This window comes from Talpa occidentalis, unplaced genomic scaffold, assembly GCF_014898055.3.
Source record: "Talpa occidentalis isolate TD23 unplaced genomic scaffold, MPIMG_talOcc4v2.1 talOcc4.15, whole genome shotgun sequence".
Taxonomy (NCBI): domain Eukaryota; kingdom Metazoa; phylum Chordata; class Mammalia; order Eulipotyphla; family Talpidae; genus Talpa; species Talpa occidentalis.
The window spans coordinates 59,603,179-59,747,357 of record NW_023601543.1 but is presented as its reverse complement, the minus strand read 5'-3'; the positions used below and the strand labels follow the sequence as shown (position 1 = coordinate 59,747,357).

General features: G+C 40.6%; 2 protein-coding genes across 2 annotated transcripts in view; one reads left to right on the top strand and one right to left on the bottom strand.

Moving 5' to 3' along the window:
- KDM6A (lysine demethylase 6A) overlaps positions 1 to 12,502 on the top strand; it is a 183,099-nt gene extending 170,597 nt beyond the window's left edge. Inside the window, 3 exon segments of the mRNA XM_037512496.2 lie at positions 8,495 to 8,621; positions 10,096 to 10,266; positions 11,628 to 12,502. Of these exon segments, the coding sequence (XP_037368393.1) occupies positions 8,495 to 8,621; positions 10,096 to 10,266; positions 11,628 to 11,657 (328 nt within the window). The 3' untranslated portion in view covers positions 11,658 to 12,502.
- A 29,312-nt stretch (positions 12,503 to 41,814) lies between these two features.
- Positions 41,815 to 74,028, bottom strand: DIPK2B (divergent protein kinase domain 2B). Its single transcript, XM_037512494.2, has 5 exons — positions 73,571 to 74,028; positions 63,101 to 63,365; positions 50,220 to 50,393; positions 47,473 to 47,761; positions 41,815 to 46,329 (listed from the first exon to the last, which is right to left on the bottom strand). The coding sequence occupies exons 1-5, from the start codon at positions 73,801 to 73,803 to the stop codon at positions 45,989 to 45,991; spliced, it is 1,302 nt and encodes a 433-aa protein (XP_037368391.1). The 5' UTR covers positions 73,804 to 74,028; the 3' UTR covers positions 41,815 to 45,988.
- Between the last annotated feature and the right edge of the window lie 70,151 nt (positions 74,029 to 144,179).

Genomic DNA, 144,179 nt, shown 5'->3' with positions numbered 1-144,179 from the left:
ATCCATTATGTTTTAACATTGAGCTATTCCTTTTAATAGATCCCTTGAAAGGAATTAAATGATAGCGCAGCAAGTGAACTCTGGAGACTGTTGCTACTAATTAGATTTCCTTGTAGATAGCAGGCTTTTGGAATAAATAAAGATTCTTTTAGATGTAGTTGAGTGGTTTAATCTCAATGGTAGATAAGGCCAACGCCAACAGATATGCCCCTATAAATTGTTGCAATCACATTGGACTATTAGGAAGTAAATGTAATAATAATGTTTCTGATACATTAGAAACTTTTGGTTTCTTCATTACTTTGTGAGTTCCATTTAAATCACCACGATAAGTACATGAGAACATTTTTAAATGTCTGTCAGAAGCAAAATGCCAAAGAGCCCATTTTCCTCCGAAAAGTTCAGTATTATGAAGTCTCAGATTTAGGATTATATTAGATAGTACACTAAGCAGTAGAAAGTTAATTTTCAAAAAACACATTCTCTTGTATGCTGCCTCTTAATCTTCCAGATAAGTACATATTCTATAAGTACAACATATAAGCCAGAAGTTGAAAATAAATTTTCTAAATCTTAACAGTACTAAGTCCATTGAAATGCTCTTCCCACAGTCTTAATTTCTTTTCATAGAATTTTTTCATTCTTTTGACCATCTTTGAAAGCACTGTTGTTATATTTCAGTTTTTAAATGTGCCATCTTGTATGTACAAATTAATGCTTTCTCTGTGTCTTACGTGTATTTATGATCATCATGTGTTTGTCATTTACCTTTTCTTTTCTAATTGTTGTATGTCTTGGAGTTGTGCTATCTAATAATCCCAGTGAGGTACTACAGGTAGGGTAGCACTATGTTTGGAGTCCAGCCTGCCTTCACATCTTGGCTTCTTCATTTACTGGCTAGCAGAGGCCATGGGTGAAGTATTAAACCTATTAGTCATTGGTTCCTTCTCTGAAAAATGGGAATGGTAATTGTCTCTTTCTAATACAACTTTTATGGGTTCAGTATGGATTTTAGCATAACACTAAGTAAATAGTAGCTCTTGATAATTATTATTGATATTAACTGAAGAAACCTCAGTCATCATCTTTTGTTTGTTTTTTTTTTTAGTGTAGTGTTTATCAACTGCAGGCAATCTTGCCTCTCCCTGCTCTTTTCCCGGGGGACATATGGCAGTGTTAAGACTTGAGTGGGAGGGGTGCTACTAGTATTTTTTGGGTAGTGACCATGGTTACTGCTAAAAATTCTCCATTGCACAAGATAGCTGCACTCCCTCCCCCCAAAAATAACAATAGTGCTAAAGTTGAAAAATCCTGACATAATAGAATATAGACTAAACAATATAAATTTGTTGTGTATTCTTTGCATTATAACTCTTGAACTTTCATTGGCACTCATTATATATTCTTTCAAATAAAACAATAACTTCAATTTAGTAATTATGTCATTTATTTTACCATGCTTTAATAATTTTGGCATGTTGAATTAAAATATTGATCACTAACTGCCATGCACTAATCCAAAAATGATGTATATTACATAATCCTCCTAATAGCAATTAGGTATTCTATTTTCACAGCTGAGGAAACTGAGGGGCAGAGTATGAGATGTATGTGTGCATTTAAACCCAGGCGATTTAGCTTTAGAATCTTTGCTCTTACCTAAAGTGTTCTCTCTGTGGTTTCATGGCAATTTGTGAAGTTGATATTGAAATATATTGTTACAAATTTTAGGCATTATTTCCAAATTTGTCATTTATGAAGAGGCTTGCATTGGTTTTTACTTGTCTGATCATATGAATCACCTGGAAGTCTTACTAAATTGATTTCTAGGCTCTCTTCCTACCAAGTAAATTCAAAACTCTGTGGGAAGAACCTTGAAATCTCTTTCAAGTGGCCTACATGAATCCTATGATTGGGCAAATTAGGGAAGCGCTAGATTATATTAGGTCTGTGTTAGAACTATTTTTTTCTTCTCCTTTTTCTTTCTCACATATTACAGATTATTACCTTATTTACATAATATCTACTTTATCACAAGCACAGAGGTTTTGGATATAAATTAAACTGTTAAGTATTAACTCCCCTTTCCCTTTGATTTCTTTTTTTTTTTTAATAGAGGCATGTTTTTTATTTGTTTGTTTGTTTGTTTGTTTATACAAGCACTGGGTACAGTCAGAAGCGCTGGAGGGTGAGAGAATTCACCAGAGCCAGAGCGGGGAGCAGAGCAGGCAGAAGGACCGAAGTACACTGCTGAGGGGGGCAGTGGGCGGCAGGAGAGGTCTGCGCGCCATGTGGGACCCTCCTCCGGTGGCCGGGGAGCAGCTGGGGATCTCGAACCGGCGCCGCAGAGGCTGCAGGCAACTTCGCAACCCAGCGCTCAACCGCTGCGCCACCGGGGAGGCCCCCTTTCCCTTTGATTTCTATTTTTAAATGGATAAATGTGGTATCCTGTAACTCTTTGGTCATAGCCAGTAGGCCTGATAATTGAACAAGAGGGTATAGCTATTAAGGCCAGTCCATACTGGCCTTACTATAGGTCCTATTGCTGTCGTCTAGGCAAGTCTAATACACTGTTGGGTTGACTGTACAATACTTTGTGATAACATTGAGCAAACAAAATCTTAAAATTTTATAAAACTGCATTGTCATGCTTAACATCCTTGCTTTCGTGCTTTTCTGTCCAAGAATTTAAAATTCTTGAGATACTCATTGTATCATTGACTGAGACCTTGATTTTCAGCCATGTGGTTGGTTTAAATGAAACTGTTAGATGTCTTATTGACATATAATTACTGTTGTCCTAGGGGAACACTATCCTGGAGTGATCGGTAACAGGTGTGTTTTTGAGGGCTTGTGTGTTTCTTCACTTTTCTTTCCTGCATGTCTCTTTTGGTGAGAGAAGATTGGGCAGGGCAAAGCACCTTTTTGTATATTTTAATTTGTATACCATATACTTTTTAGTGGCTGAGATTATTACCATAGGGTTTTAGCAGTGCTTTGTCCAGACTGTAGGGGAGCATAAAATCTGCTACCCCCCAAAAATGCCTTTTTGGCAGGAGGTCTCTTTCATGGGAGGGTCTCTGAAGGCTGGGTGGAGGTTGTACTTTTATAAAAGATGTGCATAAAGGAGAAGCTCTCTCTGGCTTCTCCATTATTATTCCTGGAAGCCCTAATCTCCTAATCATACTGTGCCTTTCAGGTAACCTCCCTAACTGAGTTTCCATTCTCTCCTCTCCTCCCTCCACCTCCCCCAAGCTCCCTGTCTTAACTAAGCTGCTTAAGATAGTATCTGAAGCTACCTGGGCAAGTTAGTCATGTTGGGTTCTCCCATGCATACAGGAAGTATACAGGTTATAATTAAACTTCTTTTTTTTTTACTTAAAAAAAAAAAAGGGGGTGCCTTGTCAAGTTACCCATGCTTCATCTGTCTCCTCACTGATACTTGGGAACTTACTTGGAAATTTAGTCAAATAGTCACACCTCTGTGAAGGGGAAGTGCCCCTTTCTCTGCCTTCACTTAATAATTCTGTAACCTTGGACTACAGGTCCCAGTATGCCATGAACCACACTTCCTGAATGGGGAGCTGCTGGCAACTAGTGGGGTGGAGTTAAGCAACCATGCTTCATATATATCAGAACAAATCCATGCTCGGGTTCTTGTTTCTCCAGCTTTGGCTTGTACCCACAGAGAACTTGGGGAGACATGGAAGGACAATGGCAGCCATTATCTTGATTTGTACTTTGATTTTGCATTTTCTTTTTCCCCTTTTGTCCCAGCTTTCTGGGACCTTTCTTTCCCCACTATTGCTGTTCCCTGACAGAAGGTGCCTCAGGTACCTTAGACTTTTGGGGGTTTTTTGTTTTTGTTTTTGTTTTTTTAATTTATTTATTTTTAATAGAGGCATGTTTTGTTTATTTATTTGTTTGTTTGTTTGTTTGTTTTGTTTATACATGCACTGGGTACAGTCAGAAGCGCGGGAGGTGAGAGAATTCACCAGAGCTAGAGTTGGGAGCAGAACAGGCAGAAGGACCGAAGTACACTGCTGAGGGGGGCAGCGGGTGGCAGGACAGGTCTGCGCGCCATGTGGGACCCTCCTCCGGTGGCCGGGGAGCAGCCGGGGATCGAACTGGCACTGCAGAGGCCGCAGGCAGCTTCGCAACCCAGCGCTCAACCGCTGCGCCACCGGGGAGGCCCGCCTTAGACTTTTGTGACAAGCTTTCTGGGTCTCAGCAGTCCAGGCAGACTCTGTTTAGCTAGGCATTTGCCCATTAGGTACTTCTCAAAGTTTCATTAGGACTATCCTTTCTTTTCTTCTTTTTCTATGCACACTAATTCTATTAAAGATCTTCCATACCTGGGGCTTCCGCAGTGGCGCAGCGTGTTGAGCACAGTGCTCTGAAGCTGTCCACAGCTTCTGCAGTGTGGGTTCGATTCCCGGCTGGCCAGGGAGATTCCCACATGGCGTGGCAGACCGCTCCTGTCGCGCCTGCTGCTCCCCTCAGCAGTGTATTTTGGTCATCTGTCTGTTCTGCTCCCTGCTCTGTCTCTGGTGAATCCTCTCACCCTCCCATGCCTCTGGCCCTGTACCCCAGCTCTTGTATAAAAATAAATAAATCTTTTTTAAAAAAGAAGATATTCCATACCAATAGTGTTTCGTTGTGACAAATGGCAGAATTCTTTTATACTATATAACCTTTAATAGTTTTTGGTCCCTGATACCCTTCAGTGGCATGCTAACACAGTTACTCCCAGAATATCAGAGTAATCCTCATTGTTTTTCTTCAACAAAATATCATCATGACTTCATTCCTATTATTCACTCTGCCCCAGAAACCTCATCCCAAGTTTAAAATCTTGTAAGAACAGTTCTTTGCTAACCTAAGTAACCTCCAGCTATCTTTGTTTATGGCATTCTTTCCTGGCTCGAAGGTGCTTTCTTACCACCTCTCCTTCCTGCTCACAGCTAAATGGATGGCTTCTTTACAAAAACCTACATGATTTCTGCTTTCCCTCACCCGAAGGTGAACTCTCCCTCCCTTAGCATCTATGGCACACTATATTTTTTATCTTTGACCCTAATGTGTTGATTTAGAAATATAATATGCATAATCACCATGTTATAGTCTTCAGTTTTCTTATTCTAATCTCTCAAGTATATTTTCATTTCTATCCCCTCTTGTGAAGTATTTCTCTATAAAATTCATTCCCTCCAGGTTTCATCTTTGTGGATGAGTCTTGGGCTGGGTTAGAGATTCTGCCATCTAACCTTAAATACACCAAGCCCTCAGTTAACCTCTTCATGGATTTTTCTCCAAGTCAGAAATGTCTTTAACATTCTCTGCCTTTTTGTGTAGTGCTTCATCCAAACACCTAAAACCAGGACTTGAGTTCTAGAACCAGACTGATTCTTAAAAATCAAAGAATTCCCTGCTTCTTTAGCTCCTAAAATAATTTCTGATCCTGTTCCTGAAATTCCTTTATTAAAAATAGCATCTTCCATTGTCTACATTTTAATACTTTTTGCTAGTGACTTTTTCTGTTTTAAACAGATTGAATTCTTAATTGCTGTAAATTTATTAAAATTCAGCAAAGCTAAAATGAAGAGGAAATAACAACCCTGATTTTGACTTTTACTTTTTAGCTCTTCAATGCACTCAAACACTGTCCCATAAAAGCAGGGTCTGGGGTAAATAAAAGCTGAATAGATTACTGTTAAGTCAAATCTGTGCCTAAATCTCTTAACTTATATTTTTCTGTACCCTTTAGTTGTCCCAGGTCCTTTCTTTAGGACTGCTCATTGCTATGGACTCTAGAAAAACCCGTGTCTCTAAATTCTCTTTCCATTCCAACTGCTACCTTTTTGAAAATGGGAAGGAACAATACATATCAGTGCTGAGGGGGGAAAAAACATAAGAGCAAGGGGGAAAGCCACAATTCTGTTATACATTGTCAGATCAGATTAATAGTGCTTGCAGTTTTCTAAGATTCTAATGGCTTACACAGTAAAAGTTCTGGAGCTATAATTTCAGAAGCAGAATACTCTGGCTTAGTAGTATTGACTTGTACCCCTATCTCTAATCCTTTATTGTTTGCAGGAAAGTAGATACTGCCTTTTCAAGATGAAACTACCAAACTAAGCATAAATTAATAACTATAACCGCTAGTGTAGTCAGTGGCATTGGAGAATGAAGGAGTAGCATAAAACTGCATGTGTTTGGAGTAGGAGGAAAAAAATTGAGCGCCAAGACTCTCATCTTCAAAAGAGAACAGGGAGAGTGAATAAGGAGACAGAAAGAGAGGCCAGAAAGAGGAGGGTATGGTGTAAGATAGGGGATACATCAGATTTTCTATCTTTACAAATCCTTAACCCGACCATATAAAAATAGCTTTAATGATACCAGACAAATGTAGCTTTTCTAAGCCATAGTTTCCTCATTTGTTACATGGAAATAATAGTGCCTCCTGCACAGGGTGGTTTAAGAGGCCTGATGGCGTAGTATATGTGAAGTACCTAATACCCTGTCACCTGTCTGGTTCTTATTGGTTTTTTGTTTATATAATTTTATTGTTTTATCATTTTTGTTTGTTTACCCCCATGGGAACGTAGTGGAGCCTGCAAATTTTCCACAGTTATCTCAGAGTTTTAGGTATTTTTTTTACTGTTAAGGAAACATTTTGAAGCCCTGTTTGCAAAATTTGTTCAGTAAGATCAGAGGTGAATTGTATGAAACATGCAGAGAAATGTGGGAATAGCAAGTACTGCTTAAGAGCTCCTGGCTTAGTCTGAATTATATTTTCTCTCTCTTTGCCATGATGGCCATGATCTAAATTTTTACTTACTGCCTCCCATGACACACCTTCACACACACCCCTTCACACACAGACACCTCATAGCTTTCCTAGCTTTGACTTGTAGCCATAGTCTAAAGCTTTAGTTGTTTCTAAATAAGTTGAATACAAAAGAATTGCTGAAGCCAAATTGAGAAATTCTTTAAATAAGATACTTAAAGAGTTTGCTTTACAACTGTAAAGTTCATATTGTTGTATATCTGTTAGAAAAGTTAACAAATTTTACGTCTATTTTTAGTCAGTTTTTTACCATGGCTTGATAGACATGAGGTCTGATAAGTAGCAATACTTTAACCTAGTAACTTATAAAATAGTAAGGACATACAAATTAAGAGTAATTAAATATGCTGTTACTGAAGTGTTGACTGTTTAACAACTTTATCAAATATTTATGGCGCATCCGCTGTATGCCAGGCACTGCCCTAGAGAGTGAGTAGACAGCATGAATAAAATAGACAAGACCATTGCTTTCAAACAACATTTAGTTGCTAAACCCATTTCTTTTTTCTTTAGGGTATTTTCATTGTCTATGAATTTTTGAACTGAAAGTGCATTAGAGATCATCTAGTCCATCTTCTCTGTTCAAATCGAGAACCTGAGCCACTAAGAGTGACAGGAGAGTAAGCGAGTTTACAAGACAATTCCAAGTAATTATAAGTTATAGGAAAAGCAGCACAAATTGTGAGAATTCACTGTATTGTTAGTTAGCATCATAAGTATGAGTTTATTTTTTTTCTTTAGATTTATTTTATTTATTTATACAAGCACTGGGTACAGTCAGAAGCGCGGGAGGGTGAGAGAATTTACCAGAGCCAGAACGGAGAGCAGAGCAGGCAGAAGGACCGAAGTACACGGCTGAGGGGAGCAGCGGGTGGCAGGAGAGGTCTGAGCGCCATGAGGGACTCTCCTCCGGTGGCCGGGGAGCAGCCGGGGATTGAACCAGCGCTCAACCGCTGCGCCACCCTGGAGGCCCTAAGTATGAGTTTAGAAAGATAAGTTTATAATAAATGTTCAGTTGTGTTATTATAAATGAAAGATTATCCTTTATCTCCTTCAAGTTAAAATCAAGGAATTAAGTCTTTTTTTTTTTTCCCTTAGTGCAACAGTGAAAACAACTTTGTGTTCTGTGGTGGCTAAACCCATAAATGGTTTTCTGCTTATAGATTGAAAAGTTTCTAAAGCAGCTATACAGATAATGTTGTTAATGAGTGTCTAGGCAATGTTGGGAGAAGTAATGTGCTTTCTTGCTTTACTAGAATCATAGCAGTTCAGATCTGAAATTAGACCCTTTATTGCAGGGATGAGGAAATTGACTCCCAAAGAGGTTAATTGACTTGCCCAAATAAGAGCCAAAGATAACACCTTATATTTAAACAAGGAGTCAGATTTTATATATTAAGATCATTATATTTTGATACTTACATACCAATTCTCAACTTTAAGTGATCTGATAATTGTCACTGTCAGACCTGCTGAGGATTGGCCCTGTTTTTTAAATCTGAGAACATCTGAGAAATTGAAAAAAATGATGAAGTCACCAGCATTAGACCCAGGTCTTACGACGTTATTTCTCTGTAATCTCTTTGATGCTGAAAATACTTAATATTCAGTTGCTAGTCACAAATAATTTTTCCCCCATAATAGGTATTGTCTTCTGAGAACTCTGAAGCAATGTCAGACATTGAGGGAAGCTCTCATTGCTGCAGGAAAAGAGATTATATGGCATGGACGGACAAAAGAAGAACCAGCACATTACTGTAGCATCTGTGAGGTAAGTAATTGCTCTTATCCACAGTTGTTTTATTAAACCTCTTACCTCTCCATATTTGGTTTCTTTCCAGTTTTTTTTTTTTTAATACACTTCTATGTTGTAATACATTTTACTGAAATTGACATTGTATCAAATCTTACTTTCTTGTTCCTTGGTTATCATATTAAAATTTAATCTGATGATGACTTTTTCGCTAACTATGAATTAAAGTATTACAGGATCATGTATCTTGTAGATAGTCAACATCATAATCATCAAGAAATTTAGTTGAATTTTTAAACCGGATATAGTTAAGTATGGCTCTAGCCAGATCAATGTTGACTCCTCTCTAATGCAATTCAGAGTACCTTGATCAATCTTCTGTGACTATTTTAATGTTGTATTACTTGGCCAACGTGAATCATAGGAGATTGGATAGATTCTTGTTACGTGTATTTTACCTCAGAAAAATCAGTGTATCAGTTTTCCAGTATTGGAGAATGACTCCGATCCTGCAATGGTATTCCTTCCTTTTTCTGCCTGATCCTCAGCAACTCATCAATCTTTCTGTATAAGATTGAGATAATTCTAAAATCATGGGATTCTCATTAATATATAAAATATATACACTCATGGAACTTTTTGTTTGCATTCATGCTCCTTAACATGAGACTTAGAGCTAACATGCTCTCACTGGCTGTCACTTACCTGTCAGTTTCCTCATCTGAAAACTGATTAACTTATATTCCTTCAAGTATGTATTGAGATTTGGCTAAGAAATACACTCTGGTCTTCATCTTTGAGTTCAGTCTGTGGGGGAAGACATAGGGCCCTATGATGACTATCAGAAAGACCTAGAAGGAAAATAATGATCTCTAACATCTGAGTGCATTTTAAATGTTTTGGATTTAAAACAAAAAATGGACTGGCCTTTATCAAACTTTTGAATTAGACTTTTGTTAGTGGTTGTAATTGAGTATGTTATTCCCTTAGATAATTCCCCTAAATATATGTTACTACCCGTATCTTTGGGTTTGGTGCGAAATAAACCTGGTCCATTAAAGATCCTCAAACACAGGCCTCCCTGGTGGCTCAGTGGTGAAGCTGCCTGCAGCCTCTGCAGTGCCAATTTGATCCCCGGCGGCTGGGCGAGGGTCCCACATGGCGCGCAGACCTCTCCTGCCGCCCACTGCTCCCCTCAGCAGTGTACTTCGTCAGTCTGCCTGTTCTGCTCTCCGCTCTGGCTCTGGTGAATTTTCTCACCCTCCCGTGCTTCTGACTGTACCCCAGTGCTTGCATAAATAAATAAATAAATAAATTTAAAAAAAAATAAAAAAGATCCTCAAACACAATTACGTCTTTCATAGTACCTGTTCTTAACCAGCGATCATAATCCCATATAAAGTAGAATTTTGTGATTATATTAAAGCAAAATAAGTCATAATAAATAAATACCACTGTCTATATTGAATGCTCTTTCTCTTGTATAAAATAGGTAGAGGTTTTTGATCTGCTTTTTGTCACTAATGAGAGCAATTCTCGAAAGACCTATGTGGTGCATTGCCAAGATTGTGCACGAAAAACAAGTGGAAACCTGGAAAATTTTGTGGTGCTAGAACAGTACAAAATGGAGGACCTGATGCAAGTCTATGACCAATTTACATTAGTAAGTGAAATCAACATGTGAGTACATGGTTAGTTGGATAGGGAAGCAGCAGTGTTTGTTCTGCCACCTGATAATTAGGAGGTAATGGTATATTTAAATTTTCCTTTGGCTTGTTAGATAGCACATGAGGAAATAGTCTTAACACCACCTCCACCCTCCTTTCCCAAGTATTTATTCCTATGAAATTACCATAGTTCTTTGCTTTTCTTGCGTGAGATCATTCTAAATAATGTCACAATAATTACATTTTGTGCTGTGGAACACTCATATCCTTTATGTCATTTGATCTCAGTTGAGGAAATATTTGTGTACATAGGTTATTGGTATCCACAAAATGAATCAGCAAGTATGCTTTTAAATATACTGCTTTTAAAGCTAATTGTATTTATTTAAAATTTTGTCCTGGCCAGAAATATTAACCGCATGGGAATATTTCATGGAGCTTAACTTCCTGGTATATTATATAACTTTATGAAATTCAAGTATACTTATGAATTGCACAGTTTTTAATTTTAAACAGCAGATGCTTGGGAGGAAGCATCTTACTCTAGCACATCAGCAGTTTTATAAATAGAACAGACATAATTTATGATTTGTTGATTTCCTCTCATACTTTTATATATGTGATCAGAAACTGAATTTTTGAAATTTTGCTCCTAATATTTTGACTTAGTTTTCACAATTAAGAAAATTATAATGCAGTATGCTTTAAAAAAAATAGTGTATATTATGTAGTTGAACTAGGTTCTGAAGCAAGTCCCACATTAAATTGTAGTTGATATATTTTCCACAAGCCTTTTTTTAATTTAAGCAATCTGAAAAAATGGTCAGCTTAATAATGTTCGGGGCGGGGGGTGTGGGGGTGTGGGGGTGTGTTTTTCTCTGAAGGAGGGATGTTGCTTATAATTGCATGACCTTATTTTTTTTTTTTTCAGTCTTTCTAAATGAAGTTTCTTTTTAAATTATGTTTATTGCGGTAACGTTGATTTACATCATGTATATGTTTTAGGGGTATAGTTCATACCTCTGTAGATGTCTTACCACACTGTGCCCACCACCAAAGCACCAATAGTCCACTGTAACCCATTGAGCCCCCTCCTCTAAGAATTGTTGATTAATTGGTGAAGTATAGAAAAATGTGAGTGTACTGAACAGGGAAATAGTTTCATATTTTTAGGAAGGCTTCTCGGATATAAGACAGTAAGGACCATTATATACTTTTTTATCATGCAGCAGACTTTTGGACTTTATTGAGAAATGTTATTTCCCCTAACTTCATAAGCTTGCTATGTTTTCAGGCTTGAGCTAGGGAATACTTAACACATGCATATCAAAATAACATATCTTACTTTTATTTTCAGGCTCCTCCATTACCATCTTCCTCATCTTGATATTGTTCCATGGACATTAAATGAGACCTTTTCTGCTATTCAGGAAGTAACCCAGTTCTGCACCACTGATTTTTGTAGCTTATCTCGTAAGGCTGCTGGCTGAAAACTGTGTCTATGCAACCTTCCAAGTGCGGAGTGTCAACCAGCTGGACAGGGGAGAACACTGCTCCTACTCCAGGACTCACAAAGCTGATCAGCTGTACTTCAGAAAAAAAATAATAATTTCCATGTTTTGTATATATCTGACAAAACTGGCAACATCATACAGACTACTACTGACTTGAAGACAACCTCTTTTATATTTCTCTATTTCTGGGCTGATGAATTGGTTTTCATCTATCTTTTCCCCCTTCAGAATTTTCCTTGGAAAAATACTAGCCTAGCTGGTCATTTCTTTGTAAGGTAGTTAGCAATTTTAAGTCTTTCTTTGGTCAAGTTTTTTTTTTAATGTGAAAAGTTAGGTAAGGAACTTTTTTACTGCTTTTATGTTTTTCTGTCTTGTTTTGAAACCATGACGGTTATTAAACTTTTGGTTCCTAAATAAAATGTTAAAAAAATTAACAGCCAAGTCACAAAGATAATGGATTGCACATAGACTAAGGAATAAACTTCAGATTTGTGATTTTTGTTTCTAATCTTGATGTAAATTTACACTATTTATAAATACATATTTATTGCTTGAAAATATTTGTGAATGGAATGCTGTTATTTTTTCCAGATTTACCTGCCATTGAAATTTTAAGGAGTTCTGTAATTTCAAACACTACTCCTATTACATTTTCTATGTGTAAATAAAACTGCTTAGCATTGTACAGAAACTTTTATTAAAATTGTTTAATGTTTAAAGAGTTTTCTATTGTTTGAGTTTTAAAAAAAAGACTTTATGTACAGTGCCCAGTTTTTGTTCATTTTTCAAATCTGATTATATATATTTTATATATACTTATGTATGTATATATAATATATATAGAAATCTGGATATATATGTATAAAGATTTAGAACTTAAATTTTTCTCGTTTTAAGTTTCACATCTATGGTAGATTTTTGAGGTGTCTACTGTAAAGTATTGCTTACAAAAGTATGATTATTTTTAAAGAAATATATATGGTATGTATCTTCAAGACCTAAAATGTCAGACTGGTTTATTGTTAAGTTGCAATTACTGCAATGACAGACCAATAAACAATTGCTGCCAAAATGTAGTTTAATAGTAAAAAACAAATAGTGGTTGAACTTCAGATTTTGAAGAGAATGTTATATGGGCTTGACAAATCTTGTACATCACTTAGTAGCATTTTATATGGTAAAAAAGATCCAGGTCAAGGGCTCTATTTTAGAATGCAAATAAATTAAGAGACTTTTTAAATGGTAGGCAGTTTGAAAATTTCATGCTTTCCTGCTTGCATGACATGATTGGGAGGGGGTGGTCTACAAATTCATTTTATCTCTAATGAGATACAGCAAGCTATATGAACATTAATATATCACTTGTAGTTAGTGACAGCATTTCATTTCATAATTATGGTACCTTGCATTGGGCATATTTTCATTTATTACACTGGTTTTAAGATTTTTTTTTAAGATTTATTTATTTATCTATACAAGCACTGGGTACAGTCAGAAGCACGGGAGGGTGAGAGAATTGGCCAGAGCCAGAGTGGAAAGCAGAACAGGCAGACTGATGAAATACACTGCTGAGGGAAGCAGCTGGCGCGGTAGGAGAGGTCTGTGTGCCATGTGGGACCCTCACCCAGCGGCCAGGGATAGAACCGGTGCTGCAGAGGCTACGGGCAGCTTCCGTGCCCAGCACTCAACTGCTGCGTCACTGGGGGTTGGGGCTGTTAAGATTTTTATTTTTCAGAAAACTTTAGTGAAGAAGCATAAAGAATGCTATAAATGAAGTTCTATATCTAACTAAAGAGAATTGATCATCTCTGAAAGACATCCTGATTGCATTATTCAAGTACTCTTCAGATAGTTTTGGTGTATGTTGTCCTCCTAGAAAGTTTGAAGGTATGTAAGCATGGAGACAGTTAATAATTTGGTAAATACTTAATACCTATTAGCAGCAGCATCTCATTTATAATTTCAGAAGAAAATAATTGCCATTGGTTTACGATACTGTATATGATTTAGAGGTATAAGAGCACACCCTTCAGTACCAACATTTTTGAAAGAACTCAAGACAAACATTCTTGCAAACAAAAACTATAAGCCAGTTCTCCAGAAATACAGATTATAAGAATGCTAAAGCTATGCCTAAATATTAAGTTCTAGTTTATCTTATTGGCACAGTATCTCATTTTCTATGGTTTTATTAAGATAATTTTATGCCCAGATAATATAAGTTGTCTGAACATCTAAGAGTAATTTAGTGGTATTTCAACCCATACATATTTGGAAGATACATGTCAAGAGTAACAGTAGTTCAGGAGCTTCTAGTCTTTGAGTAGAGGGTAGGAGCTAAGAAAACACATCAACATTACTCTCAAGTATAGCCAAATGAACAAAATTTCATGTAGACTGCATTTTGCCAATTTAACATCCTTTATAGTTTACATTTTTCAGATTTCAAGAGAAGTAGAATAATTTTTTTTTCTTTTTTCTCCTTACAGCCGGTTAAAACACACTCATCACAGGTGCCTGAATAATGAAACAAATTTCATTATAATACATTGTTTCAAGAAAGAAGCTAATTACATAGTGTATAAAAAAGCATGTTGATCTAGAAAGTGAGAACTAAATCATATTCTTTTCTCACTGTCAAGTAAAGTAAGGTTACTTACACTATGAGTACACTATCAGTATCAGTGTAGCAACTCCACTTTAACCTACTTAAAAAATTGACTTCTGCATTTTAAAATTTAAGTTGCTTTTCTAAAGTAGTAAATTGACAATTAGGACCTCAAAAAGTAACTCTCAATTGAAATTTAAGATCACATAATTTTAGAAATTTAACTTAAATGAGGTATTTGCTTCTCAAAACCTAGTTACTAAACTTTCAGATTGTGTATTTTCCTTTAGTCAAATACTTATTTAGCATGTCCCATAAACCAAAATTGAGTAAGTTGTGACCCCTGCCATCTACCCTCTGTACATCTATGTGCGAGGTTCATGTAATACATCAGACAAAACCAAGAAGGGTAAGTAGTGTTGGAGCTTGCATTTCAGTGAGGTTTACATTGTCACACCTTTCAGAGCAAGAGGTTTTGGGAACTTGAAGGATTGAGAACTTTGACTAAGGGTTCAGAGGAATGTTAAAAAACAACTGGCGAGCAGGAAGTCCTCTTCTACCCTGAGAAGTGTGTTCTTTACCCATAGTTAGTATGAAACCATCTATGAATTTAAGCAAAACAACATTGACTTTGCAGTAGTCTGTTTGCTTTAACGCACTCCATCTGTCTTCAACATTGCTACCAGAGGAATATATCTAAAGCACAAAAAAGATGATTTAGATTTGAGTTTGAGAGTGGGAGGATGGAAATAAACACAGATTTGGAAGGCAAAAGTCAAGTCCACAGAATCCATTAGATGTCTTCTGGTGAGTGGGGTTCCTCTAACCGGAATAGGAAATAAATGTTCTGGAGGCAGAAGATGTGAACTGCTTGTACGCCGGACTGGAACCAGTGAGGGAGTGCATACAGCCAGAGGACAAGATATGGTCATCCCAGAAACGTGATGGAAGAGAGGCGGACTCGATATCCTCTAAGTAACATCAACTTAGAGGAGATAGCAAAGGAGATGAAAGCTAAAGGAAACCAGCTATGGATGATACTAGATATGCTAGAATTTTAGAAAAATGGTAAGCACACTGAAAAGATGTGAGGATTAAAGGAACTCCTTTGGGTTGTCACAGGATGTTTGGTGACATTTGCAAGAGCATCTTCAGTGGAGTGACAGTCCGTCATGGATAGGGAAAGGGAGAGAGTGAGGGGTCAGTGTGATCTTTCCTGGAGCCTCAGGAAATTATATTGGTCTTTGGTGAATAGCAAATGGACAAGTTTTAAACAATTTGTATCATTTTCCTGGAATGCTTTGCACAGTAATACTTTTGTATATAGTGAAGTGAACCATGTTTTGTTTTTGAAAGGAAGACTTAGTTGAAGATGAGGATGATGATATTTTTAGTGTGGCCCAAAAATAAGGTTGTTCATTGAGTGCTAAGTACTTTATATACATTATTTCTATTTAATCCTCAGAGTGACCCTGTGAGTTAGGTACTGTTTCATCCCCATCTACAGATAAGTAAATTGAGGGTAAGAGATCATGTTACTTGCCCAAGGTTCATAGTTACTAAATGTTGAAGCCAAGATTCCAACTGTGTTGATCCAACTCCAGAGCAATGCTATCCTACCTCCCACTGCAGACATTGCTGAGTATTTACTCTGTAATCACATTTGAAAGAAACTTTCATTTTGAATATTTTTTTAACAAGACGGATGTCTTTAATCGCAATTAGGTCACCCGAGTCTTTTATAGTTCTAAACCCAAAATCCCTTTGAGGTTGAAAGGGGGCACTAGTAGTAATTGGACTGGACAACAAACATAAAATGGGACTATCCTGGGCAAACCGGAATGATGGCAGGTTTAAATTGGTCTTCAGGAGAACCATTTCAGGAGTAGTATTCACTTCCTCTTGACATCATACTCCTAGTTTTTACACTCTAGAACACATGGGCATCATGAATTTAGGTTACATTAAGACCCACAATTTGAAAAGATGAAGATGAAAGCAACGAATTAGAAAATGGTGGAGAAAAGGGAGATTCCTGTTAAGTCACAGTGATGTCTTCTGAGTTGGTCCCACCCTAAAATCAAATGACAAATTGTGTGGCAAGAAAATGAGTGAATAGAATAAATATCCTCTATGTAAATATGTCAGTACACAACTTTTCTAAACTCATGTTCTTACTACCATTTACCAATCCAAGATGGGGAATCTGATTTAACATTCAAAATCAGATTTTTAAGTGTACCAACCAGGAAAAAAATGTAGAGTCACAATTTTCTCAGGGTTTTAAAACCATTCAGGGCCATGTACTTTACTTCCAACTGACTAGATATGTCAATACAAACCAACAGAAACATTCCTGATGAGCATATGGACTGTCCTAAGGTAATCAAATTATAACCGTGTGAGTGTGTGTGTACACGTGTGTGTTGACTTCAAAATAGATTAAAATACATGATTAACACAAAGCAATGCTCGAACCACACATACTTCCAAAAATGCCCAAATACAACATCTATTATAGTGAAGGGAGAAGGATGGAGAGGCAAACACAGTGATTTTGTAAGCTAAGCATTAACTTTAAGCTCTCTAGTTTTTTGTATTAATACATTTGGCAGAGTGAAACTAGATGAGAATGTTGTCTTTAGAAAACAATATACATGAGGGGCCTCCCCGGTGGCTCAGTGGTTTAGCGCTGGGCTGCGAAGCTGCCCGCAGCCTCTGTAGCACCGGTTCAATCCCCGGCCTCAGGGCAAGGGTCCCACATGGCACACAGACCTCTCCTGCGGCCCGCTGCTCCCCTCAGCAGTGTACCTCGGTCCTTCTGCCTGCTCTGCTCCCCGCTCTGGCTCTGGTGAATTCTCTCACCCTTCCACGCTTCTGACTATGCCTAGTACTTGTATAAATAAATAAATCTTTAAAAAAAAAAAGAAAACAATATACATGATTTAAATGCCATTATCTTCCATTGAATGTACATGGATGCAAATGTCTGCACGTGGAAAAGAAAGGAATCTATGTCCAATAAATAGAAGTCAGTACCCAAACCTTTGTACTAAAGATTGGAAAATACAACTGCTATATATACACAGCCTAAATAGTTTTAAAATATTGAGTAGTTTGCAAATTATCCTCTCATAAGTAATTGTAAATTGGATAGGATCATAGACCATGAATTAGAATTCCTCTGCAAGACTATTTCCATCAGCTCCTCCAGATAAGATCAGTCTACTCAAAGTTTCATGAATAAGAAGACCCCATTGAAGAGCTGTGTGTGAACAGTAGATAGTCAACTAGTTAACAGTGAAGGCCATGTAATACTAGCATCAAAGTTGGATTTTAGGTTTGCTTATGTCTCCATCTAGCCTCTCCTTCCCATTCTTCGTTTTTGTCTTGCCTTTTTACAATCACCACTTCCTTTCCAATGAAACTCTTCCATTATTCCCATTAAAGAATCATGATATGTAATAGAATATTTAAATTTTTAAAGCCTTATCCTTATAAAGTTTGTATTGAAACACAACATGCACAAAGTGTACAAATAATGAGTACAATTAGTTGATATTATAAAACCAACATCCACGTAACCACTAGCCATATAAATAAATACATTACCAGTACCACAGGAACCCTCTTGTTCTTCCTATCAATCTTTCACCACCCCCCACCCCTAAGGTAACTGTTATCCTGTTTTATAGTAATCTATACTTACTATAGCCTTTTGGAACTTTAAATACTATATTCAGTTGCTCCTGGCTTCTTCTAAAAACATTTGTTTTTCATTATAAGTAGACACATTTTCATTTTCTAGTATTGGTGAATTGTGAAAGCAGTTGGAGATTTCATGACAGTTTACCCCTAAATATTCAACATGTATTTTGTAAAAATAGAGAATGTCTAAGAAATGCACTTACACATCTAAGAATTAACAAGAATTCCAAAATCATCTAGTATCACTAAATAGTTGATATTTTTGTTTTATTATGAATTGTATTAATTTAAATTTTCAATTGTTCTTTGCTAGTTTATAGAACTACATTGATTTTTTTAATCTTTTTTTTTTTTTTTTTTTGCATAACAGAACTGAGGTGTAGGCCAGAGGTGTGGGGGGTTGACAGGATTCACCAGAGACAGAGCTGGGAACGGAACAGGCAGCTTGACTGAAATACACTGCTGAGGGGAGCAGCAGGTGAGACAGGAGAGGTCTGCTGCGCCATGTGGGTAGCTACCTGGCCAGGGAGCTAACTCAGGCCATGGTGGTGATAGCACTGAGACTTAACCTCTAAGCCACCAGGGACACCCTACATTGATTTTTATTTTTATTTTTAATGATTTATTTATTTATTTATACAAGCACTGGGTACAGTCAGAAGCGCGGGAGGGTGAGAGAATTCACCAGAGCCAGAGCAGGGAGTGGAGCAGGCAGAAGGACCAAAGTACACTGCTGAGGGGAGCAGCTGGGGGCAGGAGAGGTCTGCTCGCCATGTGGGACCCTCCTCTGGTGGCCGGGGAGCAGCCGGGGATCGAACCGGCGCTGCAGAGGCTGCGGGCAGCTTCGCAACCCAGCGCTCAACCGCTGCGCCACCGGGGAGACCCCCTACATTGATTTTTAAATAACAATTCTTAAATTGATTTTAAACATTGTGTCCTACAATCTACTAAACTCATTTATTACTTTTAGTAGTTTTCCTGTAGATTTTCTGTATTAAGCAGAAAATCCTAACTCTTTTGGATTATCGTGTTTAAGTAATTATCATGTTTCCTTCCTAATCCGGGTGTCTCATTCTTTTTCTTGCCTTTTTGCACTGACTAGAAGAATGTCTAGCACGATATTGAATTAAAGTGGAGAGAACAGACATCCTTGGCTGTCCCCAGGAAAAAGAAAGTATACTAGTAACAATGCTTTTCATAGATGCCCTTTATCAGATTAAGGATATACCTTCTAGGGCCTCCCTGGTGGTGCAAGGGGTTAAGCACAGCACTGTCAGGCTGTCCTCAGCTTCTGTAGCATGAGTTCTATCCCCAGACTGTCAGGGAACTAACTCATATGGCAGAGCAGACCTCTCCTGTCTCGCCCGCCCGCTGGTCTCCTCAGCAGTGTATTTCAGTCAACCCACCTGTTCTGCTCCCCACTCTGTCTCTGATGAATCCTCTCAACCCCCGCACCTCTGGCCTTACCCCAGTTCTTACATGCATAAATAAATAACTCTAAAAATAAAAGAAAAGGACATCCCTTCTATAGCTATTTTGCTCTGGGTTATTTTTTTAAAAATAGGGAATGTACGCTGAATTTTATAAAATAATTTTCTACATTGATTAAGAATATTATGTAATTTTTCTTTTTAATATAGTGAAATATATTAATCCTTAAGTGTTACCAATCTTAAACACTTGCTCATGATGTTTTATTATATGTTATTGCCAAAATTTTGTTGAGAGTCTTTGCATTTATGTTTGTGTTGGAAAATAGTTTTATTTAGTGATAATCTTTTTATCTGGTTTTTGTTATCAATGTGATTGATTTTAGATATTTAGATTTAGAGTAATATTGGCCTCAGAGAGTGATTTGAGAACTATTCTCTCTCTTTAGTTGTCCTGAAGAGCTTGTGTAGAATTTGTGTTATTTCTTCCTAGAATGTTAAATAGAATTGATCTGTAAAGCCCTCTGGGCCTGAGGTTTTCATTGTGGAAAAGTTTTGAACTATGAAAGCAGTTTCTTTAATATATATAGTTTGCTCAGTTTATCTGTTTATTACAGAGTGAACTTTGGGTAGTTCATGTCTTTCAATTAATACTTTTTTAATATCTGTGGAATTGGCAGTTCTGTTATCATTCCTATGATACTACTATGTGTCTTTTTACCCCTGATCAGGCTGACGAATTTTCCTTATCTTCACGAAGAACCAACTTTTGATTTCATTGATTTTTGTTTTCTCTGTCATTGCTTTTCTCCCTCATCTTTGTTGTTTTCCTTCCTCTGCTGGCTTCAGGTTTCTTTAGATGCTCTTATTCTAGTTTCTTAAGTTGGAAGCTGAGGTGATTGATTTTAGATATTTAGATTTAGATATTTTCTAGTATAGTTATTCAATGCTATAAATTTCCATCTAATTAATGCTTTAATTCCCTCAAAAACTGCCTCAGGCTTGATGATTCACTAGAAAGAGTCACAGACCTCAAAAGTTGTTTTATATTTTGTTATAGTTTATTACAGAGAAATATATAAATTAAAATCACTCAAAGAAAAAGACACATGGGGAAATCAGGCTCAAGTTTTCAGATATCCCCTCCCCCATCAGTGGAAATGACTGGAATGCACTTAGTTTCCCCAGCAACAATGTATGACAACATGTGTGAAGTGTTATTGACCAGGGAAGCTCCAGAATTTTTACTGGGAGTGAATCACATACATATGCAGTACCTGCATGACTAACCTCAGCTACTCAGACTCCAGACCCCCAGAGTAAATGCAGGTATCTTTATTATAAACCACATTAGCAGCATAAACTCTGGTCAAACTGGTACAGCATGGTATAAGACCTCAGATGTACAAAAACACACTCACCACATAGAACATCTCAAGAGCTAAGAATTTAGTTCCCAGAGCTGGACTAGAGTTTTTCCTGAAAATGCTGATTTGAGCAACCCAGGTCTACTGAGTTAATCTTTACTGCACAGCTTCCTTCCACAAACTTGGATATAATGTATGTTCATCTTCATTTCAAAAAACTTTTGGTTTCCCCTTTGACTTCTTTCACATTTGGATTGTTTGAAAGTGTGTTATTTAACTTCCAATTTTGTGGGGCTTTGGAAGATATTTTTCTTGTTGGTTTCTAATTTAATTCTATTGTCAGAAAATAGAATCGTGTATGTCTTAAATCCTGGTAAATTTATTGAAACTTTTTTATGGCCTGGACTATGGCCCTTAGTAAATGTTTCCTGTGTGCTTGAAAAGAATGTGTTTTCTGATGTTAGATGGAATTTTCTGTGACAGGGCAAGTTGGTTGTTAGTGTTATTCAAGTCTGTTTCTCTACTGATTTTCTATTTGTTTTATCAGTTATTAAGAGAAAGGTACTGGTATTTACAACCACAATTGTGGATTTGTCTATTTTTTTGCACATTTTTCCAGATTTTACTTCATGTATTTTGAAACTCTGTTATTAGGTACAAAAGCATTTAAGACTGTTGTGTTCTCTTGATGAATTGACCCCTTTATCAAAGGTCATTTATGAAATGACCTTTATTCCTGGTAATATTCTTTTTTTTTTTAAAGATTTATTTATACAAGCAATGGGTACAGTCAGAAGTCGGGAGGGTGAGAGAATTCACCACAGCCAGAGCAGAGAGCAGAACATGCAGACAGGTGAAGTACACTGCTGAGGGGAGCAGCGGGCGGCAGGAGAGCTCTGTGTGCCTTGTGGGACCCTCCTCCGGTGGCCGGGGAGCAGCCGGGGGTTGAACCGGCGCTGCAGAGGCCGCGGGCAGCTTCACAACCCAGCGCTCAACCGCTGCGCCACCGGGGAGGTCCTATTCCTGGTAATATTAAAAATCATCTTGATGTTAATATAGACATTTCAGTTTTCTTTTGATTAGTGTTAGCATACTGTATTTTTTATGCTTTAACTTTAAGTAAACTTATTGAATTAAGTAAACTTTAGATGTCTTTAAATAAAGTATTTTTAATGAAGCATACAATTTAATCTTGCCTTTTTATCCAATTTGATAATCTCCATCATTTAATTAGAGGGTGTATTACTTTTACATTGCTGCTGTAACAAATTATCACAAACTTTATTGCTTAAAGCAAGAGAAACTTATAGTTCTGTAGGTCAGGAGTCTAATCTCAATAGACTAAATTAAGGTATCAGCAAACTGCATTCCTTTCTGGAGGTTTTAGAGAAAAATTCCTTTCCTGCTCCTTTTGTTTGTTGACAAAATTCAGTTCCTTTGGTTGTAGGACTGAGGTTCCAATTTTCCTGGTGGCAGTGGATGGAAAGCCACTTTCTTAAGTTGCTTCATTCTTTGCCTCATGAACCTGTCCCTCCATCTTCAAAGCTAGCAATGGCAGGTTGAGTCCTTCTTATGTCACTTTCTTTTCCATGTCACATTTTGCTTCCTTCTTCTGTCTCCTAATTATGACCCAATTAAGAAAGGTTCTCTGCTTGTAAGAACTCCTGTGATTATGTTAGCCCTCCTACATATTCCAGGATATTCTTTCATCTTAAGGTGTTTTAATCACACCTGCAAAGTCCTTTTTGCCATGTAAAATAATATATTCAAAGATCTTGGGTGTAGGTATCATGTATATGTGTGTGTGTGTGTGTGTGTCTGCATGTATGTAGTGTACATTCTTCTGTTTACCACAGATTGTCTTGGCCATTTTTATCTAGTGTGCTTATTGATGTGTTTTGGTTTAAATCTGCCAACTTGCTCTTTGTTTTTCATTTGCCCCATTTGTGTTGTTCCACAAGGGTGGGAATTAAGTCCAAAAATCGTTTCACTTAGTAAGTTCAAAATCTGCAGGATAGGCTACAGAAGAGTGTAGTCTGAGTCTAAAGGTAGTTTGCTGACAGAATTCCTTCTGCTTAAGGGATTCTATTAAGAACTTGAACTGATTGGAATGAAGTCCGCTGACATTATGGAAATGTCTACTCAAAGTCGATAAAATATTAATCTCATCTAAAAAACACCTTCACAGGAAATATTCTGAATTATGTTTAACCAAATATCTGTGCACTATACTCCAGCCAATTTGACGCATAAAATTAACCACCACACTGCTTATTTTTTATAATTTAATCTATTAAAAAAGCATTCACAGTGTATTAGTCATGTTATTTTGTAGCACATCTCTCAGTTTGGGTTTATCTAATATTTTGTCATGATTAGATTTGAGTTATGGGTTTTGGGGAAGAGCATGATAGATGTGAAGTGCCCTTCTCACCATAAAATAACAAAAGGTACATGACAGCACAGAACTTTATCACTTACAACTTTGACCTTGATCATTTGGTTAAGGTGGTTTTCACATGTTTTTTCTACCTTACAGTTACTATTTTTCCTTTCTACATTCTCTCCAGGCAACTCACTAACACCAAACTACAGTAAAGAGGAGGGAATCAAGCTTTACCTCAAAAGGATGTAGTATCTAGTGTGTATTACCTGGAATTATTCTGTTAGGAATATTTGTCTCTTCTCTCCTGTTTAGCCAATCATTTATATTAGTATTGATTCATGGATATTTATCTTAGTTTTTACTTACAATCCAATACATTTATTATTATTTTTCATTACAATTGTTCCAGTTTTGGCCATTGGGAGTTCATTCAAATTGCCTTTTGTGTACTTTTGATATCCTGTCTTGCATTATTTGTAGCACTTCCTAATTTTATGACACCACAGAAATGCTCTAGACTCATCTTGTACTTTCTCTGCCTTAGACGTAGTCATTTCCCTGGTTTCTTTTATTGAAGAATAGTATTAGAAACCAATACCCAGATGAGAGGAGCGCTCATTGCTACTGAAATGTCACTGCTTCTAGGCCCACTAATGGACAGAAATAGGAAATGTATGTGTACTAGTGTGTGTGTGCACATATATACATAATTCTGTTTCTATCTGCATATAAATTAAAATAAACATGAGTTCACTCACATCAAAAGGCACAAGGAAATGGATGCAAACAAAATCATGACTTGCCTTCCCAATCTTCCATAATAGTTTTATCTATAACAAAAGTAAATGATATAATTACATATGTACATAAACATGAGTATAGTATACTGCTATCTATGACTGGAATCCAGCATTACAGAGCTCAGTCTAGATTTTTGTCCTCCATCTTTATTTGTAACTGCTTATTTTGGTACCACGGCTTCTATTATCTACAATTTATTTACTTATTTGTTCAACTATAGAATACATGTAGTTTCAGAATGACTATCCTTTAGCCCTGTGAGAAAAAACTTTACAAACCAGAGTACAGTATTTTTGTATAGTTCCTTTTGTCTTTAGTTTTTGAGTGTAACTGAATACCACTTTCCAAAGTTGCTTTGCTCAGTTCCTTTTATCCCCACTCAACACAGAGGTTACATCACACATTTGTTAATTAAAAAAATTTTGTTTACAGGGCCTCCCCTGGTGGCGCAGTGGTTGAGCGCTGGGCTGCGAAGCTGCACGCAGCCTCTGCAGCGCCGGTTTGATCCCCGCCCGCCGGCAAGGGTCCCACATGGAGGGCAGACCTCTCCTGCCGCGCCCGCTGCTCCCCTCAGCAGTGTATTTCGTCAGTCTGCCTGTTCTGTTCCTTGCTCTGGCTCTGGTGAATCCTCTCACCCTCCCGTGCTTCTGACTGTACCCAGTGCTTGTATAAATAAATAAATAAATCTTTAAAAAAAATTTAAAAAGATGTATTTATTTATGCATACAAGAACGGGGTTACAGGCCAGAGGTGCGGGGGCAGGGGTGGTGTGGTGGTGGTGGGAGGATTCACTAGAGACAGAGCGGGGAACAGAACAGGCAGACTGACTGAAGTACACTGCTGAGGGGAGCAGCAGGTGAGTCAGGAGAGGTCTGCTGCGCCATGTGGGTAGCTCCCTGGCTGGACGGGGATCGAACTCGTGCTGCAGTGTCTGTGGACAGCTTCATAGGTTGAGTCTTAACCCCTTGCTCCACCAGGGAGGCCCTCTAAGACATTCTTTCTAACCACCTCATCTTACTGAGATGCCTCCTGTTGCTCCATGAAGACCCCATATTGCAGGTGCTTCTCATCTCAGTGTCCTCCAATCTGCGATAATTCCTTGGCCTTTTTTTTTTCTTTCATAGCCAGTTGTACGATGTTACCGAATTTGTTTGATGTTATAATATATAGTCTCATAAGAATTTATTTTATTCTATGGATTAGAGTTCATTGTTATTATTATTATTTTGTAGCCCAAATCGTCCCAGATTTGGCTATTAGGAGCCCCTCCAACTTGACTGCTGTGTCCTGTTGACATAAGCCCCCTTTATTTCTTTTTGGCAACATAAGATTATCCAGGGTCAGCTTGTACTTTCCCTGTCCTAGTCTTGGAATCAGCCATCACTGGTTTCCTTTATAGTAGAAGCCAAGAACTGAGCAATAGGTATTAGGATGTCACTGTTCATAGGACCTGTCAGAAACAGGAAATTTATTTCTCTATACAATCACATATTTATCTCTTTATCTATCCGTCTGTCTGAATCTATATCTAGCCATCTCTATAGTATATATGCATGTGTGTACACACACACACACACACACACAATATTAAGTGGATAGTGACGCTTCCAATAAAAAGTAACACCACAGGGTTTAATTTTCTCTGCCCTCTGTCCTTACTTGTAACTCCTTTCTCATTATCCACAATACATTTACTTACTTGCATAACACTAAGTGGTTTTGGAATTACTAACCTAAGTCTCCATGGTAAAATATTTACTAACTGGAGCACTGGTTTTGTGAATCATCTTTTTATCCTTCTCTCTATTTTAAAAATTTTTAAAGAAGATTTATTTATTTTGCATACAAGAACTGGGGTACAGGCCAGATGTGTGGGAGGGTGAGAGGATTCACGAGAGACAGAGTGGGGAGCAGAACAGGCGGATTGACTGGATTACACTGCTGAGGGGAGCAGCAGGTGAGGTAGGAGAGGTCTGCTGTGCCATGTGGGTAGCTCCCTGGCCAGCCGGAGATTGAACTCGTGCTGCAGAGGCTGCGGACAGCTTCATAGTGCTGCATCTTACCCCTTGCGCCACCAGGGAGGCACTTATTTTTAAAATATTTTTATTGAAGTACCGTTGTTTTACATCCTTGTTAGTATTTTGAAAGTATAGACTCCCCCCTTCAGGTGCAGTCACTGCAGTTCCCCCACCACCAAAGCACCCATAGTCCTCCACCATAGTCCATTGTGCTTTCTTCCCTCCCTGTTCTCATCCTTCCCCTTCCCCCTTTGATGTCTCAGTTCTATGGTCAGATTTCAAGGGTTGGTTTAAAAGTTTGTCTTTGTCTGACCCTTTGTTTTGTTTCTCCATATTCCATATGTAAGGGGCACCATCTGGTATTTATCTATCTTCTTCTGGGTTATTTTGCTTAGCATAATTCCTTACAACTCCATCCATGTTACTGCAAATGACATGAATTTATCTTTTTTGATTGCTGACTAGTATTCCATTGTGTATATGTACCACATCTTCTGGATCCACTCATTTGTTTTGGGACACTTAGGTTGTTTTCTAATATTGGCTGTTGTAAATAGTGCTACAATAAACATTAAGAGTGCAAGTTTCCTTTGGAATTAGTGATTTTGTATTCTTTGGGCTAATACCTCAGAGTGGAATTGCTGGGTCATATGCAGATCTATTTTCAATCTTTTGAGGAACCTCCACACTGCTTTCCGTAGGGCCTGGACCAGCCTACATTCCCACCAACAGTGTAAGAGGGTTCCTTTTTCTCCACACCCTCACCAGCACTTGTTTCTTATCTATTCAATAGGGGCACTCTCACAAGTGTGAGGTGATATCTCATTGTGGTTTTGATTTGCATTTCCCTGATGATAAGTGATGACGAGCATTTTTCCATGTGCCTGTTGGCCACTGTATGTCTCCTTGGAGAAGTGTCTATTATATTTGGCTTTTCTGCCAATTGTTTGATTAGGTTATTTCATTTCTTTTTGTTGAGTTGTATGAGCTCCTTGCAGATCTTTGATATTAGTCTTTTGTCAGATGAGACTAATATCAGACTAACACCATTCAGTAAGGTGTCCCTTCCTTTTAGTTATGCTTTCTTTCACGGTGCAGAGGTTTTTTAGTTTGATGTAGTCCCAATGTCTACATTTGCTTTTGCTTCTCTTGCCTTTGGAAATGAGTCCCCATTTCTGAAACCAATGTCACGGATTGTTTTACCTATTTTTCTTCAATGAATTTTATACTTTCATTTTTTATAGCCATTTCTTTAATCGACTTTGAATTGATTTTTGTGTGTGGTGTGGGATAGTGGTCTAGTCTCATTCTTTTGCATGCAGCTTTCCAGTTTTCCCAACATCATTTACTGAAGAGGCTTTCCTTGTTCCAGGGTAGATTCTTGGTTCCTTTGTCCTAGATGAACTGTCTCTATATGTGTGAGTTTATTCCTGGGCTCTCAATTCTATTTCATTGGTCTGTGTGTAATTTCCACATTTATCATTCCTTTTGTTATATTTGCTTCAATCCTAAATTGGCAGCCTGTTTTCTCTCGGTTTCCATCTGAGCTATGTGTGTACTGTCCCTTAGCATCATGAGTTATACAGGGAATCATTGTTTATCTTGACTTCATGTACTTGTAGAGAAGGGGAATAATGCTATACATAAATAATTTTTGTCTAGGTTGCACTGCATCACTTTTGGTTACTGTTATATTAAGAGTAATTGCCTGCTCAAGCATCTATAATAAGGCTTTTCATGGATAGATACGTGAAGACTCTAATACTGAATGCACAAAATGAGAGAGAAGGGAGGTATGGAGGAAGGAAAAGAGAGAAATTCAACCTGTCATCACACTATGACAACCTACAGGAGGAAAGAAATGGAATCAGAGGCAACTCTGTGCTAAGTGAGCCTGGCAGAGGAGGACCTGTGCTCATTGAGAATACAGCTCAGTGTAGACAGAACAAGCCAGGAACAGGACAATGTCTGTGGGAACGGGGAATGTGGCTAGGCAGAGGAAGGTGAAAGGGAGACAGATTGGGAGCTGTGTTGACAATTTCTTCCTCATCTGTGGTTTAGTAAGTCAGAAACCCCAGCGCTCTGAGAATAGGAGGCAACTGCACCCTACACAAAATTCAGTTGTGGCTCTGGGAGGCTCTCGGGGAAGAGTTGGCCCTCCAGTATTTCTGTGCCTTTTTTTAAGTTTCCATTTTTCTTCCTGTTTGGCAACAAAGTTGAGGGATTAATGCCTACCCTGGAATACTCAGCTGTGGAAAGGTTAAGGTGCTGAATGGGGTTGTCAAAAGCTCATGTAATTTTTGCAAAAATATCTATTTTTCTAGAAATACTGTGAGAAACTGCTTGTGAAGGCCGAAGAGGCCTTGGTCCAATAGATCCAATCCCTGCCCCAAGATCAAGTCAAGCCCCCCTTTTTGGCCTACTCTGAGGCAAGCAAGCCTAGAACCTTCCAAGAACACTAGCTCCATTCACAGGGCCACACTGCAGCTGCTGATCTCCCCTCTGCAGAGGACAACCCTACAGGGCACTTCCCATAGACTTGTTTTGTGTTTTGCTGGGTTTACCGATGACATCATTTCCTGCTTCCCACTTGGTTTTTCCTTTTCTTTTAATTGAAGTATAATTTAGACAACAGAAAGGGATACATCTTCAGGGTACACTTTGAAGAATTTTTCAGATATGGACACCTTTGTGAGCACCATCAAGATACACAATGCTTCCATTCCCCAAGAAACATCCTTCCTGCAACTTGCTATTCAATACTGCACCCCAACTCCCTGCAAGAAAGGCCACCACGATTCTGGATTCTCTTACCTTAGACTCATTTTGCCTATTCTTTTTATTTATTTATTTAAAAAAGATTTATTTATTTATTTATTTATTTATACAAGCACTGGGTGCAGTCAGAAGCGCGGGAGGGTGAGAGAATTCACCAGAGCCAGAGCGGGGAGCAGAGCAGGCAGAAGGACCGAAGTACACTGCTGAGGGGAGCAGCGGGCGGCAGGAGAGGTCTGTGGGACCCACCTCCGGTGGCCGGGGAGCAGCCGGGGATTGAACCGGCGCCGCAGAGGCTGCGGGCAGCTTCGCAAGCCAGCGCTCAACCACCGCGCCACCGGGGAGGCCCATTTTGCCTACTCTTGAACATCACATAAATAGTATCACATAGTATGTACTTTCTTGTGTCTGATTTCTTTCATTCAACATATTTTGGGGGCCTCCTTGATGTTCTAGGGGTTAAGTCTCAGTGCTATCACCACTACCACCTGAGTTTGATCCCCGGCCGGCCAGGGAGGTGATCCACAAGGCACAACAGACCTCTCCTGTCTCGCCCGCTGCTCCCCGCAGCAGTGTATTTCAGTCAGTCTGCCTGTTCTGTTCCCCACTCTGTCTCTGGTGAATCCTCTCAACCCCCCTGCCATCCCCGCCGCCCACACCTCTGGCCTACACCCCAGTTCTTATATGCAAGAATAAATAAATCTTAAAAAAACACATTTGGGAGGTTTGTCCATGTTGTGTGCATCTGCATTTCATTCCTTTCTGTTGCTTGGTAGAATTGTGCACAGCTATAATTCCATTGTTCATCCACTATCCAGTGAGGGACTTTTGGGGTATTGTCAGTCTGGAGCTATTACAAATAAAGCTGTTGTGAATATTCCTGTACATGTTTTTGTGTGACCTTATGTACTTTCCTATTTTACTGACAAATCCATTTTTCCTGGGGGAGACTGAGACGGTTGAACTTGAGCCGACACCTTCATCAACAGCAACAGGACACAGAGGGATGGCCTCATCTCAGATAGATCTAGAACATCAAAGAAGCTACCCTGATTTTTCCCAATCAAGGAAGCTGACCAGTGTTGCTAACAGTCCAAAGGCATCTTAGTGGTGTCTGATGGCAGTGACACACACTAACAATGGCAACTGTGACAGGGCTCAAGTTCCTATTTTTAATTAAAATTTTGTGCTTGACTGAGTTTATACAGACTCGGGCCTGGCAAGTGTAACCAAAATGACTGGGACACTATCTGTGGGATTTGAACCAACCTCTAGGAGGATGACCCTGTCTTATCCATTCTTACTGCACTCAGGAGAGTTAGTTAGTGATGGGTCTGGAACAAAGATTACTGATTCCACTCCAAGCCATGGAGACAAATGAAACAGATTTAGTCTACTCTGCAGAATCTATGAGGCTGAAAAAGGCTCCCTAAAATTTCAGTGATGCCCTGCTCCCATTTCCAGTCCTCATAAATAATCCCAATTTGCCTCCTATAGCAGACCGATTGTTTACTGTGTGCCAGGAACCATTCTGACATTTCTGTGCTTGTTTTCTGCTTGCATTACCTAAACCCTGGGAGTTAAATAATGTGTTATTCTTTTTCTGGGTGAAGAAACTGTTGTGGAGCAGTGGGGTTCTCCTCTGCCCGACATGCATGGATCAGATAATGATCCAAGTATTTGAGGAATCAGCTCTATTTGAGAATCTATTTGTTAGGGAGAGAAGGGGGGCTCTTGCACACTCCCCCAGAGGAGCACAGCTGCATTTCTACCACCCCACAGTCCAGCTGGGGCTATCACTTTGTTTCAAGGACCGATACATTCTGGGATGTTTAGGAGGCCTGGGAAAGTCTTTTAACTACAGTTTCTCTCTCTCTTTCTCTCTCTCTCTCTGTATCTCTTTGTCTCTGTCTCTGTCTCTCTCGCTCTCTCTCTTTCTCTCGCTCTCTCTCTCTCTTTCACACACACACACACACATTCAGATGCACAACAGGGAGAGGGATGGTTCCAATTAGTCTGGAAATCTGAAGGAATGATGGGAGCAAGTATGCATAATTAAGCAGGATCCCTCCCCAACCAGAGGGAGAAAAATCTTCAAAACCTACTATTTCTTTCTTTTTTTTTTTTTTTGGAAAACATTTATTTATTTTTTATTAACTTTTTTTTAATTTAAATTTTATTTTTAGGGGCCTCCCCTGGTGGCGCAGCGGTTGAGCGCTGGGCTGCGAGGCTGCCTGCAGCCTCTGCAGTGCTGGTTCGTTCCCCGGCCCCACCGACGGTCCCACAAAATAAATAAGTAAATAAATTTTATTTTTATATTCCCCATACAATTACAACCCCTTATTTTGACCCCAAGCCCTCCTTACCCCACCCACCACACCCATAGAGTGTCTCTGGTTCATAGTTGTTTGTTGTTTGTTGATTTTGATATTTTCTTTCTTATAGTTATTCATTTTCCTGGTCCCTTATTTAAATTTTCTAGATTCCTGCTATGAGAGAGACTATCCGGTATTTTTCTTTTTCTTTCTGGCTTATTTTGCTGAGCATGATCCCTTCCAGCTCCATCCGTGTTGCTGCAAACTGCATGTGTTTATCTTTTTTGAATGCTGAGTAATATTCCATGGTGTATATGGACCACATCTTCTTGATCCAGTCATCTATTTTTGGGCATTTGGGTTGTTTCCAAAGCTTAGCTATTGTAAATAGTGCTGCTATAAACATAGGGGTGCAGGTGTTCTTTGGAATTGATGTTTCTGTCCTTTGGGTAAATACCTAGGAGTGGAATTGCTGGATCATATGGAAGCTCTATGTTTAGTAGGTCCAGAAATCTCCACACAGCTCTCCATAGCGGTTGGACCAGTTTGCACTCCCACCAACAGTGTAGGAGAGTTCCTTTTTCTCCACAACCTCGCCAACATTTGTTGTTGCTAGTTTTTTTACTATGTGCCATTCTCACTGCTGTGAGATGGTATCTCATGGTAGTTTTGATTTGCATTTCCCTGATTACAAGTGATGTTGAACATTTTTTCATATGCCTGTTGGCCATTTGCATTTCCTCTTCAGAGAAGTTTCTTTTCAGCTCTTCTGCCCATTTTTGGACTGGATTATTTTCTTTGTTGTTGTTGAGTCTCATCAGCTCTTTGTAGATTTTTGTGATCAGTCCTTTATCATTAGTGTTGGGTGCAAAAATGTTCTCCCAGTCGGTGGGGTTTTTCTTTGTTTTTGTTATTGTCTCTTTTGCTATGCAGAAGCTCTTTAATTTGATGTAGTCCCAGCTGTTTATCTTTGTCTTCACTATCACTGCTTTGGGTGATGTGTCTGTAAAGATGTCTTTGATGTGCATATCACGTAGTGTTTCGCCTATATTTCCTTCCATGTATTTTATGGTTTCAGGTCTTATGTCTAGTTCTTTAATCCATTTTGAGTTGGTTTTTGTGCATGGTGTTAGGTAGTAGTTGAGCTTCATTCCTTTGCATGTAGCGACCCAGTTTTCCCAGCACCATTTATTGAACAAACTTTCTTTGCTCCAATGCATAGTCTTTGCTCCTTTGTCAAAGATTAGTTGACCATAAATCTGTGGGTTTATTTCTGGATTTTCTATTTGATTCCATTGGTCTGTGTGTCTGTTCTTGTTCCAGTACTATGCAGTTTTGATGATTATGGCTTTGCAGTACAGTTTGAAGTCTGGGCATGTTATGCCTCCATTCCCTTCTTTTTTTTTTCAGGAGAGCTTTGGCTATTTGGGGTTTTTGGTGATTCCATATGAATTTCATCAATAATTGTTCTATTTCTTTGAAGAATGACATTAAAATTTTGATTGGAATAGCATTGAATCTGTATATTGCTTTTGGTAGGATGACCATTTTAATGTTTATTCTTCCAATCCATGAGCAGGGGATGTCTTTCCATTTCTTTGTGTCTTATTCTATTTCTTTTAACAGTGTTTTATAGTTTTCTTTGTATAGGTCCTTTACCTCTTTTGTTTGATTTATTCCCAAGTATTAGATTTTTTTTGTTTTGATAATAAAAGGGATTTTTTTTTTATTTCTTCTTCTTCAGATTTATTGTTTGTGTATAGGAAGGCTACTGACTTTTGCATGTTGATTTTGTATCCTGCCACTTTACTGAACTGATTGATTACTTGAATTAGTTTTTCTGTGGACTTTTTGGGTTTCTCTATATATATTATCAGATTATCTGCAAATAGTGATAGTTTGACTTCTTCCTTCCTTATTTGGATTCCTTGTATGTCTTTCTCTTGTCTTATTGCTCTGGCTAGGACTTCCAGCATTATATTGAAAAGCAGTGGTGAAAGTGGACATCCTTGTCTTGTTCCAGATTTTAATGGAAATGCTTTCAGCTTTTCACCATTGAGAATGATACTGGCTGTTGGCTTGTCATATATGGCCTTTATGATGTTGAGGTACGTTCCTTGTATCCCAAGAATTTCAAGGGCTTTTATCATGAATGGGTGTTGCACTTTGTTGAAAGCTTTCTCAGCATCTATTGATATTATCATATGGTGTATATATTTCTTTTTGTTGATGTGTTGGATAACGTTGATCGATTTTTGGATGATGAACCATCCTTGTGTCCCTGGAATGATTCCTACTTGGTCGTGGTGAATTATCTTATGGATACATTGTTGGATTCTGATAGCTAAAATTTTATTGAGAATTTTTGCATCAGTGTTCATTAGCGAGATTGGCCTGTAGTTTTCTTTTTTTGTGTTGTCCTTGTTCGGTTTTGGTATTAGTGTAATGTTGGCTTCATAGAACGTGTTTGGTATTTTACCTTCCTTCTCAATTTTTTGGAAGAGTTTGTGAAGGATAGGCACTAATTAGTTTCTGAACATTTGGTAGAATTCATTTGTAAATCCATCAGATCCTGGGCTTTTGTTTTTGGGAAGGTTTTTGATTACCATTTCAATTTTGCTGCTTGTAATTCGTCTGTTTAGGTGTTCTATTTCTTCTTTATCTAGCTTTGGGTGATTGTAGAGTTGTAGGAATTTGTCCATCTCCTCTAGATTGTTGAACTTGTTTCCATATAACTGTTCATAGTAGTTTCTGATTATTCTTTTGATTTCTGCTGTGTCCGTTGTGATTTCTCCTCTTTCATTGTGATCCTGTTTATTTGAGCTTTCTCCCTTTTTTCCTTTGTGAGCCTGGCTAGGGGTTTGTCTATTTTATTGATTTTTTTTCAAAGAATCAGCTCTTGGTTTCATTGATCTTTTGGATTGTTTTTTTAGTTTCAATTTCATTTATTTCTGCTTTGGTTTTTATTATTTCTTTTCTTCTGGTTTTGGGTTTTTTTTTTGTTGTTCTTTTTCTAGATCTTTGAGCTTCAAGATTAGGTTGTTTCTTTGAGTTCTTTCTTGTTTCTTGATGTGAGCCTCTATTGCTATATATTTTCCTATTATTTCTGCTTTTGCTGTATCCCATACATTTAGGAAATTGGTGTTCTCCTTGTCATTCAATTCAAAGAATTTTTAAATTTCTTCTTTGATCTCCTCGTTAGTCCAGTGTTCTTCCAGTAGCATGGGGTTCAATCTCCATGAGGTAGGAGAGTTCCTTGCCTTCTTTTTATGAAAACCTACTATTTCATGGCCTCAGTGCAGCTCTCTCTCCTTCCTGAGACTGCCTACTGCCTCTCGAAGGATTCTGTGCTCTTTCTTCCTAATAAACTTTGTTGCTGGCTTTATTTTGGTCATTTGTGAAATTCTTTTTGCAAGGACCCTCTGATGTCACGGTCCCCAACAGAATGGCAAGGAGGTAGGAGAGAAACTCAGATCTACCTTCCCAATTAAGAAAGGATATGAAGTTATATAGGTTTGGGGAAGCAGGGTTAAGAACAAAAGAGTGAAATTTTACTGGCTACAAAGTGGGTTAGGGGCAAAGAAATCTGGAGTTGGCTAAAGTTTGTTGGCTAGTCACAGGTAAGTTCATACATTAGGATGAAGAAGCTTTTAATCGCATAACTGAAACCTTGAATTTCTGCTGATGTGCCTCTCCTCCTCTGGGTACCACATTTTCTCTAAGTTTTCAGTTTGTAGCTGGCCTTGGAGCTTAGCTCAAGGTTGTTGATAAGCCTCCAGACTTTGTTGTGTTGCTAAAGGAAGTCTCAGAAAATAGTTCAGATAAGTTTTTTTTTTTCCTTTCTTATACTTCAGGGTCTGAGATCAATGAACCATTTAGCCTTGGTTTCGAAAACCTGGCTTAGAGAAGATAAAAATCTTACTCAGCTTAGGCTTCTATAATAAAAAATACAATAGACTGGGTGGTTTAAACAATAGCAATTTATTTCCCACAATTCTGGAGTCTGAAAGTTTGCGATCAAGACACCAACATGGTTGGGTTCTGCTGAGAAGTGAATCCCTGGCATGCAGCAGACTGCCACCTTCTCACCATGTCCTCAACGGCAGGGAGCGGGATCACACCCTAGTATCTCTTCTTATGAGGACATAAATCTCTAAGGACATTAATCATCCTAAGGGTCCCACCCTGTGACCTAGTCTAACCCAAATTACCTCTCAAAGTCACCACTTCCAAATACTATCATACCAGGGGTTAGGACTTCCTCTAGAATAATTAGCTGCTTTGATCACATCAAGACCAAGTGATGTTCACTTGGGTAAGGTGAGGGAGGTCTACCAGATTTCTGCACTGTAAATTTAATATGTAACTGGAGAGGAAATGTTTTCAGAATATGTAAATATCCTACATTCATCAAACTTCCACCAACTCATTTGAGCATCCATTGATGATTCTTATCTGAATCAATTATTATGATGATGGTGCCAAATGATGATTTTTAAATTTCATTTCATTATTCCCTCTACATTTGTTAGTTGGCATTCTTTTGTATAAAAAAAGCAAATCTTTTCTTTTTAATTTAAATTTTATTTTTATATTCCCCATACAATTACAACCTCCTTATTTTGACCCCAAGCCCTCCTTTTCCCACCCCCACCCTCCATAGAGTGTCTCTGGTTCATAGTTGTTTGTTGATTTTGATTTTTACTTTCTTATAGTTATTCTTTTTCCTGGTCCCTTATTTAAGTTTTCTAGATTCCTGCTATGAGAGAGACCATCCAGTATTTTTCTTTTTCTTTCTGGCTTATTTTGCTGAGCATGATCCCTTCCAGGTCCATCCATGTTGCTGCAAATTGCATGTGTTTATCTTTTTTGAATGCTGAGTAATATTCCATGGTGTACATGTACCACATCTTCTTGATCCAGTCATCCATTTTTGGGCATTTGGGTTGTTTCCAAAGCTTAGCTATTGTAAATAGTGCTGCTATAAATAAACATAGGGGTGCAGGTGCTCTTTGGAATTGATGTTTCTGTGTCCTTTGGGTAAATACCTAGGAGTGGAATTGCTGGATCATATGGAAGCTCTATGTTTAGTAGGTCCAGAAATCTCCACACAGCTCTCCATAGTGGTTGGACCAGTTTGCACTCCCACCAACAGTGCAGGAGAGTGCCTTAAAAAAAAAAAGCAAATCTTTATCCCCCTTACCTATTTATTAACTCAATTTTATAAATGTGGATTATAGATTTTTATTTTATTTAATGGGTTATAACTTTATAATTATAATTTATTTCAATTCTCCAAATTTTTCCAGATTTGGTCACTGGGAAAATTCCCAAGAGGTAGTGCTTAAAGTGAGAGAACCAGGGCCTCCCTGGTGGCACAGGTGTTAAAGTCTCAACACCATTAAGTTATTGCCAGCCACTGTGTCATGAGTTGGATACCCGGCCAGGGAGCTAACCCACAGGCACAGCAGACCTCTCCTGTCTTGCCCTCTGCTCCCCTCAGCAGTGTATTACAGTGGATCTGCCTGTTCTGCTCCCCACTCTTTCTCTGGTGAATCCTCTCACCCCCCACAACTCTGGCCTGCACCCCAGGTCTTGTATGCATAAATAAATAAAATAAATCTTTAAAAAAATAAAAGAATTAGTTCAAGAGTTCCAATATTCAAATAACAGCAGTTCCAGATAGAATATACATATATAGATGGCACACAAAGATGCATACATAAAAGCAGACACAACACAGTACAGAGGCGTACACACAAGTACATGTAGACACACAGACACATACACCTAAACACAGACTTGGAGACACAAACATACAACCACACATGTACGCATCCAAACAGATACACGAACACACACACACCAGACCTACAGTCACACACACAGAGGAGGGAATCATCAACAAGAAAATTAAATTTCCTAGACCTAGAAGGCACTCATGTTTACAGCAGAAGAATTTTTGGATTGCATATTACATGGATAAATGTTCAGAACCTAGAAACAAAGGAAAGACCTACAAGTTTCCAGAGGCTGGGGGGGGGCGGGCAGATATGACATACCAAAGATCAGGAATCAGAACAACTTTGTACTGCTCAACAACATTAGAAACCAGAAGACAACAACTTAAAAAATTCTGAAAAAAAATTATTTCCCACCTGCAATTCTCTATTCAAACAACCGACAAATCCTATTTAAGCTTTCAGTTTCATACATCCAAATTCTCAAAAGTTTTCTTTTTTTAAAAAACATTTATTTATGCATGTAAGAACTGGGGAACAGGCCAGAGGTGCAAGGGGTGAGACGATTCACCAGAGACAGAGTGGGGAACAGAACAGGCAGACTGACTGAAATACTCTGCTGAGGGGAGCAGCGGGTGAGTCAGGAGGGGTCTGCTGCACCACGTGGGTATCTCTGTGGCCGGGGATCGAACTCGTGCTGCAGTGGTTGCAGATAGCTTCATAGGTTGCGTCTTTTTTTTTTTTATTTATACAAGAGCTGGGGTACAGGCCAGATGCTCGGGAGGGTGAAAGGATTCACCCAAGACGGAACAGGGAACAAAACAGGCAGACTGACGAAATACACTGCTGAGGAGGGCAGTGGGAGAGACAGGAGAGGTCTGCTTCACCATGTGGGTTGCTCCCTGGCTGGCCGGGGATAAAACTTGTGCTGCAGAGGCTGCGGATTTCTTCATAGTGCGGTGCTTAACCCCTTGCACCACCAGGTAGGCCCTGCATGGTTTATCTTTAAATGGTGTTGGCTAGCCATAGTGATCTAAATACTAAATATTGATTTCACCAGAATCATAATTTATAGCTATATCAGCAATATGAGGAAAGTATGCATGGGAGGAGGGGTTCTAGGAGAAGAAAAATAGAGGAAAACATATCTTCAATGCCCATCATGGAGAATCAATAGATAATGCCTTCAATAGAAAAATCAAGACATTTCCATTCAGACCTGTTAGTTAGAGAAGTGTTACTAAATAGACAAAAAGCCAAAAAACAAACAAGCAAAAAAAAACTAGCTGAAAGATTTATTGCTCATGTGGTAAAGCAAATGGAGTAGAAGAGGTGGGGGGCAACTGGGTTTGGTAAGAAACCCTGCAGTGCTATATAAGGTATGTACACACACACACACGCACACACACATCTATGTATACACATACATATATGTATGTATATAACCATGACAAGAGACTTTTTTTAAAAGAACAGTAATTTTAAATTAAAAAAACAAAATTTATGCACCGAAATTACAATCACATAGCAGAGAACTGCATATATTTAAATTCCCAAGAGTGGAGGAATGGTAAAGTAATTTGGGTTACACCCACACAATTTTATATGCAACTAAATTAAAATAATATTTACAAGGAAGTTATAATGCCATGAGCAAATGCCTATGACCCAATGTTAAGTGAAACTAATAGGCTACAAAATATTCTATATGTGCTAAGTTTTATCTGTTTTTTTAATAAATAAAATTTTGCATAGAAATAAAAATGGAAGTGGAGATACTAAAATATTAAGAAGTTGGATTTATATGATAATTGGACTTTGGAGTCTTTAAAAGTCATTTCTATTTTTCTGTATTTAACAAATACTCTTTGAGAACTTAAAAAAAATATTCTTAAATGGCCATTTTATCCAAAGCAATATACAGGTCCAAAGCAATCCCTATCAAAATTACAATGCAATTCTTCAAGGAAATAGGACAAATAGTAGCAAAATTTGTATGGAGCCACAAAAGACCCCAAACATTCGAAGAAATCTTGAGAAAAAGGAATGGAGGTATCATGTGCCCTGACTTCAAATTATACTACAAAGGTACAGAAATCAAAACCACATGGTTTTGGAATAAAAATAGACACACAGATAAATGGAATAAAATTGCAAGCCTAGAAATAACTATGGAGAGTTAATTTACAACAAAGGAGCCAAGAACATGCAAATGGTGTTGGGATAACTGAATAGCCATGTGCAAAAGAATAAAACTAACCCACTGGGAACAGAAATAAGCAGGAAATCAAAGATCTTTGGGCACTGGAATGGTTTCAGAAGTCAGATGTCAACTAAACAAAGCTGTTAGCTATGAAGATGCCTTGTGATCAGAAACACTTAACCTATCGGAATCTATACACCCTTGGTAGCATGTTAGAACTTGCTGGAATGAAAAACAACCATAAAATATTAAGATGTAAGTGACCAGGCACAGATTGACACAATATGTCTAGAGAAATATTCATTAGGACAAAAAGAAATTACATTAACTTTTTTATTGTTTACCTTGTTGAAATATTTTTTACTTTTAAATACAATTTTTCAATAATAAGATTCAAATTTTTAATTTTATATGTTTTGAAAAGTTGTGTTTTTATAAGAATTTGTTCATTCTATTTAAACTTTCATTTTTTAAAAAGATTTATTTATTTATGCATACAAGAACTGGGGTACAGGCCAGAGGTGTGTGTGGGGGGGGGGGTGTGAGAGGATTCACCAGAGACAGAGTGGGGAACAGAACAGGCAGACTGACTGAAATACACTGCTGAGGGGAGCAGCGGGTGCGTCAGGAGAGGTCTGCTGTGCCATGTGGTTTGCTCCCTGGCCGGCCAGGGATGGAACTTGAGCTGCAGAGGCTGCGGTTGTGCTGCAGAGGCTGCAGATTGCTTTATAGTGCGGAGCTTAACCCCTTGCGCCGCCAGGGAGGCCCCTATTTAAACTTTCAAATAGTTTATCAGAAAGTTTTTCATAATATTCTCTCTTTTTTCTCCTTGTCTGTGGCTCTGAAGTGGATGTCCTCTTTTTCATTCTTAGCATTGCTTATTTACACCTTCTTTAAAATTAGGGCATTATCAATTTTATTAGTCTTTTCAATAAACCAAACCGGGCTTCGCTGATGCCTTCTGTTTTGTGTGGATTCTCTTTCATTGATTTCTGATCTTATCTTTACTATCCAGGTTTCCCTTCTACTTTCTTAGGTATATTTTGTTGTCGCTGTTGATGGTGATATTTACCTAGTTTTTTGAGATAAATGTTAAATCTTCCTATGCTTCTAACAGTATAAATTTCCTTATAAACATATGTTTACCTTCTACAAGTCATGACTAAAATATTTTTATCATTCAGTTAAAAAATGTGTAGTAGTTTTGACTCTCACTATTTCTCAAACATAAATTAGATCTCGCCAAAAAGTTAGTGCTCTCCCATTCCTTATCTTAACCAAGAATGTTAGACAATACCCAGATGCCTGCATTGTAGAATAATTAATGCACCTTTTTGTCAGGTAGCCTGCTTTGCATAAACATTTATAAATGGAAGCCCGAACTCTGGAAAGGAGGTGCAGTTTATCAGAATTTTCTGGTGCTTGTTACCTGGGTTTAAATCTTCTGAAAGACCATGAAATAATGCTCTATCACTAACCTTCTCAGTTGCGCTTACACAGGGGTGGTTATTACAGTCATCACTCTGTGTGTTGGGCTTTTTTCCCCCCTCACTTTTTTCTTCCTTGTGGGATGATATCCCATATACAGCATATCATCCCAGTTCATAGAGATCTTTCTCATTCATTTGTAGAGCTGCATAGCATTCCATTGTGTTTGGATGTACCACAGTTTATTCAACCATTCCCCATGTGTGAGCATTTAGATTGTTCCCAGCATTTGCAGTTACAAACAATACTGCAATGAGTAACTTTGAGGCACTGACTTTTTCAAGAGGAAATGGTGCAGGATCTGAAGGCTGATGTATGGGCTTCCAGAGATTCTGTTTCCTCTCTGACGACCATGCTGCCGCTATAGTTACAGCCCAGGCCCCAGATTAGTCCCTGGTCACCCTAATGGAGCAGAGGGACCTTTGTCTCCTTATTTGCTTCTACAGGCAGGCCACTTGAACAGGTTGCTTAGTTCCTCTTTGTTGGTCCACTCCTCTAAGTTACCTTCTTAGAGGTTCATAATATTTATAATTTGGGGTTCCCTGCAAGGGTGTTGACCCTTCTGCATAGTCCACAATTGCAACAATTCTTAAACAATGCCAAGAAGAGCTACAGATAGACCAAATACTCTTGCATGCATGTGAGCTCAGCTGTGTCAGTATAGGAAGACAATAGGCCTGAAATACACAGGAAAGTCACTATAACATGAACAGGCTGTGAGTCTGGAGTTTACAGTGGTCCAAGATGGCTTCCTCATCTCTCGTCACATACTGAGTGTGAGTGGACTTTCTCATGCTCCAAATATTACCTGCTTGGTGAAGATTACCTTCTGAGCCTGGTGGAAGGCCTGACTGGGGACGCTAGTGGCAGCCTCGCTGCTATTCATGATTCATCCCGAGCCTGGATAGTAGGAGGTAAGGTAAATGGCCCCAGTTAGACTATCCTAGAGGCCTGTGGCCACCTGGAGGCTCCTCTGGGCTGGAGTAGAGCTTTGGGGCAGAGATCAAAGTATCTCCCAGGAGTCTGCAGCACTTACCTTGGCTGAGTGCGGGGCCCTTTCTGCCAGAAGACTGTTCTTTTTGTACATTTGCCTTCAAGTATAGAACACCCACACGCACTAGTTTCTTGAAAGACTTTGTATTATTTAAATATGATAATAACTTTGCAAGGATGAATATTTTCTTCCCTATTTTCTTTATTAATTTTTAATTTTTAATTTTTTTATAGAGGCATGTTTTATTTGTTTGTTTGTTTGTTTGTTTGTTTATACATGCACTGGGTACAGTCAGAAGCGCGGGAGGGTGAGAGAATTCACCAGAGCCAGAGCGGGCAGCAGAGCAGGCAGAAGGACCGAAGTACACTGCTGAGGGGAGCAGCGGGCGGCAGGAGAGGTCTGCGCGCCATGCGGGACCCTCCTCCGGTGGCTGGGGAGCAGCCGGGGATCGAACCGGCGGCGCTGCAGAGGCCGTGGGCAGCTTTGCAACCCAGCGCTCAACTGCTGTGCCGCTGGGGAGGCCCTCTTCCCTATTTTATGAACGAGGAAAGAGAGGTTCAGAGAAGTTAAGTAACTTGCCCAAGAATGCGCAGTAACCAGCAGCCATGATTTGAAACCACATCTGTCTGACTCCAGAACTCTAGTTCTTTTCAAAAAAGAACACAAGTCCAACGAAGTATTAAACTCTAGAAGCTATTAAACTCTAGAATCATAGGTTCAGGTTCATAGAATCATTTATAACCAGGAGTCAGACACTACATGGGATGACTGGAAAAGCAGGAGACCTAAAAATTGCTACTTTCAGCAAATCACTTAAACCAGCCTCCTCATGTGAAAAGCAGGACTTGAGTGCAGGGCTATTATTATGCCCGTCAAATAGCTGCCTTTGGTGGAGTCTGTTGTTATAGGTCAGTTCCTTTGCATAGCATCGCTAAATATTCTATATATCAGCCCTGGTCCCACACCTACTCTCCTTGGTCCAATGAGACCTCAGTAAACTATAAGAACGCTACACCAAGGTTAATGAGACTTAGAATTCCTGGGCACCCAAGGTCAGCTTAGCCTATGCTGTTGCATGGGGCCTGTGCTTAGTTTAATAATCTGTTGCCCCTGTCTTGCAATTCCTAATAACAGGAGGCCCCACATTTTCATTTTGCACTGGGTCCCACCAATTATGTAACTGTTTCTGCAGGCAAAAATGACAGGCTGGAGAGACTGAGAAAAATACTCTACCATCTCCAATCAGATTGCATGGGATTGAGAATATACACAATGATTTTTTTCTTGAAGTTACTTGAGTGTTGACTCACCTGCCTCCTGGCTATTGAGGGAAAAGAGCTGATCATAGAAAGTGGCTTTGTCCTGTGCATGGTCAGCAAGGTGCCTCAGACCCTTCAGGCTGCTACAACAAGATACCACATACTGGGTTGCTTACAAACAACAGATGTTTATTTCTCACAGCTCTGGTGTCCGGAAAACCCAAGTCAAGGCGCCACCAGATTCGGAGTCTGGTGAAGGCCTGCTTTCTGGTTCAAGCCAGCTACTTCTCACTGTGTCCTCTTATGGTGCATGAAGGGAGGGAGTTCTGGAGTTCCAAGGGGTCTTTTCTTTAAAACTCTAATCCCATCCATAAAGGCTCCATCCTCATGACTTAATCACTTCCCAAATGCTCCACCTCATAGTACCACCACCTTGAGTGTTAGGATTTCAACATATGGCTTTTTCGGAGACACATCTATTCAATCTATAGAACATGGTATATGAAAAACACTAAGCATAAAGGGCTGAAAAACAGTCATTATTCAAAGCAAGAATATCTTCTGAGCACTTGTTCTGTGCCCAGTCCTGTGCCAGTTCTTTTTTTTTTTTTTTAAGATTTATTTATTTATTTATACAAGAACCAGGGTACAGGCCAGATGTGTGGGAGGGTGAGAGAATTCACCAGAAAGAGAGTGGGGAGCAGAACAGGCAGACTGACGAAATACACTGCTGAGGGGAGCAGCTGGCACGACAGGAGAGGTCTGCCGTGCCTTATGGGACCCTTGCCAGCCGGCCGGGATCCAACTGGCACTGCAGAGGCTGTGGGCAGCTTCACAGCGCTGCACTCAACCACCTGCGCCTCCAGGGGAGGCCCCCTGTGCCAGTTCTTATAGGGAACAAGAAGGACCACGCTCAGGGGGTTCCCAGCTGGAAAAGAAGTTGGTGAACATATCTATATGGATAACTTTGGGAAGAACTTCAAATGTGGCACACACCTATGGTTCAGTGGTACAGAGATGGAATTCAGAGGGGCTGCTGGAGGCTGGGCTGTCAAGAAGATCACTATGTCAGGGTTGAACTTAGGATCAAAACTGATACGTGGGACTTAGTTACTGCAGGAATGGAACCATCCAGGTCTCAGCCCTAGGTGTGGATGCTTATTTTCCCTCATGTTAGGTCTTATTCTTGACATTGCAGTAGAGTTGGGGAGTATTGCTGGTTGGGTTCTCTGGAAGGGGACAGTAAGATGGAGCTCTGGGTGTGTATTAGTTTCCTGTGGCTGCTATAACAAATTATTACAAAGTAGGTGACTTTATTCTCTCATTCTCCAGGTCAGAAGTCTAAGATGAGTTTCTCTGGGTTGAAATCAATGCTATGGGAAGAATGCTCATCCCTTCTCTTCCAGAATAGGCCAGAATACAACTGTCTCAGAAGATTTTCAGGAAGCTTCATGCATGCCCTTCCAGAAGCTTGGCCTCTCATTTTTACTGTCATGATTGCCCTGGAGATAGCACCCGGAGTAGTCAAAAGGAAAACCCCAAAGGCAACCTAGTACACCATGACATGGACTTTTCTGGTCCATCTTTAAATGTGAGTGAAATGACCAGACGATAGTACAGGATGAGTCAGAGGTTAGCAGGAAAGAACCAGAAGCAGGAGTTTTGGCCTTAGCCCAGTAAGTCTCTCTTTCCCCTGGGCCTCAGTTTCCTTATCTGCAAAGTGAGGCCTGTTAGGCCAGGGATTATGACCTTTATGGTGGTGAGTCAGAGGTAGAAAACAGGAGGCCAACAGAGAGACCCCAGAAGGTACAGGACTGGCAACAAGTCTGGGTAACAAGGCCCCCACCAATGTTTGAATGGTTAAAGCAAGAACAGTACATGGAAGGTCACATACCACCTGGTTAAATATTTTAAAACAGTAAACTGTTGAATAAAATATGTACTATTTGTTGACCATGAGAAGCACTTTTATAATATCCTATGAGGCCAAGTTTGTAGGAAAATTCTCAGGCCCTTTAGCAAATCCAGCACTGGAGCCCTCAATGTGGACAAAGCTGGCGCAGGTCGCTGACTGTAGTTCTGCTGAGAATGTTCTCTCAGTCCCCAACAAACCTCCTGCTCTAGGCACCCTGTGCTGTGCTTGCTTTGAAATCAGTCTTTGCCATTGGACCCTGAGCTTCCCCTACCAGTGACCAAGTGCGGCAGGGATGTAAGGGCCACCCATTCTTGGGAGACACGCAGAATGGCTTCGCGACAACACCCCGACTGCCCGGCCCAACCTTCGTTTGCTCGGGGAAGGAAACCAGCCTAAGAGGCTCTTGCCTGAACCGCCCTCCTCTCTTTTCCTCGGGCTCAGACTTGCAATACAACCTGGTGGCTCTCCCAGCCGTCTCTGGCTCGCTCCCTCCTCCTTTGCTTTGCACAGGCATTTTCTCTAATACAGTCCTTGCCATCCCATCCCGTCTTGACACCTGCCCTCTGAGGACTGGACAGGCACACTGGCCCCCCAGCTCGCCCCCTTCTCTTCCTACTCTGACTCCTTCCCACAGCATGAGATGCCTCGCACACGCACAGGGTATGTCTTGTCCGTGTGTGCCTTTAGCCTAGTCTCCTCACCTCGGGATGAGGGCTAGTTCAGGGGTGCAGAGAGCAGGAAGGGGACCTTTCTTGTCAGCGTCTGATACGGTCTGCACCTTATTGCCTTCCCTCTACACCAGCCCCTGACCTCCGTGGCTCTGTCGCGTTGCCCTGACTGGGCCTGCTTTGGAAACACACTTTGTAAACACTGGGCTGGGAATAGGAAGCCCTTCGGATCTCTGTCTTTTAGACTAACTGGAAAATCTGGTGGAAAACAGAGGCCCCTGACTCTGAAAGAGATCGAGTGACTGTCCACACCCAGGTCTTCTGAGCCCGCCCTGGGGCTCTTCCATGAAATCCCAGCCAGCAGGGCAACTGCGTAGCTGCATGTTGGAAGAGGGGTGCGCCTCAGTCCCTGGGAATGTCTAAATGTCTAAAAGAGAGATGCTTCTTTCAGTCTTGCAGCAACTTGACTCGGGAATGGAGGGCCAAGGATGTTGTCCCTGGAGGCCCGTTAAGCCAGCTCCAGCATCCTCAGTACTTGTCATTATATTTGCAGTCTGGGTAGCGGTAGGCAAATCTGGGGTCACAGGTTCTCAAGGGCCTCAAGATGTCCTTCAGTCGGCTGCCAGCCCCGAGGACCTCGTGGTCAGGGCGGGTGCCTTCCCCGCACTGAGTGAGTGTGGCATCTATCTCTTCCTGCACCAGGGATGGAAACTTCCCTTGGAGAAGTCGAGGCAGCACCCGACGACACACTAGCACCAGGCTTTGCTTCTCAGGGACGGTGTCACAGGAGGGCAGCTTGGCCTGACAGTCAGAAACCAGGCAGCTAAAGATGTCTTTATTCTCTCCTGTCCTGGCGGCTGCTTGGCTGCCTAGAAGAGAAATGGGGAATATTACACACATTGCAACCTGTGCTCCCTGGGGGACGCATTGCTAATTACAATTGTTGGGAGAAGTGTTTTAGTCTCTTAGCACCTCCCATCACCAGGAGACCTAGGGTTCAGGGACAGGTTGAGGTCAAGACGTGGAAAGCCCACTTACCCCTCTAAGAAGTTGGGCTCCTAATTGCAGGGCTCACATCCGTATTGTGCTTCTCCCACTATTATTACTGAATTAGGAAACTCAGGAAATTACTAGGACCAGTTTCATTTTCCTTTTTAAAATAGAAAGTCAGGAGAAAGAAGAGGTAATCTAGAAGATGCACTTCTTAACAGTTGTAGCAAGACCACCTTACCACTTAGTGGTTTACACAGTCTGCATATTCCGGATAAGTCTCACTTCTTCTGAGTGGACTCTTCTTAATAAAAGCAAATCAGAAAATGAGTAAGTTGTTTTAATTGGTCTATATTTGTAGACCTTCTTATATAAACAGTATCAGAAATTGGAGAAGAAAATCCTTTGTCTTACTTATTACGGGGACCAGAAAATTAGATCACCCTTAGAGATTGGGACGTTCAAAGGATTCTAGAACCCTGGATGTGCCTGTGCACTTAGAAACACGAATCATGTATACACCTCGCTGGGTGCCAGGTTTTTAAATTTGAAACTTTATGAAAAAAGCGAAAGTGCCAAAATGGATCATAAAATGTACCAGTGAATCATCCAGATATTTCAGTTTCAGATAAAAGCTAAAAGCATCTGGTGAGAGAGGCTCTGAGGGCACGATGGATCCCAGGATGGTGCGGTGAGGAGGGGCAGGCAGGTCCCCAGCCCACCCACACGGAATTGGACTGCGATGTCTCCGAGCGCGCTTTGGAGGCCACCAAGCAAAATCCCCCCTTCTCAACATGGACAAGATCATGCACCGTGCTCCTTCAGAGATGGAGTTGGATCAGAGACTCAGAATGGGGACAGGGACATTTTTACCTGCCACCTGACATTGCCTGAACCCGGGCTGCTCTCACTGTGACAGAGACTGGAAAGGCCCCATGGTCTGCTGCCCAGTCACCCCTTCCTAGCTCCTGCCACTCTGACTTCCTCTCTGACAGCTGCTCCATCAGGCCCATGCTGGGTACCTTCCTGCTTGTCGATGACACCCAGTGCGCTGGCATCTCGGATGAACAGATGCCCGTTGTTAAAGATGCCAAACATGCCTGCGTCAACGTGGGTGAAGTAGAAAAAGTAGTTCAAGTCGTTGCTCCTCAGAGACTCCAGGACACCGAGGAGCTGGTAAGCCAGGTCGGCTGCCTGGTCTGGGGGTGCACCATAGAATTCCTGCAGCGGGCTGGTGCCGATGCTGACCAGGAATCTGCCACAGGAGCCCAGGTACTTGGGCAGTGGCCATCCCTCAGCGCCAGGGAAGATCTGCCGAGCCAGAAGGAGGAAGCATTAGCGGATTCCAGAGAACAAGTCACGGGAACAGCTCTGTCTTTGCCTGTCACCAGGAGCACACAGAAAGGCCAGCCTTCCGCAAGCACCCTCTGTCTCAAAACATAGCCGACCTTTTCTTACACCTCTTGGAAGAGGGCGCCCCTTTTTTATTCCACCGTTGGTGGAGCCATTTAGTAAAAGACACTTTTGTTTTCACACAGTGGATTGCATTTCAGTGGCATTTCCCACACCGAGGTAACTTGCCAATGAACTTGCTGAGATTTTACATGGTATTCAGAATTCAGGACTATATGCTGATGTGAAGAATTATATAGTTGAAAAAATATGAGTAGCATTTGAGATTTCACAGAGATCACTGCTGAGGAAGAGGCCATGGAGAAAGAAAAAGAGGGTCAAGTTTAGGTTGATTTAAAGAAAAATATTTTTAAAAATGATAGTGCTGATACCTCTTCCTGGGACATGGCAAAAACCATGAAGGGGAAGAAAGTGAAAATCAAAAAAGAAAGTGAAAATCAAAATCAACAAACAACTATGAACCAGAGACACTCTATGGGGGGTGGGGGGCGGGGAGGGGAGGGATTGGGGTCAAAATAAGGGGGTTGCAATTGTATGGGGAATATAAAAATAAAATTTATTAAAAAAAAAAAAAAACCGTGAATGTCCGCGGGACCCGGGGCTCACTCACCTGGCTGGGCTAACTACGCGCTCACAGACCCTCCCACTACCACAGCTTTGCGGGTCTTTTCTGTCTCCTTGTAAGAACTTCAGACTCGTGGATCTCTTAGATGAAAGAGGGAGGAGGGAATCCTGGCCAGTCTTTTCTTGACTACTTATCGGAGCAGCCGTATTTAGAATGGTGTTTGTTTAAACTATGGGAGACATGACCGAAACTAGTAATACTTAGCACTGTTTTTTCTTATTATCCTTCTTAAATAGGTGAAGTCACCCCCTCTCTGATGATTTTCCCTGGTTTTCTACCCATTAAAATCCATCTATCACATTCCAAAGAGCCTTTTCTTGCTCCCTGGCCCACCATTTAAAATGCCAGTGTTACCACATGTGTTTTAGCAAAAAAACACACAGGCCCTGTAGTCAGGCAGCTCTGGGTTTGGGTTTTATCGCTGACACTGGCTAAGTGACTTTGGACAAGTCACTTCATTCCTGAGCCCCGCGTACCTCATCTGGAAAAAGGGTCAATAAAATGTTCTTGGGAGTTTGTTGAGTTGTCACGAGCGTTAAATGAGATGATGATGGATAGCATTCAACACCATGCCTGGCACATAGTAGGTGCTCAAGAAATGAGAGTTGTTCTGTATTTAGCCATCGCCCTTTTGCTCAATAATATGGAATCATTATATAATTTGTATATAATCACATATACATTCATATCTATATGATTGGCACAAAAAACTAGGAAGTGAAAAAAGGAGCAGGAAGAGGAGGAAGCGTAGAGCGATGAAGAGGAAAAGAAAAGGAGAAAAAGCGGAAGAGGACTAAGAGGAGGAGGGATCGCACATTGAATTGTAACTAATCTTTATTATTAATTGTATATGCTTATATATTATATAGAGCCATGTAAATAATTATTTTTATATAATTAATTACAATGATATTAACTGTCTTCCTCGTGGCTTCTTCCTCCCCCACCTGCACTTTCACTCTCTCCCCTTCCTCCTCTCCCTTCTCCTGCCCCTTCCTCCTCCGGCTGGTCCCCTCCCCCCTCTCCTCTCCTCCTCCCCCTCCCTCCGCCTCTCCCTTCTCCCTTCCCTTTTCTGCTCTTCCCTCCGCTCCGCTCCATAGTTCCTTTTGTGCTCCTTCTGCGAGTGCCCTGAGTTTTGGGGTTTGGGCTGATGGCTGGGACTGGGCGCCACCTTGCTGTGGACGTTGGCTGACTTGCTCCGTGCCCGCGTCTAGACTGGAGGCTGCGTGAAGGCCGCCCGCTGTGCCTGGCCCGCGCACCAGCGCATCCCCAGGCCCCGGGGCGCTGTCCTGTCCTTGGCCCTTCAATCCTCTACTGACGAACGTTTCCGTCACTTCCAGTTTTTTCTCCTTTCTAAGCATCGCTGCGGTGCCCATGTCCGGGTGGGCCGTTCTTCGGCTTCGCAGCAGCCCCTGAGCTCGCGTCAATCTCACTGCTCTCGCAAGCACGGGCCAAAGTTGTCTTCCTTCACAAAGCCCTTCAGGGCCGGCTCAGGGACCATCGGTGGCTGTCGTCCCCCTCCCCGTGTCCCTCTCGAGCTCCCGAACCTCTTCCTTGGGCAGCAACCAGGCACTGACCCACGGCAGCAGCCAATTCACAGTTACCAAATGCCATAAAGGTGCTAAGAGGGGCTGATGGCCCCAAGGCATGAGCGCTCAGTCCAGGCTTTGGCCGCCTCTGAGTCCTGTGCGAACACCCCTCCCCCCACAGGGCCCCCTGGGGTCACTGTACCTGTAGGAGGATGGGATGTGGGTTGACAGCCAGCGTGTAGAGCAGACGCAGCTTGTCACGGTCTGTGAAGTGGTCCATGAAGATGCTGCCAGCGTCAGCCACCTCAGCGTAGCGCCGGACCACGCGGTCCAGGAGTCGCTGTGACGGGCAGCGCAGGAGGGGACTGGGCAGGCCCTGTGGGACAGGGGAAAGGCAGTCGGCGGGGGGGGGGGGGGGGGGGGGGGGGAAGGGGAGACCTTGGGTTCTGGAGCCAAGTGGGCTCTGGCAGGACCCGCAGCTGGGGAGGGTGATGACTGGGTGCCGGCTGAGCGTTGCAAGAGGAAGGGGAAGAAGAGAGCGAGCCCCAGGAGACTAGTCAAGTGGTGCTGGACTTTGGAGGGGAAAAGAGGGAGCCCCCTGGAGCGGAGGCCACTGAGTTGTTCAGGAAGTTAAGGTAAGTGGCAGTGGGCAGCTAGCTTACTCTCAGCAGGCAGCAGAGGCCTTGGAGGCCTGCGTCTCCGCCACCATCACACTGCCCAGCCCTTCCATATAGTGCTAGTCTCAGGCCGAATGGATGGAACTGGCCCCCCTACAAGTGGCCTTTTTGATTTCTTCCAGCATTTCACCAGTTATAGCGCCACGCGTCATTACCTACTGCTTTGTTCTTAGGAAGATAGGGATCTATTTTCCATTACCTTCTAGGCCTTCCCAATACCTTTCTCCTCACTGAACAATAACAACGAACCTTCTAGAAGAAAAGAAACAGTTAAGAACAGGTCCTGGGTTCCCTCTGTGGACTCAGCCCTACCACCCACAAGCTACTCTGGATCTCTGTACCTCCAGTTCTCGTCTAAAGTGGGGGTACTAGTAATAGCACCCTAAGCAGTTCATGGGATCAACTCAGTTAATAGATATAAAATACTAAAGTAGCATCTGGTGAGCAGAAAGAACACAATGCTATCTACGCTTATTAAATGAAAGAAGTGTAAATTGCGGGCCCTGCGAGTAAACATGACCTGTAAGTTCCGAGAGGCTGCCTTCGAAGATCACACACACCAAGGTCTGCAAGTCCCAGGGCAGAGTGACTGTGGAACATGCTTGTTGGCTGCCTGCCTAGCGGGAGTTCTGGCTGAGCGAGCCGCTGGGGTAGGTGGCTAAGGGCAGTCTGAAGAGCCTTGGCACCCTAGCAGGGAGCAGCCAAGCAGCCCGGGGCCCTGGTATCCCTTGGGTGGGGGGCAGCAGGGTGGAAGGACCTCGAAGGCCTTTGAGGTTAGAGAGGGCACGGACGGGCAGAGTAGACTGCCCAGCCATCCTGATGTTTTGGGGTTGAAGTTTCCTGGGTTGCACTACCACAGGATCACAGCTGGACTGTGGCTGGGGGCAGAGTATGTTCTGCCTGTGGCCCAGCACAGATTGGCAAAGAATAGTATGGGTGGTTGTCAAACTGCCACAATCAGGGTGCCGGATGAGCTCCTGGACTCCTCAGAGAGATGGTGGGGTTCGGGGTGTCAGGATTCTGGAGTAGGCACGATGGGATGTTGCTGAGCTTGCCTGTCAGGGCTTAGATGACCCCCCATACCCCGCAACCACCCCAGAGGGCTGAGAGCATAGGCACACAGCGCAAGGAGAGAAAATTAAAGGACTGTCCATTTTTGTGCCTCAGAGTCCGTGAGTGCCTGATCCATGTGTGCTCCATGCTTTGGGAGAGTTTCTAGAGTAGTGGGGACCAAGCCATTGTGTTCCGGGCAGTGGGCTGGGTTATTTCACATGCGATAGCTTCCTTCGTCTTCCTAGGCACCGCTCGAGGCAGGTGCTCTAATCAACCCCATTTTGCAATTGAGGAATTGAATCTGCTATGGATGCATGTTTGTTCCCCATAACCAGCCCCTACCAAAACCATAGCAAGCAAACCAATGCCATGTGCTCTATAGAAAATGCTTTCCTACTCTTCTCTGTGTTATTTAAGCCTGATTCTCCTCTGGCTTCTATGCCAGGCTTGATCTTGGTCAAGTGTAAGGCCTCTGTTTCTTCCAGATGTGCTGGACTGAAAACCACATGTATTCACACTTCAGCATTATAATCCTATCCAAAATGCCAAAGTCTTTTAAAATTAGCTGAGATTTTTTTTCAAAAGCAAGAAAGATAGCTTTAAAAGCTGTATTTAGGATTTGGATATATGCCTGCACTAGCACCATTTTTTTCTTCTTCTAGGGAATAGATCATTCTGGGATTTCTAGTTCTGATAATAACAGAATAACTTTTATCAGACTCAGCCATTCTGCTGTAAATAGCACTAGAAGCTGGACAAAATATATACAACTATGTGCAGGCGTTCAACGGACATAGGGTAATGATCCTTGTAAGAAAGGATGAACATGAGATGAGTCCCGTATTCACACTCTCTTTTTTCCTTAAGACCATTTTCCAAGGTGCAATTCAGGATGTTGCTAGATAGAGGAAGCAGCAGTGGTGGGCGGGCCTGCCAGAGTAGCCGATCTTGGAGGACAGGGTCTTGTAAAGGAGAAAGGCACAGAAAAGGAGCCTGAAGAATAGGTGAAATAATTCCCCTTCAATCTTAGGCTAATTCCTAAACCTCATAGGAGTAGGATGGGACACTAGAGAGGTAGCAGAGATCCACATGAGAAGGCTCTATCATGGAGCAGAGATCTCAGAGGCTGCATAGTGCTGGTGAGATGATGGCTGGAGTCTGGACGAGACACATTAGTGAGCGCTCTGGGCTTTCAATAGAACCTTAGAAAATCCACATTCTAGCAGCAAAGGACCATGTAGTCCTAGGATTAAGAACAAAATTGAAAGCGACCTGCACTCACAACGTCTAAAATCACTCTCAACAGGATTAAGGCAGTGGTTTTCACCTGGGGGCAATTTTTTTCCCCCAGGGGATATTTGACAACATATGAAAACAATTTTTGTTTCTGTTGTCACAACTGGGAGTGTGACACCGTTGGCTTCTAGTGAGTCCGTTGGCATCTAGTGGGTCAGGGTCAAGGACACTGCTAAACATTCCACAATACACAGGAGACCCCACCCTCTCCTGAAGCCCCCCAAAACATTGATCCAGTTCAAAATGTCAATAGTTCTGAGTTTGAGAAGCCCTGGATTTAGGTTTATGTGAGCCATTTAATTGGCTACTGGAACAACAATCAACAATCTTAAAAAAATTAACATAATTCAGAACCTCTACAATGTATTATCCTTAAAATCCAATCATCAATAAAAACTACCAAAAATTGCAAAGAAGCAAGAAAAACTAATTGATAATTAAGAAAAAAACTATAGAAGTAGAACCAGAACTGGAGATAGTCCATATGTTAGACTTAGCAAATGTGGGATTCAAAGTAATTATGATTAAACTTGTAAGAAAACAGAGGAAAAGTCATAAAATTAATGAAAATGAGAGAATTTCAACAAGGAATTAGAATCCATAAAATCAAATAGACATTCTAGAAATACAAAATGCAGTATTTGAAATAAAAAACTTACTGACTGAGTTTAACGTTAAAAGAGACAAACAGCACAAAAGAAAACATGAGAATAACGAACTATAGATGAGCGATAACATAGTAAATGTTATTAGAAGTAAATAAGTACATACCTTTATAACCATAGAATAATCAGGATGCTCAAAGCACTAACCTTAAAATAGTTAACAAACTGGACTTCAATGAAATTTAGAATTTCAGTTCATCAAAAGATACAACTAAGAGAGTGAAAAGGCTAGTCTGGGAGGAGATATTTGTAGCAAAGAACTTATAGCCATATGAATATATCTTTTACAAATCAATAAGATAGATGGATGACCGAATTAAAAGCAAACAACTCTGTTACAAAAGATGAAACCAAAGTCTCCAATAAATACACAAAAATGTCTCTATATTATTAGCTTTGAGAAAAATGCAAATTCAGACCACACAATGAGATACTGCTAGACAGCCACCATGATGACTAACACGAAAAACTAACAATATCAAGTGTTGATAAAGATGTGGAAAAATGGAACTCTCTCTTTTATTACTTATAACAGGAAATCAGTACAACCATTTTGAAAAACTGGTTCTAGCTACTAAATCTGTTCATATGTACATGCTGTGTTTTCATTTCTATATGCTTATATTCACCAATTGACATATATAAGAATGTTAGCAACTGCTTGAATTCACAATCACTCTAAATACAACCCAAATCTTCATCAAGAGTAGAATGAATCAAGTGTTGCAACATCATACAATGGAATCTTATACTGCAATGAAAAAACAAGCTATGGATTCTTACAACAATATGGATAAATAGCATGATAACATGTTGAGTATATACTGTGGGATTCAAAACCAGGCAAAACTAATTCCTGGTGATTTAGGTCAGAATAGTAATCATTGGGAATGGACAGGGTGATCATCTGTGCCCATTTGAAGGATTTCCATGGATTGGGCCTTTCAGTGATAAAACCAGCATAGTCTCAAGAAAATTAGATAGGAAGGGGATATTAAAAAACCTTCAGAGGTTCTAGAAAGATTCAGTTTCTTAATGTGTATGGTGGGTACATGAGTGAACATTTATAAAAATATACCTAGCTGTATAGTTAAGATTTGTGCATTTAATTATACAATTTATACTTTGACTTAAAACGTAAAAAAGACATATTTTACAGGTACAAAAAAATGAAAAACCTTTTGAGTAGAGCCATGGGGAGAATTTTGGTGAATAACAAAATGAAGGTACACTTTCATTCTTAATGTTTGCCTGTCTTTGTCAAGTGTTGGGCCTTTGATCTGAAAAAGGTGGAGCAAAAAGTGAGGAATAGGAATGGGAAGCCATAATGTGTAAAGGAACGCTTCATCGTTCTGAATGAGTTTTCCCTCCTGGAACATTAGTAGCAACCTTGCAAATGATGTTGCTGAACCGCAGGCAGTGAATGTAGAAAGCATGAAAGGAGTAAAAAACCATTTCTGATATTCAAAGGAGCAAGAGGATAGATTTCATTAATTAGTGATTAGTGGACTGTTTCTGGATCATAGGGAATATTCTAACACAGGTTATTAACAGGATGATTTGTGCACCTTTAGAAGAGGTAGTGACAAGGAATTACTGAGGATTCAATTAATCAAATCATTCTAGACTAACAACTTTTTTCTTTGAATTAGTTATTTGATATCTGAAAAGAATAATGCAAATGATTTAGAATATGTAGACTTTAGTGAGGCAGTAATTCTCATGATAACTTTATAAAGGAGATGGGGATGTGAGAGTTTGGCTGCATAGAAAATTAAGATGATTAGTAGCTGGTTAATTGAGTTTACCTAACAATTAATGGATTAATTTTCAAAGAATAAGAAGATTTTCTCTTTGGTTCTGTTCTGTTTTACTTTTGTAAATTAATAACTAGGACATAGATAGAAGTTGTGCTCATCAAAATTAAGATGATATGTAGTTAATGAACAATGATGTAAAAAATAAAAAAATTATTAAAAAAAGATGATATGTAGTTGGGGGTGATAGTAACTATGACAAGTAACAGAATCAAGTTGACAGACTAGATTAATGGATTTAATCTAGAATCATATTGAATGGGATAATTAAAAGCTTCTGTTCTTAAAATTAAACTTAGCTGCAGAAGAGGTTGAAGTTTACACATTTTATATGCATCCATATAGGGGAATGACTAAGATTTGAAAGAAAATTGCAGATGTTTAGTTAGACTGGGAAGTCAGGATTTAGGAGGTGAATGTATGGACAAAGGAGGGGAAATGTTACATGTAACCCCAATGGTGTTGAAATAATTTAACAATTTAAATGAGTGAAAGAACATATAAGAAGACAGATTTGAAGTGAACTTCCTAATTATCTGTTCAAAGGAGGAATAAGCTGTTTTTGAAGTTAGTAACTTTCCCCTCACTGTATGATAGGACAAAATATGTACATATTTTGAGTTTAAATTGGTGAACTTTCAAGTTTCAAACCCAAGCATCTATGACATATGTATGGTTGAGTGGGCAGAAATATATTTTGATCTTTGACAAATTCCTATACTGTTCTGTCATATGCTCTTTTATATATAAACCAGGGACAAATGTATTTATTTCCTATTTGGTCCACCGACAAGGTATACATCTAATCTTCCATAGAATTCTTGGTAATCCATGTAAAAGCTAAGAAAACTGGGAAATTTTTTAAATTGTTATAGGTAGCCCTGAATGAGGACCAAATTGACATGCAGGTCCCCATTTTTATATTATTCCTTCACATTAATGACTAAACTTGTATCAATTGTCTAACACTACATTGGGTGGATTTCCAGTTTTCCTCTGAGCAGTGATTTGGCATAGGTTACATCATGGAGTCCTGTAAACGAGTTAATAAGTCTCTACCCTGTTTCAAATAACCTTTGCCACAAAAGCTGGAGCGATGAAGTTTCAGAGGTTTTAACCCTAAACAGATACCATGATTCAGAGACTTAGTTGTTTCAAAACTCAACAATTTCATGACTGGAAGTGAAACAGGAGCACCATGGCTGTGCAGCTGCAGGGAGTGCCTGGGTTTGATGGCCTATCCTGGTGCCAGCTGGGTTTGAAGACCTGACCCAGAGGGAGTTGTGGAGAGAGAGAGGCCTGCAGTGCATGCAGCCCATGGGCAACTCCAAGTTTCAGTGCTGGCAACCTGGGCTGCACCGTGGCAGTTCCCCAGCCAGCCTGGCAGGCTCCAACATCAGCAATGGCAATGAGTGCCTGCCCGAGTTCAGCATAGGTTGGGTCTGGACAGTTGATGGGGATTCACTTTTTTTTTTGATCATATATAGTTTTATTTTTTTCAAGCAAATCTTTTAAAAGATCTATGACATCCAAAGGAGTGACATCAAATTTATTTTTAAATCCACATGGGAAAATATTGAAACATCTGTGTTTTATTAATAATATGTTTAATGCTTTATGAATGATATGTTTAATGTTTTAGTACATTATAAACATATCAGTTCATAATATGCTAAGTACTTGCGGTTATGCTAGTGCTGTTGACTTTATTTTATTTTTTTTTCAGATAGGAAGTTTTTATTTTTTATTTTTTTTCTACCCCTATGTTTATTGCAGCACTATTTACAATAGGTAAAACCTGGAAACAACACAAATGCTCTGAAATAGATGACTGGATCAAGAAGATGTGGTACATATACGCAATGGAATATTATTCAGCGATCAAAAAAAGATAAACACATGCCATTCACAGCAACGTGGATGGAACTAGAAGGAATGATGCTCAGTGAAATAAGCCAGAAGGAGAAAGAAAAAATATCGGATAGTTTCACTTATAATGGGAAGATAGGGGAACCAAATAAGACATCAGTGTAAAAAAAATAGGAACAGTACAAAACACAACAAAGCAAAAACAGACAATTATAAACCAGAGACATCCTGCAGGGGAGGAGGAGGGAGAGGGATCAGAGGGAGGGAGGGAGGAGCACAGGGGACTGAGGTGATGGTGCACGGGTGCCTCGGGGAAGGAAATTCTATGGGGACCACACCTGAGGGGGTGGGGCGAAGCAAATATTGTTTAACAATAAAAAAAAATGGGGATTCACTTTTAAATGCCATGCTGGAATTGTAAATGGACCAATGAGTACTGAAAGGTGGGTCCCCAGAAGGGGATATAAGCTAAGGTTCCAGAGGGCTTGAGACACATTTGTTGGGACTTAGATCTTTGCAGACAGATTTGTTGTGGAGATTCATGGGGCTCTGATTTCCTCTTCAAACTGCAGCCTGACCTCTGCTTCTGTGCCTGGTCTCTGAAAGAGCTATCTGCTGTTGGCTTATGCCAACAGCTCCCTAAGAGCTATGGCACTGGTGTTTCTGCCATCAGTGCCTGCTGACTTGTGACCTGCACTGTTGACCTGTGCCCAGCCATCTCTAAGAGCTCCCCTGCTTCCCATCCTCCACCACTGCCTCCTGATACTTCCAGCACTATTTGGTCTGGCGTCTGGTACTGTCCAGTTCAGCCTTTGGGCTGCTGCTGCTGCTGGCTGCTGTGGTGCCACTTCAGCAGCACCACCCGTGGTCACCTCCAGCTGTCACTGTGACTGGGATTCTGGTCCACCACTTACTGTCGTGCCACAAGCTAGCTCCAGGCTCTCATCAAAGGGATAATTCCATCTCAGGAGCAGCCTTTGGTTTGGAACTGGGCACTGTGAACACTATCTGGGTTAGGACAGCTGACCATTTGTGGCCTAAAAACTTTTTCCTGTTTTATAAACCCTGTTGTTGCTGCACCCTGAGCTTGAGTGGTGTCTTGCAATTGTGAGTGCACAGGTGAGAACCCACGGACAATGACCTAAGCCTTTAGACTATTTTAGGAGGTAAGAGTTGGCTATGGGGGCTCACATCTGTGCCATATTATCTCTAGCTGGATCCTCAAATTCCCATGGGCCCTTGCAAGAGCCATAGAGAAGTTCTCCTGTCTCATAGTCCTGATGTGCCTCTGAAGGTATTCTGCTTTTTGAAGACCATTCAGCCAGAGGGTGTGTGCTGATATTCTGGGATTTGCCCTATGTGAGATCACTGAGGCACTTTTAGTTGCTTAAATTTCTTATTTTTTTTTTAAAAAGATTTATTTATTTATTTATACAAGCACTGGGTACAGTCAGAAGCGCGGGAGGGTGAGAGAATTCACCAGACCCAGAGCAGGGAACAGAACAGGCAGACTGATGAAGAAACACACTGCTGAGGGGAGCAGCGGGTGAGGCAGGAGAGGTCTGTTGCACCATGTGGGACCCTTGCCGACAGCTGGGGATCGAACTGGAGCAGCAGAGGCTGCGGGCAGATTCGCAGCCCAACGCTCAACCACTGCACCACCAGGGGAGGCCGTTACTTAAATTTCTTTTTCCACTAATAATCATTTTATCTTTGACTCCAATGTTAAAGGAGTATAAAACAGTATAGCCACCAATCAGCTGTCTTTCTTTTCAGCATCAATATAGGCATGCTATTTTTTCAGTAATGAATGCAACTTTTTGGAAAGGTCCTTGATCTGGTAGCTCGTGAGCGATAAAAATATTTATATTCTCAAAACTGGCTGTGACTTCAATATAAAATTTCCATCTTCATTCAAATACTTCATATAACCTGCTTTGTATCAGAATGAGTCAAATATAGTCTCCCTCCCACACTGTGATGTCATCTCCCAGAGTTCAGGGAGCTTGTCTCGGACAGCTTCCTACCCTCCTACCCAGGGCCTAGCATAGATTCTGTAAGCTCCCCTTAAACATTTGAATTAAACTTAAGCAAAACTGAATTTTACTGTTTAGGAGTTACCTTTAAACCCATATTATGGTTAAACAATTAACATGCATTTTGGTTAATTTGCTTATTTTCCTTACTTACCCATTTAAAAAAATAATTGAAACATCGCAAGTAAAATTGCCAGCCATCCTTGTTTCAACAAAGCTGCCTGAACACTCTATGCTGCCATCTAGCGGCCATCTAGTCAGTTCCCACTTGAGGAAGGGCCAGGCACTGTCTTTGGAGTTGTGTCACAAGTGGCTGCTAGTAGCAGAGGGGATGAGAAGGGGACATGATGAAGCATATGTGCTTCCTCTCATTAGTCACGTGCTGCTGAGGGTAGCTGCCATCTTGCACTGGCCATTATAACAGAGCCAGCCTTCTTCGTGGTTTTGTGAACAGGCAGGTAATGATAAACTCTTGCTGGCTGTCTTGGCTGTGGTTCTGTTTGTGGACTAATAATTTAGGCTGTGGGATATTTCCATCAGAACATTGCAGCTTTTAGAGGAGAAAAGTCATAGTTTAATTAGCATAAATGCCACACACACACACACACACACACACACCCTGCATTGTTTTATATTCTTGATGATTCCTACTCCTCTCCTGCCCCCTTCACTGCCCGTGGTCCAAGACAGTGTCCCTAATCAAAATTACACACTTGTTCCTGAGGGATGGGAGCCGTGGTCTCCCTGGCTCAGCCTCTTAAGTTGATTACCCGGACTTTTCATTCAAGTGGACAGGCCGTCAAAGCCTGAGACCCCTGCAACAGCTAGATCCCTCTTGCTTTCAACTTCCTTTTATTTCTTCATTTCCCCTCTCTTCTCTTGCCTTGACAGTTCTCTGTGCAAACCTGTGAATTTCTTCGATCCCTTTTACTTTCCTCAAAAACACACAAGCAGACACACGCAGATGTGCACAGTTGAGGGCTCTGGCCTAGATCCCTGCTGGAAAGAGGTTCTTGAGGGAATCAGGGAAAACCCACTGAAGTCTTGCATTGAGAGACTCCCCAGGGCTGGCTGCACAAGTAGGCTGAGTTGGCTTTGGGCCATCTGGTATGAGTCGAAGGATGAGGCAAGTCTCTCTATCACCATCCTACAATCTCTCTCCAGTTTGTCCCTGAAACGCCCATATAAATAGAAAACCATAAGAAATGAGGACTCGTGTCTGGAAGCTTGTCAGGACAATGGGCCAGTGCTGTTGCGCTAAATCTGGAATGAATGGTCACTCAGAAATAGGATTCACCTCATATTCTAGCTGAGGTCATGGCAGGAACTGCTTGCTTGGAAACTGTTGAGAAGGATTCTGGGACACTAGTTGGGAGCGGGGAGGAGTCCAGGGGCATATTAGGAAGGTCTCAGATAGCTATGGGATAGGCTAGTGTGGAGCATTACAATATCGGCTTCACACACAAATGGTTTCTTGGAGGGTTAACAGTGAAATGGTATTAGCTGTTTACATCCTCATGTGAATTAAATTATTATATTTGCTGCTCATCTCCCCTCAAGGTGCTAAGGGAATGGAGTTACAGGATTGGGGAAGGTTTTCTTTTATGGCTTATTCTTTTTTTTCTTACCAAGGTAAAATCTACTTAACAGAAAATTCACCATTTTAACAATCTTAAGATGCACAAATCAATGGCCTTTAGTACACTCACAAGGTTGCGCGAGTGTCACCATGATACATTTCTAGATTTTTTCATCACCTCAAAAAGAAATCCTGTACCCATTTAACAGTCACTCCTAAGTCTCACCTCACATTAACCCCTGGCAACCACTAATCTGCTTTTTGTCCTATGGATTTTCCTATTCTGCCTATTTTCTATCAGTGCAGCCATACAATATTTGATGTTTGGGGGGGGGGTCTGGCTTCTTTCACTTAGCATAATGTTTTCAAGGTTCATCCATGTTGTAACACGTGTCAGAACTTCATCCCTTCTTGCCATATAACATTTTGTTTATTCATTCATTAATTGATGGATACTTGGGTTGTTTCCACCTTTAGATTATTATGAATATTGCTGTTATGAATATTCACATACAGCTCGTTTGAACACCTATTTTCAGTTCTTTTGGGTGGATGGGTTGGGTTTCCCCCTCCCCCGCTGCTTCACCTTTGGTGACAATGAATCCATTTAAGCTGTGACAGGTGAGTTTTGCGAAGAAGAATAGAGCAGGAGTTTGGGTGTTGCCTGGATGAGGCCAGGGTGGAAAGGGTACGGAACACCTTGGGTATGCTGCGGAGTCCTAAGGCAAAGCGTCTCTGGAAATGGAAGGAGGCAGGGGAGGAGCCACAATAGGATGGTAATGACCTTGAGCTTGGTGGATGGAAGAGGAATGGGGCTTGTCCAGAACTTGCAACATAGCTGCTGATCTGTACCTGTCTTTTATTTTATTTTTTAAAAAGATTTATTTATTTATTTATACAAGCACTGGGTACAGTCAGAAGCGCAGGAGGGTGAGAGGACTCACCAGAGCCAGAGCGGGGAGCAGAACAGGCAGACTGACAAAATACACTGCTGAGGGGAGCAGCGGGCGGCAGGAGAGGTCTGCGCGCCATGTGGGACCCTCGCCTGGTGGCCGGGGATCGACCCGGAGCTGCAGAGGCTGCGGGCAGCTTTGCAACCCAGCGCTCAACCGCTGCGCCACCAGGGGAGGCCCAATTTACCTGTCTTTTATAAGGAAAGGAAAAATGTCTGCTAGAGATGAAAAGGTGGATGAGGAGAATGCTTGAGAAAAGTAAAAATGGTTATGGCTTGGCTGTGTTTTAACAGGGTGTTGTTAATGGATTTTTTTTTGGCAGAAAGAAAAAAAGCTTGTTTAGCTGCCTGTGACTGCACGGTGACAAAACGGGTAGAGCAAGTTTTAGCACAACAAACTGAAGAAGGTGGCCTATGTAATGGTAGGAGTGGCGGTGGTGGTGGTGATGGTGGTGGTGGTGATGGTAGTAAAATAATGCTGCCAGATGTTTCTACAGTGATGGACTGTTTCTAAAGGGTCTACAATCTGTAAGCTCCTCAGCGTGACTAAATCAGGTAGAGCAGGCACGATTCACTGCCATTTGAGAAACAGAAAATGAAGGCATACACCTGGGGATCGTAAGCACGTGCTCAGTTATCGGGGTTTGTTAAATAAGTGAAGTAGAGTCATACCAAGTCAAAGAATGCCAGAGCTGGGATGGTCTTTGAGATTATACAGAAGCTACTCCCCAGCGCAGTTTTGGAGGAGGAGGGTTGGGGCAGAGTGGGACAGTGCTGGGTTTAAGTGTCAGGTCAGCTAGTCAGAGAGTAAAGGACCCACGTTCATAGTCTGTCCTCTGTCCCTATACAGAGTGACATCATAACACCCACTGCGTGTTCTTACCCCACTGGGCCGCAGACTGCTGGAGGGATGGAGCTTGTGTCTGATTCATCTTTGTGTCACCAAGATAGAATACAGTCACTGAAACTTGTTTGGTTCCTGCCCTGTCAAAGCCACTTCATTTCATGACATTATTGTGTCCCACTTGGGCACAACTCCCTTTCTCCAAACTGAGCGTGAACTGGAATTGGATAGATACCCCCCACCCTTGTCCCTCTGCAACCCCCCCCCACCGCCCCTCCCCGGCCAGCACACTCACCTGCACCAGGTCCGGAGTGAGGCGCTTAGCCTGCAGCCATTTCTGGAACCTCCCTGTCTTCCGTAGGATGCGCTCTATGCTGCAGGTCTTCGGGGCTGCTGCCGAGGCACAGATTCTCCTGTCTGAGATCTCATTTTGGTGTTTGCTGATCAGCCTCGAGACCTCCACAAGGCGCCAGGTTTTGGAATCATCTGAGTAATTTGCAGGGTAAGAAGGCAAGTGGTCGGGAGATAGTCGGAGGTGGGAAGCCAGCCAGTTGTCAAACCTAGAAGAATAGCCTTTTAGGATCCCTCTGGGAGCTGGAGGGATGCAGCAGGGGCTAAGCAAGGACTAGACACAGTGCCAGAGCCAGAAGTCAGCAGAGTCCACGCAGGGAGACGGGACAATGTCTAACCGATCCATTTCTCCTTCGACTGGGGTGCTCCAAACCTTTTCTGTGAGAGGACTATTTTTGTTTCTTCAGACATTGGGAAGTGTAGATGTGATGTCAGAAAAAGTGAGGGAGATACACGCCAGACACAAACTTGATCATTTTCATGTAACTGGCAGGAAAGAGCTAACCATCATTTTCTGAACTTCTACTGTATGTAAAGAGAACAGCTTCACGCATGCCGGTATCTTGGATTCTCCTGCTACACCACTCCCACTTTACAACAGTGGAAACTGAGGCTTATTAGAGCTTCAGTACCTTGCCCAAGATCACACAATACTCTGCCAAGCAGGGTTGCAAACTCAAGGCTGTCTGTCAGCAAAACCCATGATCTTTCCCCTTCCCTGAACTGGTTCCAGCCACTGCCCACCCTCTAACCAATGGCTGGGTCTTGGAAGCAGAGTTCTTGAAGAGGCTTCTTGGCCAGCACTGCAGAGACTGTGCCTCTCTGTATCCAACCTCAACAGCCCCATCAATTTTGTTTTCAGTCCAATGATTGAAGTCATCAGTACCAACCAAGTATTAGGGTACAGTGACTGCTAAATGGTCAGCAAATTCCAAGTTATCTGGAATCCAGGAGTTATGCAATTCCACGCAAAGGCCTGGTTGGTCCTTCATCCTCCCCAGGGGAGGAGAACTTAAGTGCTGGCCTATTAGCATCTGCTGATTTCCTAGGCCCAACATTGACTGTTTTCTCTAGCCATCCTTCAACTGTGTGCAAACATTTCTGTGAGGGACGAGTGTTAAATCTGATTTTTGTATGAAAAATTACTAAGAAAAAGTTTATCTTCATCATCATAATTATCATCATAATTTTGGTGATTGTTGGTTACTTTTATTTATTTTATGCATAAAGTAAAATGAGACAATCTCCCAGTGATAAACGCTCCTAACAGTTTGGTGTACAAACCTTTGAATTCTTCTGTATCTGCAAAGTACAAACACATGTTCATGGACATATGCATATATTTGTGTGTCTGTATAAGAAAACATACACATATATGTATGCAAAATCATATATATATAAATCATATGTATATATTTTACAAAGTGGGTTAATTTCAGATATACTCTCTAGATTGCTATTAATGTACACATTCATTGCTATTAATAAGGGTCATATGCAAATGAAAATTGGGATTATAAATTTTATATTTAATTTTAATAAGAATTCCTAAAATTCTTATTATTGGGCATTACTGTGCAACCTTACAATAATGAGTTTGGGAAGAGTTAGCATTATGATTTTCCCCAGACCCTAGTTTATTTTGTTTTCTCACTTACGTGATATAGCTTTACTATAAGAGACTGCAAACTTGTTACAGAATATTTTCTAGCAAAAACAGTCAATGAACACCTTCTATAATCAGGACCATTCCAATTGCAATAGAAGGAGGCAAAAAAAAAATCCTGCTCAAGAACATAATTATTTTTAAAAAAGAAAAACACTGTACACTTGCAAGAAGTGAATTTCAGTGGAAGTTTTAAGAGAACCATGGGAAGAGATTTTCCCTTCTCAGAGGATAAGGAAGAGTCTAAGACCTCAAGGCAGGTCTAGTTGCCTGTTTTCTGCAGCTGCTTTTGCTCATAGGGGTTCAGCCTCCCTGAAGTTCTGTGACTACAGATTAACAAGTAGGTAGTGCTCTTAGATAATGATAAGAGCAACACATGTTTATGAAATACTTGAGCATGCCAGTCACTTTGCTAAACATTTTCTGTTTATTAATTTAGTTACACCTTTTAACAAACCTATGAAGTTAGTACTATTATTAACCACATTTGTGAGGGAACAGAGGTGCAGAGAACTTAAGTGATTTGCCCAAAGTCACATAAGTAGGAATTTCAAGAAGTAATATCCAAGGTTCCAGAGTGTACAGTCTTAGCCACTTTGCCATTATTTATTTCTCTACTACCTGTTTTATGAATGAGTTCTTGGGTATAGATTGGGAACATTATTATGGTTTATAGTGAGCTGAGCCTTTGAAGATTATTTTGTCCATGTCCTCCTACCCATTCATATTTTGAGAAAGAGAAAATTGAAGTCACCTTCTTTGAATATAGAAATTAAGAAAATAACTCCATTTAAAATTGCCTCAAAAAGAATCAATATCTCGGAATTAACATACATAACTAAGGGAGACAACTGCAGATGCTATTAAAGGGCTTAGATCGTGATATAAGAAAATGGAATTGTATCCCATGCTCATGGATGGGGGAGAATCAATATAATCAAAATGACTCTCTTGCCTAAAATGTTGTAGAAATTGGATGCAATTCTCATCAAAATAAATACCAATAATATTTTTCAAATAAATTGAACAAAATTACTGAAATGTATTTGAAACCACAAAAGGCAAAAGTGATCTTGAGAACAAAGGAGAGAAACAAAGGATCATGTTACCTGACTCCAAACTTTACTATAAAGCAAAAGTATTAAAAACAATATGGTAATGGCATAAAAATAGATACATTTAATCTATGGAACAGAATTGAAAGTTCAGAAGTAAATCCACATACATATCCCAATCTATAGTAAAGCAGGTGTGACGATACACAGTGGAAAGGAGATGCTGCTGGGAAAACTGGAAGGCCACTCATAAAAGAATAATTTGATTGCTCTCTAACTCCATATACAAAATAAATTCCAAATGGATGAACGATTTAGATATAAGACTTGCAACAATGAAGTATATAAAAGCAAACATGGCAATATGGTCCATGACATCAATGATGGAGATGTCTTTAGAGATTTAACCCCTATGGCAAGGGAAATAAAAGCAAAAATTAACAATTGGGATTACCTCAAGCTAGAAAACTTTTGTATAGCAAAAATATACATAAGAAGATTAAAGAGATACCCTACTTAATGGGAGAAAATATACAAGATATGACCAACAGGGGTAAATATCCAAGATAAGTAAAAAGGTCTAGGGCCTCCCTGGAGGCCCAAGAGGTTAAGCACCGCACTGTAAAGCTATCTGCAGCCTCTGCAGCATGAGTTCGATCCCCAGCGGCCAGGGAGTTACCCACATGGCGCAGCAGTGCTGCGCCTCTCCTCACTCACCACTGTTTTCTTCAGCCATGTGTTTCAGTCAATCTGCCTGTTCTGCTCCCCAGTCTGTCTCTGGTGAATCCTCTCACCCCCGCACCTCTGGTTTGTAACCCAGTTCTTGTATGTATAAATAAATAAAATAAAAGTTTAAAAATAAATAAATAAATAAAATTTAAAAAAAGGTCTACAATTGAACAGCAGAAAAGCAAACAACCCAATTAATAAATGGGCAGCAGGTGTAAACAGACAATTCACCAAGGAGGATATCCAGGAGGTCAAAAATATATGAAAAAGGGTTCATCATTGTTTCCAGTAAGAGAGATGCAGGTTAAAACCACAATGAGATACCATCTCACATCTATGGGAATGACACATAATAAAAAAGACCCCTGACAACAAGTGCTGGAGAGGATGTGGAGAAAGAGGAACCATATTGTACTGTTGGAGGGAATGTAAATTGTGCTGACATTATGGACAAAGATCTGCATTCATCTCAAAAAACTAAAAAGGGAAATACTGTACAACCCAGTAATCTCACTCTTGGGCATCTATCCAAAGAACATGAAATTATCAACGCAAAAAACCATATACTCTAGAATACTGCAGTACTATTTACAATATGGAAGTAGTCTAAATGCTCATCGTTAGATGACTGGATGAAAAAGATGTGGTATGTATACACTATGGAATACTGTTCAGCGATGAGGAAAGATGAAATGCAGCCATTTACAACAAAATGGAGGGAATTAGGAAATTCTGGATAATAAGCAAGTCACAATGACAAAGGCAAATACTAGATGTTTACATAGCAGAGATTTGATAAAGTAAAATACTTGTAAGAACTAGCATACATTAGTAAATGCAGTGAAGACTCAAGGTTAAGAAGTAAGGGAGCGGGAGAAGAAGGCGAGAGGATAGAAGGGATGGTGGTGGGGGAAGATTAAAAAGAAGAAGAAAAACAAAACAAAAAAAATGGCCAATAAACCTGAAGAAAGGACTGAACTCAGAAGAAATACAAACTAAGAACAGCAGTAATATTAAATATTTGTGAGTGTGCAAGAAGTGACCTGTATAGGTAGGCGCCTCCATTTGGAGACACGTATCAAAAATCTTAACAAATTCGCTATAATTTTTGACCCAGAAATTCCACTTTTAAGAATTTGTCACAGGGGGGCCTCCCTGGTGGCACAGGCAGTTGAGCATTGCACTGTGAAGCTGTCTGCAGCCTCTGCAGTGTGGGTTCGATCCTGGCCTGCCAGGGAGATACCCACATGGTGCAGCAGACCTCTCTTGTCTCATCCGCTGCTCCCCTCAGCAGTGTATTTCGCCAGTCTGCCTGTTCTGTTCCCGGCTCTGTCTCTGGTGAATCCTCTCACCCTCCTGCGCATCTGGCCTGTACCCCGGTTCTTGTATAAAAATAAATAAATCTTTTAAAAAAAATTTTTTTTAGGAGTTACTCACTGATGTGCACAAAAATTTTATGTGCAGAGAGATGTTCAGCACAGCACTGTAATACTAAAACGTGAAAGAAGGTCTAGTTGTTTCACAATAGTGAATTAAAAAAAATGAATCATACGGTTGATTGATGCAATTGAATACTATGAAGCTTTTTAGAAATCAAACAATGCTTTTCCTCCCTGGCTGCCTGAAGATCCACCGCTGTCATGAATGACACAGTAAGGATCTAGAACAGGAAGTTCATGACCAACCGGCTGTTTCCCCAGAAAAACAAATGGTCACTGACGTCCTTCACTCTGGGAAGGCAATGATACCAAGACAGAAATTTGGAAAAAAATAGCTAAAAATGCACAAGACCACCCCGAAGTCATCTTTGTATCTGGATTCAGAACCCACAATGGAGGTGGCAAGACACCTGGCATTGGCATGATTTACAATACAAAGAAAAGCGAACCATAGACTTGCAAGACATGGCTGCAGGAGAAGAAAAAGACATCAAGAAAACAGCGAAAGGAACGCAAGAACAGAATGAAGATGGAGGGACTGCCAAGGCTAGTGTGGGTGCTGGCAAAAAAGTGGCAAGATTGGACAAGAGAAGGAGTGGTTTCTGCAGTGACTATCTGTGGCGATTGTGCAGATTTTTCATGAGAGCATTAATAATAAAACCTGTCTGGGACCTCATGCATGAGTAATAAAGCTTCTCCTGACCTTAAAAAAAAAAAAAAAAGAAAAAAACTTTTATGTGTCCGGCTGTTTGAAAAAACATCAAGTCGTGGAGTGAAATAGTTAATGTGGAAAGGTATTCCCAATATATTGTTAAATAAAAGTTTATAAAAGTATATACATAGTAGAATTACAGTTTTGTTGGGAAAAAATTCCTAGAAAGGGAATGACAGTTTTGTTGGGAAAACATTCCTAGAAGGAAGGTGGCAAGGAGAGTGGATGACGGCGGAGGATGCTACTTCATTAACAATAAATAAATAAATAAATAAATAAATAAATAAGCAAATAAATAAATAAGAAAGTGGCAAGGATATACTCCAAAACTTTAACAGAGGGCTGAGTGCTTGGTGGAGCAATTACATGTGATTTTTATTAGGGGCGCTCTTAAATCAATATTTACTGAACTTCTAGAACACACAGATATTATTTTTTAAGTAAAAAAAGTTATTTAAATGTGGAGAAAAGGATATAGACTATCATGTCCACATCTTCAGACCCACTTACTGGCTCTCTGCTTATTTTCATTCTCCACATGGAGAGCTGCTAACCCCGGTCTGCCCAACCTGGTGCTTTCCTGCTTGTATTTACACACTTCCCCTTTACGCACACATGGAAAATGAATTCTGAGGGAGCTGAAGTAATATCCTGAACTTTAATGGAACCCAAACCTCTTGGGGAAATGCTTCCTGAATTTGGTCAATATCTGCCTGGTGAGAAAAACTTCATTTATTGCCACTTGGCAAAGAGTCAGTTGTAAGAGTCATTTACTTGTCTGATGTAGGATGTGAACCTGGAGGTTTTTTTTTTTTTTTTTTCTTTAAGCAGAATACCTTAATTTCCCTTCCTCCTATCTTAAAATATGTCTATCTTCTCATGGCCGCCTTTCTCCAAGGAATCAGTTCCACTGTGTTTTGAGTCTCTCTATTCCATTTCTTAGTTGGGAAATCTCAATTTCACTTTCAACATCCGCCTCTGTATTTCCTCTCATATCGAGCTGGTCTACAAAACAAGTCTATATCTAAGTCAACTTGCATCCTTCCTGCCCTGTTTTATTCCTGATGACCCTTCTCCCAGACTGGGAGAACTGGTCTGGCCTCCCCTGCTGGCATCACCGGGCCACCTGCACACTGCTCTCTACCAGCTCTTTCAAAATCATAGGTCTCATCTTGCTCCCTCACCGTATCCTGGCATAGAGCTTCCCCAAAGTGAGGGGCTATCAACTTTGTAACTTTCAAACTGCCTTAAAAAAGCCTAATAGGCTAGGAAGCAATAAACAATTATTATCAAGGAATGAATTATGTGGATAATAGCTTTCCCATGCTGCTTTCTCCAGCAAGATGGAGGTGGCAGGTAATTAAGTAATTTTCCATGGCACATACCATTTATTTACTCCCCTCTTCCTCCTCTAGCAACAGCATCAAGGTCAGCGTGGAAATAGACATTCCTTCAAGGAAGACATACAGTGGCCAATGGGCACATGAAAACATGCTCATCATCACTTATCTTCAGGGAAATGCAAATGAAAACCACAATGAGATACCACCTCACACCTGTGAGAATGGGCCATATCAAAAAAACCCAGAAACAACAAATGTGGAGGAACAGGAACACTGGTACATTGTTGGTGTCCAGCCTTTATGGAAAACGTATGGAGGTTTTTCAAAAATGGATCTACCATATGACCTAGTAATCCCTCTCCTAAGTATCAACCCAAAGAATGCAAAAAAACACTAAATCAAAGGGATGGACTCACTCCTATGTTCACTGCAGAGCTATTTACAATAGCCAAGTTATGGAAACAACCTAAGTGTCCAGGGACAGATGAGTAGATTAAGAAGATATGGTCTATATAGACAATGGAATACTACTCAGCTATAAAAAAGATGAAATCTTGCCATTTGAGACAACATGGATGGCACTGGTGGGGATTATGCTAAACAAAATAAGTAAGGAGAAAACAAATACCAAATGATTTCACTCACATGTGGAATATAAAAATCAAAACAAAGGGACAGACAAAGGCAAACCAAAACAAACCCTTGAAATCTGATTGTAGAACTGAGGCTACCAGAGGGGGAGGATGATGGGTGGAGAACAAAGGGTGAGGGGACCCAATGGACTGTGTTGAAGGACTATGGGTACCTTGGTGGTGGGTGTGGTATAGAAACAGATATTTGTAGGGGTGTGAACCTACATCCCCAAGATATATAGTGCTATAAATCAATGTTATCTCAATAAACATTTTATATCCATGTATATATGAACATACATATGAGGAAGTCAGTATGTACCTCTTGAATGTTGAGCTAATGACTTTTAATAGTCAGATACAGATGCTCAAAATTAAATCTTTCAGAGACCGTATTTTCCTCAGTCCTTTGGGAATTCCTAGCTCAATGTAAATTGTCATTGTTTCTGTAACATATTTCACAAAGTTTCAGAGGCTGGTGCCTTATCTCTTCAGTGTTCTCCCGACCATCTCCCAGTGCCATAATCATAACCAACCTGAAAAGGAATTTACAGTGCCTCTAAGCCAATGGATTTAAGACTTGACTAAGTTAGAATCACCTGGAATGCTTTAGATAATGCTGATGCCTGGTACCACTGCCTGAGATTCTGATTTAATTGGTCTGAAAACTTCTCTCTGCTAAGAATTCAGTGGAATCAATACATTCAAGACTTATTCTGGGAATAGTAACTTCTTATTTGGGACTTATTTTGGGAATAATTCCAATAATCTTGTTGGTGGGATTTCTGGGCAATTTGAAGGGACATGTATGTGTGTGTGTGTCTTTGTGTGTGTAAGAGTATGTGTGTGTATGCATGTGACTGGGAGGGTGAAGGAGGTCTTAGATAGGTTTTTAACATAATATCCATCCTGGGCCTCCTTAGTGGTGCAGGGGTTAAAGTCTCAGTGCTATTGAGCTATCGCCAGCCACTGCAGCATGAGTTTGATTCGCGGCCAGGGAGTTAACACACATGGCGCAGCAGACCTCTCCTGACTTGCCCACTGCTCCCCTCAACAGGGTGTTTCAGTCAATCCACCTGTTCTGCTCCCCACTCTGTCTCTGGTGAATCCTCTCACCATCCCCCACACCTCTGGCCTATACCCCAGTTATTGTATGCATAAATAAATAAAATAAAAACAAAAAACCCGTAATAGCTCTCCCTATACTTCAGCCACATTTCACCTCTCTTTCTGGTCGCACAACTGCACACCTTTTTTTTGTCCTATATACCTGAAAAGCTTTCTTCTCACATGCACACTAAGATCCTATATCTCACCTCCTCCAGAAAGCCTCCCTAGGTCCCCTGGTCAGGCCTGGACTCCTGTAATTCCATCCCTTGGTACCTGGGTTTCTCCTTTAGAACAAATGCTACATGATTACTTGGCATCTAACCCTTTCCCGACCCAATTACAAACACGAGGAGTGCAAGATGCACCTCTTTATTAGTCAAAGTTGAATGTTCACTGCCTATCACCGTGCCTGGCATATAGTAAATGCTTGGTAACTAAAAATAAAAGTCTAGTAGGAAAAGTCCACATCAACTTCATAAAATCCCACTTTGCAAAAGAAAGTCAACATTTTTGCTTACATCTTCTATTTGTTATTTTCGTTTAGTAACTTAGTTAAACAATGAAATATATATTTGGTTAAATCATCTTGTAAATGAAATTATTGTAAATAAATGCCTTTAATTTGGTCACCAAATCTTATCAACCCCAGGTAGGTCCTTGAGGGAGGGCAGAGGAGAAGAGAACTATTACCAAGGGTCTTTGGTATTGAAAAAACTCTAAACCATTAGCCCACAGGTTGAGGTTCTGATTCCTTGGTGTGGCATTCAAAGCCTCCTGCCCGTCTGACCCTCCCAACCTCCTCCTGCCACACATCCACATCTGTCCCACACTCCAGCCAGTACGTACTTCATATCTCTCCTTAGACGTTTGGACTTTGCTTATGCTGGTTCTCCTACCTTAACCCCTTCCCCTCCCACTAAATTTCAGCTCATCCTTTAAAACCTTCTCTTGTCCGCTCTTGGATTTAATCTCCTCTTCCAAGAGCTCTGAGATATCCTTCACACTTCACTTCTGGCCTCCATCAGATCTCACTGTCACCATTTATCACACAGCTCCCTCCTCCTGAGTCCCTGGAGGATTGATCAGTGTTCCAGAAGAGTCACTACAGCACCTGCTGGGCCTTGGCTATGCTGAGTGGGTCGTTGTGTTGACAGGCGTGGATTCGAGTGTGACACGACTTTTTGGTGAGAGCTATGTGCATTTCACCAAATCTGGGCTTTCCTCTGATCGAGGCAACATCTCACAACAGAAAACTGGTTCCAAAGCCTTAGAACAAACTGCCCTGCTTTGGGCCCCAAAATGCCAAGTCACTGAATTTAGTGAACGACACGTGCAAAACCAAAAAATCTCAGCATAGTTTTGAGGAATAAATAAAAATAGCTTTAAAATGTCGGTCACAGTAGGCTTTCTATAAACTTATTTGCCTCCCCCTCTGAGATATGAACTTGGTGAACTCAACAGTTCCAGACTACTAGACGCATAGGAAAGAAAACTTTAAATTCCCACTTAAAAGAAAACTTTGAATTTAGCATTTTGGTCTGGAATATCGCTTCACATCTTCCCTCACTTTCTACCCTAACTTCACCCCATCATCATTATGATTAAATGGTTTTGCTTTAGCTCCCACCTATACATTACATCCTGACCCATTTGCAACAAACTCCTGGATATCTTCTCGTGCAAGGAACAGAATTTTGCCCCTTCAAGTTATCTCATTGAGATTCTGACCTTATTTCTTCTTTAAAGAACTTCTTGCAAATAGATGTCCCGATGCAGGCATTACATTTATCAAGACCGAGGAAAGTCCTTCCAAAATTGTAGCTGGTTCTGACCTGGGGCACCAGAGAAGGAGAGGGAGAAGCCGGTGAGGACACAGAACAGCTCAGGACCACGACCCACAGCAGCAGGGCCGGCCCGCCCCGGCGGAGGACGGCAGCCTCGGGCCCCAGCCGGGGCTCCATCCCGGCCTGGACTCCAGCTGCGGCCTTCGGCTGCCCACTCACGGCTGTGCAGAGGCAGGTTTTGGCAAAAGAGAGGGGGGCTGGCTTTGGGGCGTGGAGTCCATCCCGGTCGCCCAGGTCTCTGAGGATGCTAAGGAGCTTGCGGCTGACGAAGCTGGGGAGGAGGTGAGGAAGTCCATGTAGGATGCTGATAACAACGTTTCCAAAGTTATTCTTCCTCCGCCTGGGGCGGCTGCTGGAGGCTGGGGAGGGGTTGACTGGCAGATTTCGGGAAGGACAATGGTTATGCCTTCCCTGTGCAGTCATTTTGACAAACACAGGATATCCTGGCTGGGCAGGAAAGGTCCATGCAGGATGTATGTCCGACCTGGGTTCCACCTGGGAGTTTCAAAGGACCCTGCAGGTCTCCACCCTCCACTGTTTCAATTCTCGGTATATCTATCCCTGTGGGACACACGCACGCGCGTGCGCACACACACACATACACACTCCTCCAATACTTGCCCCCTCTGCAATGCATCATTTGACCTGACACACAGTGAGCCATAAGTCCCCCACTTGGACCTCAACCAGCCATAACTCCCCCACTTTGACCATATTTAGCTGTCAACTAACTAGAGGTCAATTTGCTGGCAATCATGGCACATTTAGTACTGACTTGAGAGGTAAAGCCTTTCTGCTACTCAGGGAGTAGAAAAACCCAGGTTAGTCCATCCTTCAGCTTCTTTTGCTGATCTGAGAAGAGAAGGAAAGGAAACTGGTGGCCTCTGGCGTGATGAGGGGTGCTCCAGAAAACCCCGCTGGCTTGGCCTTTCCTCTTCCCCATGCCTGAAAGTCCTTCCTCCTTTCACACCCTGCCTTTGTAGGATTCTTTCCTCCTGACGGCAAGACAGGGCCCACAGCATGGTCCGGAGGACAGAATCAGGGAAGGTGCTCTTGGGCTGGGAGAGGGGAAGAGGGAAGGAAGAGGGCCTTGGGACGGCCTGAAGAGATCTGGGAGTTGTGGTAAAATTTGGAGGGAAGAACAGGGTAAAGGCATTTCCCTGATATTACATATTAACCAAACACAGACCCTTCCCAGGGAAGTGTCTGGTTTTACTTGTTTTTTGTTGTGGAGCTTTCAGACTTCTTTACATCGTCTAGTAATCTAGGGTAATCACGTATAGTAAAAATGCTTCTTTCAATCTCTCCAATGTGTCAAGACTTATTTTTCCCTCCACTAGTGTGCCGGAAGGTCTTCACTGGTAACCTGGATTTCCACCAAGGCTCTGTCATCATGGGTGATGACACCAGAGGCTGGTATCAGTTCATACACCATTGTGAGGCCCACAGCCAAGGTTGAGGCCTGCGTGTCTGTGACTCCTGCACAGTGGCATGTCTTTTTTTAATAGATTTTATTTTTGCATAGAACTGGGGTGTAGGCCGGCCACAGGTTTGGGAGGGATGAGAGGATTTACCAGAGAGAGTGGGGAGCAAAGAAGGCATATTTACTGAAATACACTGCTGAGGGGAGAAGTGGGTGAGACGGGAGAGGTCAGCTCCCTGGCTGGGGAGTGAAGTCAGGCCATAGCAGTGATAGCACTGAGACTTAACCCCAGGGCCACCAGGGAGGCCCTATATAAATGTGTTTATGCAGTGTATTGATAAAAAGTACAGAAATACTGAAAAAGTTACAGGATTAAGTACAGAACCCTGGACAAAGTGCTAGAAATGGTGTTCCAGGTTCAATGTGATATAACAGAATATTTCTTGCATACCTACTATGTCCAGTCTTTATTTTAGGTGCTGTATGTAGGCTCAGCAGTGAGGGAGCCTGCCGCGGACCAGCACAGCAGTAGACGATGAGGCCACCTCAGGGTTGAGAGAAGCGTGCAGGGTGGTCAGGGCGTCGGTGAAAGAAATGACAAACAGACACACTTCAAGAGTGAAAATATGAGTGTAATTTTCTTTGAGTTTGTGACCAGTATATATATGTTTTCCAAAAGCACAGGGACAATGAATATCAATGAAATCAGCTTGCTCATGGGCTGAGCCTATCACCGACAGGGCGGTGATCTACATCTGGACCCAGCCTCATTCCTAAGTAGATAGACCATTAGTTTTGTTTTTAAACTATATAATCGCATTTTTTATTAACTACTTTTTTTTACCTAAACTATATTTTAATTATTACAGGGTTTAGTAATGTTTCATTTGAGTCAGCCTTGTTTTAAGGATTTCATATGATTTTTAATTAACAAGCAATGACCTTTATAGAAGAAAGAAGGAAGTTTAGAAAGACAATAAGGGATTAAAGTTTGTAGTTCTAGAAAGACGGGATAAGGTTTTTTAGCATTCTTGTAGTGGTTCCTGGTGGTCTTTATCTTTTGATAAGCTTCTGTCTTTTCAGGGAACTTCGCTGTACTTCCCCTGCTTCAGGGTGTTTTGCTGTTCTCCCCCTGCGCGCTGGTTGCCCAGCTGGACCTAGGGACGGTTAGCCCTAAAGGTCATTGCAGGGGGAGGTGCAGCAGGAGCCCCGACCCAGGAAAGGACATGATGGCCACGGCAGCAGGGGTTGCTGCAGTGAAGGACTAACAACTCCCGAGACATTAAATTATTAGATTAAAGGGCAATCTTTAGAGGGCTTGGTAAACACCATGGAAGCAGAACTGTAGGTTATGCACACACAGGTTTTTGTTTTCCAACTTTAACATTTTCCATGCCATTAAATATTCTGAGACCATTTCTAAGTTCTGCATTCCATTATATAGCTGTAGCTCATTAAAAAGTACAAAAATAAATCCCTTATAGATATTTTGGTTGCTGATGGGTAGGAATTTTGACAGCTGAAAATCTTAAAAATGTTGAAAAACGCACCTCTCCCATTTTAAAATATCACAAATTGTAAGAGCCAACATCAACTTAAATAGCAGCTTTTTAAAGGAAAAAAGTACTTAAAAACTTCATCAAGTATCAATTAAAAAGTGATCTAGCACAAATTGATCCTTATACATTTTAATATGGACTACTTTCCTTTTTAGTATCATGAGCACATTTTGAATGTATTTTTTTTGCATTCAAAGACTTAGGAATTCCCTGAATTGCTCTTCTCGAGTGTTCCAAGTGGCTGCTTTTCCTCATGTTGTTATGATTCTCCTTCTCTTTGGCACCTTTAATTTCATGACAGGGTAAGTATAGCTGCTGGTAAAGAGTTTCGAGCTCTAAGTTCCTATGTGTAAGACATAGAGTGGGACATTTTATAACTTAATTTCCATTCTGAGACTTCCATCATGGATTGGAAATATCAATATGGTTCTCTCTTGAGTTCTCTTCTCTTCTGGAATTTCATTGTTTTTCTAGGGATTTATTCAAACTACATGATGGGACAATTTGGGGCCACTGTTGCTGTGTTGTGGCCTATCAGGTCCAGGTCCACTTGCTTCTCAATCTCTCAAATTCCGCTTGGGACATGTGCTTCAATTTGTAAGACTGCCTATAGCTATTAATATATTCTGATGAGAGGAGTGTGCTCAGGGTGGTATGGCCATGAATGAGATATAACCTGAATGCCATTCGCTTTCTGGGGTTGTGTTGGATTCTGCTCCTTGTGTTCCAGAACAGTCAAGCAGTGGGGCCTAGATCCCTTCTCTATTAGGCCATGAGTATATTCTCCCTCTTATGTCCCCCTCCCCTCACCCCCCCCCCCCCCCCCAGATGAACAGGAACCAACTCTCTACATGAACGGGAGGGGTTGGATGGGACACAAAGGGGAAAATACAGAGGTAACAAAACACAGATTACTGTCTCCAACTGTTTTTCTGCCACAAAAAGTCTAGCAGAGTTTGTCTACACATTCTGTTTCATTGGAGCCGTAGTTTCATTTTCGCCCCTGATTGAATTACTTGTAACTAGAAGTTAAAGACCTTTTCTTAAACATCAACTGGACCCTGTGACAGATTTTTTTCAGTACCTGGTCACAATTTCTCATGATGTGTGCTCCACCAGGCAGGCCAGGCACATATGTGCCTTCAATAGCCAAAGCGGTTTCTAGCATTTTCTGCCTCATTTTAAGTAAAAATTAAGAATGCAAAATTAATTTCCAGCTGCAGTGATAATTAAATGAACTAATCCCATTGGATTTATTATCCCACTAGAAATCTGTAAGAAACATATGAAGGAGGCTACAAAGTCAAATTAATAATAATAATAATAATAATAATAATAATTGTACAGAGGAGGAAACTGAGGTATTGAGATGGTAAATGGGTAACCAAAGTCTTACAACTAGTGCATTCCAGACCTGAGGTTTGAACTCAGCTCTGCAGAGCATAACACAGCACACCCTCCACTCCATCACGCTGCCTGTCAACACTTGGTTTGAATTTGTTCTGGTGGTTTCAGCATATCTAACTTTCATCCCCATATGCGCGGAAGTAGCTTTGGGTTCTTGGAAGGCTTTCCACGTGTTTTTGCAACACACCTAAGGAAGATGATGTAATTCTGAGTCGGTCAACAGGAGCCGGCCTGTGCCTTCTCCGCTTTTCTGGACAGGAACCACGCTGGAGCTGCTGGGGCCTGCAAAAACCCCTCTACCACGATGAAGTGCTTGCAACTTCAGATGCCCAGGACTCACTGGAGGAGAGGATGCCAGTGACAGGGCTTCTTGGCACTGTTTCTCTTCCTTCTTAACTGTTGCTTTCTCCTTTCATCATCACCCTCATGATGCTGGTTTTAATTTCTCTCTGCTCCCTTCCATACTGCAAATAGCTCCTGTTTCCAGGCCTCCCCGGTGGTGCAGCGGTTGAGTGCTGGGTTGCAAAGCTGCCCCCAGCCTCTGCAGAGCCGGTTCGATCCCCAGCCCCCGGGGAGGATCCCACATGGCGCGCAGACCTCTCCGGCCACCCGCTGCTCCCCTCAGCAGTGTACTTTGTCAGTCTGCTTGTTCTGCTCCCTGCTCTGGCTCTGGTGAATTCTCTCACCCTCTCGCGCTTCTGGCTGTACCCAGTGCTTGTATAAATAAATAAATCTTAAAAAAATAAATAAATAAAAATAACTCCTATTTCCTTTCTAGTAAATTATCTCATAGAAGATGTTCCTCAAGCCCTGCCTTCTCTTCTGAAGTCAGAAGACCAGCTTCCTGACAGTGAGTGGCTCAAGCTGAAAGACAACCCTACATATGCCCATCGGGATGCTGGAAATTCTCACATAATAGCCATTGTGTAGCAAGAGAAATGGTTACTTCTTATGACTTCCTTGACGACTCTGTGCTGAATAACTCATAACACTGACCTTTTGAAACTGAGGTCGCTGCTGTTCTGCCCACTTTCTTCCCGTCGTCCCTTTGTGAATCCTTTGATGCCGGATACTTGGTTCTTTCCCTGAGAGGGAGGAAAGAGGAGGAACACTTGACAGAGCCAGAGTTACTTTTCCAAGTACCATTTGAAAAGAACAACTATAAAAGCAATGCTCTGCCTTCATAGAAAAAGATGCAAAAAAAAAAATGCCAAAAAAGTAAACTTTCTGGGTTTTAACTGCAATGCTTTTAAACGCATTTGTATAATACTTGTAGTTTTACTGAAAAATACACGTAAGTAATTTTCTGTGTCATTAGACATTTTTTTTCTAAGGGGAGATTTTTCCATGGCTATATAGTATGAGCCATAATCTTTTGAACCAGTTCCTAGTATTGATATATCTGTTAAAAATTATGCATGACTTAATTTCTCCAGTGACAGGTTTCAAAACAAAATATTTTGTTTTGGTTCCTGAAATCATTTGGAAAGTATATCAGAGAAGATATCTTTAACTGCAAGTAACAGAATATTGCTACTGAATGAAATTGGTCTAAATACTACAAAATTTATCATCTCATGTGAGAAATCCAGAGACTCAGAGGCAGCTCAAATATACCATCAAGAAGACAAGATCTTGCCATCTTTCTACCCTACATATTAAGTCAATCAGTTTTCCCTCCACACAGGCTCCCCTGGTCGTAAGTTGGAGGCTGCAGTTTTGGACATCACATTCAGACATGTCAATTTCCAGTGGAAGAATAGGAGACATCTCTTTGTTTTGATGCAAGGCACGATTTCCCAGAATTCTCCCTTCAGATCTCATTGACTAGAATCAGATCAAATCCTATCTTATCACTAAGACGTGGCTTGACATTGTCGTGATTGGTTTGCTTTTATCTCCAGAGATGGGAAAAGGAATACATTTTCTTGCAGGGTAGATAGCTAAACCAAGAGAAGGTGTGGTTAGGGAGGAAGAAAGTGGGGAAATGAATACTGGCCTAGTGTCATGGTTTGGTTCTCCAGAAACAAATTCTGAAACAAGGATCTGAGTACAAGTAGATTATTTGGGAGGTGATCCCAGGAAATACTGGTAGGGGAGGGGGGAATGCAATAAGGAAAAGAAAGAATTACAGAATAGTGAATTATGAAGGCCACTATCATTGTGAACAATGGGCTCCATCCTGTTGGGGAATTCTGGGAGAGAGTGGAAATATAAACTTCAGAGTGTCTCTTTTTCTTCTTTTATTATCCAAGTAAAATGGGTTTATAGCATTGTATATGGTTCAGGAGAACAGATTTACACTTCCTCAGATGTACATCACCAACCACATGCACCACCTGAGCATCCATTTCCATTTACCATATACCATTGGGCCCCCTCAACCCTTTGTTCCCATCCTGCCCTCCCCCTCTAGTAGTCGCAAATTTGCAATCAGGTATCTTGGCTTTGTCTTGGTTTAGTTTTGTCAGTTCTTTTATTTCTTTATATTCCACATATGAGTGAAACCATCCAGTGTTTGTCTGTCTTTCACTTAGTATAAGTGAATAGCATGGAATATATTTCCATTTCCTTGTGTCTTCCATTTCTTTTAGCAATGCCCTGTAGTTTTCTTTGAATAGGTCTTTCAATATCATTGTGAAGTTTTTGCCTAGGTGTTTAATACTCTGTGATGTAACTTGAATGGCTTCTTGATTACTTTCTCTTTCACTTGGTTATTTGTAAGAGGAATGTAATAGACTTCCATATATTGCTTTTATAGCCTGTCACATTACTGTATAGATGTTTTGTTTTTAATAGTTTTTTAGTAGAGTCTCTAGGGTTTTCTGTATATATATATATAATCATGTAACCTGCAAATAGCCATGTTACTGGTGCCTTCTATTTCAGAGCACAGCCCCCCAGGTTCCTCTTTCCACCCAACTCTTGCCCGACGTACTGTGAATCATCTCCATGTCGACTGTTGAAGTTTTCATTGGCCTCTGCTATCCAAAGGATAGTCAATCCCACTCCTATCCACAGGACTGTCTCTCAGACCTTTGTCCCTCTGGCTTGCTACTCCAAGAGCTGCAGTAGTTGAGAACAGGTCCTGTCGTTGGCTCCTGTGGCTGGAGACTGCATTTAGAGTCCCATCACTCGTGAGCATGACTGTACTTCCGGAGGTGGTAGCTGGTGGCTGGGACCTTGCGGATGGACTTTTGGCAGTGGCTAGTAGCTGGGGACACTAGGTTCCTGCAGCAGCTGGTTACAGGACTGCCGTCCCCTTCTCTGCATGCTGTTCCCAGTGCACATTGCAGTCTTCTGTTCCACACTCAGGAGTTACTGGTTTTGTCCTGCTGCAGTCTACCTGAGAATAAAAGTAGGTGAGCCTGTATCTTCATTCTGCTGTCATATTGCTGTCAATGCCCTCAGGGATTTTCTGACCATGCAACAGGGAGTTGGGGTATTTATAGATCAACTTTTACCAACCATTGGTTGAGGGCTGCTGTGGAGGATTATTAACTTCATGACAGTTTCAGCCTGCCCGACACAGCCTGAGTGAACTCCTATGGTCAAAGAAGTGTCAGGTAAATCTTAGCCGTGTCTGAAGTCAGAATCCATCAGTGAGGTGGTAAGAATGGGAAGGAAGGATGTGCTAAGAACAGCTGTGCTGGGCATCCACAGTGTCTGCTAAGTTCAGAAACTGAAGGTGTATACCGTAGTACACTGCAGAAAGCCTTTTACTCTCCAAGGTCAGGCTGACGATCAAGGCCTAGTTGACATAGCAAGAGGAATCATAGAAATTTAGGGCTGGAATATTAGTGAATATCTAGACTAGTTTAACCTCATATGCTCTTTTGACTAAGGCCAAAAGAGGTGAATCTATGAGCTTTGGGTCAATGAGTGGCAGATCCTGGGACAGGACTTGTGTTTACGGTACTGGCAGAGCTGGCATAGTACTTTTTTGGCAAGAATTTGATATTTCAAATATTGAAGTTCTCATCATGGAATCATTCTGAATTCTGTTAAGTTTCCTTTTATTTATTTTACAATTTGTGTTGGGTTTATTTTAAATTATAATGTATATACAGTAGAGCTTGTAAGTTTTTAGGGCTTTGGGCTTCTTCTGAAGTTCCTGATCTAGACATGAACCCACAACTCTGGGCTCAGTATAGTGAGCATGATCAAACACTGTGCTGCTTCTTCTAAGGGGAGGACTTTCGTTGCTCTGACCTGGGGCTGCTATCGACACCAAGTTCAGATGAATAGGCCGGGACCACCTTGCTCTTCTGAGAGTATTGTCTGCTGGATTGACTTATCATCAAGAATCACACTGCTGAGTGTGAAGATACATGTGGATTTGGTTTGGTGTTTTTTGAAGTGTGTTCTATGTAAAAACAAATTTGCAAGAATGCTTTTAGGTTTTGCAAGAATACAGGCTTCCATGGTTGCGTAAGTGTGGTTTTTGTTGCTGCTATGTTTAACTGCAGGGCTTTTTAGAGCCCTCGAAATGTCAAAATGTTCTATGAAATTCCAAGAGAAGGAAATAGTATGCAGTGTTTCCCACATTTTTTTTTTGAACAAAGAACACTTTCTAGAAGAAATTTTCGCAAGCAAGTGTTCCTCACATCCCCCCTTGGAAATGCTAATATGGTCTTTACCAAACCACTCTTCCTGTGAACATCTTATGTTGCCAGATTCTTCCTGCAATGGGGAAAGCTCTGGATGGGAAATTGAGGTCTGGGCTATATTCTCTTTCCCAGCGGGACATTGTATTATTTGATGCTGTCAGAGAGTAAGTTTTTGCTTAGTTTTCCAGGAGTGGTTGAGGGTTTGTGTCAATCCAACTATAGTTGCTTACTCTGCTTGTCTTTTGATCAAAACCAGATGACCTGTACCAGGGAAAATGCGAAACCAGATGAGCCACAGAGGTTATGTTCCAACCAGTTGAAACAAACATCAATGGCCCCCAAGAGCCTGGGACAGGGGACACTTCTGGTTTCTCTTTAATTGTGTTTCCTAACTGTCTTCCTTGGAAAAACCTTCTGTGGTCTTCATGAGATCAATCAGTGTTTTGTATTTGCAAGGCATCTTGCCCAGCAAGGAGCTGAGATTCAACATGCAAACTCTGCAAAATTGCCAAGGATGGTTGGAAAATGATCCCCAGTAGCTGACTTTCAGGCCTGATGCTTTTCGGGCCTCAGTGCTTTTCTTCTGAAGTCTTCTCATTTTCCAAACATTTTCAAGCTGAAGTTTCCTTTTCTTTCTTGAGATGCAGTCAAGGGAGGCAGCTTTTTGCTGTGAAGGAACAGAGCTGGAATCCGCCCTCTTTTGTTGGAAAAGAGTTGAATTGAGTTGGGCTGTCTCTGCTCTTCATAGGCCTGAACAATGAGCTACACAAACTGCACTAGAGTCCCTGACTAATGGTCATAAGTATGTGCTCACCATGTGGCTTATTATCACCTATAGATTTGGCCAAAGTATAATTGGAAAAAACTGCTCCCCTTGTCACTTCCATCAGTCATAGGCCATAAACTTGGCAGAAAGATTCCACAACATGAGAAGGGAGATGTAGCATTTCATTTCACTTGTTCTTCATATAGGCCTTCCGATCCCATTGGTACCAAGTCCAAACATACTTGGCTCAATAAATCAGTGGGACATGGAAGACAATCAAATGGTTGTTTGAACAGGATGCTGCTTTCGAAGCCAAGAATGAATAGCAGTTGTGGTGAAAGAGAAAGGAATATATGTGTCTTTGAGAGGAAATAAGATGCTCTCCAAATTTTCCCAAACTCCCAACATGGATGAAAATAGAAGTAGGTTTTATCAGAAGATAGTGGTTTTTCAGAGTTATAATTGCCCATGAACTCACTCACCTATCTGATAAGGTGGATGGGTGGGAACATAGAAATTTGGGAAGAAGGAAAGCAGTGTTGTGCATTACACCTGGAGATCATCATTTGTGTTCTGTTCCTTTAGCTCTACCGCCTGCCTTCCAAGTGTTTGTGAGACAGGATCAGTCCCAGTCAACTTCCAGTCATCATTTAAAAATGTGGGTTTTTTAATTTTTAATTTTTGTTTAATCTCCTTTATTTTGTATGTTTGCACTTTTGTATTTTTTCCACTTTTTAATTTTAACATTTATCAATTTTTTTTACATTTTTTAGACATTATTTGCCTCCCCACCCCCTCAGATTAAGTCTCCATGGAGTTTCCTTCCCCAAGGCACCCGCGCACCATCACCTCAGTCCCCTGTGCTCCTCCCTCCCTCCCAATCACCCCTCTCCCTCCTCCTCCCCTGCAGTATTTTTATAATTGTCTGTTTTTGCTTTGTTGTGGTTTGTACTGTTACTTTTTTTTTTTTAAAATGATGTCTTAGTTGGTTCCCCCGTATTCCTGTTATAAGTGAAACCATCCGATATTTTTCTTTTTCTTTCTGGCTTATTTCACTGAGCATAATTCCTTCTAGCTCCATCCACGTTGCTGCGAATGGCATGAGTTTATCTTTTTTGATTGCTGAGTAATATTCCATTGCGTATATGTACCACATCTTCCTGATCCAGTCATCTATTTTTTGGGCATTTGGGTTGTTTCCAGGTTTTACCTATTGTAAATAGTGCTGCAATAAACATAGGTGTACAGGTGCTCTTTTGAATCCCTGTTTTTGTGTCCTTTGGGTAGATCCCTAGCAGCAGAATTGCCAGAGCGTATGGTAGCTCCATAAAAATGTAGGTTTTTTTAAAAAAAATATATGCATGAAACAAACATCAGCTCAAAATGGATAAAAGAACTGGACATAAGACCTGAAACCATAAAATATATAGAAGAAAATATAGGTAAAACACTACATGACATACATCTCAGTAACATCTTTAAAGACTCATCCCCCAAAGTGAAGAAACTGAAAGAAAAGATAAACAGCTGGGATTACATCAAACTAAAATGCTTCTGTGCAGAAAAAGAGACATTAACCAAAGCAAAGAGACACCCTACTGATTGGGAGAAAATTTTTGCACTCCATACAACTGATAAGAATAAGGGACTGATCACAAAGATCTACTAAGAAACTCAACAAACTCAACTCTACACGACTCAACAAAAACAAAGTAAACAATCCAGTCAAAAAATGGGCAGAAGAGCTAAACAGACACTTCTCCAAAGAGGAAAAGCAAATGACCAACAGGTATATGAAAAAATGCAAATAATCATTTGCAATCAGGGAAACGCAAATCAAAACCGCAATGAGATACCACCTTGCACCAGTGAGAATGGCACATACTAAAAAAAATAGCAACAACCATGTTAGCAGGGATGTGGAGAAAAAGGAACTCTTTTACACTGCTGGTGGGATGCAAACTGATCCAACCACTATGGAAAGCTGTACGGAGGTTCCTCAAACTACCAAAAATAGAGCTACCGTGTGACCAGCAATTTCACTCCTAGGAATCTACCAGGGGACACAAAAACATTAATTCAATAGGATACCTGCACCCCTATGTTTATTGCAGCACTATTTATGATAAGTAAGATATGGAAACAACCCAAATGCCCAAAAATAAGATGACTGGATCAAGAAGTTGTGGTACATATATGCAATGGAATACTATTCAGTAATCAAAAAAGATAAACTCATGTCATTCCCAGCAACATGGATGGAGCTGGAAAGGATTATACTCAGTGAAATAAGCAAGAAAGAAAAAGAAAAATATTGGATGTTTTCACTTATAGGAGGAATGTAGGGGAACCAAATAAGGGATCAGGGGAAAAATAATAACAAAAAAATATTGGCAGGGAACTATAAATCATAGACCTTCTGTGGGGGAGGGGGAAGGAGAGGGATCAGAACAGGGGTGGGAAGAGCACAAGGGACTATGGTGATGGTGCACGAGTAAACTGGTGGTGGGAATTCTATGAGGACTACACCTGAGAGGAGAAAGCAAACATTGTACAAAAATGAACAATAATGTACAATATATATAAATAAATAAATTATATTAAAAATATATGCATGAAAGGCAAATGTTATGTGTTGGTGAGATCCTAATAAGAAGCACACCACCTAAAGTGGGGTGTGGGGATGGCTGCAAATAGAGAAAGCAAGTAAAAATCTTTCCTGGCTCATCCTTCTCCAAATCACTGAACTTTTAACTCATGTCTTCCAGCACCAGCTAGTGGATTCTAAAATCAGACTCCTTGGGGCTGGTGTGGGTGATGTGCTCCAGTGGCGGCCCTGAGGACATTTAATGGTCCTCTCCACAAGTGGGAAACACATTTTCCTCAGTCTCTGTGTTCTCCACTTCCCAATTCTGTCAATTCAGGTTCTCCCTCTGCAGGTTTCATCATTCTTCTTGAGGGTCTTCTCATATAGGACTTAAATACTTCCAGAATAACGGTCTCTCCACTGCCATTATGGGGTTGTGGGCTAAGCCCAAGAGAGCATACATTTCCCAGCTAGCAAATCTCTCTCCTATGAGAGATTTTGCCATGAGTTGGACAGCAGACCATTGTTTCTCCCCCAAGTTGCAAGAAACACATTTCAAGCACTCTAAGTGGTCCTGCTGAAACCCTTTTATAGGCTTAAGGTGAGAATCAGTCACCCAGCTTCAATTCTGGGTTCTCAGAAAACAAATATCTCAAAAGAAATTGTGTCTAAAATTCTTCTATTTATCTCCAAGCAACTCTACTTTTTTATACTCTCAATGAGAGAGAATTATTGGATTGGTTTTTGGAACCCATCTTGAAATGTTACAACTCACTCTGAGTGTGATATCTATCGCCTTATGGTAGAGGATGAAATTTTCATTCAACATCTTGGCCTCATTGATTACTTTGAATGTAAGGGAATGTTTCCTTTAAAACTGTCAGTTTGCCATCCCTAGGAAGCAGATGCTGAGACAGTTAGGAGTGCAGAAGGTCCAATGGGGGAGTAGCCTTATGCAAGGAAAAGGGGGAAGAAGGTTTGGGGTGTGGTGAGGGTGTGTGAGTCCTCTCCCAGCCCAGTGGAGAATTTTTGGGCAGATTGTCCACTTGAGGAGTCCTGCATTGTGTGGGGATGGCTAGATCCTTTACACTTTCTTACTCAGTCAGTTGCTGGATTCTGCCCCAAAGCGAATATGCCCCCAGCTCCTAGTGTTTTATTCAGTCATTGACCCAGGGCAATGACTGTCATACCCTGAGAAAGGCGAACTCTGACGAAGCTAACAGATGGAGGCTATTTATTTATCATATTCCTCAAAACTGAACAGCAGCTTCTTTCTTTAAGGGGATCTGAGGAGCACATCTTTGTGTTTGACAAAAATCCCAATCTCTATATTCTGAGAATGAACATGGATCTTTTTGAAAACTTTCTCTATTGTCCTGTCTGTCTCTTCCCTTGCTAGTCTGCTTCCCTATGACCCCTGCATGGCTTTCTCTTTCACTTCATTCAGCTCTCTCTCAAAGTCTTCCCTCAGCTCTCTCTCAAAGTCTTTCCTCTTATCACTCTGTCTTAAATATCACCCCTTCTTCACTCTCTATTCCCTGACTTAAGTGTGTTTTACCTACATTGTTCTTTTACTACCTACAATTTTTTTCATCATTGTCTCTTTTACCAACACATAGAGCTGGGACCTTGTTTATTTCATTCCTTAAATATCCCAGAACCAGTACACTGTCTTGCACATTATAGGTCCTCAATAAATACTTTTGAAAGAATAAATAAACAAATATGAATCACTTGGCTGTCTTCCTGTCTAGGCCCCTTGCTCTGGCACTTAGTGGAGTTGGCAGCTCACATGGCTGAGTGCTCTGGGGTCTATTCCTATCTGCGCCTTCCAGCTCTTCTGGGGGAGGATCCTATTTCCCTGTTGCTCTGGTCTCCAGCAGGAGTTCTTGGACATGATCCCCTATATAATAGTTTCACTTGTCTCTTGTATCAGCAAAGAGATGAATGTGACACTTCCTTTTGCTCTCAACACTACCAAACAATGTCGATCAAACTTTTCTAAAGACTCAGGGGTAAAGAGGAAAATGTAAATGGGAATATTTCAAATATCTGCTCCTGTGAAAAAAGATATGTTAATCGTTTTTGTTATGTGCTGAGTTGTGACTGCCCAAATTCATAAGTTGACGTCCTAACTCCGCTAGGCCTTCAGCATGTGCCTAGATTCAGAGATAGGGTTTTTAAAGAGGCAATTAAGATTAAACGAGGTCATTAACCTCATTTAAAAGTGAAAATTGGGACACAGGCAGGGAAGAAGGATGATCACATGACAGCACAGGGACAAGGTGGCCACCAACAGTCTGAGGAGAGAGGCCTCAAAAGAAAAGCTCTGCGGACATCTTGATATCAGACTTTGAGGTTTCAGAACTGGGACTAAACAAATCTCTGCTGTTTCAGCCACTTAGTCATTGGCACTTTGTTATGGCAGCTGAATAAACTAACACACTCTTAAAATAAAAAGACACTGATTCCTGGCCTTGTCCCCTTAGGGAAATGCCTCCTTGTCCTCAGGTCTGCCCTTCTGAAAGAAAAGTTTCTTCAGTGCTAGACTGTGTGAGTCTCCATCTTCTTTCAGAGGCCCTGCCAGGGGTTGGTTTTGCCTTTGGATTCAACTCCTGCCCCTACTATATGTTCTCTAGGACATGTAATACAAAGCAAACATTTTTTTTAAGTTAAAATGAGTGATCTTAAAGCAGAGATTGAGAACATTATAAGGGGCTTTTGTTACTCCATATCCTTTTCCCGTTGGGACCTCCCTATTTGGATGAGGTGTACAATTAGACTTCTTTCAGGTCATCCAGCAGGACACTAGGGAGCCAGACACAAGTACTCATGCCCACGGCAGAAGTGTTAGCATGACAACTAAGGGGCACCCCAGGATTCCCAAACTTGCACTCTCTAAAGGAGTCTGACCATCTCTGTACACAGAGGCAAGGCATAGTCTTAGTGTGAAAGCACTTTCATAGAATTAGTGTGCATAGACAGCAAAGAGAAGAAAGGATATCAGTTTTCCAATAAGTTACTCCAAATGGACCATCCCCTCATGGGCAAATACCCAGCCAAACAGGGTTGGCCAGACGCAGGGCCACTGAGTCCCAAGACCTTGCCACAAGTCTAAGGCACCTCTTGGCAGGGAACCATAGGAATGGCTTTCTGAAGCAGGCCCCCGAAAGCTGGGTCAAAAGGAGGCCATTGTCAGCCTCCCCACGTGTCTCTCACGCATGTGTCTCTTTCAGATTGTCTCTACATGGCTCTTCATCACGTGTCCCTCTCCATGTGTCCTTCCCAGCAGTAGCAGGGTGCAGGTCAGGCCATAAGAACAACAGCTCTCTTCTCTTCTCTTTTTTTCTTCCTGAGTCCGCCTGTCTTTTGTGTTATACAGCTTCACCTCACCACTCAGATTGCCCTTAGGGAAGTATGGGCGAGGGGTGGAAATGTTACCTCCTCCTTTATGGAGATGTCTCTGTAACAGAAAGAACATCACATGCAAAGTTCTTAAGGTAGGAATTGTTGCGTCAGGCAACACCACACTAACAAAGACACAGGAGTCATGGAGCAGGCTGCACAAGACAGGATGCTGCTGAGAGCAAGATCCTGGCTGTTTTTATTGATAGAATAATCACAAAGTATCAGCTACATGTGCTAGGAGGACAAGGAGAAAAGGATGGGGTGAAACCCAGGAATATCATCTAGGGCTTGGGGGACATGAGTCTGCTGACCATGTTATCAGCTTGATGACCAAGTGTTGTAATCGAAACTAAACCTCAGACCCCTGGCCATGGTCCTAACCTTATCAACAAGGCAATCCACTGATCAGCTTCTGGGGTCCCTTGTCATACATCGGTCCTCGGCCCCCTGGCCATACCTCATGATGTAAGAGTCGGGAGTAAGTTTATGCATCCGTCCTCAGCCCCCCAGGCATTCCCAGTCATACCTCTTGATGCATACCCTTCCCAGAGTGATCAAGCTTTCTGCCCTTGATTGATATGAAAGGTTCCTTGTAAGGTTTGGCTCATATGACTGTGACTGGACAGTTCTGACCTTTGTATAGGAATGCAGAACTGCAGGTAACCATGATGGTGGCTGAACAGGCCGCTTAAGTCTAGCAGACCTGCAAGGAATAATTCTAGGAGTAGCAAGAAAACCAGTGTGGCTGGGGCATCATGATCCTGGTGCCGAGAAGAACACAGAGGCTCAACAGTGGTCAGGGGAGTTTAAATTTCATGTCAAATGTGGGATATTATAGATATTCCTTGGCTTCAGAGAGTATCCATATTTCTGAGATCATTCTGCTTGTAGAAGAGGGCATACTGTAAGACAGCTGCAGGAGAAATTGGAATAAAGAAGGCAGTCCAGATACAGGGTGATTATGGCTTGGTTCAGGATACAATGGGGAATGTGAAGAAAAGAAAGATATCGAGGTGTACGCAAAAGAGAGGATTCAAGTTTGAGTCCAAGATTTTATCCTAAGCAGCTGGGAGAATGGTTATGTTATTCACTAAGATGGGGAAGCCTCAGGAGAGAATTGAGGCATGGAGGAAAATGAACACTCTCATTCTGGACATGTTGACATATCAATTTGGTATCTAAGTGGTAACGTCCAGTAGATTGTTGGGTATCCAAACTAAGGTCAAGGGAGACCAAAACTACAAGATCAATAACAGAAAAAGTATAGAATGAGCCATAGGACACTCCAAACTGTAGAGGTCAGGAAGAGGAAGAGAATGCAATAGAAAGTAACAACTAGCTCTCAAAGTCAAATGAAGGAACTGTTTCTAGGAAGAATGAATGATTGTATCAAATTTTGCTAACACATGGCTTTCATTCTCTATTTTAAACAGTGCTGCAATGAATGAATATTCTTTTTTTTTTAAAGATTTATTTATTTATTTATTTATTTATTTATTTATTTATTTATTTATTTATTTATACAAGCACTGGGTACAGTCAGAAGCACCGGAGGGTGAGAGAATTCACCAGAGCCAGAGCGGGGAACAGAACAGGCAGACTGACGAAGTACACTGCTGAGGGGAGCAGCAGGCGGCAGGAGAGGTCTGCACGCCAAGTGGGATCCTTGCCCGGTGGTCAGAAATCGAACCGGCGCCGCAGAGGCTGCGGGCAGCTTCACAACCCAGCGCTCAGCCCCTGCGCCACCGGGGAGGCCCAATGCAATGAATATTCTTACTGTGTCTCTTCTGTAGGATAGAACACTGGAGGCGGAATTGTTGAGTCACAGGGTATAAAGATCTTCAGTTTTAAAGATAGCACATGGTTGTGCTCCAAAGTGGTCGCACCACCTTACCGTGCTGCCAGTACTGTGTTCTCCCTCTATATCCTCACAACCCGTGGTGTTACCAGACATCACTTTTTCCAACTTGATGGATAAGAAATGTCTCTTTATTCTTTTTGATTTTCATTGTCCTCAATATTATTATCTTGGAGAATCATCTCATATGTTTATTGGCCATTTGAGCTTTTTCCTTTTTGAATTGTCTGTTTATATCCTGTACCCATTTTTCTATTTGACTGTTTGATTAATGTAGTAGTTCTCGCTCTATCCTGGGTACTAATCCTCTATTAGATCTATGAAATGAAAATAATCTTCTGCCACATTGTGGTTTATATATTTTTTTAAAAAGATTTATTTATTTATTTATGCATACAAGAGCAGGGGTACAGGCCAGAGGTGTGGAGGGTGAGAGGATTCACCAGAGACAGAGCGGGGAAGAGAACAGGCAGATAGATCAAAGTACACTGCTGAGGAGAGCAGCGGGCGAGTCAGGAGAGGTCTGCTGCAAGATGTGGGTTGCTCCCTGGCTGGTTGGGGATCAAATTCATGCTGCAGATGCTGCAGATAGCTTCACAGGCTGCATCTTAATCCTTTGTCCACCAGGGATGCCTACACTGTGGTTTATATTTTAACTGTGTTTTGGGTGACTTTGTAATCTTTCCAGTGCTGAGGGGAGCAGCAGGTGAGAGAGGAGAGGTCTGCTGCTCCATGTGAATTGCTCCCTGGCTGGCCGGGGAACAAGCTCATGTTGCAGAGGCTGCGAATTTCTTCATAGTGCAGTGCTTAACCTCTTGCGCCACCAGGGAGGCCCACCCCTGTGGCTTTAAAATAAATAAAATCTTGAATGCATATGACATTTATTTGGTCTTATCTTGGAGTGAAGACAACCTGGATTTGAAATTTTGCTTGACTGTTAATCAGAAGTGTAACATAGTCTGATATCTTAACCTCCTTGTGCCTCAATATCATCAATGTAAAATGAGAATAACAACATATACTTGATAAGGGTATTTTTTAAGGTTAAGTAAAAAATATATGTAGGGCCTCCCCGGTGGCGCAGCGGGTTGAGTGCAGTGCTATGAAGCTGTCTGCAGCTTCTGCAGCACAGGTTTGATTCCCAGCTGGCCAGGGACAAACCCACATGGCGCAGCAGACCTCTCCTGTCTCACCTGCTGCTCCCCTCAGTAGTGTATTTCAGTCAGTCTGCCTGTTCTGTTCCCCACTCTGTCTCTGGTGAATCCTCTCATCTGTACCCTGTTCTTGTACTAAAAAAAAAAAAATAAATAAATCTTTAAAAAAATATGTAAAATACAGTACCTAGCATACTGTAAGTATTCAGTAAGTGATAGTAAATACTAATATTCCAAAACAGCTAGGTAATTTGTCAGATTCATCAATAAATAATGTCCTCCTTATTGACATGTGATTCTATCTTCATCATAGATCTTATACTAATAATTTTCTGTATTATTTTTAGTGGTATGTCTATACCTGTATCAGTATCACATTGTTTTAATTATTGCAGTTTTATGATATGTTTAAATACCTGGAGGGATTAATAACCCACCATTCTATTTTTTATGGTTTTTAAAATTAGCTTTAACCATTTTTCTCTATGACTTTTATATTTTTGTTCTTGTATTCAGTTAGATGTTCCTTAAAAATCTTTTTGAAAAATTCAAAACCAAATCCCACTGGAATTTAAATTGGAATTTTGTTTGATCTTTATATTAATTGGGAAAAATGGGCATAAAAATACTATAGGGCACACAGGCGTGCCATATTTGAGAAAGGGAGGTTTGTGTCCACACCTCACCTAAACTGTCATGCAAAAGAATGAAGGTTGACTACTACCTCACACCATGCACAAAAACCAACTCAAAGTGGATTAAAGAACTAGACATAAGACCTGAAACCATAAAATACATAGAAGGAAATATAGGCGAAACACTGCATGACATACACCTCAGTAACATCTCCAAAGACTCATCACCCAAAGCAGTGATAGTGAAGGCAAAGATAAATAGCTGGGACTACATCAAATTACAGAGCTTCAGCAAAAGAGACAGTAACCAAAGCAAAGAGACATCCCACTGATTGGGAGAAAATTTTTGCATACAACACTTAATGATAAAGGACTGATCACAAAAATCTATGAAGTGGGCCTCCCCAGGTGGCACAGGCAGTTGAGAGCCATGCTGTGAAGCTGTCCACAGCCTCCGCAGCACTGGTTCCATCCCGGCCCGCTGGTGAGGGTCCCACATGGCATGGCAGACCTCTCCTGTCGCGCCCACTGCTCCCCTCAGCAGTGTATTTTGTCAGTCTGCCTGTTCTGTTCCCCGCTCTGTCACTGATGAATCCTCTCACCCTGCTGCACATCTGGCCTGTACCCCAGTTCTTGTAAAAATAAATACATAAATCTTAAAAAAAAAAAAACCAAAAACCAAAAAATCTACAAAGAGTTGATGGGACTCAACAAAAACAAAGTAAATAACCCAGTCAAAAAATGGGCAGAAGAGCTATAAAGAAACTTCTCCAAAGAGGAAATGCAAATGTGCAACAGGCATATGAAAAATGTTCAACATCACTTGTAATCAGGGAAATGAAAATCAAAATTACAATGAGATACCATCTTACAACAGTGAGAATGGCACATATTAAAAACTAGCAACAACAAATGTTGGAGAGGATTTGGAGAAAAAGGAACTCTCCTGCACTGCTGGTGGGAGTGCAAACTGGTCCAACCACTATGGAGAGCTGTGTGGAGATTCCTCAATCTGCTAAAGATGGAGCTTCCATGTGATCCAGCAATTCCATTTCTAGGTATTTACCCAAAGGACACAGAATCATTAATTCAAAAGGACACCTGCAGCCCTATGTTTATAGCAGCACTATTTATAATAGCTAAGCTATGGAAACAACCCAAATGCCCAAAAATAGATGACTGGATCAATAAGATGTGGTACATATACACAATGGACTAATACTCAGCAATCAAGAAAGATAAACTCATGCAATTTGCAGCAACATGGATGGAGCTGGAAGGATCATGCTCAGTGAAATAAGCCAGAAAGAAAAAGAAAAATACCACGTGGTCTCACTCATAGCAGGAATTTAGAAAACCTAAATAAGGGACCAGGAAAAAGACTAATTATAATAAAGTAAAAATCAAAATCAACAAGCAACTATAAACCAGAGACACACTATGGTGGGGAGGGGGGCTGCGGAGGGAGAATGGAGCAGGATCAAAACAAGGGGGGTGGGAATTGTATGGGGACTATAACCAAGATGAAAATGCATACATTGTGCAAAAATGAAAAATGATGTAAAAATATATAAAATAAAAAATACTATAGAAGTATTGTCATTATGAAAATGGTGTGTTTTCCTGATCATTAAAATAATATCTCAACAATGTTTTGGAATTTTCATAGCATTTCCTAGATTTATATTACTTATTTCTGGTTATTTCAAATTTTAAAAAATATTATATTGGGATTTTCCCCTTGATAATTGTGTATCTTCTTTGTAACGGGCTAACCTGCATTATTTGATGATTAGTTTGGACAATATTTTTAACTGATTTTCTGAAGGTTTCCAGGAATGCCATCATATAAAGTGGTCTCCTCCTTTCCAGTAATATCTCTTATTTCTGATTTACATATTATTGCCTTGGTCCTGTCCCCTAGGATCATGCTAAAATTAACAATATCTTGACCTACTAAAGATAGAGCTTCCATATGATCCAGCAATTCCACTCCTAGGTATTTACCCAAAGGACACAGAAACATCAATTCCAAAGAGCACCTGCACCCCTATGTTTATAGCAGCACTGTTTACAATAGATAAGCTTTGGAAACAACCCAAATGCCCAAAAATAGATGACTGGATCAAGAAGATGTGGTACATATATACCATGGAATATTACTCAGCATTCAACGAAGATAAACACATGCAGTTTGCAGCAACATGGATGGCGCTGGAAGGGATCATGCTCAGCGAAATAAGCCAGAAAGAGAAAGAAAAATACCGGATGGTCTCACTCATAGCAGGAATCTAGAAAACTTAAATAAGGGACCAGGAAAAAGAATAACTATAAGAAAGAAAAAATCAAAATCAAGAAACAGCTATGAACCAGAGACACTTTATGGGGGGCGGGGTCAGGGAAAGGAGGGATTAGGGTCAAAATAAGGGGGTTGCAATTGTATGGGGAATATAAAAATAAAATTAAAATAAAAAAATAAACAAATAAAAAGCACACAAAGACAACAATTAAAAAATGAAATAAAATAATTAAATAAAAAACAAAAAAATCAATGGATGCTGAACATCACTGTTTTGCTTCTGCTATTTACAGAACTCTCCCCCAAACTTTTAGCTGAGTGAAAAGTTTATGGCATTGAGGTAAAAAGTATTTACCTCAATTTTGGGGAAATCATAGTCTCCTTTAAGGATCTGATGACAATTTTATCAATTTTTCTTCTAGAAAATGCTAGCAGACATCTATGTACAATTTTGCATACAATTTCATGGGATCACAACTCCCTCTAAACTCTATCCTTCTAGATATTCTAGGGATCTAGACTTCTAGAAAGTTAATTTAAGAATTTCTGATATCATGGGTCTCCCTGGTGGTGCAAGGGGTTAAGCACCACACTATGAAGCAATCCACAGCCTCTGCAGCATGAGTTGGATCCCCTGCTGGCCAGGGAGCAACCCACATGGCGCAGCAGACCTCTCCTGCCTCTCCCGCTGCTCCTCTCAGCAGTGTACTTTGGTCAATCTGCCTGTTCTGTTCCCCCCTCTGTCTCTGTCTCTGGTGAGTCCTCTCACCCCTCACACCTCTGGCCTGTACCCCAGCTCTTTTTTTTTTAAAGATTTATTTTTTTATGCATACAAGAACTGGGGTACAGGCCAGAGGTGTGTGTGGGGGGGTGAGAGGATTCACCAGAGACAGAGTGGGAAACAGAACAGGAAGACTGAATATACACTGAAATACTGAATATGACTGAAATGAATATGACTGAAATGAATATGACTGAAATGAAATACTGAATATGACTGAAATACACTGCTGAGGGGAGCAGTGGGCAAGTCAAGAGAGGTCTGCTGAGCCATGTGGGTAGCTCCCTGGCCGGGGGATCGAACTCGTGTTGCAGAGGCTGCGGATTGCTTCATAGGTTGTGTCTTAACCCCTTGCGCCACCAGGGAGGCCCCTGCACCCCAGCTCTTGTATGCATAAATAAACAAATCTTTAAAAAAAAGAATTTCTGATATCAAAGAAATATCTTTTGATTCTTATTTTTTCCAGATTGGCTGGTGGCAGCTTTAACAAGCTAAGGAAATTACATAGGAGGCTTATCTTCTGGGGCCACAAGATGAGTTGATATCTGGCACAACCCTCCCCCAGCCCACTGGGATCTTAAAAGTCTATGTGTACCATCCAAATAGTCTCAATAACCATTGCTCTCTCAGAGATGTATCCTTAAGTGGCTGCTAGCATGGGAACATGTGTAGAATAAACAATCCAAGGACAGAGGATGGTATGGAGCCTCCTATTGCTTGAATCCAGCTCATGGGTCAAACAGAGGTCATGCTGACCTCCTCCAACAACAGGAAAACCAGGAGGCTTCAGGTCCCTCAGGAAACAGATGCTAAGATGGAGATGTAGGGAGAGCTCTTGGGAGCTTATAAGGTCAAGGGGGAGCAGTACCATGTAGAAGGGGCAGCAGAGGCCACAGCTGACCCGACACAGTGCTCAGAAGCAGGTGTGTCTCTTCAGAGCAGCCCCAAGTTGAAGTAAAGGCTGAACTTCATGCTCCCTCACCAACAAATCATTGCAAAGGTGCCGTGCCAGAGAGCGACATAATCTTGGATGATCCTGCTCCATTTGTTAAATCCTGGAGCCAGGGGAAATCTAGACTCCTTGCAGTGAGGAAATAAGTATTTCAGTCCTAAAAGGGGGCCCACTTCATCCACTACAATAGAGGTACCTGCTGCTCAGAATCACCTGGGAGAGATAAAACATAGGTCGGTAGGTGCAAAACAGTCTATGATTCTCTAGGTCCGGGTTGAGGATGAAGCATCTACATTTCAAACAACTTTCCAGGAGCTGATGCTGCTCTTCCGGGTTGTCTTTTGAGAAACTGCACACTCACTCTTCCAGGCTAACTGGCTATTTTCTTCAGCAGAAAAAAGAACACCGGTATACTACCTAGAAGAGTAGCAGCTGAACTTGCAAACATACAGATAAAACTTGAGATGAATCCTGGAAGGGTCATTCCTCTCAATTTTCACTAATAAAATGTCCATCTGAGATAAATAAGTGACAGCTCAGGAACAACTCCATGGAAGAGCTACATAGGGCCTGCTATGGGGAAAGGTGGAGAGCTTCTAGCCCTCTCCAGGCACTTTATTCTCCCCCAAATCATCACATATTCACCAACTAGAAGTTCCTTTTGATTCTTAATTTTAAAGGTTTTTATATTTAAAATCATGAGTTGGATTTGGACTTAATTAAAATGCTTTTAAAGCACTCCTAGTAGTGCTAATTTCTTATTTAACATATTAATGGGATGTGTTATTTATAGAATTCCTACTATAAATTAAGTCCTACAGGCTTGGGACATATTCTGATTAGGTGTGGATGTGATAGGTTATTATTTTAATATTCTGCCTCATTTGATTTTATGTGTTATTTATGCATTCTAGTTCTTTCTAAAAGTCCTAATGGTCTATGTCTATAGAAGTTTTAGTCCTAGTTGTCAGATTTGGTGTCACATTTATTTTAGTTACATAAGACAAGCTGAGTAAGTTTATGTTTTTTTAAATTCCTGGAGAAATTTATGGAGCATTAGAAATAAGCTCACTGAAAATTTGAAAGGGCTTGCTGGTAGGAGTGGCTCACTAGACTTCCTTTGAAGGCACTTCCTTGCAAACTTTTCTTAGCTTACTGGTTAATGGTCATTTTGGATTTTCTCCTTCTTTATATTTTCCAGATAATTATTCATATCATCAAGATTGTCAAACCCACACATGTGTTTTTTTTTAAATGTATTTGTTCTATTCATTTGTACTCCTTAAAATTGTATTTGGTGACATTTTGCCTATTTAAAATTTTTTTCCTTGCTTTTAATTTATGCTTTTCTATTATTCCCATCCTGCTGATTTCTCTGGGATTGTTTTGCTATCTTTGGATAAATTCCTTGAATTTAATCTTTAATATTTTAAAATCCATTTAATATAATAAAATCTTTTGAGGTTATTAATTTACATATGGGCAGTAATTTTGACCCCCACTCAATAAAATCTGAGATACAGCATTGTCTTTTTCAATCTTTTAAAATGTCAATATGTTGTGTTTTTATTTTTCTTTGGCCTAGTAACTACATAGGGTGTATTATGTGGTAATGGTTGATGAAGACTGGCGAAAAACATTTATATTTCTTCTCATTACCGGATTTTGTAAGGCAAGTATACAGTAATAGGAATTGTGAATTTCTAGGAAGGGACTGCATATGCAGTGTTTTCTATATTTATTGCCCATGGAACTCTTTTTCTGAGAAATATTTCATTTTACATGATATTAGTGTTAGACATAGGAATGTATTGTTCTAGAATAGTGCTTTCCAGATCACAGAAAGTGGTGGATTAATTGAGTGCTGTGAAGTCAGTTTAGGTTGTGATCAGCTTAAAAGAAAAAGCTAGCATAGAAACACACTCAACGAATAGTGGTTCTGACAGATATTCTCCTTTTATAATCTAGGCTGTCAAACTTCATTAAACAATCCCCCCCCACGTTTTGCTTTTTATATTATTTATATTTTAATATTGCTATATCATGTATCATCATATTATGTCATAATACAGTTTATTATTATATTTTGATATTCTGATAATTGTTACATATTTTGTTATTTATTATATTTTTTTAAATTTTTATTATTTTAAAATTTTTATAAAATCACATGTGATGTTAATGGCTTTACACATGTAGTAACAGTATTATTTAATGAAACATTTGATTCATTTATTTGCATGGGTCATGATGTAAAATATATTTCTTACTCAGGAATGGTGGAAAAAGTTGAAAAATATAGTTCTAGTCTAAAAACCTGGGAGACATTTGTGAGGATGAAAGGAGATGACTCCAGTAAAATGCTCAACATAAATAGGTGTTGTCACGATGGCTACAGAATTTGTGGGGCTCATTGTAAAATGAAAATTTAGGTCTCTTTTTCAAAAAGCAGGAAAAAAAGGCCATTAAAGGTACCGAAATATAAAGATTATCTTTTCTTCCATAGTCTCTCCAACTGCTATGTATTTTTTTTAATTGAAGTACCATTGTTTTACATCCTTGTTAGTGTTTTGAAAGTATAGGATTTCCCCCCTTGAGTGTAGTCACTGTAGTTCCCCCACCACCAAAGCACCCATAGTCCTCCACCATAGTCCACTGTGCTACCCCCATTGCTCACCCTTCTACCCTCTTCCCCTCTGGATGCCTCAGATCTATGGTCAGCTTTCAAGGGTTGGGTTTTTTTTTTAATTTAAATATTTTATTTTATATAATTCTTACATCTTTTTTCATTTTTGCACAATGTATGCATTTTCATTTTGGTTATATTCCCCATACAATTGCACCTCCCCCCTTATTTTGACTCTAGTCCTTCCTCCCGCCCCCCCCCCATAGTGTGTCTCTGATTTATAGTTGCTTGTTGATTTTGATTTTTACTTTGTAGTGATTAGTCTTTTTCCTGGTCTCTTATTTAGGTTTTCTAAATTCCTGCTATGAGTGAGACCATCCGGTATTTTTCTTTTTCTTTCTGACTTATTTCGCTGAGCATGATCCCTTCTAGCTCCATCCATGTTGCTGCAAACTGCATGTGTTTATCATTTTTGATTGCTGAGTAATAGTCCATTGTGTATATGTATCACATCTTCTTGATCCAGTCATCTATTTTGGGGCATTTGGGTTGCTTCCATAGCTAAAAATGGGCAGAAGAGCTAAAAAGAAACTTCTCTGAAGAAATGCAAATGGCCAACAAGCATATGAAAAAATGTTCAACATCACTTGTAATCAGGGAAATGCAAATCAAAACCACAATGAGATACCATCTGACACCAGTGAGAATGTCACATATTAAAAAAACTAGCAACAACAAATGTTGGCGAGGTTGTGGAGAAAAAGGAACTCTCCTGCACTGCTGGTGGGAGTGCAAACTGGTCCAACCACTATGGAGAGCTGTGTGGACATTTCTGGACCTACTAAACATAGAGCTTCCATATGATCCAGCAATTCCACTCCTAGGTATTTACCCAAATGACACAGAAACAGTAATTCCAAAGGGCATCTGAACCCCTATGTTCAAGGGTTGGTTTTAATGTTTGTCTTTGTCTGACCTTTGTTTGGTTTCTCTATATTCCACATACAAGTAACACCAGCCAGCTTTATCTTTCTCCTTCTGGCTTAATTTGCTTAGCATAATCCCTTCTAGCTCTGTCCATGTTGCTGCAAATGGCATGATTTTATCTTTTTTGATTGCTGAGTACTATTCCATTGTGTATATATACCACATCTTCTTGATGCATTCGTCTGTTTTGGGACACTTAGGTTGTTTCTGCATCTTTTTTTTTTTTTAAAGATTTATTTATTTATTTATACAAGCACTGGGTACAGTCAGAAGCACAGGAGGGTGAGAGAATTCACCAGAGCCAGAGCGGAGAGCAGAGCAGGCTGAAGGACCGAAGTACACTGCTGAGGGGAGCAGCGGGCAGCAGGAGAGGTCTGCGCGCCATGTGGGACCCTCCTCCGGTGACCGGGGAGCAGCTGGGGATCGAACCGACGCTGCAGAGGCTGCCGGCAGCTTCGCAACCACGCGCTCAGCCGCTGCGCCACCGGGGTGGCCCTGTTTCTGCATCTTGGCTATTGTAAATAGTGGTCCTATGTTAATTAACATAGGAATGCAGATTTCCTTTTGAATTAGTGTTTTTGTGTTTCTTGGGTAGATACTTAGGAATGGAATTGCTGGGTCATATGGCATTTTTATTCTTTTGACAAACCTCCACACAGCTTTCCATAGAGGCTGGACTGGTCTACATTCCCACCAACAGTGTACCAGTATTCCTTTCCCTCCACATTTGTTGTTTCTGGTTTTTTTGATATGGGCCATTCTCACAGGTGTGAGGTGGTATAGAACTGTTTTGATTTGCATTTCCTTGATGATAAATGATGGTGAACATTTTTTCATGTGCCTGTTGGCCCTCTGTATGTCTTCTTTGGAGAAGAGCCCATTTAGCTCTTCTGTTTATTTTTTTTTGGTTGGGCTGTTTGTTTTCTTTTTGTTGAGTTGTATGAGCTCTTTGTAGATCTTTGATATCAGCTCCTTGTTAGAATTATGGTGTGCAAATATTATTTTCCATGCATTAAAGTGTCTCTTCATTTTAGTTATAGTTTCTTTCACTGTGAAGAAGCTTTGAAGTTTGATGTAGTCCCAATTGTTTATAATCACTTCTGTTTTCCTTGCTGCTGGGGAGAAATTGGCAAAGATGTCTCTGAAACTTATGTCATGGAGTATTGCTTCCATGTATCTTACAGTTTCAGGTATTATAGCTAAGTCTTTCAACCATTTTGAATTGATTTTTGTGTATGGTGTGAGTGGTGTAGTTTCATTCTTTTGCATGTGGCAGTCCAATTTGCCTTTTTTTGGTGCATATATGTTTATAAGTGTTTTATCTTGTTGTTTTAGGTTTTTAATCATTTTGTAACACCCATATCTGCCTCATTACTTTTTAAACTGTAAACCCATTTTATTTAAAAATAGTGGTTCCTCACCAAAAACCCTGAATAGCCAAAGCTCTCCTGAAAAAAAAAGAAGGGAATGGAGGCATCACACTCCCAGACTTCAAACTATACTACAAAGCCATAATCATCAAAACTGCATGGTATTGGCACAAGAACAGACACACAGACCAATGGAATCGAATAGAAAAATCCAGAAATAAACCCACGGATTTTGGTCAACTAATCTTTGACAAAGGAGCAAAAAATATGCATTGGAGCAAAGAAAGTTTGTTCAATAAATGGTGCTGGGAAAACTGGGTCGCTACATGCAAAAGAATGAAGCTTGACTACTACCTAACACCATACACAAAAACCAACTCAAAATGGATTAAAGAACTAGACATAAGACCTGAAACCATAAAATACATAGAAGGAAATATAGGCAAAACACTACATGATATGCACCTCAAAGACATCTTTACAGATTCATCACCCAAAGCAGTGATAGTGAAGGCAAAGATAAACAGCTGGGACTACATCAAATTAAAGAGCTTCTGCATAGCAAAAGAGACAATAACAAAAACAAAGAGAAACCCCACCAACTGGGAGAACATTTTTGCACACAACACTAATGATAAAGGACTGATCACAAAAATCTGCAAAGAGCTGATGAGACTCAACAACAAAGAAAATAATCCTGTCAAAAAATGGGCAGAAGAGCTAAAAAGAAACTTCTCTGAAGAGGAAATGCAAATGGCCAACAGGCATATGAAAAAATGTTCAACATCACTTGTCATCAGGGAAATGCAAATCAAAACTACCATGAGATACCATCTTACACCAGTGAGAATGGCACATATTAAAAAAACTAGCAACAACAAATGTTGGCGAGGTTGTGGAGAAAAAGGAACTCTCCTGCACTGCTGGTGGGAGTGCAAACTGGTACAACCACTATGGAGAGCTGTGTGGAGATTTCTGGACCTACTAAACATAGAGCTTCCATATGATCCAGCAATTCCACTCCTAGTTATTTACTCAAAGGACACAGAAACATCAATTCCAAAGAGCACCTGCACACCTATGTTTATAGCAGCACTGTTTACAATAGCTAAGCTTTGGAAACAGCCCAAATGCCCAAAAATAGATGACTGGATCAAGAAGATGTGGTCCATATACACCATGGAATATTACTCAGCATTCAAAAAAGATAAACACATGCAATTTGCAGCAACATGGATGGAGCTGGAAGGGATCATGCTCAGTGAAATAAGCCAGAAAGAGAAAGAAAAATACTGGATGGTCTCACTCATAGCAGGAATCTAGAAAACTTAAATAAGGGACCAGGAAAAAGAATAACTATAAGAAAGAGAATATCAGAATCAACAAACAGCTATGAACCAGAGACACTTTATGGGGGGTGGGGGGCGGGGAAAGGAGGGGTTGGGGTCAAAACAAGGGGGTTGTCATTGTATGGGGAATATAAAAATAAAATTTAAATAAATAAATTAAAAAAAAGAATAATAAAAAAATAAAAATAAAAATAGTGGTTCCTTCTACTTTTGACTTCCAGTTGCTTGTGGTATTGTGTCCTAGTCTTTTACTTTAACTCTGCACTTTTATTTAGCAATTAGATGAGTCTTCTATAAATAACAAGAGGTTGGAATTTGTTTTATTATGCATTCAGCCACTCCATACCTTTTCATTGGTAAGTTCAAACCATTTACATTTAAAATAATTATTGAAATATATGTATTACTGAAATATATCAATTTCCATTTTCTTATTGCTGTTATTTGGTGTTTTTAGAATTTGTTCTTCTATTTTTTCTTCTCATCATTGATATTTTCACAACTTTCTTTTGTCTCTTGCTTGGGTTTCATTTCCATTTTTTAAATTGTACTTCTATAGATTTTTGCTTGTAAGTTATGAGATTTATGTGTGATGATCTGTACTTTAGTGATCTGTACTTTTGTGTACTATTTAGTGGTTTGCTCTCAAATTCATTCTATCAAACTACTTCCCACATTTTCAACTCCTCCCCCTCGATGTTTTATGCTTTTGATACCTGTTACTCTTAGATAAACTTTCTTGTTGTTTTCTAATAGTCTCTTTAGTTTTTCTTCCAAGTCCAGTTTATTGGTGATGAATTAAATTTTTTTTAATGAAAAGCTTTTTATTCTTCCTTCAATCCTGAATGATAGCTTAGATGGATAAAAAAAAATCCTCACTTGGAAATCCTTTTCTTTAAAGACTGTAAATATTTCCTGTCATTACCTTCTGGCCTGCAAGGCCTCTAAGTGTTTCCTTTTTCTGGGTGCTTTGAGTATCCTTTCCTTGTAGTTTAATTGTAATATGTCTTGAGGTATGCCTGCTTGAATTTATTTTGTTTGGAACTCCTTGGACCTCTGAGATTAAAATATCTGTGTCCTTTCCCAGGTTAGGGATATTCTTAACTATTATTTCTTTAAATAAAATTTCTATCCCTTTCTCTCTCTTGTCACTTTTGGGATCCCTATTATGAGGATATCATTTCTCTTTTTATTGTCCCAGAGATCTCCTAGACAATTTTAATTATTTTTAATTCTCTTTTTCTCTTTGCTGATCTGTTTGTCTATTTTCCACTACTGTCTGTTCAAGTCCACTAATTCTATTAGCTACTTTTACTTGTCTATTATTGACTCCTTTTATCATGCTTTTCTTAGTTCAGTTATAGAATTCTTTAAGCTCATTTTCTGTTTCAAGTTTTCTCTATCCTTGTGTTTCTGCTTTGGCTCATCAGTTATTTTTCTTATTTGGTAAGTATAGTTATGACCGTTGCTTAATTTTTTTTCTTATAAAATAAATTTGATTTACTTATTTTGTCAGAAATTTACATAACTATATAATTTTGGGAGTAGAACTTTATACCTTCATATGTGTACATGTTTCACTTACCCTTTAAATTCTTCATGAGATAAATTACATACTTTTGTTGGATTTAGATTTTTCTTGAGTGTTTTTGTTCCATTATTTGTTCTATATTCCTTCCCTCATTTTTTTGTTTTTATGGAATTGTAACAGGGTGGTTCCCCAGGAAAGGGGGAGGTTCCAGGTTTCCTGCCCCACCCAAGGGAGGGTGGAGCTGAGCAGGGAGAGAAGAAGCTGCAGAGGAGACTGAGGAAGGAATGAAGCAGGATGCAGAGCCAGGAGGAGACCTGGAGGAGGCACATGGAGCCGAGAGACATGTGAAGAAACTACGCTTGCCTTTTGGTCGTGTACTGGGTGACACAGATGTGGGTGAGAGACCTGTGGGGAGGTGATAATGGTGGTTTTTGTTTTGATTTTGATTTTGCTCTTTTCCCTCCAGACTTGTCTGGTTGTTTCTGATCCTTTTCTGTGGATCCCCACTGGAAGATGCTTTAGACTTGTGGCAGGCTTTGGGGCCTTGCTTTGGGCCAATCCTGCTTGGGTGGACTTTTACCCTTGAGGGGACAGGTAACTTTGGGTGCTTGATTTAGAACTATATTCTTTGCCTTTCCTGTATTGTTTCCTAATTGTATTAAAGTTCCTTCCCATTAAAGTCTCATATGTTTTGTGTTGATGCGGCGGATGGCAGAACCCATTTAGAGCAGGCAGGTTTGCGGGGTCTGGGGCGCCCCTCTCCCTGCCCTGTAACAGATTCAGATAAAGAGATTTCTTTCTGTACATTGGTATATTGGTCTTATATTAATTAAGATTACAGGTTGCAGTGTATTATTCTAGGGATTTTTTTTTTTTTTTGCCGAAGACCCTGGGGTGTCTCTGTTTTTATAAACAGGAGCCTCTGAACCCATTTGGATGATCAGAGCTCTAGTGGTGACAAGAGTTAAGAGGTAGAAGGCAAAGTGGAGGGGGACTAAGAGGTCGCTGCTAGTGAGTACTAAGATTTCAAATCTCAAAAGGAAGAATTTAAGGGCATGTTTGTGTGTGTGAGTGTGTGTGTGTGTGTGTGTGTGTGTGTGTTGAGGAGGGTACTTGTTCTAGGACAGGAAGCTGCTAACTTCTCAGGAAATTGTTATCTTTTCAGGAAGTTGTTATTCACCTTAGCAGGGCTGGAACCAGAATGAGACAAATGAAGCACTAAGGTGCAAAATTTAAATACATGCCAAAACACTCAGAAATCAAGATAATGGTATTTTAATGTAATATTTAAAAAATCAAATTGGCAAACTTTTGCCAACAGGCTTATTGGTTATTGTAAACAAGGAACCAGGGCTAGGATTAGGGTAAAGCCAGGCAGAGTTGGGTTTGTCTTTATGCAGAATATTGCTATTTGCTTGATGATGGATTTTTGTAACAACTTGGATTTTTAAAAATAGATTTTTCAAAATATTCAATTAAGATATTGCTTGTTGTCATTTTTGGAGTCAGTGGGTTTGGAGTGCGGGGTCCTTGGGGTCACTCTAGGAAAGGTGTCACCAGAGCTCCCCTTTCAGTGACGCGCGGCAAGTTTCCCAGGCGAGTTTCTCCATGAGACAGAGACATTAGTTATATTTAGAGAGCAGGTTTATCAGGGAAAGGGACGGAGGAATAAGCTTGCACAGACACAAGCAGGCAGGGAGCTGCCCCGAAAGGGCCAGGTTTGCTGAGAGAGGCCTGCATGGTTGCAGGCGGGCGGCCTTGAGGAGAGCGGCCTCCACTGAGGGAGGTCAGTGAAGAGAAGTTCCAACATGGCACAGGTCATGGGCAGGCGGGAAGATGCTGCCCTGGGGAGGGAGAGTTGGTGAAAAGCAGCACTTGCATAGGCACAGGTGGACAGTGGGATTGCTGCCCCGAGACTATGCTGAGACTAAACTGATATAGTTTTCTGTTTGGAAGGGGCTCACTCCTTGTGAGCCCTCAGTTGGTTGCTGATTTTGGGTGACTATGCAGAATCTGAGAGGGACCAAACCTGAGATTCCACAATGGGCTCCATCTCCATATCTTTACCCTTGGGCCTGTGCTCTAGACACTCCCTACAGCATCTGATACCTGCTTGGAATTGTGCTTTGTAATCTAGGCATTGGCGCCTAGGGATCTTAGTTTCTATAGCTGGGTCAATGGCTATGCTAATCCCTTCTAGCTCCAGCTGTTGGCATTTTGTGAGCCAGGTGCCCACCTCCCTTTCAGTTTTTCTATTCTTGTCCTCCATCATTGCTTATCTTAATCACTGAGATGTTTGTCACTCCCTCAAATTTTGCGTCCTAGGTGTGTGCTTCTTTGCCTCACTCTAATTTTTGTGGAACTGTTACAGGACAACCCCAATGTGAACTGAATTGGCCTGAGTGTGGGTCCTCACCCTCACGCTGAAAGGGACTCATAATGAGACTCAGCTTCAGGCACACACACAAAAGGGTTTGTTTACAAAAAGGGGAAATGAAAAGATGAATAACCAGGGGAGAGAGAGATACATTTGTGAATGCGTCCTACCAGTTCTGCTGAGCTGGGTCCCCAATAGCACTCTGAAGGCCTGTGAAAAACCAACAACCCCCAGCAATCCTCTCTTGGTGGTGATGATATTATGGGATTTGTAGTCCTTGGCATCTTGGATCTTTGGTCTGGGATGGGGGTGGGGTCCATAAAACCTGTGTTTGTGGAATTCACTCACGATATCCTTTTCCTCCAACAGTCATATCTGAGCATCACCTTAAGGAAGCTGATTTCTGTGAGAAGGTGGGGGCTGAAGGGCTGTTTTCATATAGCAAGTAGTTTGGTTGAATTTGGAAAGGCACACTCTTTATTTAGTGTAAGGGATGATGCTGATGGCTATCTTAAAGCCCTCTGGTGGAGGCCAAGAGTGGAAAATTTGGGAGGGAGGCAGCACAAGACCAGAAACTGGCTCACACAGTGCCAGAAGATGGAGGTGGTGGGTAGAAATGCTTAACATAGTCGTTAAACAATTTACATAGTATCCAGAGGCACAGACTGAGGTATGGACCATGTGGGGATATGGAGGTTGAGGGCTACTGTAAAAGAATCACCTGTCCTTCCTCATCCTTCTAAATTGACCTAGTCAAACCAAATATAGAAAAAATTCCTTAGGCGCCAATCCTAGAAATAATTAATTAAGCAGCAGTTAACAATCCCACAAGGGAACGAGACCCTCCCTGCCCCCCCCCAAAGAGAAGCAGACCACATCCCTGCCATCTCTGCACTGGCAAGAGGCAGCAGCTCTCCAGCCCGCCTGTGACTGCAGGTGCTTCTCTGCACCAGCCTTCTCCCTTTGCAAAGGGGCAGAGACAGCTCCTCCCCAGGCTGCCCGCCTGTGCCTGTGCAGGCCTCTCTTTAGCAGCCCTGTCTCTTTGGGGGCAGCTCTTTCTGCCCGCTTGTGTCCTGCAAGCGTCTTTTCCTCCTCTTGTTATAATAAACCTGCCCTTTTGGATATAACTAAGGGTCTCTGCCTGGGAAACTCGCCGTGTCTGCTGACAAGGGGAGCTTTAACCAAAGGACCCCCGCTCTCTGAACCCAGAACCTCTACAAACTGACATTGATACCTAATGCCGGCCTCCGTTTCCCTCAGCCAATAAAAGGAAACAGTTTGAGGAGAAGGAAAGTAGTTTAATTTGTCAACAAACTGAGGAGGGCAGCAGACTCATGTCTGAAAGACACCGTCCTGCTCTTTGGCAGAGGGCAGGGGTGTTTATACAAAGGAGTAAAACAAAAAGGAGGGGAGAGGGTCGGCATGTCCTTTTGGTGCAGGAACAGGGAGATTTCACTAGCTTGCTTTGTTAACACCTGCTGTTTAACTTCCTTGGATGTTTAACTGCCTTATTTTTCCTCTTAGGGATATCCTTTCTTTTCCTTAGCATGCAAGAAGACAAATTTGTTTAATGCAACAGATAGGAATGTTCATCTCATGGGGCAGGGAGAGATACCTGTCCTGTTTCACTGCATCAACATCACCCCCTCAAACCCTGTATTCTGGTGCCATGTGCCTCTCCCTCAACTTCTGTGCTTTGCTGTTGATGGCTTGTGCCTGTGACCTTCTGCAGAGGCTTTCCCTTTGGGTTGCTGGGGCTAGAAAGGCCTGATCTGAAGATTTATGTCCTTGGAGTGACCTTTAGTCTTTGTGTGACAAATGCAGAAGTATAAACAAAACACCCAGCTCAACTGCTCCTAGACCTACCAGTCTCTAAAAAGCAGGTTTTGCCTTGATGCTCCTGGCAGGATCAACTGAGTTTGGGTGAACTCCTAAACACATGCCTTTGTTTGGCCCTCTTATCAGTTTCTCTAGGGAGCATTTCTTGCATGAATCATTTCTGCCTGAATCCTCATCTCAGAGGCTTCTTCCTGAAGAGCCCCAACACTCAGTGAAACTTAAGAGTCCAAACTTAAGTGCCCTATAGAGCGCTTTATTTCAAATTCTGCCTATAAAATTAGGTTTCTATAGCAACTTGACTCATCCCTTTGGCAACTCTGAGTCATGGTTACCAAGGCAAACTCAACTTTCTGCAAAGAGAGATCAGCACGCATCGTCACTGATCTTGGTGCCCCCTCCCCCCAGCCTACTTTTTCTTTCCATTACAGCTTTGTATGGGCTGTGGGTTTCTTTGCTTTTCCTAAAATGGTTCCTTTCCATGATATTTGCACAAGTGGATCAGGCATATGACTGATAATACTGCTGCTTGCCTTCCCCTTGGACTGCTCAGGAGGGAACCCTATGGTCCCAGCTAGATGCCAGGGGGCAAAATGATCACACAATCATTTGGTCTGTGGAGTGAGGCCAAGATGTCAGAATCCAGCGCCCAGAGCCAGTTTGCTTTGCCAGTCGCTCCCCCATGGTATCCAGGAAAGATGGTGGTGGAAGGTGGGTGCAAATGTGGCATCTAAATATATAAAGCTTTACCAGATTTTCAAAATGATGTTTCAATGAGGGATGTTGCTTTTTCTCTAAGCCACATACATAACTTACTTTTTTAAAAGTCAAAAGAACCTATAAAAAGCAGCTAACTCTGCATAAGGCTTTGTTCTTGGTGGTAACTGTTTTTGATTTTTCCTGATAATCTTTCTTTCTTCGGGGCTGATATTGTCTGGCTTCCTGCGAGCTCAGGCCACCTTGGCTGGTGAGGTGGCCTGGTGGGTGGGCAGGTGCCCTCTTGCCATTCTGTTCCACTACCTACTGGCTTCTCCAGAGAGCAGTACAGGGGTCAGGGTTGAGAGAATGGGGTCATCTTGCTGGCTTTATTTTTAAAAAAGCAAATCCCAGCACAAAACCCTCTATTCTAAAAAGTCTTTCTTTTTCACTGTTCTGTTCTCTGTTTCCATGGAAATGGAGATAGTCACCAGCTGATAAGTCAATGGCTGCAATGGTTGTATATTGTTCTTTGTTCTCTTATCTATAGAAGAAAAACACCTTGATTTCTATTTGTTCTCTTTGTCAATGGTCAAGGTACAGTCATTGTAAAGTCCCCAATCAGACACTGAGTCGTGAATGGGGTTAACCAGAGGGGAACACATAAACTTTCAGAAGAAAGTCCTTCTTCCTCCTTGTTGCCATAAAGTCCTAGAATAAATGCATTTCAGGGAACAGACAGTGATGGAGGAAGCAGAGTTAATCCAGTCCCCCCAACTTCCACCTTCATCCTGTAGACTCAATGGAGGTGGTGTTCCTAGTTTGATGTGGAGCCTTAGCTGTTTGGCTGGTTGTTATTTCAGAGAAGACATAACTCAGGGTAGGTTCATACTGAGAAGGAATGAATGTGTGGATGTAGTGAACACTGTTGGTACCTTACCTAGACCCCTTCATTCCTTTTACCAAAGTGGTGTGCTCATCCCTCAGCATCTTCAGTTTTTGTTGCTAATGACTGGTACCTGTGACCTTCAAAAGATTGTCCTTGAGCATAAGAGTCACCACATCTGTACATCTGGCAGATGTCTAGCAATTGGCTCTATAAAAACATAGTGGTTGAGCCAGTTTGCATTCCCACCAGCAGTGCAGGAGACAAATGTTGATGAAATTCATATGAAGCCACAAAAAATCTCAAATAGCCAAAGTTTTCCTGACTAAAAAAGGAGAATGGAGATATCACATGCCCTGATTTCAAACTGTACTACAAAACCATAATAATTAAAACAGTATGGTACTGGAACAAAAACAGATACACAGGCCAATGGAATTGAATAAAAAAACCCAGAAATAAACCCACATGTTTATGGATAACTAATCTTTGACAAAGGAGCAAAGACAATAGAACAAGGACAGTTTGTCCAATAAATGGTACTGGGAAAACAGGACTGCTACTTGCAAAAGAATGAAACTAGACTACCACTTCACACCAAGCATAAAAACCAACTCAAAATGGATTAAAGGCCTGAATGTAAGACCTGAAACCATAAAATACATAGAAGGAAATATAGGCGAAACATTACACGACACACATCTCAGTAACATTTTTAGACATACATCCCCCAAAGCAAAGTAAGTGAAGGAAAAGATAAATAATTGCTTCTTGAGAGCCAGCACAATTCAGCTCCAGCACACCACTAGTTGGAAGGACCTGAGATTTATATTTCCAACTGCCAAATAAATGACAGACTGATGTGGGAAAGAAAATGTAGCCCAGGTCCCTTTCTCCAGGTGGGACAAACTGCAGTGCAATTGATACACCAGAGCTCCTTTTGAGAATCTGGCTAAATCTGAGAGAACAAAGAGAGAAGGAAACAGACTTTCCCAGATGATTTGTACCTCCAATGCTTACTGTGGGAAAGCAAAACCAGAACATCAGTAAGATCTCTTCCTATATCTACTTTAGCTCAAATATTTTTACCTTAAAATATTCATAATAGGTTTAAACCACTATCTGAAAATAAAACATTTCTAATGGGTAAGCTATGCTTGGGTTCTGGGCATTCTACTACCATTAGTTTATGTAGAAAAATATTTTGACATTCTCAGGCACCCAAAAGAACAAAGGTCTATGGTGGTAGAATATGGGTGAGTTGGTGGCAGGTACACTATTGTGGTAATGTTATAGGACAGGGAGAGGGGCAGCCCAAACCCCGCAAACCTGCCTATTCTACATGGGTTCTGCCATCCGCCGCATCAACACAAAACATAGGAGACTTTAATGGGAAGGAACTTTAATAAAACTAGGAAACAATACAGGTAAGGCAAAGAGTCTAGTTTCTAGTCTAGTTTCTAAATGAAGCATCCAGAGTTACCCGTCCCCTCGTGGGTAAAAGTCCATCCAAATGGGATTGGCCCAGAGCAAGGCCCCAAAGCCTGCTACAAGTCTAAAGCATCTTCCAGTGGGGACCCACAGAAAAGGGTCACAAACAACTGGACAAGCCCGGAAGGAAAAGAGCAAAATCAACATCAAGATAAAAGCTGCCATTGTCACCTCCCCACGGGTCTCACCCACATCTGTGTCACCCAGTCCACGACCAAAGGACAAGCGCAGTTTCTTCACGTGTCTCTAGGCTCCATGCGCCTCCTCCAGGTCTCCTGGCTCCATCCTGCTTCCTTCCTCAGTCTCTTCTTCCGCTTCTCCTCTTCCTGCTCAGCTCCACCCTCCCTTGGGTGGGGCAGGGAACCTGGAACTTCCCCCTTTCCTGGGGACCACCCTGTTACAGTAATACCTAATGGGGGTACCCCAATATTACCTCAAGTAAAAAAACAGACTTGTTTATTACTTTTTTAAAGATTATTTATTTATTACAAGAGCTGGGGTACAGGCCAGAGGCGCAGGAGGGAGAGAGGATTCACCAGAGACAGAGCAGGGAGCAGAACAGGCAGATGACTGAAGGGGAAGGGAGCAGTGGGCATGACAGGAGAGGTCTGCCACGCCATGTGGGAATCTCCCTGGCTGGATGGGAATCGAATCCACGCTGCAGAGGCTGCAAAGAGCTTCACAGTGCTGCGCTCAACCCACTGCGCCGTGGGGGAGGCCCCTTGTTTATTATTTTTTGATTTAATAAAAACAATGCCATTTTCACTGGTTTATCACTGTTAAGTATAATATAAGCACATACTTTATTTTACTTGGGTTTGTTCTTTCTAACTTATAGAGATTTACAGAAAAAATTAACTATGTAAATCTGTGCTTAACCAAATCGAGTAATTATTCCGACAAATTTTACTTCAGTGGATATTATACTTTGTAGTATGTTCACTTGAAGATAATTTCCCATATTTTTAGGACACTCAGAAATTTGATTGATATTAAATGAGATAATTAATGGATAGTCCCTGGATGCCTAGATCTTTTCTAACTGAGTTAGAATACTGAAACATTGATTACTAAGCATAACTTAGTAAGTTTATTTATTTTTACTTCTTATTTGTATATGTTACAGAGAGGCTATGTCTTTGGATCTGTGAAGGGATGTTCCTTTTTGCCACATTGAGAGTTTGTGTAAGGAATGTAGAAGTTGTGTTATTTATTCATGAGCTCTAATAATCCACTGAAGTTAGACTTTTTGAATGACAGCTCTCAGTTATCTGTTCTTCTCCCCTAATTACTCTGTGAAATATAATTTACTTTGGTAGTAGTTATGTAAGGGAGAAAAAACTTTCCCTCTATCCTCTTATACTTTGTGATGAGGGACTACAAATTAAATTGGCCAAGAACAGATTAACAGAGAAAAAAATTTTATTTGTACATGCAATACACATACATGGGAGAACTCAGTGTTGAATAACTCAAAAAGGTGGTTAGGATTTGGGGCTATATACCAACTTAGCAGGTTATAAGAAGAGGAAGGAAGGGAACTTATGGGGGAAAAATGACTTTCTTGAAAGATAAATATTTTTTCAGAACAAATGGATAAGTTTGTGATGACATTTTTTTTTATATATAGATATGGCTGGTCTCCTTCATAGGTGATAAAACTCCCCTGGAGAAGGAATTTAGAGTAGATTTTATTGGCATTCTCCTTTTTGGTAGTAGATCTAATCTAAAGAGGACTTTAGGGTAGCCTTATTTTCTAAAATTTCCTGCTTTTTGTCACATAAAGACAGTTTTGAGTGTCCCCCATGCCTCACCCCACTTAAATAATCCACTTAAAATACTCTTTAGACCAACTCTGGGGTTATGAGAGGGTTTCCACAGTTATAATGAATATATACAGTTGAGACTCTATTTGGGAGTAATAAGAAATATACTCGTGGACATACTTTTGTTTCAAGGAAAAAGGTAGCTTTGTCTTAAAGCAGCAATTCTCTCACCCTCCTGTGCTTCTGACTGTACCCAGTGCTTGTAAAAATAAATAAATCTTAAAACAAACAAACAAACAAACAAACAAACAAACAAAAAAGCAGCAATTTTCAGAGGTGGTTTTCTTAATGTCTCTTATACTCTTCAAACTTACTGAGGACCAATATCGAACATTTAAAGTCAGAAATTGTTTGAATGTGTAAATACTGATTGATTCATTTGAAGGCAGCAATGAAGGGCACATTGCATATTAACAGCATCTTAGAACTTTTGCTAAATCACTTTGATCAGTCCCTCTGAGATCTACCCTAAATTATTAGTTTATTCCAGAATATGAGTAAACATTACAAAGTACAAAACTTGGAAGGTGAATTTTACTTGCCTTAGTTTATAGCACTTGATGCTAAAAAGATGACATATGTGTGCTAATGCATGTAATATTTTTAGACGTCAGCTAACCACAGGTAACTTTAAACCATGGAAAAGGGCGGACTACTCCGTAAGTGTGCTTTGGATGTGGGTCAGGCTATTAATATATATTTTATGGGGTTGTGATGTTTCTGTTGTATGCTATGTGCTTTTAAAGTTATAAATTTGTAATATTGTGTTCTATTTTTTACAGAGGGCCTCCAAATGTATAAGCTTAGGTTCTACAACACTTGGTGATTGGATTTGGAGGGTGGAGCATTTGGGCTAAGCTGACTTAGCCGGGATCTTGTTAAACTGGCCCACATGGAGTTGAACAGAAAAGATCAAAGTGAAGGCCAGAACTGGGGTCCATGGAAGCCTGAGTAAAGTTAGATCAAGGGGAGAATCTTGTGACAAGTGGTGTTAAGAATTTCGCAAAGGGAAGTTGAATTGGGGACATATTTAATTTGGGTTTACTGGGCTATAATTATGTATGCTTTGCCATTATTTTTTTTGAAGTAACATTGTATTATAACATTATGTAGGTTTTACGTGTGCATCATTACTCAATATGTGACTATACTACATTGAGTTCACCAGTGAAAGTCCAATTCTATCCTTTTCCAGTCACTTTTGTCAAATAAAAGCAAATTCACATTTGCTAAAGTGAGGCTTGACTTGACAGGATTATTGCCGGGGGGGGGGGGGGGGGGGGGGTTATGAGGGTGTGGGGATGTGGGGGGTGGGGTGAAGGGACTATTCCAATAAGGAGAACACTCTGACCATAGATCTGCCTCTCAAGTGAGAAGTAAAAAGTGGTTTCTTTTATAGAGAGGGGTAAACAAGATTAGAAGGAACTGCGTGTGGGAAAGGGTGACTGGAACTGATAACAGATCACAGAACATTCTACCTAGAGGCCAGCCTACTTTTAGCAGGAGCTGTGTGCTGACTCAGACTGAGGGTGGGCCAAAGTTCAGAAACTTGGAGGAAGAAGAGAAGCTTAACCAAAGTTTTGTTAACAAGTATGTGTGCTGACTGGTCAGGGAGGGACAAGCAGTTCAACTAACCATTGATGAGACAAACAATGGGAATTCGGAGGGTCTGTGTGTGGCTTTGACAAGAAAACAAGGGGACATTCATGAGTTTTATTATATAGAGTAGGGGGTTCTTTGTGCCAGGTTGCTTCCCAGAGCACAAAAGAGTGGTGAGATTTATGAACCATCACTGCTTCCCATGAGCACAGAGCACAGTGGACTGTGGTGGAGGACTATGGGGCTTTGGTGGTGGCAGAGCTATGGGGACCACACCTGAGGGGAGAGTCTTTTACTGTCAAAATATTAACAAGGATATAAAATATGGTACTTCGTTAAAAAAATTAAATAAAAAATTCAACATTGTCACTTTTGAATGTAGCTATTTCTACTATCCTAGTATAAGTGTCCAAGAGTGACCCTGGTGTCCAAGTACTGACCAAGGAGGTGCTGTGATGGGAAAATGCAGGATCACTCTTTATTTATTTAAAGATTTATTTATTCATGCATATAAGAGCTGGGGCACAGGCCCGAGATGTGGGGGTTGAAAGGATTCACTAGAGACAGAGCGGGGAACAGAACAGGCAGACTAACTGAAGCACACTGCTGAGGGGAGCAGCGGGCGAGACAGGAGAGGTCTGCTGCGCCATGTGGGTTGTTCCCTGGCCGGCCAGGGATCGAACTCGTGCTGCAGAGGCTGCGGATTGCTTCCTAGTGCAGTGCTTATGCCCCAGGATCACTCTTTATTACAGGCAAAGATAAATCCCTCACAAAAGTATGAAGATGCTCCTGTATTAATTGTGATAACCAATTAATACAGAGGAAAGTGTTACAAGAACCTACTGGAAAAGGATTTAAACTTTTGGTTGATTTGACATGAAGTGCCAACACACGATTCCTGATACAACACACAATAAGACAGTGGGGTGAGCTGGATAATGTGTATTGTGAAGTGAAAGAATATTAAAGATTAAATCTTCAGCAACTGAGCAAGGAAACTTGAAATGCTTTGAAAGAAAATTCATAGAGATGTTCCCAAATTTGATGACTATCCTAAAATTTTACACATTATGTAAGTTACAAAGCTAGAAGATTCATTTCTACAGTATTGATTGTAAAAAATAAAATTTGAGCATTAGGGTTAGAAGAAAGACAATTATCTTTTCAACTTTCTATTGAAAATTATATTACAAAGTCATTGTATGATGAAGCAACCAAAAGTATTGTGGTTGAATTTTAGAATAATGGCCTCCCCCAAATCATGCCTCCTTATGTCACATCTTTTAGCTAAGTGACTTTGCAGGGCCTCTGTCAAAAGGTGGAATACGTTTCCCCACTTCTTGAATCTGCACTGGCCTTGCTATTTGTTTTCACCAATAGAATATAGTGGAAGCGACACTGCAATTTCTGTCTCGCAGCTTCTGTTTCTACACTCTTGCTCCTGTCACAAGATAAGGAAGATGAGACTAGATGGTGAGAAATCGTGCAAAGAAAGCAGTTCAGGGCCTCCCCTGGTGGCGCAGTGGTTGAGCGCTGGGCTACGAATCTGCCCGCAGCCTCTGCAGCACCGGTTCGATCCGCGGCCACCGATGAGGGTCCCACATGGCTTGCAGACCTCTCCTGCCTGCCCGTTGCTCCCCTCAGCGGTGTATTTTGTCAGTCTGCCTGTTCTGTTCCCCACTCTGGCTCTGGTGAATTCGCTCACCCTCCCATGCTTCTGACTGTACCCAGCACTTGTATAAATTAATTAATTAATTTAAAAAAAAAAGAAGAAAAGAAAGCAGTTCAGCCAAGCTCCAGCGTCAAAGCCCCAGACATGTGGGTGGGGTATTCTAGACCATCGGGCTCTGCAGCCACCATCTCACTGCAGGTGCCTGAGTCAGCCTTGAGGAGACTTGCAGGAGACCCCCTCAGTCAAACCCCGGGATTGTGGGAGACAAGAAATTATTGCACTTTGAAATCACTAAGTTTTAGGATGGTTTGCTTGGCAGTAATAGATAACTCATATAGTTACATAGCACTCCCCCCAATTAAACAAACAAACAAACAAATAAATAAATGCAAATAGTGTAGAATTAAGTCAAGTAATTGATGAATAAAAGTGCTATGGTTTTTTATGGATTTTGATATTGTGGTGCTTATTGACCTTCAAGATTTTGTAATTCTCTGTGACTTCTTTCTCATTCCAAATATTTACTTTTCAACCTAATTTTGTATTTATAATTTTATGTTCTTTTTCTCAAAAAGGGACCTCAAATCATTTAAGCCTGAGGCCCCACAAAGCCTGGGACTAACCAGAAGCTCTCTCTTCCTCACTCGCTATCTCCCCTCCCAAGGCCCTAGCTCCTCAGTTTCAAGATTCCTTTCACCTCCTACTGCAGCTCCTTTAAAGCCAGTGGTGACTCACTGTCTTAGATCAGCTTTCCTAGAAGCAAAACTGTAATCTGGATTTTTGTGTGCAAGTAATTTGGTGGAGAAAAGGGGAAATAGAAGCCGGAAGATGCAGGGAAAGAAAGTTGAGCAAGGATATGGTCTCAGTTGGAGACTAATTTCAGCTCTGTATTAAGAGGAAACTTTTGAGCCTAAATTGCATCACAAACTTGGTTCCACCTTGAGGCACCAATTTGCTAGTTAGTCTTTGGATTTAGGCAGTTCCCAGGGTGAGGCATGTGTTGACAGATCCTTCTGGCCAAATCGTTTCCCGTATAGTTGAGGGAAAATCTTCAGGAAAGGGGACTGTTGTGAATTTTCATCAACTAACAGCACAGCAGTTAGCATCCGGGTGTATGAACTAGCCAGCAAAGGACCTGGATGGCCACCAACAGCATTCACCACAGCCACCTTCCACCTTATTTTGCTACCGTAACCATTTGATAGCTGTGGAGATGCTGACACACCCGTGCAGAATTGCAGATGGAATACAACTATAGGAAGTGGAAGCCTTGAGAAGATAGTATAAAAACCAATTTGCACTTAGAGCTCTTTACTCTTTCCTTTGTGTGTGTCCCCACATCAATGCCTCATCCATCCATCCACCTCCCAGTCTGTCCGTCCATCCATCCATCCATCCATCCATCCATCTATCCATCCATTTTGTCTCCTTCCTGCCCTGAATAAAAAATATTGACTTCTATTTGGTTTGTAAAAACAATGTGTAGAGGGGAGGAGAGAGCAGGACAGATATAGACACAGAAAGACAGATAACTAGGAAAAAAACATTGTTACAGGTCACCTATTGGGAAATCTAAGCTCTGTTTTGGCCAAACCCTCAGCTTTCTCAGTTCTTACTACTTTTGTTTATTTTCTAACTTTTTAGTAGGTCTGAAATCTTTATCAATGGATTATAAAAACCACAGACTATACAATTATGCAGACAAATGCTGGAAAAGGGAAATTTTGATTTATGAATAATTGTGAAATCTTTTTTGGCCTTAACTTCATTTTGGAATGCAGTTTTTTAATAACTTTATTGAATTATAAATTCTTACACCATAAATTTTATCCTTTTAAAGTGTGTGATTTTTAAGCATATTCAAAATGTTGTACAACTATCAGCACTACCCAATCCCAGAACATTCATTACCTCCCCCCCAAAATCCCATGTCTATTGTCATTTTTCTATTTCCTCTTTGTCCCAGTTTCTGGAACCACTAATCTACCTTCTGTCCCCGTGGGATTTGGCTATTCTAGAAATTTCATATACATGGAATCAAACAACATATGGTCTATAAAAGACTGGCTTTTCCCTGTTAGCATAATGTTTTCCAAGTTCATCCATGTTGTAGTATGTGTCACTACTTCACTCGTTTTTATTACAAAATAATATTCCATTGTATGAATATGCACATTTGCTTTATTCATTCATCAGTTGATGGGCGGTTGTGTTGTTTCTACTTTTTGGCTACTATGAATAATGCTGCTATGAACATTTGCGTACAAGGTTTTTTTGGACATATATTTTCATTTCTCTTGCATATTTAACTAGGGTGGAGTTGCTGGGTTGTATGGTTATTTTTTGTCTAACAGTTTGAGGAAATGCCAAACTGTTTTCCAAAGCAGCTATACCATTTCACATTCCCACAAACAATGAGCATTCCAATTTTTCCACATCATCAACATTTGCTACTGTCTGCCTTTTTAATTTCATTCATCCAATTGAGTGTATTATCTCATTTTGGTCTTGATTTGCATTTCCCTAATGTTGAGCATCTTTTCACAAATAGCTCTTTGGCTATTTGTATATCTTCTTTTTTTTTTCCTTTTAAATATTTATTTATTTATTTATACAAGCACTGGGTACAGTCAGAAGCATGGGAGGGTGAGAGAATTCACCAGAGCCAGAGTGGGGATCAGAACAGGCAGACTGATGAAGTACACTGCTGAGGGGAGCAGCGGGCACGGCAGGAGAGGTCTGTCGCGCCGTGTGGGACCCTCGCTGGCGGCCGGGGATCGAACCGGCGCTTCAGAGGCTGCGGGCAGCTTCGCAGCCCAGCGCTCAACCGCTGTGCCACCAGGGGCGGCCCCCCATTTGTATATCTTCTTTGGAGGAAAGTCTATGCACATCAAGTCCTTTCCCTGTTATATTAATTGGATTATTCTTTAATTGTTTAATATAAAATTTCTTTATATATTCTGGATCTGAACCCCTTGTCAGATATGTGATTTGTGCATATTTTCTCCTATTTTGTGGGTTGCCTTTTCACCTTTTTTGATGGTATTCTTCGAAGCACAAACATTTTTAATTTTGATGAAGTTCAGTTAACCTATTTTTCTTTTTTCACTTGTTCTTTATATGTCATATTTAAGACAATATTGTCTAACCTGAGGTAATGAAGATTTATCTGTCTTCTCCTGAGTTCTGTTGTTTCTTCTGAGTTTATTGTTGCTATTTTGGTCTATGATTTGAGTAACTTTTTGTGCATGTTATAGATAAGGGTCTAACTTCATTCTTTTGCATGTGGATGATCATGTGGCCAATGCCATTTTTTGAAATGATGATTTCTCCCCCATTGAATTGTCTTGGTACCCTTGTTGAAAAATTAGGTTTTAAATAAACAAATCAAATATGAGAATAGATAATGACAAAATAATAGAAAAACACATACAGGACTTACTGCTTAGGTCAGTGGCTGAACATGTCTTTTTAAAGGGTTTATTTGTACTATATTCTGCAGTTTCATTTGTACTGTTTTCTGTGTGTGGACCCTGCATCCTTGGAACCTTCGCAAAGAAGCAAGATGGCTGTTCTGGCAGGACCTGTGGTGGGTGGTGCCAACCTCTGTGATCAATTCCTTTCTTTGTAAAATGGGGATAAGAGTATACTTTATACTGTTCATGTATGATGGAATAAGGTGATGAGTTAGCATGCTTAGGGGAGTTTTTGTTGTTAGGTGTTCCATAAATATTTGTTCCATTCCTATATCCCGAACTTCTGTCCTTGGAGCTACATTCACATAGAATGGCACTATCCCTTCCAAGCAAGCCCCCTTTCATTCCCCCCACTTTTAGGAAGCTATTGCAGGGGGATTTGTCTATTTGTTACATAGAAGTGCTATCACTCAAGAGACCAAGATGGAGTCAAATGTACTAGCATGCATGACCCTCTCAGAAATGCAGGACTTATGATAACAATAATGGACCAGCTTTGCAGGCCTGCAGATAAGTGCAAACCAAGTCCTGGTTTCAGGGTTTTGGTTAGTTTCTGTAACTCCATGTCCTTACCCTAACTTTCCTGGCTATTTCCCCATCTTTCCTTATTCAACTACTTTCCTCTGGAGCAGTTAGAGGATTTAGCAATCTTCTCCTGCACATCTGCCACACCTCTTTATTCAAGGTACTGATGTGTTCTGCTTTTTGCTTCTCCTAGCTCTTTGCCAAAGGTGCTGAGCAATTTGTGCTGTCTGTTGAATAATTCCCAAGGGGCTTGCCTAAGCAGTTCAGGTGGGGTGTTAGCATGAGAAGGGGCTGATGAGATCACTGGGGGGGGTGGGGGTGTTGCAGTCTGAGCAGGAAGTAATGCCCAGCATGAGTTGCAAAGCTGTGGAGAGTATTCTGAATATCCAGGGCTTGCAAAATTCGGTAGAAATTGATTGACTTCAACTTTAACATAAATGTCTTCAGGAAGAGCTATTTTTGCAGTCATCCACCTCATCCTTTTTTGGCTTGGTGATTGAAAGGGATTGACATGCCCATTTGTGTGTGTGTGCATGCACACATATGTGTATATGCATGTGTGCATGTGTGTAGCTATGTGATGTTTGCATGTGTATGTATATGTATGTGCATGTGTGTGTGTGCTACTAAATGCTTTCTTCGTAAATCTGTAATTGCGTATACTCTCTGTTTGTCAGAGAAGGAAGGACTGGTGAACATTTTGAATCAATCATAAATTTAACTTTAACCAGCAACAACCAACAGTTTTCTCTGAAGTAGGCTTTTACAGTTATTTCTTTGAAAAAAGGCTTTTCTCTTCACAAGTACACCAGCTGGGGGTTCTCCAACATGGTTCTGCACAGCCTGTTCTAGAAGAAAGGACATTTGGAGATTTGATGAAACCAGATATTTTTCTTTATCTTTTTTTATTTTAAATTTATTTATTTTCTTACATCATTGTTCATTTTTGTACAATATTTGATTTTTGCCCTCAGGTGTGGTCCCTGTAGTTCTCCCACCAGCACAGCACCCGTGATCTATCACCACAGTCCCTTGTGCTCTTTCCTTCCCTCTTTTGACCTCTTTCGCTCCCCCTCCCCTGCTGTATGTCTCAGATCTATGGTCAGCTTGTAAGTTTTGTCTTTTTCCTGACCCTTTGTTTGGTTTCCCTGTAACCCACTTATAAGTGAAACCACCCAATATTTCTTTTTATCCTTCTGGCTTATTTTGCCTAGTATAATCCCTTCCAGCTTTCCTTTGTCTTTTTATTTATTTATTTATTTTAAATATTTATTTATTTTGTAGAAGAACTGGGTGTAGGCCAGAGGTGTGGGGCGTGAGAGGACTCACCAGAGACAGAGTGGGGAACAGAACAGGCAGACTGACTGAAATACACTGCTGAGGGGAGCAGTGGCTGATACAGGAGAGATCTGCTGCGCCATGTGGGTAGCTCCCTGGCTGGGGGTCAAACTCAGGCTTCAGCAGTGATAGCACTGAGACTTAACCCCTAGGCTACCAGGGAGGCCCCTCTGTCTTTTTAGTCTTTTCTCTTATTCGATAATATGATTTAGTAAAATTGTAATTTTTTGAATCAAGATAATGGTGGTATGCAACACAGTGCATGATTTAGGTGAGTAAGTTCACATTTCTTCAGATGTTACCACCACACCACCACCACCACCAAAATACCCATAATCCTCCACCACAGCCCTTGGGCCTCCTTCTCCCTTTGCTCCCTGGCCCATTTCCCTCTCTGGTAGCCTCAATTCGGCAGGATTTCTAGGATTTGGTTTGGTTCAGTTTTGTCTCTTCCTTTACTATGCATGTTTTTATTCATTAACCAAGTTGCTTATTCCACCACTTTCCAAGGGAAATAACTAATTTAAAAACATTTCAGTTAGGGGCCTCCCCTGGTGGCACAGCGGTTGAGGGCTGGGCTGCCCAGTGAGGGTCCCACATAGCGTGCAGACCCTTCCTGCCACCCGCTGCTCCCCTCAGCAGTGTATTTCATCAGTCTGCCTGTTCTGCTCCCCGCTCTGGCTCTGGTGAATTTTCTCACCCTCCCGCGCTTCTGACTGTACCCAGTGCTTGTATAAATAAATACATTTTAAAAAAATTAAAAAAAATTTCAGCTAGGAATTTTGGGGAGAGGATATGTAACAGGTGGTTCTCAGGGAAAGGGGCGGTTCCAAGTTTTCTGCCCCACCCTAAGGAAGGGTGGAGCTGAGCAGGGAGGGGAGGTGAGAGGAGACTGGGAAGGAGGGAAAGACCAGGAGAAGACTGGAGGGGCACGGGGAACAGAGACATGTGAAAAAGCTGTGCTTGCTTCTTGGCCCTGGCCTTGTGTCAGGGACTTGGGGGTCACAGAAGGAGATACTTGAAAGAGACTTGGGTGAGAGGCCGATGGGGAGGCTGATAATGGCAGCCTTTATCTTGATTTCAATTTGCTCTTTTTCCTCCATTCTTGCCCGGCCCCTTCTGCCTCTTTCCTACGGGTCCCCACCAGAAGGTGCCTTAGGCTTGTGGCAAGCTTTTGGGGCTTAGACGTCCCGCTTTGGGCTAAACTTGTTTGGCTGGGCATTTACCCACGATGGAATGGGTAATTTTGAGGGCTTGGTATGGAAACTATATTCTTTCTCTTCTCCCCATAGCACACTAATTGTATTGAAGTTCTTATCCATTGCAGGTTGTACGCACGAAAAGTATGTCTGTCTTTATTCAGCGGATGGCAGAACCCACTTACAGCGTGCAGGTTTGGGGGTCCTGGGGTGCTCCTCATTCTGCCCACTAACAGGTATTGCTGGATCATACAGAATTTCCATTTTGACTTTCTTAAAGAAATCTCCACATGTATGGAAGAGCAAAAATGTAACCCCAAAATTAAAATAAAAGCAAAGAAAAAGAATTACAGGAAGAAAGGCGAAGAGTAAATACTGGGGGGTTGTGAGAAGAGATGAGAGCACAGTAATTCCAGGCAGTGGGTGCCTTGTAGACCCTGGAGCCATGGAGCAAGCCTGGACAACAGACAAGGAAGGGAGCGTTGCTGGGAACTAAGGGTGGAGTTAAGCAGCCATGCTTGGTATAAAGCCGAACACAAGTGTGTCTGGAGGGGGCTTGGTGTTGCCTGCCTTCAGCAGGAACCCGGGCTCCCAGCTCAGGCAGCTTGCATTAGAACACATCGTCCAACTAAGTTTTCTTTCTCTCTCTTTCTCTGTGCTTCCTCTCTTCTCATTTCCTTTGTAAACAAACCTTTTAATAACCTTTCTCTGTGTGTCTGCCCTTGGGTCTTGTCCTGATTTTTTTTTTTTTTAGAGTGTGGGTGAGGATTCATACCCAGGGCACCCCAGTTTCCTTTGGGGTTGCCCTGTAATACCTCTTCATCGTCCTAACTAATTACATCTACAACAGCCCCATTTCCAAATAAGGTCACGTTCTGAGGCGCTTGGGGTTAGGGCTTTGACGTATGAATTTTAGAGGACACAATTCCATCTATAACAGGAACCCAAAGAAAGCAGTGCTGATGGTACCTCAGAAGCAGTTATTTAAGAGTCTTGATTTTGGTAGGATGTTCCTAAGGGAAATGAACTGGAAGGTAAAGTTATCTTTAAACAGAAAGGACACAGCTGAACGAATGAATGAATAAGTTAACTTTGTCTTTGAAGTTGACATGATGGATTTACCAGGGGCCCGCACTTGGGGTGTTGTTTCAGCTGGCCTCTAAATGTGTTGGTTCAGTTACATTTCCTTCCCCAGGTCTCTTTGAGAGCAACAGTCACTATTCATGAGAGCAGCAACCAGAGAGAAAGGAGCAGTCTGAGAAGCAACTGGCCTACTCAGAGATCAAACACTCAGCTTGGTGCTCAGAAGCTCCTGGCGCCACAGTTTAGGCAGATGGAATGGAAGATAGCAATCCCCACCTAAAAGTGTGCAGGAAAGACTGAGGTTAGAATGCTCAGAGTTTTCACAGAAACAATGTCTCATATAGCTGTGAATCCATTATTAGCCTTATTAATGCCCCTGATAACCAACTTATGATGCCAAAGCAAATATACCCTAACTAACTGTGATTCTGAGCAGCGGGCTATGAAAGCAGGGGCTAATAGGCAGAATATAGGATTCTTATTTGGCTGGGTACAGAGATGGTACCAGACATTAAAAATATTGGCCTGGAACTCCTATAAAACTTTCCCTGCAACTGCTACCACCTTCTACTTCCCTTATCCTTTTTTCTAGCCCAGCAGGTGTACCAACCAGTTTTACCCTTTTCCTTAGAGTGTCCCTGAAATGGAAATTTTCCTTCTTCCTAATTAAATCTCCCAATCTGTCAGTGAAGAGATTAGCCTCAGACAGGGGTGAGGATTAATAAACCTGTGTGAATCTACTTGAATACAGTAATTTTCCACCTTGGCTACACGTTGAAATCTCCTGAGGACTTTAAAAAATACTGATGCCTGGGTTCCATTCAGAGAATTTGATTTAATTGGTGCGGGGTGTGATCTGGATTTAGGATTTGAAAAGCTCTCCAAGTGATTCTAATGACCAGCCAGGGTTGAGACCATTGCTCCGATGTGGGAGCCTTAAAAGATTATCTAACCACAATGACACAGAAAAGGATGAATTGTTACGCTCTGTGACAAAGTGAACTCCTCTGCTTTTGGTAGCTTTGGCATAGAGTGGCTGGGTGGGGGTAGACAGAGTGCTTTCTGACAAGGGGAATCCTATGTGGGTGAGTTGGTGGGGCCTTTGCCCTGGAGCAATACTCTCGAGATGGTCCCACATTGCATGGCTTTTCTCCACCTCTGTTTCGGAAACTGGTAATTCCTAGATCAGCTTTTACTCTATTCTTTGGAGGTTTTGATGGTGGCTATGAGAATGTATGGTGGGAGGACAGAATTCTATGACTGACTTGTTCAGTAGTCAAATGTTTACATTAGGGTTTTCTTGAGTAGCCTAAGCTGACGGTGGAGAATAATTGCCTCCTATACCCCCGGAGTAAACCAGGGTGAAATCCCCCTTTCAAATCATCCTCTATCAAGTCAGACATATCCAGCTGATGTAAAGAATAAAAAATTACATCCTCTACAAATAGAATTCAAATTGAATTGGAGCTGAGAATTGCTGAGACCTGCTAGGACACTAAGGATGGGGTCTAGCAACGGCAGGTAGAAACAGGAGGAATACAGGACTTGGTTTCTCTCTGCCTTAATTAGCATCCTCTTCCTTGCTGTGAAGAAGGGTTACCTGGGACATTAATTAAATTTGCAGCTGATGCTAAACTGGGATGCATTCCAAGGGCTAATGAGACCTAGGATTAACACACTGGAGCTGAGGGAGGAAGAAAACAAGACTCCTCTGAAGAAAGACATCCTTTCCCAGCGGGAAGCAGTGTCACTGGTGAGCACAGGTCCCCACCAAGAGGAAATGAGCTGGAAGGTAGTGCTGGACAAAATCTGCAATAAAAGCCTGCTTCTTGACTTCTTTCATTTTTAATGTTAGGGTTTGTTTTGATTTTAAAGAATTTCTTTTTTTCCTCCTAACATTTACATTTTGGTGGGGGAACGGGGTTGAGATTGATTTATTATAAAGGGACAAAATTTTACAAAATACTTAGTCTATAACTTGTCATGATATAGTTATCGATCACCTATTATGTGCCTAGCACTTTGCTAGGTGCTGTGGGAGTTACATGCATAAATAAGGCTCACGTTCTACTTTCAAAATGCTTACTAATAGGAGGACCACTTCATTTAGCATCCTAACCAGAACATCTTTAGATGAAGAGTGGTGATAATACTTACTGTAGGACAGAAGATGTCAACTAGGACTTTACTGATGTGTGGGACATGTGCTTACCTTGTTTGTATACAAATGGGAGCTGGTGAGACAGACAGCATCCCTCACTGAATGGACTGTGTGTATATAGCCATTTGTCTGTAACAGACATACGAAATGTTATGAAAGCATGAAGGCGAGAAGGGCCAGTGCTTCTCAGAAGAGGGGGAATTTGAATATGATTTCAGTTTTTATAATGTTTGAGTAAGTACATGTGTGTGGGTGTGTGTGGGCGTGCTGTGCACAATGGCAATGAAGTTAAAAATTGTGTGAGAAAAGAGGCAATTGCCTGCTGTCGTTGGAGAGATCATGGTGTGGGATGTCATAATAGGGCAAGGTCATCGGAGTTTAGAATAATGGGTGACCTGCAATTGCATATAAGCAGTTTCTTTTTTTTTTTAAAAGATTTATTTATTTAATTTATACAAGAACCTGGTACAGGCCAGATATGCGGGAGGGTGAGAGAATTCATCAGAGCCAGAGCGGTGAACAGAACAGGCAGACTGATGAAATACACTGCTGAGGGGAGCAGCGGGCGAGGCAGGAGAGGTCTGCTGCGCCATGTGGGACACTCGCCGGCCGGCCGGCCGGGATTGAACCGGCGCTGCAAAGGCTGTGGACAGCTTCACAGCGTGTTGCTCAACCGCCTACACCACCAGGGGAGGCCCGCATATAAGCAGTTTCATCCAGTACATGTAGTTCAGTGATTGAGGCTAAACTGTTCAGCGTGTACTAGTTTTTAGTTATTTCATGGTTTGCTTGAGGCTCACTCTTGGCTTGTGTTTATGGCTTTAGATGGGAAGGAATCAGGTCTACTTACTGAGCTGAGCTCTGTACTATGTCTCCATTGGAGAGCTTTCCCTGGCATGAAAGTGACTGACCAATTATATTAACAGAGACTTGTTTATCGTCAGTTCCTTAAAAAATAGGTAGTAACACAATGAGGTTTTTTTTTTGTGTGTGTGTGTGTGTGTGAATTTTCCCCTATGTTGTGTTGCTACCTTGGCTTGGGAAGACTTTCCATGGAAGTAAGTTTTCCAGAGACTTGATGGATGTATCTTTTAATAGCCATAGAAAGTGGAAACAAAATTTAAATCCCCTCTTTTCTTCCAAGGATTTTCATTCTCCTCTCAAACTGTTCCTGCCAATACCACCAAAGTTGTCTATATCGCTATTTCTAATGGTTGTCAGCTTCCATGTTATTTGATCTACCGACAGTGTAGTGGATCACGTTTTTCACTTGGCTTCCAATGCAGCACCCTCTCTTCGCTTTTCTGCATGCCTCATGGTCGCTCCTTCTCAATGTCCTTTGCTAGTTTTGCAACAGGGTGGTCTGGGGCAGGGAACCTCCCCCTTTCCTGGGGACCACCCTGTTGCAGTTTCTCCTCTTCCTCCAAGAGTCACAACATTGGGATGCTGTAGTCCTTGGTCCTCTTCTCTTTCATGTCCGCCTTTAGTCCCTTGGTGAATTTATGCAGCCAACAGGGTTTAAGGGGCCTCCCTGGTGGCGCAAGGGGTTAAGAGGCAGCTTATGAAGCAATTCACAGCCACTGCAGCACAAGTTTGATCCCCTTCCAGGGAGCTACCTACATGGCGTGGTGGACCTCTGCTGTCTTGCCTGCAGCTCCCCTCAGCAGTGTGTTTCAGTCAGTCTGCCTGTTCTGTTCCCCATTCTGTCTCTGGTCAATCCTCTTACCCCACCCCCAACACCTCTGGCTGTACCCTGGTTCTTGTATGCATAAATAAATAAATCTTTAAAAAAAAAAACAAAACAAAAGTGTTTAAGTGTCATGTTGTTTCTTGACTGCTTTTCTGAATGCCGGATTCTATTATCAGCCATAATGTTCTCTTTCTCAAAGATTCTGCATCCAATCCATTGGGAAATCCTGGAAATTTTCTTTGCCTTTAGAATGTCTCCAGAATCTGACCCCTTCTCTTCACCTTTACTACCACCTCTCTGGATCAAGAAACTATCATCATTCACCCCGGATTACTTTAATCTCCTCCCACCTATCCTCTTGCTTCCATGTTGCCCTCTATGTGTATTCTCCACACAACAGCCAGTAGCTGGATTGATTTTTTTTTTTAAATTATGAGATTATATCACAACTTTGTTTAAAACTCGCTCAAGATTATCCATCTCATGTTGAGTAAAAGCCAGATTTGCTACAAATTCCTCTGAGTTCACTCCACTGCCAACCTCACTGGCATCCTTATGTTCTTGGATCACCCCAAGCACGTTCCTACCTCAAGGCCTTCGCATTGGCTGTGTCCTCCATCTGGAATGCTCTTCCTCCAGATGTATGTGTGGCTCACTCCACTCCTTCATCTCCCTCAAGCATTTGCTCAGATGCCACTATTATGGATTGGGTTCTATGGTAAGCAGACTAAGATGATGTTTGGCATACAGATGATGCTTATCAGGCAGTGCTCTTGGTGTTAACTTGCTTTAAAGGGATGGGAGGAAGCAGGACTGGGCCGATGGAGAAGCTGAATTTTGAAGCAGGCCTAATATAATATTGACAGGTCCTCCAGAGCCACTCCTTTATGCTCCCCTCTTTAATCAGGACTGACATTGGGCAAGATGGCTTTCTGCAGATGAGCCAATGGCTGATGGGATTCTCAGCATTTCCAGAAGCTGGGGCAGAACTACTCCCTCAGAAGATGATCTGAACATCCAACATCACCTTCTTTAATTCTACTTGCAAACTGTCCCCCACCCTTTACACTTCTAGAGCTCCTCTACCTTGTTCTATTTTCCCATAACACTAATCACAGTCTGAGGAAATATATCATTTATTTACTTTGTTTTTATTTATAGTCTGTTTTTCCCAGCCAGATTGTAGGCCCCAGTGAATGCAGAGATTTCTGTCCTTTGCTCACTAATGTATCCCAAGTGCCTAGATCTATATTGGACGCTAATAGACGCCCAACAAGTATCTGTGATCAAATGATGCGGGGTGAGTTCCAGATAATAATACAGTGTGATTAGGAGCCACTTTTGAAAACAGATAAATGAATTCTGTCTTTAGAGCTCACTGATATGTAAAATAATATACTATGCGGTGTTTATTGTTCTGAATTTTCTACCACTATTCACAAGCCTTTGGTGTTGGGTGACCTGTTTCTGACCTATATTTGATTAACTCAGCTTTGGGGTCCCATGGGAAAGAAGTGAATAATGACATGTAGAAGTCTGTTGACCCATACAGAGTGTGCTTCTTCTAATATTTATGAAGACTGACATTTCATTTATATGAAGTTATTATTTATAATATATATTTTTCATCATGTGCTAACGTTAACAGGCATGGCATGTTAAGATCAATAGATACCTTAACAGTTGGCCTCCTGGCCCCTGATGGCCAACATAATTTGGTAATTTGGACAGCAGTTCAACAATAGCAGAATTGCCATAGTAAGGAGAGCATTTAGCACAGCAAAGATATAAATTCCTTTTGCGACCACTGACTGAACTTTCAGGTCAGGTCAGGTTTTATTGCTCTTGGCCAAAAGCCGGCACAAGATTTACAGAGCAAGGAAGAGGCCGTGTGAAATCAGAATGAATTACAGAGTTGACTGGAGAAAGGCATGAAAATTGTTAGAATGTCAGGGATAATTTTTATAAAAGAATTCATCAGACCACTGCATCACTGTCAGTTTTATTATAAAGTTTTAAAACATTTAAAAATATGTGTTCACATGCAGTTTGCAGCAACATGGATGGAGCTAGAAGGGATCATGCTCAGCGAAATAAGTCAGAAAGAAAAAGAAAAATACCGGATGGTCTCACTCATAGCAGGAATTTAGAAAACCTAAATAAGAGACCAGGAAAAAGACTAATCAATACAAAATCAATACAAAGTAAAAATCAAAATCAACAAGCAACTATAAACCAGAGACACACTACGGGGGGCGGGGGCGGAGGGAGCTGTGGGGAAAGGAAGGACTAGAGTCAAAATAAGGGGGAAGGTGCAATTGTATGGGGAATAAACCCAAAATGAAAATGCATACATTGTGCAAAGATGAAAAAAGATGTAAGAATTGTATAAAATAAAATATTTTAAAAAATATGTGTTCATTTCTAATGGGTTCATTGAATAGAATCTGGAGATCTACAAAAGCACAAAGATGAACATAAACATCGCCCATTAAAACTCCTGGTGACATTCCATTGTATTGTTTCTAGACTTTCTTTCTTTTTTTTTTTACACACACTCTTATGCTCCCACACATACATCTTTTATTTTTTTCAAACCTGGAATCAAATTGGGATATTTCTCCTTATCCCACTTTATTGACTTAGCATGATATATTTAGCATTTTTCCATAGTATCAAATGTTTGTGAAGATGATTTCTAATTTAACTAGCATGAAATGGCGTAGATTATGTGTGCATATTTCTTTTTACTGGTCCTCTAGTTGTATTATTTATGCTGTTCTCAAATATTTTGTATTAACATTGCTATAGCTATTATTGTAAGCCAGTTTATACATCTTTGATTATCATTTTAGGAATATTTTCTAGAAGTGAAATTGAGGGGTCAAAAGATGTAGTTATTTTAAAGAGTCTTAATGCATATCATTATACAAACTCCCAAGAGACCGCTTCCCTTTGTACTTCTAGCAAGAAGAATGTGAAAATTTTCCTACAATGGAAAAATGGATATTCTTAATATTTGTAATCTTTGTCTGTCTGGTTCAAAGATAACATTTTCTCTTTAATGCAAATTTCCATTTATGTAGTGGATATTTTTTCACTGTATGATGAGTCTTTTGAATTTCTTCTTTTATGAAATTTCTGTTTTTGGTCTTTGCCCATTTGTTTTACTGCCATTAAGTCTATTTCATACATTTATATCACAATTTATATTGTGTCATGCACATTTAAAAGTTTTTGTTATGTTATAAGATGTAAATCTTCAGTCTAACAAATTACAAAAATTGAATATTGGTGTTACCCAGGCTAGGTCAAAAAATAGAATTAGTTATATTATTATTATCTAGTTTTCCCCTATATTATTCCCCTGTATTATTATCTAGTTCCCCTAGCCTCCTTGGGTTTCTCACTGATCACGTCCTCTTTCTAACTACTATTCTGAATTTTATGATAATCACTTCCTTGCTTTTTTTTTTAAAAGTAATTTTATCACCTAGGAATATATCCCTATATACTATGGGTTTTTTTTTTTTAGCTTTATGCGGATTGCATTAATCCATACATAATATATTCTTTTGTGCCTTGATTCTCTTATTCAACATTATATTTGTGAGATTAATGTATACATTTTTGCCTGTAGCTATGCTTTGCTCATTTTCCTCATAATGTAGTGTCCCATTGCAGGACTACATCACCATTATTTATTCATTATACTGTTAATGGACATTTGGATTGTTTCTGCTTTTGGACTATTATAAAAAATGTTGCTATGAGCTTCTAAAAAATCTTTGGTCTTTGTATACATGTGCGTGATTCCTCTAGGCCTTAGGCTAGTGGAATTATTTGGCCATAGTGTATGCTTATCTCTAGCTTTACTATATAATGCTAAAAGTGTTTTTCAAAGTATTTGTGCCAGTTACCACTCTCACCCCACATGCGTGAGATGTTCAGTTGTTCTGCATCCCCTCCAGCATTTGGAGTTGTCATTTTTTTTTAGTTTTGCTAATCTAGTGGGTGTATAGTGGTAGTTCTTAATATTACTTTACATTTATCTGATTACTGATGAGTCTGAATGTCTTTCATATGGTAATTGGTCTTTTGAATTTACTCTTTTCTAGAAGTACCTTTTTATTTCTTTACCCATTTTTCTATTAAATTGCCCATCTTTTCCCTATTAATTAGTACAAGTGCTATATATGTTCCAAGTGCCAGTTATTTATCAGTTTATATGTATTTATATGTATTCTCCTATTCTGTATCTTGAAATGTTCACTCTATGTTTTGAGAAACATAGCTTCTTAATACTGACGTAATCAATTTGTGATTTTTTTTGCCCTTCATTGTTAGTGGTTTTGTGACTTGGGTATGTGCTTTTACTTTCTGTATCATATAATATGTGTATCACTTTGCAATTTGCTTATTTCACACATTAGTTTGCTTTAATGATCCATCCTTGTTAAATATAGTTTTCTATTATTATAAACTAGTGTACAATGCTCCAGATTGTGACTATTCCATAGTTCATTTACTCATTTCTCAGCTGCAGTTTATTTAGATTTTTCTAGTTTTATTTATTTTTTGCTGTTATTCAAAAATATAATACTGAGTATCTTTATAAATAAATCTTTTTTGTCACCTCATTATTTTCTTAGGATGAGTTCCTAATTAATTAATAATCATATCAAACATCAAGAAATTTAAATGAAAAAATAAAAAAAAAATGTGTTAAGTTTGCCAAATTGTCTTTTGGAAAGCTTGGAACAATTTACATTGAGTGTTTTGTAAATGAGGGACTAAGTCCCCCTTGTGGGGTCTTTTAGTATCAGTTTGGCACAGCTTTGGAAATTACATATGGAGAGGCTCATGAAATTGAAGGATTTATTAAATTCTCTTGGGTCCTAGAGTGGGAGGCATGACATGCCACTCAGGGCCACACAGGCTTTACTAAATTGGGGTGGAGGGAGCCTCAGAAGAGTGAGGACCCATGGAAAAGAGTCATATTGAAATCAGAGGGGAATAGATAAGCAAAAGTAATGATGGGATTTTACTGCCATATTTCAATGTCATTAAGTTGCAGTCAGGGGACGGCAAGGCAAGAGGGGGAACTTGGGCAGGGACCAACCTTACTTCACTGGTAGCCTGGTGGGGTGTTTATGGCCTGCTTGTTGGAAAGCAAAAAAGGTATGATGTTAAGAAAAATTACAATACTGTGAATATGTCCATTTTTAGAAGTTGTAATCATTGAGTATTATTCTTAATTTTTTTTTTCAAAAAATAAAGCCAGAAAGCTTTTGGCATAAAACAAAAGAAAGCTTGTTTGTTGTCCTATATTGTTTGAAAGCACTAATAAAGTACTGACCATAAGTACTTTAAAAGGAATATATTAAGATTATAAACTTCTATTTATCAAAAGAAAGGGAAAAGGCAACCTAACAATAGTCGATATTCATAATAAATGTATCTGACAATTGGACCATAGCTAGAATATATAAAGGACACCTACCACTTAATAAGAAAAAGACACACAATCTAAGAGAAAAATGGGGAAAAGACATGAACATATACTTCACAAGCAAGTATGTATATGACCAATAAATATAGGAAAAGGTGCTCAGGTTCATTATATATAACAAAATGTAAAGAAAAAACTAAATGAGATAGCCTTACATATCCACTATGGCTATAATAGAAATGCTGGAAGATACCAAATGTTGGTAAGGATGTAGAGAAATTGAAACTCTCATACGTTGATGGGAGGAGTGTAAATTGATAAAAGGAAAATATTCTGATAGTATCCACTGGACCTGGAGAAGTGCACACCCTATGACCCTGCAACTTCTTTTCTAGGTAGATAGCCAACAGAAACTATCTACCTGAAGAACACAAAACACTGATTCGAAGGGAAAACTGCACTCCTATGTTCGTTGCAGCACTATTTACAATAGTGAACAATGGGAACAATGTAAGTGCCCAAATATAAATGAATGGATCAGGAAGTTGTGATACACACACACACACACACACACACACACACAATGGACTACTACTCAGCTATCAAAAAAGATAAACTCTTGCCTTTTGCAGCAACATGAATGCAACTGGAGGGCATTATGCTAAGTGAAATAAGTGAGAAGGCGAAAGACAAATACTGGATGGTGTCACCTATCTGTGGAATATAAAGATACCCAAAAGGAGCTGCGATTAAAGCCAAGCTAACGACAAACCCTAGGAAGTTGATTATAAAACTGGGACTACCACCGGTGGCGCAGCGGTTGAGCGCTGGGTTGCGAAGCTGCCCGCAGCCTCTGCAGCGCCGGTTCGATCCCCGGCTGCTCCCCAGCCACTGCAGGAGGGTCCCGCATGGCACACAGACCTCTCCTGCCGCCCGCTGCTCCCCTCAGCAGTGTACTTCGGTCCTTCTGCCTGCTCTGCTCCCCGCTCTGGCTCTGGTGAATTCTCTCACCCTCCCGCGCTTCTGACTGCACCCAGTGCTTGTATGTATAAATAAATAAATAAAATTAAAAAAAAAAACAAACTGGGGCTACCAGAAAGGGAAGAGGAGGGGCAAGAACAAAGTGGCAAAGAAGCACAAGGTGCCTCAAACTATAAAAATTGATGAAACCTTGCCATTTGTGACAACATGGATGGAGGTGGAGGGGATGATGCGCAGTGAAATAAGCCAGAAGGAGAAAGACAAGTACCAGAGGATTTCATTCACATGTGTGGAATATAAAGGAGCAAAACAAAGGAACAGACAAAAAACAAACGAAAACAAACCCTTAAAATCTGATGGCAGAACTGAGGCTACCAGAGGGGGAGTTTGGAGGGAGTAGGAGCAAAGGGAGAAGGGGGTCCAATGGACTATGGTGGAGGATTATTTGTGGGTTTTGATTGTGGGTGTGGTATGATAACATACTTTTGTAGAGGTGTGAACCTGTAACTCTAAAACATATACAGTGTTGTAATCCAATATTATCTCAATGAACAAAATTTATTTATTAAAGATTTATTTTTGTTTATTTATGCATATAAGAACTGGGGTATAGGCCAAAGGTGCAGGGAGTGAGAGGATTCACCAGAGACAGAGTGGGGAACAGAACAGGCAGACTGAGTGAAATACACTGCTGAGAGGAGCAGCGGGTGAGATAGGAGAGGTCTGCTGCGCCATGTGGGTCAGCTCCCTGGCCAGGGATCGGACTCATGCTGTGGCTGGAGTTAGTTTAATAGCGCTGAGACTTTAACCCCTGCACCACCAGGGAGGCCCTCAATGAACAATATTTTAAAATTAAAAAGATAAAAAGATAAAAAATAAAATGGTCATGAGAGCATTATTTATAATAGTTATAATATAACTGGAAACTACACAGTGACTGTCAACAGTAGAAAAGATAAATTTTAGGGCCTCCCTAGTGGCTCAAGGGGTTCAGCATAGCACTATAAAGCTATCCGCAGCCTCTGTAGCACGCGTCTGATCCCCCAGCTGGCCAGGGAGCTACCCACATGGCGCAGCAGACCTCTCCTGTTTCGCCCGCTGCTCCCCTCAGCAGTGTATTTCAGTCAGTCTGCCTGTTCTGTTCCCCACTCTGTCTCTGGTGAATTCTCTCCCCCACCCCCCAACCCCCTGCACTTATGGCCTGTACCCCAGTTCTTGTAGGCATAAATAAATTTTTAAAAAAAGAATAGATAAGTTTTAATACTAAAATCCACAATTGTGGATTATTTAACATAGCATTGAGAACAAATGGCCTATGACTATATACTTTAACACAGACTAATTTCACAAGCATAATCTGAACAAAGGAAAACAGATGAAAGAGTCCATAGTGCATGATTCCATTAATATGCATGATAAAAATGGGCAAAAACATTCTATTAGAAGGCAGGGCAGTGTTTACCTTTGCCTGGTAGTGGGAGGCCATGCCTGGAAAGGAGAATGTTCTGTTTCCTAATCTGGGTGCTGATTGTAGGGATAGGTTCAGTTTGAAAATTCAGTTATCTGTACACTTTTAATATGTGCTCTTCTGTGTGTATATGCTTCAACAAAAAACTATTTTAAAATGTATTTGTTATACCACAAGTTATATGCCATCATTGCTTGTGTTTGTATTTCTTTGATTTTCAGGGATTGAACATTCTTTCATCTGTTTATGGGCACTTCATGTTATTTTCTATTTTACATTATTTATGTGTCTACTAATTTTTATGAGGACATTTGTCTTTTTGTCATTGCTTTATAAAAGCTCTTTATACTAAGAATATTCACTTTTTTGTCATTGCTATTGCAAATATTTTTTCACTTATGATTTTCCTGGCATAGAAAAGTGTTTATTTTTTATGTAATTAATTACATCAATCATTTCCTTTATAAGTTCTTGGTTTATCGTTTATGGTTAAGTAACTTAAGTGTCCTTAGACTTAATGTGTGAGTACAGACGCAATCACAATAATACTTCAGTTTGCTTGGTTTGTAACTCCCACGTGCTGAAGTGCAAGGACGCAGTCTCTGCTCTGCACCTCTATACTTCCATATCCCCCCAGCTATTTCTGGGAACCCCAATGCTCACCAGTGTCCTTGTTGATAAGAATACCTGTTTCCCCCAAGCTTCCGAGGGTGCTGCATCACCTTGTAAATCTTCCATGGGGCACCCTACTTTGCTGTTTCCTCCTGAGAGTCTCAGGAATGCACTTCGAGGGACCATTGACGGTTCGGGCTCTTTGGTCCTAACTGCATGGTAGCCCTATTGTGGTTCAGAAAAGGCAAACATGTCATGTGTTCCATAAACAATGATAGGTATTACATTGGCATAGTCTATATAAATGAAAATTTATCTGTCATTGTGTTAAAATTCATTAGCATCAAAATGGGTATCATTTTAAAACTTGTTTTTCAAAAGGGAGAAAAATCTATTAAATAAAATCAGTAAAAAGAGAAGTTACAACAGATATTTCAGAAACACAGAGGATCATACGAGATTACTATGAATATCTAAATGCCAGCATATTATAAACTGGTCCAGCCCTTATGGAAAAAAGTATAGAGGTTTCTCAAAATATTAAAAATGTATCTACCATATGACCTATGAATTCCACTCCTAGGCATCTACCTGAAGAATACAAAAACACTAACTGGAAGGGATACATGAACATGAATGTTCACTACAGCACTGTTTACGCTATCTAAGTTATGGAGACAGCCTAAGTGTCCAAGGACAGAGAAGTGGATAAGGAAAATGTGGTATGTATACACAATGGAATACTACTCAACTACAAAAATGGATGAACTCCTGCCATTTGGGACAACATAGATGGAACTGAAGAGGATAATTCTAATCACCATCAGTGAGAAAATAAGTCAGAAGAAAAAGAAAAATACCAGATGGTCTCACTCACATGTGGAATATAAGGAAACACAACAAAGGGTCAGTCAAAACCAAATCAACAATAAACTCTCAGTGTGCGGCTGCAAAACTGAGGCAATCAGAGGGGGAGGTCGGTGGAGTAGGAGTGGGGGAAAGAAGAGGCACTTGTGGTGGGCAGGGTGTGAAAGTATACATTTGTAGAGGTTTGAACTTATATCTCCTGGGACAGATGTAGAAACAAACCTACATTACCTCAATAAACATAACTTGGGGGAACAAAAACATATGAGTAAATAAAATACTTCAATATTTCATCTATTCCTATAAAGTCTGCTAATTTATTTTAATCTGTTATATTAGTTTTTATATTTTCATCCCTTTTTAATTGTATATTTTGTGTTTTAAGGTTTTTTCCTCATTATAACCCGCCAGAATTTTGTCTTCTTTATTGGCTTTCCCCTAATTTACTTAGCAATTCTTTGATTTATTTCACAGTTCTGTTTTCTTCACTCCAAATTACTCATTTCCATTTTTTATCTTAATTCTCTTCCCTTGCATAACTTGATATATTATTTACTTATGATTTTCATGACTACTTGTGCTAAATCTTAGTTTAATTCATTTTTATCCTGTGTTTGCTAAATAAAAGGCAATTAAAGCTATAAATTTATCTCTGAACATTGGAATCAGCCTATAATTTTTTGCTTTGTGCATTTATTGTAATAATTTAATTTTTCCTAAATAAAAGTGTGTTCATTATAAAAATGCAAATATATGCAGGATAAAAGTGACGTTTCCTCGTTTTGCAATTCCTTCTCTCAAATACCCCTTTCCTCATCCAGTGATAAACACTGTTAATGTTTGGCATATAGCCTCCTCGATCCATTTACCAACATATGTGTGTATTTATATTTGCATATATATTAGTCATATATATATCCAATTATGGTTTAGATATTATAGGCATATTACACAGGTTTTTGGGGGTGAAATGATTTCCTTTTTAATATATCATAGTTATGCATTAATTGCCAATGCCCTCTAATAATGTGTTACCAGTTTGCATTACCTTCACGGATTATATGTGCTTGAAAATACCCTCTCCTACACTTCAGGGGATCTGTCTTTTCTAATATCGACAAAAGTGATATGTTAAAGTGTATTATTATCTTATACGAACATATGCTTTTTTGTTATTAATGAGATTAGAATTATTTCATTGCTTAATCACCACTAGTACTTCTGTAAATTGCTTGCCTATATCCCTTGCTTGATTTTCTTTTAGGTTATATTTTTCTGATTTATTTGACTGGCTCTACATATTTTCTAAGTAGATGATAAGTAGTGATTGATTTCTCATTTAACACAAGGATTATTGTGCAAAGTTGTTTTGATCTGCATTTCCATATGGAGGTGATGTTGAATAATTTTTCACATCTGTACACCATCTGAATGTCTTATTAGAAAAAATTCTGTTTAGATGTTTTACACATTTTATGACTGGGTCATCTCACTTTTTTGTTGTTGGATTATATGTGTTTTGTGTATTTCGGAAATTAGTTCCCTATCAGATGTTTGATATGCAAATATTTTCTCTATTATGTAGGTTGTCTTTTTGTTTTGGTGATGCAAAACTTATGCAAAACTGTTTTGAGGTGCAAAACTTATTAGCTTCATGCAGTTCTATTTGTTTATTTTTGCTTTTATTTTCCTTGCCATTGGAGTTGCATCCCCTCTGTTTTCTTTGAGATACTTTATGGTTTTGGTTCTTATATCCAGATCTTTAATCCATTATGAATTAATTTTTGTCCGTGGAATTAAGGATGGACTTAGTTTCATTTTTTTTTAAACATAGGCTATTCATATTTCCCAACACCATTTGTTAAAGAGGCTTTCTTTTCTCTAGTATGTGGTCATGGCTCCTATGTCAAAGATTAGCTGTCCATATTTGTGTGATTTTATCTGGACTTTCTATTTTATTCTATTACATTGTTCTGAGTTTCTGTTTTTGTTCCAATACCACACTGTTTGGATTACTGTTGCCGTGTGGTATAGTGTGAAGTCAGGGAGTGTGACAGCCAGGTTTCCTTCCTTTCTCTCAGATTGCTGTAGCTATTTGGGACCTTTTGCGGTTCCATTTTTATAGATCTTCTATATGAGTTCTTTGTCAGATGTATGGTATGTAAACATTTTGTCCTATTCAGTAGGGTGTCTCTGCATTTTGGTTACTGTTTTGCTGTACAGAAACTTTTTAGTTTGATATAGTCCCAGTTGTTTATATACTTTTTATTTATTTTTTTATTTTTTAAAGATTTATTTATTTATTTATACAAGCACTGGGTACAGTGAGAAGTGCGGGAGGGTGAGAGAATTCACCAGAGTCAGAGTGGAGAGCAGAGCAGGCAGACTGACGAAGTACACTGCTGAGGGGAGCAGCGGGCAGTAGGAGAGGTCTGCGTACCATGTGGGACCCTTACCCAGCAGCAGGGGATTGAACCAGCGCTGCAGAGGCTGCGGGCAGTTTCGCAACCCAGCGCTCAACTGCTGCACCACCGGGGAGGCCCTACTTTTTATTTTTGGTGCTAGGGATGAGTCCACAAAGATATTTCTGAAGTTTGTGTCATGGAGTATTATGCCTACGTTTTCTTCTATGCATTTTATGGTTTCAGGTCTCATATCTAAGTCTTTTTTCCATTTTGAGTTGATTTTTGTGAATGGGGTGAGATAGTGGTCTAGGGTCTTCCTTCTGGATATGGCAGTTCAATTTCCCCAACATCATTTACTGAAGGGGCTCTACTTGTTCCAGTGTTCACACACTCCAGGACTCGGGCTAGGCAAATGCCTGAGTAGCAGGTGTAACCAATTGCCTGGCTATTGCCACACACATGACTGCCACCATAGCCATTGCTGCTGTCACCCCACCAAGGGACTTGCCATCATCACTGAGTGCCCACTTGATACTTTCCAAGTGTTTGGTGTGTTCTCTCTCTCACCAGGTCCTTCCTCTGCTATTGGGCCCACAATTGAAACTGTACTGCCTCCACCTGAAGACTCTTTGATCTCTTACTTCTGGAAGGAGCTTTCCTTACACACACATTTTTTTAAGATTTATTTATTTATTTATGCATACAAGAGCTGGGGTACAGGCTAGAGGTGTGGGGGTTGAGAGGATTCACCAGGGACAGAGTGGGGAGCAGAACAGGCAGACTGACTGAAATACATTGCTGAGGGGAGCAGCGGGCAAGGCAGGAGAGGTCTGCTGCACCATTTGGGTCACCTCCCTGGCTGGGCATTGAACTCATGCTGCAGAGGCTGCGGACAGCCTCACAGTGCTGTGCCCAACCCTTTGCACCACCAGGGAGGCCCCCTTACACACACTTGTGATGAAACTGGCAGTGTCCCAGGCTAGACTCACACCCGCACGTGTTTGTACGCCCTTTCTGAAGAGTCTTTCCAGGGAAACTCACTGTGCCCCAGAGTTCTTCAGAGGACTGTGGATAGCCAACCCCAGCCTGTTCTGCTGGCTCGGGTTCTACCTTTCTATCCATGCTCCCCTTTCACCTCACCTCTTCCCTGTCGCAAGCTAGCAACCTAAGTGCAAGTCCTCCATGGGAAAGTCCTGGGACTTTGCCAGGGAACTTCTAAATCTTCCTTTGAGCAGAAATTAATTTTTATATTTGTTTTTAAGGGAGTAGGTGATCCCAACTTCTTTATTATACCACGATGTGGGGGGAAATCTCTAAATGCCCTGTTAAACAATTTCCTTCATTTTAAAATGGGAATTTTTAAATTTTATTATTTTTAAAAGATTTCTTTGTGCATACAAGAGCTGGAGTGTATGCCAGAGGTTTTGGGGGGTGGGTGAGAGGATTCACCAGAGACAGAGTGGGGAGCAGAACAGGAGGTTGACTGAAATACACTGCTGAGGGGAACAGCAGGTGAGACAGGAGAGGTCTGCTGTGCCATGTGGGTAGCTCCCTGGCCAAGGATCGAACTTGTGCTGCAGTGACTACTGACAGCTTCATAGTGCTGAGATTCAACCCCTTGTGCCACTAGGGAGGCCCCCAAAAAACAGGAGATTTTTTTAAAAAGGCATTTACTTGCTTCTTTGATCCAATTAGTTCCTATTCTGAATTCTTATACCTGCACTTTTGCTATTCAACTATTGTTTTTATATTCTATCTCTTTTGGAATGGCTTTTGACAATTGCATGCAGTTTCACAATTAAATTCATAAGAAATCACACTAATTTTTGTTTTATAGGTATGATGTTCCCCACTAATCATTTTGAAATACTATTTACCTATTCTTGAGGTCATTGTTTTCTTTATCTTTCAATTTAAAGACTTCATTTTCAAGTAAGTTTTTCAAAAGTGTATATATAATGAATATATGTTTGAGCCTTTGCATGTGTCAGTTAACTCAAATAAGAAGGCAGAAAAAACAGCATGTTATATAGGGGAACAACAGTGCAAATGACAACAAAATCAACATAGTTGATATATTGACTGAGATATACCATTTTTTATTTGTTCTGTTTTTCCCTTTGTTCTGTTGTTTCTTATCTTTCCTTTCTGGAGACTATTTGAGTGTATATAATTACATGTTATTCTTTTTGAAAATTAACTGTGCTTTGGATTACATTATTACATATGTTCTATATGTAACATGTTGTTTTTGTCTATCTGCTTTCAAGGTTTTTTCCTTCATCTTTGGTTTAAGCCATTTGATTATAATGTGTCTATGTTTTGTTTTCCTTGGTTTTTCCTGTTTGGCTTTTACAGAGCTTCTTGAATGTGTAAAATCATGTTTTATACCAGATTTATGAAGTTGCCTGACATTATTACTTCAACTGTGTATTTTTATAATGATCTCTTTCACCTCTTTTTCTGGTATTCCAATGACACAACTGTTAGAGATCTTTTGATTTTGTTTTACAGTCCCTGAGATTCTCTTTATTTAAAAAAAACTAAAAACCTCTAGGCTCTTCATATTCTATCTATCCTCTAGTTCATTATTTCTTCTCTCATTTCCATGTTGCTGTTAAATTCATCTAGGAGTGAAAAATCTCATATACTATATTTACAGTTTTAAAATTTTAATGTTATATTTTGCAGTTTTTACTACTCTGCAGAAAAAAAAATCTTCATATTTCTACTCATATCAAATGTGTTTTAGCTTTATTTCATTGAGTTTATTTATAACAGTTATTTGAGACATTAGTTTTTCCATTATCTGGATCATTGTGTAGTTTGCATCTGCAGAGAATTGATTACATTTTAAACATGCCTGTTATGCAACTTTCTATTTTATCCTGGAAATTTTGAAGATTTTGTTGTGCAGTGCATACATCCTGTTACAATTCTCTGGAGATTTTGCTTTGTATAACATGCAATTAACCCAGTTAGGCTCAGATTGCAATTTTTATCTGACCAAATAAGTGGGTAGGAGGGGGTGATTCAACTCTCAGTATGGGTTATAAAACCTCTGCTATGCTTCTCCTGGTTTATTCCTCATACGTGTTACTTAGCACTAGTGAGACTTAGCAGTGAATTGACTTATATTTCAGTTCTCAAAGATTGTACTCTGCTTCTTTTAGTCTCTTCTGCACATGTACAACTCAGCAAGGAACCATGAATATTTGTACGGGTTCATACAGAGAATTAGGGGATTCCTAATCAGTAGTCTTCTCTCTGGGATTCCTTCCATACTTTCTGACTATCAAGGGGATTTTTCTTGGTTCCCCTGGCCTTCTAGAAATTATGGTTTTTACCTCAGAGATTTAGCCATACATGCTACCACCACAGTGCAGATTTTAGCTGCAACCCTCCATTAGGGCAAAGGTGCAAGGGAAAACAAGTTGAAAAGGAAATTTCCACATACTCTTTGGGCAAAAGGACCAACTTTTCCCGATCCCTCTGGTCAAAAATTTGGATCTTATATGTGAGTTTTAGGTGTTTATATTGGTGCATCTTCA

Coding starts and splice junctions, on each gene's coding strand:
- DIPK2B (XM_037512494.2), bottom strand. CDS start 73,803: ATGGAGCCCCGGCTGGGGCCCGAGGCTGCCGTCCTCCGCCGGGGCGGG. Junction 63,366..73,570: donor TTCTTTAAAGAAGAAATAAG/GTCAGAATCTCA, acceptor CTATTCTTCTAG/GTTTGACAACTGGCTGGCTT. Junction 46,330..47,472: donor TGTCATCGACAAGCAGGAAG/GTACCCAGCATG, acceptor TTTCTCTTCTAG/GCAGCCAAGCAGCCGCCAGG.